At 49.3% G+C, this 143,851-nt stretch overlaps 1 protein-coding gene across 2 annotated transcripts; it reads left to right on the top strand.

Annotated features, from left to right (window-relative positions):
- Nucleotides 1-49,257: 49,257 nt before the first annotated feature.
- On the top strand, nucleotides 49,258-107,694 carry PRKX (protein kinase, X-linked). Of its 2 annotated transcripts, none has more exons than XM_018043893.1 (9): nucleotides 49,258-49,624; nucleotides 71,377-71,545; nucleotides 82,916-83,179; nucleotides 92,683-92,802; nucleotides 99,738-99,833; nucleotides 101,734-101,791; nucleotides 103,524-103,601; nucleotides 104,827-104,975; nucleotides 105,983-107,694. In XM_018043893.1, the coding sequence occupies exons 1-8, from the start codon at nucleotides 49,492-49,494 to the stop codon at nucleotides 104,950-104,952; spliced, it is 1,044 nt and encodes a 347-aa protein (XP_017899382.1). In that variant the 5' UTR covers nucleotides 49,258-49,491; the 3' UTR covers nucleotides 104,953-104,975; nucleotides 105,983-107,694. The 2 variants fall into 2 exon arrangements, with proteins under 2 accessions (XP_017899382.1, XP_017899383.1); XM_018043894.1 differs by lacking the exon at nucleotides 49,258-49,624 and adding an exon at nucleotides 59,877-59,967.
- The last annotated feature ends 36,157 nt before the right edge of the window (nucleotides 107,695-143,851 follow it).

Here is a 143,851-nt window from a genome sequence, read left to right on the forward strand (position 1 = left end):
GCCAGCACAAACAAGAGTCGCACCTGCACAGGGAGGGAACGGAGTGTCCCCGCTAAGAAAAATAAGAGATAGAGACAAAAGATGGGGTTGAGAGGATCAGACCAAAATGGCTGATGCCTTCCTTTATTGTGCTGCAGTATATATAGGATAAAGTACGTGACTTCTGACATTCACAGGATTGTATATTAATCTCCAGATACAATCACAAGACCCTTACCATTGTGTGTAGATCACAAATAGATAATCTATCTTCTATCAATAAGCTAATCTATCTTCTGTGAAATGTTGCAAGACCGAGACGTCCCGGAGCCTTAAGGGTAGTAAACTCTTCAGGGGGGCGGGACAGGGAGCTTAGGGACGTGCCTAAGGCTCTGCATAACGCCGAGCAGCTCCCAAGACTTAACCCTTCACGGGCAGTCCCCCGCAGCTCCCCTCTCTTTATTATTCTTTAAAAGCTCCATAAGATGTCGGTGTTGCAACATGTTTTTATGTATCAGAACTCTCATATGTAAAAATTCTTTAACAATGCTACGAATAAGGCAAGGAGCTAAACAAATCAATATAAGCACAACAGTCAGAACCGCGCCCACAGCAATTATGCTACGCCACAGTGAATGAAGGCTAGGGAAGTTAGAAAATAAATTTTGTAAAAAATTATCAACAGTATCAGCTATGTTCAAAGTAGCTTTTGGAGAATTTTCAATATTAAGAATTTCATTATGCAACTGCACTAGATCTAGAGACACATTAGTATTAAACCATATTCCTTGTAGATGTTTTTTCACCTTATCCCACGGAAAATCAGATGCATTATAAGCCTTTTTTGTAACACAAATCCACTTATAATTAGCATGACATTGGATTTGCATGCGGAAACTAATGCTCTGAACTTGTTCTCCTAGAATTCTAACCACATCATATAAAGCTGATAGTCTATCTTCTATTTTTCTATCTATATCTTCTTGTGTTCCCATTACTTTAGTAACATTATATGACAAGGAATCTACAGTATGAGCAGCTTGAATGGATTGTGCTAAAGATACAGAAGCGGTGACAGCATTTGCTATAAGGGTGATTAAAGATACTATACCCAGAACAATCAGGCTCACGCTTCTTTCAGTGCGGCTAAGAGCCGTGTTAATGCGTTGCAGCAATTCTAAAGCAGTCTCGTCATACCAAGCTTCAGTTATTTCAACAGGTAACATTACAAAAGCAGGTTGTTTTACTATTATAACTTGTTCTCCTTTAGCAACACCTCTTATGCAATTGGTAAGTATGCAATTAGAACAATTTAAATGATAAATATTCAATGACAGTGTTATTTCCACATGGCCTTGTATCAGCATGAATGGATAAGGGACACAAGCTCTGGGATATAAAAACCCTGTAACTCCTACATTACCATATTTACTCCCACTAATATTGGATTGTAAATATAGACTATTGCCATGACCAAAAGCAGCCAAGAGTTTCCACAGTTCTGTTTGATATACTTGAGCAGTGTTTACAGAGAAAATGGGTGGATGCTGTCCTCGATTTTCAGGGAAATCAGGTGTTCCCCCAGGTGCCCAATCCCATAAAAGGGTGGCATCGGCGTTGTTGATGTTGTACACTGACGCAACCCGGGCTCGACATAAAGTCCAAGGAGTGTCTATTCCTATGCCGATGCTTAGATGTTTGTCGCAAAACGGAATGTCGAGAGGTCCGGTTCCGTCACGGTATGATCTTTTTCCGGTTTTTTCATCAATGCCAGAAATAATCACTCGAGGATAAGATATATCAGCTGACACCTGTATACAGTGGGGATGTTGTGATTGATAAGAAAAGCACATAGGATATTGTGTAGTAAGACCATAAAAAGAGATATTAGCTTGCTGGGGAGAAATATGAATATCTGATTTTCCTCCCAAAAGACTTGTATCATTGACATAGACAGGTACTACTTCTTTATCCCATCCTAATGATTGAATCGTAGGTGGATCGGGAATGTATGCCCAAAAAGCCGTAGCCGCCCCGTTTTGTATCCGCTGTAATAATAATAATAACATGATCAGTATATTGGTAGGCGTCACCGGAGGTTGTACATGAGCCTCATTCTGAGCATATCGCATCAACGCCTCAATCTGCCTTTGGGTAGGCAGCTCACTCGTGGGCTCGCTCAGTGTCATGTGGTGCATTTGATGTGTCAGGGAGTTCCTCCGCCGCGCGTACCAGCCTCTCCGGGATCCAGCGCGGCGCTTCGGCATCCTGTGGAAAAACACAAACATGCCCGCGTCCCCATATTAATACAGGGTCTGGCCCATACCACAGATTGGTAAGTGGATCTTTCCATCGTACGAGTGGTTTTTTGCATGAGGACTGTTCTCCCCAAAAACGTTGGGCTGCTGAATTGCCTTCTGCGTCTAGAGTTAAAAAATTTAAAACATAAAGAGCATGATTCAAGGCATTATGCGGTGAGGGGCTATACAAGTCATTCCCCTTTTTTTGTTTTAATAGTTGATGTTTGAGACGCTGATGGGCTCGTTCCACAATACCTTGTCCCTGTGGGTTATAGGGAATTCCTGTTTTATGATGGATTTGGAAGGAAAGACAAAAACGTTGAAAAGAGCGGCTAGTATAACCGGGTCCATTATCTGTTTTAAGGGTGTGTGGAATTCCTGAAATAGAGAAGCAAAAGAGCAAATGTTGAATACAATGACGAGTTGATTCTCCAGTATGAAGGGAGGCCATGAGAAAATGAGAGAAGGTGTCGATGGAGACATGAACATATTTAAGACGTCCAAATTGAGGGATGTGAGTGACATCTGTTTGCCAGAGATGATTAGGGCGTAAACCTCGAGGGTTAATACCATATTGAGGGAGAACAAAGAATTGAGGACAGGTAGAGCAAGATTTTACGATTTGTCGTGCAGCTTCGCGGGAAATCTTAAATTGTAACCGTAAAGAATGACTATTTTGATGATGTAAGTTATGAGATTTTTGGGCTGCATCGATAGCTGATTGAAAAAACACTTGTTTAGTAAGAACGTCCGCAGTGTGATTGCCTTGTACTAAGGTACCAGGAAGGGTGGAATGCGCACGAATATGCCCAAAGAAACACGGGTATTGACGACGGTGGAGGGCCTGTTGAATTAATTTGAATAAGTTAAGAACTTCAGGAGAGGTTGTGCCGATAATTGGAACAGTTTCAATCATCTGTAGGGCACCGACCACATAGGAGCTGTCTGTAAATAAATTGAAGGAAGTGGATACAGTTAGCAATGCTTGATGGACTGCAAATAATTCTACAACCTGGGCAGAAGAGAAACTGGTATGTGCATAATAAGTTTGATGGTTAATAATTAAAGCTGCAGTACCATTAGAAGATCCATCTGTAAATATAAGTGTCGCTTCAGGAATGGGTTGTCGGCGAACTATTTTTGGAAAAATAAAGGCATGAAAGCTAGCAAATTGTAACAATTTATCAGAAGGATAATGATGAGTAATCCGTCCTGGGTAGTTTGCAAAAGCTATAGACCAATTATCTGAAAATTGAAAAAGCCAATCTTGTTGTTCTAAAGCATAAGGAATACAAATGAAAGGGGGTTCTATACCAAAATATTGGATGGCCTCATGACTTCCTTTTGCTACAATTTTTGCAACAAGCTCATAGTAAGGGAGCAGATGTTTAGTTGGAGTAGCAGATAGATATATCCATCGCAAAGGTTTATCTTGATAAAGAACTCCTGTGGGTGCTCGAGGGGTAGGAAGTATATACAAACCCCATGGCCGTTGGTAATCACAATAAGTAATCTGTTGTTGTCTAATAGCTTCTTCTATTGATTGTAAGGCTGATCGTCCTTCTGAAGAAAGTGTTCGGGGTGACGCAGGGTCAGAGTCACCTTTAAGGATATCAAATAAAGGCTGCAAGGTATAAGTGGGTAGTTTTAAATAAGGGCGTATCCAATTAATGTCTCCTAGAAGTTTTTGAAAATCATTTAGAGTTTTTAACTGGTCAGTCTGTAATTTTACTAATTGGGTATTATAAACGCGAGGATATAAGGAGAAACCCAAATAATTATAGGGAAAATGAGTTTGAATTTTTTCATCAGCTATGACAAGACCATTAAGACTCAAGTGTTTCTTTAGAATAGAAAAAGCTTGATACAATAGATGTTCGTCAGCATGAGCTAGTAATATATCATCCATATAATGAACTAAATATAACTGAGGAAAACGTTGACGAACGGGAGCTAATGCTGTAGCAACAAATTTTTGACATAACGTAGGGCTATTAGTCATTCCTTGTGGGAGGACTCTCCATTGATAGCGTTGCATAGGTTCTTTAAAATTAACAGAGGGCAAACTAAAGGCAAATCTTTTACAATCTTGAGGTGCAAGAGGAATAGTGTAAAAACAATCTTTTAAATCTATAATAATGATATAGGATTTGTCAGGTATAGCGGAAGGAGTGGGCAACCCAGGTTGTAGGGCTCCCATATGCATCATTGTTTCATTTACCTTACGAAGGTCTTGTAGCAATCTCCATTTTCCCGACTTCTTTTTAATAACAAAAATTGGGGAATTCCACGCAGAGGTAGAGGGTTCAATATGCCCAAGTCTCAGCTGTTCCTGCACCAGCTGTTGTGCGGCAGAAAGTTTCTCTTGTGTTAGGGGCCACTGATCGACCCATACCGGTTCCTCAGATTTCCAATCAATAGGATCGGCATGTGTCACAGGAGAATCAGAGGTCCCTAGGGAAAACACCCCAAGCCCTTTCGACTTTGATTAGATTTTAAATCAAGGGGTAAAATGATGCCTTGATGTTGTTTACCCAAACCTTGGTTTGGGAGTAAGCCCTGATCCAACATTAATTCTGTTACGGTAGGTGAAGGACTATATAAATAAACACCCATTTTGCTTAATATATCACGCCCCCATAGATTAACTGGAAGATGGGGCAGAATATAAGGCTTAAATTGGCCTGTATGGCCATCTTTATCCCTCCAAGTAAGAAGGGACGAACTTTGTTCTGGATTGGTAGTTTGGCCAATACCCTGAAGAGTGGAAATAGCTATTTGTTTAGGCCATGTAGTAGGCCAGTATTTTTCAGAAATAACGCTAATATCGGCCCCTGTATCAAGCACTCCGCGGAAAAGCTTACCATCAATGCGTAGCTCAAGTTCTGGTCGTTCCTCGGTAACATTTTGCACCCAATAGGCGTCAGAGGACCCAAAGCCTCTTTCTTGACGATCTCGGTTAATTGTTTTTCCTTGTATAACTAATGGAACTAAAAGAAGTTGAGCTATACGTTGTCCTGCATTAATCACAATAATTTTGTTAGGAGCGGAGGCTAATATTTTTATCTCTCCTGTATAATCAGAGTCAATCACACCAGGATGAATAAGTATTCCTTTTAAAGACGCACTGCTGCGCCCTAAAAGTAATCCAGCAGTTCCTGGAGGTAAAGGCCCAAACACTCCTGTGGCAAGGGTTTGAACCCCCATCTCGGGTGTTAATACTGTGTAGGAGGTGGCACAGAGGTCCAATCCTGCGCTGCCTCTTGTGGCTCGACAGAGGTCTGCAATGGTTCTTTTGGAACCTGCAGTGTTGCCCCATAACATTGTTTCGGGGCCAGGGGCTGGCCCCTCACCCAGTTTCCCGAAACCGGGGGTAAAGGATTACCTTGAACATCCGTTTTGGAACGACAATCCCGGGCCCAATGCTTCCCCTTTTTACATCGTGGGCATAAATTAGGAGTATTAGCAGGGATTTGTCGTTTTTGAGGGCATACTGCAGCCCGATGGCCAGGCTGACCACAAACAAAGCAACCCGAATTACCTGACTTTTGATATCCTTTCTTGTTCTTGGCTTGTTGCTGAAAAAGTACCTCTTTAATGCTTTTTCCTTGTAATGCCGCTGCCATAGCAATGCCTTGCATGTAGGAGGGTCCAATATCAGCACAAATGCGAATGAAATCAGACAGATCTCCCTTTTTTCTATAAGGTCGTAAAGCAGCTTGACAGGCAGAATTAGCATTTTCAAAAGCCAATTGTTTTGCAAATACCATCCCAGCCTTTTCATCTGACATTATCTTACCTATAGCGTCTAAGAGCCGTGCCACGAAGTCCTGATAAGGCTCATCAGGTCCCTGTAGGACTTTTGAGAGATCTTCTGTCTTAATACTAGAGTTAGGAAGTTTTTTCCATGCCTGTCGAGCCGCATTTGATATTTGTGGATATGCACCAGGTAAAAAGTTAAGTTGAGTATTAGTAGCCTGGAAAGCACCTTCACCAGCCAACATTTCGTAGGAAGTTTGTATACCTTGTTGCTGATTGACATCGGCTATACGAGCACACTGTTCAGCATATTCAGATTTCCATAGTAGATAATCTCCCCCCGAAAGACAGGCCCTAGCTATTTGTTTCCAGTCATTTGGGGGTAGATTTTGAGTACCCAAACTTTCTATCATAGCAATAGTGAATGGAGCGGTAGGACCGTATTGTGAGCAAGCAATCTTTAACTCTTTTAATTGTTTAAAAGGCAGCGCTTCATAAAAACGCTGGTTGTTATTTTCAAAGACAGGAAAGGCAAAAGAAAAGTCAGAGACAACCTCACCAAGTCGTTGTGCTTGTTTCAATGCCTTTTGCAGCGGAGACACAATCTCAGATGGAGGAGGAGGAGGAGGAGCCCCCGGAGGGGGATCGAGACCTGCTATAATGGAAGGAGCATAGGCAGGGGGTAGAGGTGGAGCAGAAGGTTTAGAGTTGCTAATGGGAAGCTTAATTCCTGAATTCTGTAAAACAACAGTGAGGTTTTTTAAACATTCAATCAAATCATCTTTAGATGTTGATGCCCCCTTTTCTTGTGCTAAAAAACCCCAATCTTCTTGATGGTATTTAGCAGCTTCTTCGTCTAATTCCGCCCCATCTGTGGATGAAAGTGAATCATCATTATCTGAAGGACGCGATAATTTAGAAAACGGAGGGTCGCCTTCGACTCCCTTGGGAACAGCATACCTGGGTTCCGGATCAGGAACATGCAGAGGATTTTCTTCCTGTTTCAATAAATTTTCTAAACGTTTTAATTCATCATTATCAAAGTCCAGACAATCACGAATTAGTGTCCAAAAGGATAAAGTTTCAACAGGCACCTTTTCAGGGCCATGTAGAGTATAATGAGCCCGAATTTGTTCCCCTACCTTTTTCCATGTTTCTAAATTTACTGTACCTTCTCTGGGGAACCAAGGGCAAACTTCCTCAATAAATGAAAGAAAATTGATTAATTTAGGTTTGGAAACAGTAATTCCCCGATGTTTTAACATCACAGATAACATATGTACAAACAATTGACGACTATGCGTCTGTCCCATATTTATACTCTCAACTATAAACCTTACTACTCCTCCTCAATTTAAATTCACTTGTATACGTATACTCACTCTTTTTAGCTAATAAGAGTAGTGGCGAGGAAAACTGTCGAACTCGAGCCCCACGTTGGGCGCCACCTGCCGCGGCCAGCACAAACAAGAGTCGCACCTGCACAGGGAGGGAACGGAGTGTCCCCGCTAAGAAAAATAAGAGATAGAGACAAAAGATGGGGTTGAGAGGATCAGACCAAAATGGCTGATGCCTTCCTTTATTGTGCTGCAGTATATATAGGATAAAGTACGTGACTTCTGACATTCACAGGATTGTATATTAATCTCCAGATACAATCACAAGACCCTTACCATTGTGTGTAGATCACAAATAGATAATCTATCTTCTATCAATAAGCTAATCTATCTTCTGTGAAATGTTGCAAGACCGAGACGTCCCGGAGCCTTAAGGGTAGTAAACTCTTCAGGGGGGCGGGACAGGGAGCTTAGGGACGTGCCTAAGGCTCTGCATAACGCCGAGCAGCTCCCAAGACTTAACCCTTCACGGGCAGTCCCCCGCAATCACCCCCACCATCATCATGATAAATGCCCGGGCAGATGTTAGCATCGTATTTGCAAACGCCTATATAACAGGTCTAAAGTAAATCCACTCAGAAGGTGCCTGGAATAGGCAACTTCATAGACGTAGAAAGTAGAATTCTGGTTCCCAGAAGCTAGGGCAGGGGGCGGGGAAGAGGGGATGGGGAGTTGGTATCTGACGCAGACAGAGCTGGCTTCCCAGGTGGCGCAGTGGTAATGAAACTGCCTGGCAGTGCAGACGTCGGGAAATGGCAACCTGCTCCAGTGTTCTCGTCTGGAGAATCCCATGGACAGAGGAGCCTGGCGGGCTACAGTCCACGGGGTCGCAAAGAGCCAGACACGCCTGAGCAACAGAGCACACAGCTTTTGTGAAGATGAAAAAGTTCTGGAGATGATGGTGTTGATGGCTGCACCGCCATGTAAATATGCTTAATGCCTCCTCCGACCTGTGCACCAGAAAAGGGCTGACGTGGAAGTTTTTGTCAAGTGTATCTTAACTCAACTGAAACGCACATACTCGCAGAGCTGGATTTATCCTTGACCCCTGATTTCAGGCATTCCCGGGAAATCGCCCTGTCTTATCACCTCCCCCCCGCCATGCCCCGATCCCGTCACAAGCTGCGTGATACACGCCTCCTTCATGTTAGTTGTCTTCTTCCCCCAAACCCCTTAAATAATTATTTTTTTGCCTCAACCATCCCTTCTTGTTAACCAGAAAGCCGTCTTCTGCAGCAAGACCATACAAGTCAGATTCTCTGGTGACTGGAAGGAACTGCTTCTGTCTGAAACTGGGCAGAAAGCCTTCCTGGGCTAAAAGGAGCTGGTATCTGGCAGCTCCAATACTAGCAAAACCCCAGGACTCAGATGGCTGATAGTACATCATCGGTCGGTCTGATAATTGAGTCTCCAAGGAGAGGGTCTCTCCTGGGAGCAGGGATGCTCTCTCACCACCAGGACGATGAAACAGGTGTGATTTTCCTTCTCAATCCCTCAGGGCTGCCAGGCAAACGTCACGATTAGCCTGCAGCAGCTGCTGCTGCTGCTGCTGCTAAGTCACTTCAGTCGTGTCTGACTCTACATATGAAATAAACACAGTTCCCATATCAGAACCTGTCTCCATGCAGAGAACTTTAAAACATGGCACCCCAATTCTTCAAGGGTGATCAGAGACCTGTGACCACGTGCGAAAATTTAAAATATGTCAGTTCAATACCTCAAGGGTGATCAGAAACCAACCACTATGCAGAAAGCTTTAAAATATGGCCCTCCAGGTGAAGAGCCAACTCATTGGAAAAGACCCTGATGCTGGGAAAGATTGAAGGCAGGAGGAGAAGGGGGCGACAGAGGATGAGATGGTTGGATGGCATCACCGACTCAATGGACATGACTTTGAGCAAGCTCCGGGAGATGGTGAAGGACAGAGGAGCCTCGTGTGCTGCAGTCCATGGGGTTGCAAAGAGTCAGACACCACTGAGCGAGTGAGCAGCAACTAATGCTTTGAGGGTGATCAGAGACATATGTCCATGTGGAGAGACTGAAAACTTGGCACCCCAGTACTTTTCAAAAGTGACCAGAAGCCACTTAACAAACCAACACATTAAGGGTTAAAAGATTCGATTTTTTAGGATGCACCCACTTGACATCAGGAAATTTTCATTCTCTTCTTCTGCCTCGTGCAGGGGAAGGCAATTTGGATGATGCTGGAAACAAGCTAAGCAGGGCTGATGCAAGTTCAACCCTTGGGGGGGCCCCCCCTTTCTTTCCTGGTGGCACAAACGGTAAAGAATCTGCCTGCAATACAGAAGATTCGGGTTTCGATCCCTGGATCGGAAAAGGAAAACCCCCTGGGGAAGGAAACGGCAACCCATTCTGGTCTTCTTGCCTGGAGATTTCCACAGGCAGGGAAGCCTGGTGGGCTGCAGTCCATGGGGTCGCAGAGAGTCGGGACGTGAGTGAGCAACGAATGCTTTCACCTTTCACCCTTTCTTTCAACAAGAAAACTGCCTTTTGGAGGAGAACATGAGCTCAGCTGTGCCATATTGGAGAGGGGAGGTCGTAATGAAAATATGTAGTCACCCAAGGACTTGCATGGTAGGAGCAGCCAAGGAATTTCCCTGCCCCAAAGAATATGGCATTTGGGAATAAGCAGGCATTTGATGTCCTCTTTCTAAACGAGGGGGAAGGGAAACAGCCCATGATTCTACCTCGGCCCTGCCTCTAACCTACCTCTCTGTTTATGACATTTCACGTGGCATAAAATCTGACTGGGGGCCAAGCTTCTGAAGTGGCCAGCATCACCCACGAGCTGGTTAGGACAAGAAACCTGCCACCCAGACTTCTGAACTCAGCCTCTGCACTTTAACACAATCTGCAAGTGTTCTCTTTGCAAGTTAGTGATTGTGAAACCCTTAACTTATAGGGCATTTCCTCAATCTGCTCAAACTCCATGGTCTAGCACCTGTTCTCAAACAGAAGTGGCTCTGCCCCCATGGGGACGCTTGGAGATTCCACAGACATTTTTTTTGGGGGGGGGAGCGAGGGGGGCTGGAAAGCCCATATAAATAGTGTGTGTAATACATGAATTTTTGAAAATTTTTGAGTTTTTGAAAATTTTTGAATTTTTACCTAGCTAAAAAAATTTATGGCACTTTGATTCCACTTGTTTGGCTTAGTATGAATAGAACGCTAGCTATCTAATTTTAAAAAATAAATGCACAACAAGCAACACTTTACTGTAAACCACAGGAAACTATAGTCAATACCTTGTAATAACCTGCAAAAGGAAAATAATCTGAAAAGTAATATTTGTGTACATGTATGATTGGGACTTCCCTGGTGGCTCAGAGGTAAAGAATCTGCCTGCAATACACGAGACCTGGGTCTGATCTCTGGGTCGGGAAGATTCCATGGAGGAGGGAAATGGCAGCCCACTCCAGTATTCTTGCCTGGAGAATCCCACGGACAGAGGAGCCTGGCGGGGCTACAGTCCATGGGGTTGCAAGAATCGGACATGACTCTAGTGACCACACCACCACCCTATGTATAACTGAATCACCTGAAACATCGTGGGTCAACTATCCCTAACGTACATATATACATATGTAACTCTCAGCTTTTAGGTTGAGAACACTTTTTCAGTCCACACCTTTCTGCCTTATGCTTCCCCCAACCCCGAGCTCAGCTGCTCAGTCCTGTCTGACTCTTTGCAGCCCCACGGACCTTAGCCCCCCAAGCTCCTCTGTCCATAGAAGTCTCCAGGCAAGAATACTGGAGTGGGTTGCCACTTCCTCCTCCAGGGAATTTCCCCGACCCCGGGATCGACCCTGTGTCTTCTGTGTCTCCTGCATTAGCAGGCAGGTTCTGTACCACTGAACCACCAGGGAAGCCCAGATTGCCCCCAAACTGCCCCTTCTCTCCACTACAAGAAAATCCACCTGAGAAAAACAACCCCTTTACAGCCACGGCTCAGAACCAAAGAAAACTCACCTTACAAGCGCTGCGAGGGTGGGGGAGGGGAGCTGGCCCCCCCCCCCCATCACCTGCCAGAGGGGGGTCATTGTTCCCGTCACAACCCTGGGGGGCAGGGACGGGGGCGGTGGGAGGACGCCTGTCTGCAAAACCTCCTGCGGCTCCATCTGGGGCAGAGCCTTTAGCAGACCGATGCACTGGAGTCAAGCTTCAAAAGGATCAGCCTGAAAGGTCGGCGGGGGGAGCAGGGAGGGGCGGGTCACAGGTCCTCTTTTCAGGAACCTGGTGGGTTGGATTCCATCCAGGGCGCCCCAGCTTTGTTGGGAGAACTCCCAAGGGGCTCAGAGGAACCAGGTCTCTCCCACGGTCCCTCCCGTCTCTCTCCCTCTCTTTTTTTTTTTTTTTTTCAGGCCTTTGGAGTGGTCTCCAAGGGAGGCGCCACTGTGGCATCAATTTACAGAGCGCTGGCGAGAAAAAGAAGGTGGAAAAAAAAAAAAAAAAACCAAGGGAAATCAGGAGCTCAGGCTGGTGTGTCTTCCCCGTCCATCTCGTGAAACAGGGCGGAAAGGAGAGACAAAGCCAGCCACGCCCCACCCGCCGAGTGTCAGACCTGAGATCTGAGCTAACCCTGAAGTTCCTTCCTCGTATCTGTTTATCTCCTACAATGGGAAACAGGCCAACGCGTGTGGAAAATTCCTCCAGAGATGCACTCAGCTCACCCAGGGCTCATTCCGGGCGCGATTCACACCCACGTTCCTCTTTGCAAATTAAGCAAGCTTTCCAGCGCACAAGGAGGCATCTCCAAAGGGACGAAGCTCCTCTGGTCCCTGGTGCCTCCTGTTCTGTTCACTCACCCTTCCTACTGGGAACGTCAAAGTCAAGTTCAGTACCGTTTTTCTAGATTCCGTTTATAATGGGACTGAAGAATTTATACACAGGGCAGCAATGGAGAAACAGATGTAGAAAATAGACTTATAGACATGGCGAGGGGGGAGGAGAGGGGAAAAAAAGAAAGTCAAGCTCATCGTGGATTGCACACACCAGAAAGTGCTTTCCTGGCCGGTTCTAAAGTGTCTTTCAAATAGCTCCCATATTTAAAATTGGCTTTGTCACGGGACATCAATCCCGCATAAAAGGTTTTGTTTCATGTTAAGCTTGAAATGGGATTTGAGAAATGGAACACTTCCTGCCGTATCTAGACAGCGTATTAAAAAGCAGAGACATCACTTTGCCAACAAAGGTCCGTACAAAGTCAAGGTTTTTTTCAGTAGTCATGTATAGATGTGAGAGTTGGACCATAAGGAAGGCTGAGTGCCAAAGAATTGATGCTTTCAAACTGTGGTGTTGGAGAAGACTCCTGAGACTCCCTTGGACTAGCAAGGAGATCAGATCAGACTGTCCTAAAGGAAACCCTGAATATTCACTGGAAGAACTTATGCTAAAACTGACTGTCCAATACTTTGGCCACCTGATGGGAAAAACTGACTCATGAGAAAAACCCTGATGTTGGGAGAGACTGGGGGTAGGAGGAGAAGGGGACAACAGAGGATGAGATGGTTGGATGGCATCACTGACTCGATGGACATGAGTTTGAGCAAGCTGCGGATGGACAGGGAAGCCTGGCATGCTGTGGTCCAGGGGGTCACAAAGAGTCAGACACGACTGAGCAACTGAACTGACTGACAGTGTGTATGCTAAATGCAAACTCTTAAACTAATTGCAGTGCAACAGAAACCAGCCTTTTTTCCTGTCATTTTGCCCAGACGTTAAAAGCAGACCCATTCAGTCCCTAAGTCATTCTTTGTCCAGAGATAAGCCCTGATATCTCCGCCCCAGATCATTTCAAAGAACTGAAGAGAAAAAAAAAAAAAAAAAAGACCTCAGAAAACTGTTAAGAGCTGAAACACTCACCCACCCCCAGGGGCAGGAAACAAGATCCCCAAATGGATAAGCACCCTGACTCCCTCCCTTATTCAAAATATAATCACGTGTATTAAATGGTAGCTTAAAAAAAAAACAAATTAGCAAGGCTCAAAACAATGGCATTTGAAGCAGTCATTGAGTGACAAGATTGAGCATCTTGGCTCTTTGGGGAAAGAACAAAGTTGAATTCACTTCATGGCCCTGGAAGGCCTAACCCAGGACATGCTGGAAGAGGCTAGTGGAGACTTTGCGTTCGCTCACTCAGTCATATCTGAGTCTTTGCGACCCCAAACAAGAAAGCACCCTTCACTGTCTTGTGGAATTTGCTCAGATTGATGTCTATTCCATCGGTGATGCCATCCAACCGCCTCGTCCTCTGGCGTCCCCTTCTCCCCCTGCCTTCAGTCTTGCCCAGCATCAGGGTCTTTTCCGATGAGTCGGTTCTTCTCATCAGGCGGCCAAAGTACTGAGGCTTTAGCTTCACAGTGGCAGTCCTCCCAATGAATATTTTATTCTCTGAAGCCTAAATGTGTCTTCGGTGGCCGTCTTCCTTGCTTGGAGACTAGGACCCGTGGCCTCTCACCGTACCGCAGGGTTTCTAAAGGTGTATGAAAAGAATTTCAAAGACTAGTCCCTGAAATCTTCTGACCCTAGAGTCCCTTTGGTCTTCCATCTCCAGCGTCTTGATTTTTCCAGTTTTTGTTCGTTGGCTCGTTTGCTTTAGGTTTTTTATTTTATTGACGTCTGGCTGATTTACAGCGGAGTGATTCACTTATATGCTCATATTCTTCTCCACATTCTTTCCCGTGCTGCTTTGCTATAGGATATCAGACATAGTTCTCAGTGCAATACACACTGTGTGTGTGTGTATGCTCACTTGCTCAGTAGTGTCCGACTCTTTGTGACCCCCTGGACTGCAGCCCGCCAGGCTCCTCTGTCCATGGGATTCCCCAGGAAGAACACTGAAGTGGGTTGCTGTTTCCTCCTCCAGAAGATCTTCCAGACCCAGGGGCCAAACCCTGCGTTTCCTGCGTCTCTGGCATTCCAGGCGGATTCTTTTTTTTTTTTTTTTTTTTGGTCTGTTTTTTTTAATTATTACTATTTTACTTTACAGTACGGTATTGGTTTTGCCATACATTGACATGAACGCGCCACGGGTGTACATGAGTTCCGCTGAGCCACCAGGTAAGCCTCACAGTATACAGTAGAACATTGCTTATCCCTCCTATGTATAGTAGTTTGAAAAAGAAAAGTGAAACGTACTGGAGTAGGTTGCCATGCCCTCCTCCAGCGAATCTTCCCGACCCAGGGCTTGAACCCACGTCTCTGATGTCACCTGCATTGGCAGGCAAGTCCTTTACTGTTATTGCCACCTGGGAAGCCCAACCCCAGGTGTAACTTGAATCTATACCGTTGTTTCCCTCTTGTTTTCATTGAAATCCAAACCCCAGATGAAGGTCTCTCTGTCCCTGGGAACCTTGCTTGACTTCTTATAGTCAAGGAATGGAGACACAGAGAGTCAGGACCAATTACCTTGGTGAGAAATCCTACATGAGTACAACGCACATTTTCAAAATTTCATGGAAAATCTGCGTCTACGGCATACGTTCCGGTTCGTACAAATGCCACTCTTTATAATCGGAACAGTGAAGAAACCCAGATGCTTACGTACTCATAACACACTCTGATAGAGACAGCTCTTTCCTGGCAATCACAGAGATGCATCAAGCTGAAGACCGGTTTGATCTATTGCTGCTGCTTCTAGAGAGAAATTTAATTTCTCCTATGTTTTTCAGAGCACACGTCAAGAGAAATTCTCTTTCACCCCTTTAGTAGAGTCCAGCCACCCTGAGCACCAGGGAAGAATTGTGGAGGCAAGGCGGGTCCTCCACAGGAAGCAGATGATAATTAAGATTTCCTTCACAGGAGCACTGTATTGATTTTTGTATGTATTATGCTGTGGGTGAACATACTCTGAACCAAATGGAAGAGGAAGAGGTTTGTGGCAAACATCGTTTCATAAATGCTCCCTGGGCGCTTCTGCCTTTTTCCTACTAAGAATTGTTACCTTGGAGAATCATGAGTGAGAGATTAAAGCACCCTTCATGCCTTCTGTACACAATGTTGCTATTCTTCCTTTTTTTAGTAAGTAGATTTTTTTTTCCTTTTTTTTTTATGACAAACCTAAACTGTATTAAGAACAGAGATATTAGTTTGCCAACAAAGGTCCATGTAGTCAAAGCTATGGTTTTTCCAGTAGTCATGTATGGATGTAGAGTTGGACCATAAAAAAGATTGGGCACCAAAGAATTGATGCTTTCAAATTGTGATGTTGGAGAAGACTCTTGAGAGTCCCTTGGACTGCAAGGAGATCCAACCACTCAGTCCTAAAGGAAATCAGTCCTGAATATTCATTGGAAGGAGTGATGCTGAAGCTGAAACTCCAATACTCTGTCCACCTGATGGGAAGAGCCGACTCACTGGAAAAGACCCTGATGCTGGGAAAGATTGAAGGCGGGAGGAGAAGGGGACGACAGAGGATGAGATGGTTGGATGGCATCACTGACTCGATGAACATGAGTTTAAGCAAGCTCTGGGAGACTGAAGGACGGGGAAGCCTGGCGTGCTGCAGTCCATGAGGTCACCAAGAGCTGGACATGACTGAGCGAGTAAAAAACAAGAACAAGTGAGGCACTGACATCTTCCCTCCCAGACCAGAGATGGAACCCACGCTACGCTCTTTCTGCAGCGGAAACCGGAATCTTAACCCCTGGACAGCCGGGGAAGTCCTCTCCTATGTATTCTTCCATCTCTTCAAGGCAAGTCATTTGTCGGTTCAGGCAACCTTTCGATTGCTTATGACAAGGACTTCCTCAAACAGCCATCAGCTCCTGAATGAAATGTGTCCACAGGGAGCATTCTCTCTTTTGCATTCTTTGATATCTACACACCAGTACGAGTTGCTGAGAAATTTGGTTTTTTAAGATTTTTTTTTTTTAATGTGGGCCATTTCTAAAGTCTTTATTGAATTTGTAACCACACTGATTCTGTTTTATGTTTTGATTCTCTGTTCTCAAGGCATGTGGGATCTTAGGTCCCTGACCAGGGGTCGAACCCACACCCCTGGCATTAGAAGGTGAAGTCTTAACCACTGGACCACCAGGCAAGTCCCTCAGAAACCATTTTAATTCACCCACAAGTTCACAGAGAAACATTTGATGTCTACCTTCCTTGATGTCTACACACCAGCATGAGTTGTTGAGAAATCTTTTTTTTTTTTTTTAATGTGGACCGTTTGCAAAGTCTTTACTGAATCTGTTACGATATCGCTTCTCTTTTACATTTTTTGCTTTTTACCTGCCAGCCAAGTTTGATCTTAGCTCCCTGACAAGGGATGGACTGCTCACCTCCTGCATTGGAAGCACAGAGTCTACCCACTGGACCCCCAAGGAAAGTCCCTGAGAAATCTTTTTTCTTTCACCCAAATGTTCACAGAGGAACACTGAATCGCATACACTCCCATAAAGAAAAAGTGTTAAACATGAAAAAAGAGTGCATAAAAAGAGAAACGTTTTCTAAACGTCACCAGAGTTGAGAGGGCTGAGCTTCTCAGAATAAAGCCAACAGAAGACCCGGTATCTATTTAGCGAAATAATAATAATAATAATAATAATTACACAAAGGAAAAAAATTGCAATTTAAAATAGCATCAGCGAAGTCCCCTGGTGGTCCAGTGGGTAGAGCTTTGTGTTTCCAATGCACAGGGCAGTGGGTTCAATCCCTTGTCAGGGAACTAAGATCCCACATGCTATGCAGTATGGCCAGATAAATTTAAAATAAATACAAATACACCCATGGTGGATTCATGTCAATGTGTGGCAAAACCGATACAGTATTGTAAAGTATAATAAAGTAAAAAAAAAAAAAAAGGATCAGTAGGAAAATAAAATAAAAATAAATACAAAATAAAACAGCACCGAAAAAGTTATGTTCATGGGAATAATTACAAATAGATCCATAAGATGTCCATGAAAAAAATGAACTATTTTTGGTTAAGATAAATGAGAAGACTGGTCTGTGCAGGAACAGGTCCTGTATTTCCTCCACCTGCTCTCATCCGTTCATCCTTCCTCCTCTTCTGACCTCCAGGAAACAGATGACACGGCCGAACCACGTTGTCTGAACGCACTGCAGCAGCTCATAACCTGCTTCCACCGCTGAAACATAAACACGGAGGAAGCTCGGCGATTGACTCCCTCCAAGGAAGCAGTTACATTCTCGCCTGCAGACCGCTCGTCTTGCACAGTCTGGGGTTTTACATACTCCCAGCTGTGCAGGTCACAGGATGAAGCTTCCATCCAAAATGATACCAATGAACTTATTTACAAAGCAGAAAGAGATTCACAGACCTAGAGAAGGAGCTTATGGTTGTTGGGGATACCCAGGAAGTTTGGGATAGACATGGGCACACTGCTGTATGTAACATGGAGAACCAGCAGGGACCTGCTGTCCAGCACAGGGGACTCTGCTCAATCCTCTGTAATAACCTTAGGGTTCCCAGGGGGAAGGATGGGGGAAGGGACAGTCAGGGAGTCTGGGATGGACATGGACACACTGCTGTATTTAACGTGGAGAACCAGCAAGGACCTGCTGAACAGCACAGAGAACTCTGCTCAATGTCGTGCGGCAGCCTGGCTGGGAGGGGAGTTTGGGGGAGCGTGGATACATGTGTGTGTGTGCCTGAGTCCCTTTGCCGTCCACCTGAAAGTATCACAACATTCTCAATCAGCTATACCCCAATAAAAAATAAAAAGTTAAAGAAATAAAAGCTCAGATTCTAAATGTGAGCTTGTTGTACCCAACGCTGTAGAAAACACTCTGATGCTGGGAGGGATTGGGGGCAGGAGGAGAAGGGGAAGACCGAGGATGAGATGGCTGGATGGCATCATGGACTCGATGGACGTGAGTCTGAGTGAACTCCGGGAGATGGTGACGGACAGGGAGGCCTGGCGTGCTGCGACTCATGGGGTCGCAAAGAGTCGGACACGACTGAGCGACTGAACTGAACTGAACGCTGTAGAGGACAGACGAGAAGGGAAACACAGTCTCAGTACCATCAAACACTGTCGTTTGGGGAACTTTGCTGTCTCAGATTGTGTGTATTCTCATTATTGGTAAGAATCAAAACCCACCACAGGCCATCCTGAAGGAAATCAACTCTGAATATTCACTGGAAGGACTGAGGCTAAAACTGAGGCTCCATTCCTTTGGCCACCTGATGTCGAGAGCTGAGTCATTGGATAAGACCCTGGTGCTGGGAAAGATTGAGGAGGGGAGAGGAAGGGGATGACAGAGGGTGAGATGGCTGGATGGCATCACCGACTCAATGGACACTAGTTTGAGCAAGCTCCGGAAGATGGTCAAGGACAGGGAGGCCTGGCGTGCTGCAGTCCCTGGGGTCGCAGAGTCAGACACGACTGCGCCAAGGAACGGCAACAACAGACCCCACCCAATCATGAGCTCACTGAATAATCCCATCATAGTGCTTAAGGAAGACTCACAAACCCTTCTACGACCGTAGCTTTCAAAGCCGGTTCTTGTACCAGCAGCATCCACGCACCCAAGGAACTTGATCCACAGGCAAGTCTTCCAGCCAAATACAAACCACCCCACAAGACCCACTGAAACAAAACCTGTTTTCAGGGATTCCCTGGTGGCTCTGCCTAGGAACGCAGGAGACACAAGTGCCATCCCTGGGCCGGAAAGCTCCCACACGCCGTGGAGTAACTCAGCCCGTGTTCCTCGGTAATTGAGCCTTTGCTGTAGAGCCCGGGACTCACAACTACTGGCTCTGGTGTGCCCTACAGTCTCTGCTCTGCAGCAATAGCAGCCACCGCGATGAGGAACCACAGCTGTGAGCAATAAACCGACAACAATGAACCGCGGCTCATCGCAGCTAGAGAAAAGCCTGCACCCAGCAATCAAGGCACAGCACAGCCAAGACTAAACAGTCAAGTACACAGCCAGAAATAAGTCATTAAAATGACTTTAAAAAAAAAAAAAAAGGCTTTTCACACGTCCTGCGTCTTTCTGAACCACCCCTGACGTTCGAGAACCACGGCGTCAGGCGTCCCTTTCTCGTAAGTAGGTTCATATCATATTTGGGGTCTGGTTTCCGGAATCACATTACTGTTCCAACACAGCCAAAACCACAATGAGCAGAAGCCGTTCTGGAGATAATGGCTCAGACGTCTGTGTGTCTAATGAGATGAAGAAAAATAAAACAAACAAACAAAAAAAAAAACCCAGAGTGCCAGCAGGGAGCCAGCGTGTTTAGGCAAAGATGGATGAGCTTGTCTCTAATCCTGGGACAAGAAAAATTGCCTTTCTGGTAAAAAGCATCATCTTGAACGTGACATGTTTGCCTTGAGCTTGCCTATGAGCGGATTTGGAGGGTGGAGGGTTATCAGGTACAGTGGTGGATATGACCTCCTTTATACCGTTTTCTCCCTGGGTGCTAACCGTCAGACCTCACCTGGTGTGGTTATCCTAACTTAACAGTGGGTGACCATCCCTCATTTTAAATGAATAAAAGTGCGTGCGTTCCCCAAGGAAAGGCTTCCCTGGTGGCTCAGACGGTAAAGAATCTGCCTGCTAATTCAGGAAACCTGGGTTCCATACCTGGGTCAGGAAGTTCCCCTGGAGATGGAAATGGCAATCCACTCCAGTCTTCTTGCTTGGAGAATTCCGAGGACAGAGGAGCCTGGCGGGCTACAGTCCATGGGGTCGCAAAGAGTCGGACACAACTGAACACCAAACACACACCCGCACATCCCCAAGGATAAGACCCTGATGCTGGGAAAGATTGAGGGCAGGAGGAGAAGGGGATGACAGAGGATGAGATGGCTGGATGGCATCACCAAATCAGTGGACATGAGTTTGAGTAAACTACGGGAGTAGGTGATGGACAGGGAGGCCTGGCGTGCTGCAGTCCATGGGGTCCCAAAGAGTCGGACACGACTGAGCGACTGAACTGAACTGAAGACACAGAGGTCACCCACTGCATGATTCTAAGCATATGTGAAATCTAATAAAGTCAAATACATAGAAGTGGACAGGAGAATTCTAGTTGTCAGGGGCTGAGGGATTGGGGGAAAGTGGTTACATCGCACGAAGAAGTTCTAATCGATAGACGGATTTAAAGGATAGCATAGTGACCTTAGTAATAATGTTGCTATTGTTTACTCATTCAGTCATGTCTGAATCTGTGACCCCGTGGACTGTAGCCCAGCAGGCTCCTCTGTCCATGAGATTCTCCAGGCCAGAACACTGGAGTGGGTTGCCATTTCCTCCTCCAGGGGATCTTCCCTACCCAGGGATTGAACCTGTGACTCCCGCATTGGCAGGCAGATTCTTTCCCGCTGAGCCAGCTGGGAACCGGCAAAGAGTAGATTTCAGGCCCTTCCCCATGCCCAGCAAATGATAATGGTGTTATCGACAAAAAGAATCCAAATATCCACCTGAGAAGGGACGTGACCTCCTTTGTTGGGTGTCTCCTGCCCTCCTGATGCACTGTGAACCAGTTCAGCTTCGTCCACCATTTACCAAGGCCCTCAGGAGTGACAGTCACTTGGACAGCAAGCAGATCAAACCAGTTTAGTCCTAAAGGAACTCAACCCTGAATATTCACTGCGAGGACTGATGCTGAAGCTGAAGCTCCAATCCTTTGGCCACCTGATGCGAAGAAGTGACTCACTGGAAAAGACCCAGATGCTGGGAGGGATTGGGGGCAGGAGGACAAGGGGACGACAGAGGATGAGATGGTTGGATGGCATCACCGACTCAACGGACATGAGTTTGAGTGGATTCTGGGACTTGGTGGTGGACAGGGAGGCCTGGCATGCTGTGGTCCGTGGGGTTGCAGAGAGTCGGACACAACTGAGCGACTAAACCACAACAGAGAGTGACCCGGGTGGATAGCTTGGAGAGATTTCCTGCCCTCTGGTTTCCAGTGAGTCAGAAGGTTCCCAGCAGCAGAGAGGAAGGTGAGAGCAGATTGTGGTGGGTGGTGGGTGTTGGCCACACAGCCCTCTAAGCCTCCAGGTTCTGGGAACCCTTCTCCCTCCCAGGAAGACAAAGTCCTTTCTGATGCAGACTTTGGCATTCTTTTTTTTTTAATAGTTGGTTATTCTCTGATATACATTTACCTTTTTCTTTGACAGGTCTCATGAAGGTGAAAGTGAAGTCGCTCAGTCGTGCCCGACTCTTTATGACCCCATGAACTGCAGCCCAGCAGGCTCCCCCGTCCCTGGGATTCTCCAGGCAAGAATACTGGAGTGGGTTGCCATTTTCCTTCTCCAGGGGATCTTCCTGACGCAGGGATGGAACCCGAGTCTCCCACATTGTAGGCAGATGCTTTACCGTCTGAGCCACCAGGGAAGTCCATGACAGGTCTCATAATTCATTTCAAAGCTACATTCAGATTGGATTATCTATGCCACTGCTTCCTTTTACTGTGACTTCTTTTTCTTTTTTTTTAATTTATTTGGCTTTCTGGGTCTTATTTGCACCTCGTGGAGCCTTTCTTCATCACAGGCGGGATCTTTGCTTGTGGCACATAGCTCTCCAGCTGTGGTACACAGGCTTCGTTTTTCCAGAGCATGTGGGATATTAACTTTCCGACCGGGGATTGAACCCGCTTCCGCTGCGTTGCAAGGCAGATTCGTAACCGCATTCTTGCCTGTGTCTTTCCCAGATTTTTCAAATGAGTTTCCTGTTTACAAGTCACCCTCAGATGGCACAACTCAAGGCTCCCATGTATTCCCACCCGGGACCACCCGCTTAAGTGTCCCCCACGTTTGGAAGAAACCTTGCTGGCTGGCTTCCGCATTTAGACGTTGACTGCTCTACCTGACCGTAACCCCAAAATATGAAGCCCACCTGCTGTCAACATATTCATCTTCTGCCCCGTTTGCGGGTGAGCCTGTTGACCGCGGTTTCTTTCTGATTATCTCAACAACCACAGAAACGCCGTTAGGTGATTTGAGATGGTGTTTGTAGAGTGGATTTCAAATGACTGACGGGAGACTCTCCATGAGAAAAGGACTTAAGGTCTGATGGACGCGGACAGCCCCGTGCACTATTTATATGCTGTGTGAAACCTGTAATTATGAATAGAATTGACAGTACAATACTCACTGTGGGGAATAGAGGACAATTTCTACAGCCATGCTCTTGTGATTTACTTTGGTTTTTAAGACCAACGGGTCACAGGCAGGGAGTTGCAACTCTTTTTTTTTTTAGATTTTTTTTTTATGTGGATCATTTTGAAAATCTTTATTGAATTTGTTGCAACATTGGTTTAAGGCTATGTTTTGTTTTTTTGGCGGCAAGGAATGTGGAATCTTAGCTCCCTGCTGCTAGTGCTGCTGCTAAGTCGCTTCAGTCGTGTCCGACTCTGTGCGACCCCAGAGACGGCAGCCCACCAGGCTCCTGCGTCCCTGGGATTCTCCAGGCAAGAACACTGGAGTGGGTTGCTATTTCCTTCTCCAGTGTGTGAAAGTGAAAAGTGAAAGTGAAGTCGCTCAGCTGTGTCTGACTCTTTGTGACCCCATGGACTGCAGCCTACCAGGCTCCTCCGTCCCTGGGATTTTCCAGGCAAGAGTACTGGAGTGGGGTGCCATTGCCTTCTCCACTTAGCTGCCTGACCAGGGATCAAACCCACACCCCACTGCATTGGACAGCGAAGTCTTAGCTACGGGACCACCAGGGAACTCCCAGGACTGGAAATTTTTGAACCAAGCTGAGGGTACCTAGGAGAACTCTCACTGTTTCATGAGATATTTCGGACTGGAGAAATTCATGCAAACTGAAGCATCCCAAGGATGTTGACTCCTTAATGTCCTTTAGTAGGAAAGCTGCTATTTAAAGAGGCTGAATTGGGAAAGGAAGCCTTGTATGTTGGCAAAAATTAACGGATATTTCAGGTATTTCCGTCTGGAATGAACCACTAAAACGACTCAGTCCTTCAGTTGCACTTTCCATGTTTCATTTCATTTAACCATTGCGTTACAACATCGTCTCACTGCAGCCAAGTAGGTGTGGGAAACATTGGGAGTGGAGTGGGGAAGGTGAATACATCTGTCCAAGCTTTACACACAGAAAGGGAAGATTTCCTAAGTGGTCATTTTTACCTCCAAAGCCATGAACACAGAGGGTTCTGTCTGAAAGGCAGTGAAGTTAAATCACCTAGAGAAACGTTGGCAACTGTTTTCTTTCTTTTTTATTTTTTCCTTTTAAGTCTTTATTAAGCTTGTTAGGATATTGCTTCTGTTGTTTATGTTCTGGTTTTTTGAGCAGTGAGGAAGGTGGGATCTTAGTTCCCTGACCCGGGATCAAACCCATACCCCATGCTTTGGAAGGTGAGTTCTCAGCTAGTAGACCCCCAAGGAAGTGCCAGCAGATGTTTTCCGCAACAACAGCAAAACAAACAGGAAAAAACAAAAGTGAGGAATAAACGCTTTGGGCTTTGTGGGCCATACCATCTCCTCCAAAAATATCCAGCTCTGTCATTGTAACAGGAAATAGCCGCAGGTTATTGCATACCCCCATACAAATGAATGCATGCAACTGTGTCCCAATAAAACTTTACTTATAAAAGCAGACCAAGGGCCGGACTTGGCCCACGGTTCATAGCCTGCAGACCTAGAGCAATGCAACCGCTCCTAAGTGTTTACTGAGAGCTTACAGCTGATATGTGCACTTCCTCTAAATCATCTATTTCCCAGACAGTCAGTTACATTTTCCCTCTTATTTTCAAAGTATGAATCACTGCCTGCACACCAGAGCTTGATCACAAATGCAGTTAAATTCTTAATATGGAAAATTCTGGAGATTCTCAAGGAAGCACTTTGCCGTTCTCTTTGCCTTCTGCGTTACTAACCACAGAAGCCTTCCAGGACAACGCCCTGCTCGTCACCAGCAACTGAACTTTCCAGCTCTAAGCTTTTCGTACTGAGCAATTAAAGTAAAACCTGTCGAAGGAAACCTGGTCTGTGCTCAGATCTGTTTCCAATTTTTTTTTTAAGATGTGGATTTTTTTTTTTTTTAAGTCTTTATTGAATTTCTTGGGGCTTCCCAGGTGGCTCAGATGGAAAAGAATCTGCCTGCAGTACAAGAGATCTGGGAAGATCCCCTGGAGAAGGGAATGGCAACCCACTCCAGTATCCTTGCCTGGGAAATCCCATGGACAGAGGAGCCTGGAGGGTTACAGGCTAGGGAGTTGCAAGAGTCTGACAGGACTTGGCGGCTAAACCACCACTTGTTGCATTTGTTACAATCTTGCTTCTCTTTTGCTTTTTGAAGGTGTGTTTTTTTTTTTTTTCAGATTAAGATGTTTCATTCATCTCCAATCTGGGAGGGCTAGAGGTTCCTGGTATCGCTTTTTTGTTTTTTAATTTAAATTTTATTTTTTTACTTTACAATACTGTATTGGTTTTGCCATACACTGACATGATTCCGCCACAGGTGTACATGAGTTCCCAACCCTGAACCCCCCTCCCACCTCCCTCCCTATACCATCTCTGTGGGTCATCCCCGTGCACCAGCCCCAAGCATCCTGTATCCTGTATCGAACCTAGACTAGCGATTCGTTTCTTACATGATAGTATACATGTTTCAATGCCATTCTCCCCTGCAATGACTGTGGGATCTTATTTCCGGATCAGGGATCAAACCGCCACCCACCTGCTTTGGAAGGAGCAGTCTTAACCACTGGACCTCCTGGGAAGATCCCTTGGGACTCTGCTTTTTAAAATACACACAGAAAGAAGGAATATAGGCATATGCATAACTGATCCACTTTGCTGTACACCGGAATCTGTCAAAACATTGTACATCAAACTCTGCTCCAATATGAAATGAAAATTAAACTCAAAAAACACATACACAGTCTGAACCCACGCAGTGTGCCTGTGAGCTTAGGTGCTCAGTTGTATCTGAGACTTTGTGACCCCGTGGACGGCAGCCCGCCAGGCTCCTCCGTCCACGGGATTCTCCAGGCAAGAATACTGGAGTGGGTTGCCATTTCCTCCTCCAGGGGATCTTCCTGACCCAGGGATCGGGCCCGCATCTCCTGCAGTGCAGAGAGATTCTTTACTGTCTGAGCCAGCAGGGAACCAACACAGAGGTCTCACCTAAACAGCCTCTAGGAAAGTTCCAGATAAAACTGTCTCATTCTTCCAGTCTGATTTGCCTCAGTCTCTCTGTCTCTCTTTTTTTCCTACAACAAAGCCACTATGGAAGGATGTCTTAAAAAAATAAAAATAAAAATAACAAGGAAAAAATTAGTTTCAGATTCCAGACAGAGCTTTAAAGCCAGGGTAAGAGGAAAAAATTTCAAATGCACAAATGGATAACTCATCTTAGCTCTCTTTAAGGAATCATCCATGATGCCCTTCTCTCTGGCTTGTGCTGAAAGCAAGTCATCAGCCCAGCCCCCCCACTGCCTGGTTCTGCCTGTGGGTCAGAACCCTCCAGATGAAACCCACTCTCACTCTCCTTGAACTTCGTCACTCTGCAAACTGGGGCGACTCTTGCCTACAACATCTCTTGGCTGCTCTTAGAGTTCTGCATTCTAGAACCTTGGAGCTTAACCATCAAGGTCTGTGGGACCAAACGAGCCACTCCCTGCTCCATTTCTACAATGATCACCCCAAGTAAATGAGTCTCTTTGCCAGGCTTCTTTAGCCCCATGTTGCTGTTCAGTCGCTCTGTCGTGTCCGACTCTTTTGCGACCCCGTGGACTCTAGCCCGCCAGGCTCCTCCGTCCACGGGATTCTCCAGGCAAGAATACTGGAGTGGCTTGTCATTTCCTCCTCCAGGGGAATCTTCCCGAACCCAGGGATCAAACCCGCATCTCCTGCGTTGGCAGGCGGATTCTTTTCCACTGAGCCACCAGGTCAGCCCATCAAGCAGTGAACCAAACACGAAATTTGTGATTATTATTATTGTTATTCAGTATGCAAAGCGCCGCAAAACCGATTATTATCATTATTGTTAAGCAATGTTTATTTTTGGTTACTCACTACACATCAGACGTTATCATAAGCTCTTTATAGGAAATATCTCCTGCTGTTTTCATCACTTGGGTTTGTAGCCAGGATGCCACGTCAGGGTGGTTGGGCTTGAAGGCCAGTTTTCTTATAGCCTTGACAGTCTGATAAAAACATAAACATTCAATGTAAAACATGCTGCTCTTTGGGACTTCCCTGACAGTCTAATGGTTTAGACTCTGAGCTGTCAATACAGGGGCCACGGGTTCCATCTCTGCTCAGGAAACTAAGATCTTGCATGTCAAAAGATTTTTAAAAAGAAAAAAAAAAAATGCTGCTATGTATCCTGAGTTCAATCCCTGCGTCAAGAAGATCCTCTGGAGAAGGAAATGGCAACCCACTTCAGTAACTTGTCTGGAGAATCCCACGGACAGAGGAGCCTGGCTGGCTACAGTCCATGGGGAAGCAAACAGTCTGACAGAATGGAGCACGCACGCACACATTTATAACTACACCTGTTTTAAGAGGTTGTTGCTGTTCAGTCGCTCAGTCACGTCTGACTCTTTGTGACCCCATGGACTGCAGCATACCTGGCTCCCCTGTCCATCACCAGCTCCCGGGGGTCACTCAGACTCGTGTGCACTGAATCGGTGATGCCATCCAGCCATCTCACCCTCTGTCGTCCCCTTCTCCTCCCACCTTCAATCTTTCCCAGCATCAGAGTCATTTCTAATGAGTCAGCTCTTCGCATCTGGTGGACAAAGAAGAGGGACTCTCCCTAAACAGAAATCCTGATGCTATTCTCTGTCTTATGAGGGACTGGATATGTGCCTTGGGGAGAGCAGTGTAAATTTGCAGAATCAGTGGAAAAGGAGAAGGGCTTTCAGGAAGCCAGACGATATGTTTACAAACAGGAACCTTTACCTGGGAGAAAAAGTGTTTGCATTTCTCCGTTGTAAACTATCTCCACCTTCCCTGGTCAACAGAAAAAAACGGAGCATTAAATTCAATTTTGGTTTCAAGATACACAAAGACAAACAGAGAATAAAAGATGGATAGATGGATGGATGGATGGGTGGGTGAATGAATGATGGATGGGTGGGTGGATGGGTGGATGATGGGTGGATGGATGGATGGATGGGTTGGTGGATGGATGGATGGATGATGGATGGGTTGGTGGATCGATGGATGGATGGGTGGATAAATGGATGGGTAGATGGCTGGACAGATGGGTGGATGGATGGATGATGGATGGGTTGGTGGGTGGATGGATGGATGGATGATGGATGGATGGATTGGTTGGTGGATACATGGATGGATGGGTGAGTGGATGAATGGATAGATGGATGCATGGATGGGTGGATGAGTGGATACGTGGGTGGGTGGATGGATGGATGAGTGGGTGGATGGATGGATGGATGGATGAATGGGTAGAGAGATGGATGGATAGGTGGATGGATGAGTTGGTGGATGGATGGATGGATGGGTGGATGGATGAATGGGTGGGTGGATGGATGAGTGGGTGGATGGATGAGTTGGTGGATGGATGAGTGGGTGGATGGATGGATGCATGGGTGGGTGGATGGATGGATGACCATCTATCCATCCATGGATGGAATCGCACTATCTAAGAAAAATCACTCAGTCTGTTTCATCAGGGTGTGTGACAGTCCAAAGAGAACCCCAGAGGACGGCTGTGGTCAGCACACAGGTACGGGCCCCTCGCAGTCCCTGCTGGGAGGCTGATGGTGGAGATTAGGGGAGAAAGCTTTCCATCTGAAGGACCTGATGAGACCACAGTCAACAGGATGTGGCGATGACCCGCGTTCAGAAAAAAAGAGAACAAAGGCACAGATAACGGCCCCTTTAGGACCTGGCAGGATTGAACGGAAATGTGTATCTATGTTTTTTTAATACGGAGAAAAGGGAAGTACCAGCTTGAATCGTGGGGGCGTGCGGTAGAAATGAATGCACTTGTTATTTTTTTGATTCTTACTCTAGACCTCTGTCTTCTCCAGGGAAGTAATAAGAATGAACAAATCATGCTGACTTCAAGAGACATGTGCCTATTTCATTTATTGATCGGTATTATCTGAGATTGCCTTTATTATTATTATTTTTTTAATTTTATTGGAAGGACTTCTCTAGTAGCCCTGTGGTTAGGACTGTGTGCTTCCAATGCAGAGGTCTCAAGTTGAATCCTTTTTTGGGGAACTAAGATCCTGCAAGTCATATAGTGCCACCAAAATGATGTATAAACAGATAAAACTTGAAACGAATGAGTGACAAGTGCATTCTTAGATCACAGTAATTTTAGCAAAATCCAACGTTCACTTTCACTGGATTTTAGTAAAAATGTTTAAAGGCTTTTAATGTTGACCACGCAGATCTTTTGTTTGGTTATTTTTTTAAAAATTTACTTATTCTTCATTGAAGAAAAAGTGCTCCACAATGTTCTGTTGGCCTCTGACATACGTCAGGATGAGTCAGCCACAGCTATCCGTGGGTCTTCTGTCTCTTGAACCTGCCTCCCCCCTCCCACCGCATCCCACCCCTCTAGGTGGTTACAGAGCTCCTGCTTGAGATCCCTGGGTCAAACGGCAAATTCGCACTGGTTATCTGTTTCATATGTGGTCGTGTAAATGGTTTCATGTTCCTCTCTCCTTCAGTCCCACCCTCTGCTTCCTCCCTTTGGCCTTACTGTATTATTTTTTAATGGAATGCACACTGCCGTTGACTTTTCTTTCTGTTCCTTGGATGTGAGTACTCTTTGCAACCTCACAGGTCAGACTCTTCTCTTGTTTTCTTTCTGAGGCCAGTTCTCCCATCCTGACACAAAGCCTGGACCTTTCCACGGGACCTCTGTGCGTCCCACGGCTTCTAAACCGCTCACGTGGGCACCAAGTAGCCGAAAATGGAACTCCCAGACGTCTTCTCAGGAGAACGAGATTGTTCCGGGAAAGAGATGAGCGGAGCTGAGTTCCAAAGACAAACATTTGCCCCACGTGAAGGTCACTCTCTTCTCTCTTCTCGGCAGTAAGTCTGTAAACAACAGGTGCTTTTTTTCGTTTCCATAATAGTAAGGCATCACTATAAGAGACCTGTGGTTGTTCAGTTGGTCAGTCTTGTCCCGACTCTTTGGACCCCGTGGACTGCAGCACGCCAGGCTTCCTGGTCATTCACTGTCTCCCACAGCTTGCTCAAACTCACGTCCATCGAGTCAGTGATGCCATCCAACCATCTCATCCTCTGTCGTCCCCTTCTCCTCCCGCCTTCAATCTTTCCCAGCATCAGGGTCTTCTCCAATGAGTCGGCTCTTTGCATCAGGTGGCCAGATTACTGGAGCTTCAGCTTCAGCCTCAGTCCTTCCCATGAGCATTCAGGACTGATTTCCTTTCGGATTCACTGGCTGGATCTCCTTGCAGTCCAGGGGACTCTCAAGAGTCTTCTCCAGCACCACACTTTGAATCGACAGCATTCCCTGAGCCCCTTAGGGGAGACTTGTATTCTCTGAACAAAAGAAGCAGGCAGGCCAACCTCCCTTTCTTTCGCCCTTGCTAAAATCATCTGTGACCGCGTGCCTGCTGCTGCTGCCAAGTCAGTTCAGTCGTGTCCGACTGTGTGCGACCCCAAGACGGCAGCCCAGCAGGCTCCCCCGTCCCTGGGATTCTCCAGGCAAGAACACTGGAGTGGGTTGCCATTGCCTTCTCCAATGCATGAAAGTGAAAAGTGAAAGGGAAGTCGCTCAGTTGCGCCTGACTCTTCGCGACCCATGGACTGCAGCCCACCAGGCTCCTCCGTCCTGAGATGTTCCAGGCAAGAGGACTGCAGTGGGGAGCCATCGCCTTCTCCGGACCGTGTGACCAGGTGACCCAAAATAAGACCCAGAGGGAAAGCATGGAAGGGAATTCACTTTGCCGCCTGTGTCTTTGCAGGTAGACGGCATGACGCCTGAAAGATGCTACCTGCTTCTGAGCATCTTCTGGGTGGAACAGATGGCAGCTTTTTGTGCTGATTTTGAAGAGAGAGGGTGACGCAGACACTGTCCCTCCCTGCCCAATCCCCCTTGTGTTTTGTCTTGTCTTGTCTTTAAATATATATATATTTTTTTAATCGAGGTATAGTTAATAGGTATAGCTCATGTTGGATGGCGGATTCAATGGACATGAACTTGGGCAAACTCAGAGAGATGGTGATGGACAGGGAAGCCTGGCGTGCTGCAGTCCATGGAGTCGCAAAGAATCAGACACAACTGAGTGACTGAACAACAACCACAAAATAGTTAGTGTGCAACCTAACCCTCAGACGTACAATACGAAGTGACGAGAAAGTCTCTAAGTTGTGTCCAAGTCTTTTGTGACCCCATGGGCTCTAGCCCGCCAGGCTCCTCTGTCCGTGGGATTCTCCAGGCAAGAAGACTGGAGTGGGTTGCCATGCCCTCCTCCAGGGGAATCCTCCCAACACAGGGGGCTAACCCACGTCTCTTGTGTCTCCTCCATTGGCAGTCAAGTTCTTTACTACTAGCACCATTTAATAAAAGGTACCTAAAGTAAAATAAAGGGCTTTCCAGGTGATACTAGTGGTAAAGAACCCACAAGCCTATGCAAGAGACGTAAGAGACACAAGTTCGATCCCTGGGAGGGGAAGATCCCCTGGAGGAAGGCATGGCAACCCGCTCCGGTACTCGTGCCTGGAGCATCCCATGGACAGAGGAGCCTGGTGGGCTACAGTCCACAGGGTCACAAAGAGTTGGACACAGCTGAAGCAACTTAGCTCACATACAAAGTAAAATAAAACCCCCCTTCTTTTTTTTCCGAACCACTGTAATACCACTATAATTACTGATGCAAACACACACACACACACACACACACACTCACACACATTCCTTTCCTTGCAAAGAACGTGGTCCCATTAGCTGGGAAACTTCACATTATACTTAACTATATAGTAATTAGGCTTGTCGTGGCACTTTTATTATGCATTGGATTAGATGGTTAGCATAATCATAGCAACCGGTTCAGTCTGTATCAAAACCATGTAATTGCTTGGTGGGGCTGGGTGAGACAACACAGAGCCGATGTTCCTTGAAAAACATTGATGTTAAATCAGTTCTCCCCCAAGTCCTTAATAAGTCCTTTTCAAGCATGGTTGTTCCTGAAAAAAAAAAAACAAAACAAAAAAAGCTATTTAAAAAGAATTGAAATGTAGCTCAGAGTTGCCTTTCTCGGTAAAGCATGTTGTTATTCCGTCAGTAAGTCACACCCAACTCCATTCATCCATATCCTTCCATCCATTTATCCATCCATCCTTCAGGATGAGGCTGAAAAACCCTGACCTAGCATGAGACACTGTCCAATTATCTATCTAGTTATTCTGGTGGCTCAGATGATAAAGAATCCACCTGCAATGTGGGAGACCTGGGTTCGATCCCTGGGTTGGGAACATCCCCTGGAGGAGCGCGTGGCAACCCATTCCAGTATTCAAGCCTGGAGAATCCCCTGGACAGAGGAGCCTGGTGGGCTACTGTCCATGGGGTTGCAAAGAGTCAAACATGACTGAGCAACTAAGCACAGCATTTATTCTATCCATCCATCCATCCAACCATCTACCTATCCATCCATCCATCCATATATCTATCCATCCACCCACCCATCCACCCACCCATCCATCCATCTATCCACCTATCTATCCAGCCATCTACCCATCCATCCATCCATCTATCCATCCATCCATTCATCCATCCATCTGTCCACCTATCTATCCATCCATCTATCCATCCATCAGAGTGAGGCTGAGAAATCCTGAACTAGCATAAGAGACTGTCTAATTATCTATCCACTGAGTCTATCTATCCATCCATCCATGCATGCATGCATGCATCCATCCATCTATCCATCCATCCATTCATCCATCCATCTATCCACCTATCTATCCATCCATCTATCCATCCATCAGAGTGAGGCTGAGAAATCCTGAACTAGCATAAGAGACTGTCTAATTATCTATCCACTGAGTCTATCTATCCATCCATCCATGCATGCATCCATCCATCCATCCATCTATCCACCCACCCATCCACCCACCCATCAATCCATCTATCCACCTATCTATCCAGCCATCTACCCATCCATCCATTAGAATGAGGTTGAGAAATCTGGAGTTAGGATAAGAGACTCTCTCATCATCTACTTATTCTATCCATCCATCCATCCATCTATCTATCCATCTGTATATCTATCCATCTACCCACCCATCCATCTACCCATCCATCCATCTGTCCACCTATCTATCCATCCATCTATCCATCCATCAGAGTGAGGCTGAGAAATCCTGAACTAGCACAAGAGACTGTCTAATTATCTATCCACTGAGTCTATCTATCCATCCATCCATGCATGCATCCATCCATCCATATATCTATCCATCCATCCACCCATCCACCCACCCATCAATCCATCTATCCACCTATCCATCCATCCATCCAATCATCCATCCATCTATCCACCTATCCATCCATCCATCCATCCATCCATCTATCCACCTATCCATCCATCCATCCATCCATCCATCCATTCATCCATCCATCTATCCACCTATCTATCCATCCATCAGAGTGAGGCTGAGAAATCCTGAACTAGCATAAGAGACTGTCTAATTTATCCACTGAGTCTATCTATCCATCCATCCCATGCATCCATCCATTCACCCATCCATCTATCCATCCATCCATCAGAATGAGGTTGAGAAATCTGGAGTTACCATAAGAGACTCTCTCATTATCTACTTATTCTATCCATCCATCCATCCATATATCTATCCATCCGTATATCTATCCATCTACCCACCCATCCACCCACCCATCCATCCATCTGTCCACCTATCTATCCATCCATCAGAGTGAGGCTAAGAAATCCTGAACTAGCATAAGAGACTTTCAGATTATCTATGCACTGAGTCTATGCACTGAGTCTATCTATCTATCTATATATCCATCCATCCATCTGTGTATCCATCCATCCATCCATCCATCCATCTATCTGCTATGGCCATGGTTCTCAACCAGGGACAACTTTGCCCCGAGGGGACATATGACAATATCCGGAGGCATTTTTAGCTGCCAAAACTTGGGGAGGGGGTGCTCGTGATACCAGGCGAGTGGGAAGCCAGGGACACTCCTCCACACCCCACAGGGCCCAGGACACCCCATATCAGAGACTCATCCAGCCCCAGACGTCAGCCATGCTGAGATTAAGAAATAGCGATTTCACACGCGGTAACATCAGTGTATTTTGGTTTGGGGGTGGGGGGAATGAGCCACGTGCAGTTTCTCTGCCCTCACGTCTCATCTCTTAAGGAAGCACTGTGTTTTAGATCTTCTTGTCCAGAAATAAAACGTTTGCGAAATTTTCTCTATCGCTTGCCAGAGAACAAACATGGAATCCTAAAACACCTTTCAAATGGACCATACAAGCATACTTCACATTTCAGTTCTTAAGGATGTACCCTTCCAGTTCAGTTTAGTTCAGTTCAGTAGCTCAGTCACGTCCGACTCTTTGCGACCTCGTGGACTGCCGGCTGCCCTGTCCTTTACACTTTAGACCTTTTAAAATTATTTTTGGCTTCATTTGTTTGAAGCATTTTATTCCACTCCAATATCCAAACTGTATTTTAAGAAATGCATTTGGGTTTGCCAGCATGTTTTTGTAATACAGATAAGTGCCTCAGGAGTAGAGTTCACGACTGTATTTCTCTAGGTAAAAATAGCAGATCAGACCTCTTGGGAGAATCAGAGGCTATTCGACACTATGGAATAAACACAGCAGTGTCAGGTATCTCAGCAAAATTGAGAGGATGAAAGCTAAACTCAGCATTGAGATGACAGCATATTTCAGCTCCAACTTAAATCAATAAAGGAGGTTTCATTTTAGCTGCTAATTCTACTTTGGCCACCTGATGCGAAGAGGTGACTCATTGGAAAAGACCCTGATGCTGGGAAAGATTGAGGGCAGGAGGAGAAGGGGACGACAGAGGATGAGATGGTTGGATGGCATCACCAACTCCATGGACATAAGTTTTAGCAAGCTCCGGGAGTTGGTGATGGACAGGGAAGCCTGGTGTGCTGCGGTCCATGGGGTCACAAAGAGTCGGACACGATTGACCAAACAGTGGTTAGGAAAACATCCAGCTCACCTGTGTCTTCATAAAATTCCACTTAAATAGCACAGATGGATTGACACATTGTCTCATGTTTTTAAAAACCCTTTATGGAAACTATCAATGTAACACAGCTGATTCTCCTTCCTTCTAAAACCTATACACATCACAGTGTATAAAAGAGAAAGCCAGTGGCATTTTCCCCTTGTGTCTCAGACAGTAAAGAATCCGCCTGTGATTCAGGAGACCCCAGTTCGATCCCTGTGTTGAGAAGATCCCCAGGAGGAGGGCATGGCGACCCACTGCCGTATTCTTGCCTGGAGAATCCCCGTGGACAGAGGAGCCTGGCGAGGCTACAGTCCACAGAGTCAGATAGAGTGCAAGGAGTCAGAAAGACTATACAGTCCATGGAATTCTCCAGGCCAGAATAGTGGAGTGGGTAGCCTTTCTCTTCTCCAGGGGATCTTCCCAATCCAGGGATCGAACCCAGGTCTCCTGCATTGCAGGCAGATTCTTTACCGGCTGAGCCACCAGGGAAGCCCAAGAATACTTGAGTGGGTAGCCTATCCCTTCTCCAATGGGTCTTTAATGAACATTTAAGTTAAATGAATATTAACTTCATTTAATATTCATTAGAATATTTACTCTTAATAAAAGATTAAAAGCATTCATATTAAATGAACATGGCAACTACTCTCTGTTCATAGAACTGGGCATTCTCCATTTTTTTCCTTTCCCATTGTTAAAAGAACCTCCAGGTCAATCAATGACCCATGAGTCAGACTCCTGATTCTAGATTTTCCCTTCTGAGTCACTGTGAGATAAGCCCTAATGTCAGGAACAGTAAGGTCAGCTGAAATAAACCCTCTCAACCCCCAGGAAAGGCAGAGACTCGTGAGACAGATAAGAATAGAATTCCATAGACGGAACACCCTTTTCCTCTCTAAGTCCTGATGGCTCCATTTAAACCAAACACCACAAAGAATATGGGCGCATAATGCTGGACTGGAAGAAGCACAAGCTGGAATCAAGATTGCCAGGAGAAATATCAATAACCTCAGATATGCAGATGACACCACCCTTATGGCAGAAAGTGAAGAGGAACTAAAAAGCCTCTTAATGAAAGTGAAAGAAGAGAGTGAAAAAGTTGGCTTAAAGCTCAACATTCAGAAAACGAAGATCATGGCATCTGGTCCCATCATTTCATGGCAAATGGATGGCGAAACAGTGGACACAGTGGTCAGACTTTATTTTGGGGGGTTCCAAAATCACTGCAGATGGTGATTGCAGCCATGAAATTAAAAGATGCTTACTCCTTAGAAGGAAAGTTATAACCAACCTAGATAGTATATTGAAAACCAAGCAGAGATATTACTTTGCCAACAAAGGTCGGTCTAGTCAAGGCTATGGTTTTTCCAGTGGTCATCTATGGATGTGAGAGTTGGACTGTGAAGAAAGCTGGGTGCCGAAGAACTGATGCTTTTGAACTGTGGTGTTGGAGAAGACTCTTGAGAGTCCCTTGGACTGCAAGGAGATCCAAGCAGTCCATTCTAAAGGAGACCAGTCCTGGGTATTCATTGGAAGGACTGATGCTGAAGCTGAAACTCCAATACTCTGGCCACCTGATGGGAAGAGCTGACTCATTTGAAAAGACCCCGATGCTGGGAAAGATTGAAGGCAGGAGGAGACGTGGACGATGGAGGATGAGATGGTTGGATGGCATCACTGACTCAATGGACATGAGTTTGAGTAAGCTCCATGAGTTGGTGATGGACAGGGAGGCCTGGCGTGCTGCAGTCCACGGGGTCGGGTAGAGTCAGACACGACTGAGCGGCTGAACAACAACAGCAAAGTTGAGGTATAGCTGCTGTACAATATTGCATTGGTTTCAGCTGTACAACATGGTGATTTCACAGGTTTTTAAAACTGATGCTCCGTTTATCGTCATCATAAAATATTGGCTATACTTTCTGTGCTGCAGCATACATCCTTGAGGCTTATTTATTACAAGGATAACAGTTTATACGTCTTCCTCCCCTCCCATAGGGGCCTCTTCCGCCTCCCCTCTCCCCACTGGTCTCCACTAGTTTATTCTTTGTTTCTTGGGCTTCCCTGGCAGCTCTTTGGCAAAGAATCTGCCTGCAATGCAGGAGACCCAGGTTTGATCCATGGGTCGGGAGCATCCCCTGTGACTCAGCTTCTTTTCTTGTTATAGTCACTAGTTCGTGGTATTTTTTTTAGATTCGACATATAGGGGGTACCCTCCAGTATCCCCTGGGGGATACCCTCAGTTTTTCTCTGATCTGTTTCCCTCACCGTCATGCCCTCCACGTCCATCCATGTTGTTGCAAATGGCAAAATGTTGCTCTTCTTTTTTTTTTTAATGGCAACAGAACATTTGTTTTCAAAAGCCCCTCCTGAACCCCTCCAACCTCAGAGCACGTACTGTTGACACACTGAGATTTAGGAAAATATCCCGATCGCTTTTGACTACAAACCAAAGCAGGGAATGTGAGGAGCGGGGCTGGGTGTGGGTGGTCCGAGTGGTCTGACAGGTGACGAAGATGCTCTGAAGAAGCAAAGGGTATCAGATGCACGCCGTGCCTTCTCTGGCATGTCCTGGCCGACGCGATGCATCTCAGTGGAGTCCTCCCAACGAACGACCTCACCTTTCTCCACGGTCCCTGAGGAACACGCACGACTGAGGTCTGCAGTGGGTTGCGTGCCCCATAGGTGACCTGACACCTCCTGTGCTCCTGTTTTTATCTCCCCACGCCTCCAAGAAAGAAAGGGAAACGCTTAGTCGCTCAGTCGTGTCCAACTCCTTGCGACCCTGTGGACTGTAGCTCGCCAGGCTCCTCTGTCCATGGGATTCTCCAGGCAGGGATACTGGAGTGGGTTGCCATGCCCTTCTCCAGGGGGTCTTCCCGACCCAGGGATCAAACCCAGGTCTCCAGCATTGCAGATGGATACTTTACCATGTGAGCCACCAGCGAAGGCAAATATATACATATCCATAGCCCAGAATGTATATGTGTTCTTTCCGGTTATGGCTTATCCCAGGCCATAGAATATAGTTTCTTTTGGAAATGTGAAACTCTTTGCTCCATCTCTGGACAAGCCCACATATCTAGTCCTCACTTTTAAAACCTAAAGAGCTTGGGAAGGAGGTTCAGAAGGGAGAGAGTTTCAAGACAGAGGGGACATATGTATACCCAAGGCTGATGCCTGTTGACGTTTGACAGAAAACAGCAAAATTCTGTAAAGCGATTATGCGTCAACTGATAAATAAATAAATTTACATATATATAAAGCTAAAGCGCTATGTCTGAAATTCAGTGAACTCCAGGTCAGCCTAAGTCAACAGACCAGATCAGATTCATTTCTAAGCTGTTGTCGGTTCTGTGTCCCTCAAAGCTTCCACACCACTCGAGGCCCCTATCCCACGAAGGTCGTTGTCTCTCTGTATTTACCCTCAGGCTTATCAGCCACGCTTGCATCACCTCTGTGTTCAACTGAGAGTTCAGGTTCAGTCGCTCAGTCGTGTCTGACTCTTTGCGACCCCGTGGACCCCAGCATGCCAGGCTTCCCTGTTCTTCACCAACTCCCAGAGCTTGCTCAAACTCATGTCCATCGAGTTGGTGATGTCACCCAACCATCTCATCCTCTGCCGTCCCCTTCTCCTCCTGCCCTCAATCTTTCCCAGCATCAGAGTCTTTTCAAATGAGGCAGCTCTTCGCATCAGGTGGCCAAAGGATTGGAGTTTCAGCTTCAGCATCCGTCCTTGCAACGAATATTCAGGACTGATTTCCTTTAGGATTGACTGGTTTGTTCTTCTTGCTATCCAAGAGTCTTCTCTGAGCGGACAGCCACCAATTCAGCAAAATTGAACACACTGGATACCAAACTGTTGTTTTGCCATAAAGTCCCACGGCTCATTATGTACTTTGTGGTGCAGTGGTTGTTGCTGGGGACGGTGGCCCCGGACAGACCCCACCTATGCGTGACGGATATGACCTGGGGTGTCTTTTATCCTGCGCACAGATCTTTCAAGTTAGGTCCAGGCATCAGGTGTTGGTGGCATTCTTGCTTTCTGGAGACATGTAAAATCAGTCCTGATTATTCATTGGAAGGGCTGATTCTGACGCTGAAGCTCCAATCCTTTGGCCACCTGATGAGACGAGCTGACTCATTGGAAAAGATGCTGATGCTGGGAAAGATTGTAGGCAGGAGGAGAAGGGGACGGCAGAGGAGGAGATGGCTGGATGGCATCACCGACTCAGTGGACATGAGTTGGAGCAAGCTCCAGGAGTTGGTGATGGACAGGGAAGCCTGGTGTGCTGCAGTCCATGGGGTCACAAAGAGTCAGACACGACTGAGTGGCTGAACTGAACTGATCCAAGATTCTCTCTGTCCCTGCACACTGTGGGATGCGGCGTCTGAATGCTTCTTTTGGAGTACATTATCTGTTTTATTCAGCCCTATGCATATTTTCTGGGCTTCCCTGATGGCCCAGATGGTAAAGAACGCACGTGCAATGCAGCGGCATCAGTTCGATCCCTGAGTTGGAAAGATGCCCAGGAGGAGGGCACAGCAACCCACTCCATTGGGAGAGAACAGAGAATCCCATGGACAGAGGAGCCTGGCGGGCTACAGTCCATGGGGTTGCCAACGGTCAGACGTGACTTAGTGACTTAGCATTGCAATGCAGAGTACATGGGTTCAGTCCCTGGTCTGAGAACTAAGATCCCACAAGCTTTACTTGCAGTGTGGCCAAAACACACAAAAGAACAACCAGAAACAAAAGCCAAGACTTCTCCTTTCACAGAGAGTCCCAGAATCCCATTCCTACCTCTGATCTGGCTTCCCTGGTGGCTCAGATGGGAAAGAATCTGTCTACAATGCAGGAGACCCACGTTCGATCCCTGGGTAGGGAAGATGCCTTGGAGAAGGAAATAGCAACCCACTCCAGTATTCTTGCCTGGAGAATCCCATGGACAGAGGAGCCTGGGGGGCTAACAGTTCAGGGGATCGCAAAGAACTGGATACGATTGAGCGACTAACACACACATCTCTTATCTGGCAGTTTCCCAAGGTCTTCTCAGTGCAGTTCCAAATCCCAGAGATGACGCAAAGGGTTCAATTCTTGACTCTCTTTCCCAAGTGCAGAGATGAGAACGTGCAGAGTTTTATTACCTTAAAAACCAGCCACATATATTCCTTAGAAAGACGTTAAGAGCCCAGTTTATTTATTTCTCTGTGAGTGTTTTCTCTCCCATCCTCCCTCTCAAGGCATCTTATGTACTGTGCTTATGAATTAAAAAAAATAAATAAACAGCAATTAGCGGCATGATTTATCATAGCCCATCATTTTGGGTGTCAAGTGGGTCGGCCTAATTATACAGGAGAAATCATAAAAAATAAAAAATTAGAGCCGCAAGATCGTTCAACGCATCCAGTATGGACTAGACGGTTTTATACCCTGTCTTTATTTTAGGTGTTTTTCGGTTTTGCCTCCATTTACTTCATAAATACAGACCAAATCGTAGGAACACCACAAATTGTCCTAATTTTGGGTCTAGATGTAATTTTCCTGCTGCTGTTCAGCTGCTAAGTCCCGTCCAGCTCTTTGCGACCCCATGGACGGCGGCACGCCAGGCTTCCCTGTCCTTCACCATCTCCCGGAGCTCACTCAAACTCATGCCCATCAAGTCGGTGATGCCATGCAACCATCTAATCCTCTGTCTTCCCCTTCTCCTCCTGTCCTCAATCTTTCCCAGCATCTGGGTCTTTTCCAACGAGTCAGTTCTTCCCATCAGGTGGCCAAAGGATTGGAGCTTCAGCTTCAGCGTCAATCCTTCCAATGAACATTCAGGAGTGAGTTCCATTAGGATGGACTGGATTTATCTCCGTGCAGTCCAAGGGAGTCACAGGAGTCTTCTCAAGCACCACAGTTTGAACATGCTGCTGCTGAGTCGCGTCAGTCTTGTCCGACTCTGTTTGACCCCATAGACGGCAGCCCACCAGGCTCCCCCGTCCCTGGGATTCTCCAGGCAAGAACACTGGAGTGGGTTGCCATTTCCTTCTCTAATGCGTGAAAGTGAAAAGTGAAAGTGAAGTCGCTCAGTCATATCCGAGTCTTCGAGACTCCATGGACTGCAGCCCACCAGGCTCCTACGTCCATGGGATTTTCCAGGCAAGAGTACTGCAGTGGGTTGCCATTGCCTTCTCCACAATTTGAACATATTATATTTCAAATATGAAATATGAAAACTTTCTTCTTATTTTATTTTTAAATTGAAGTATGGAGAAGGCAATGGCACCCAACTCCAGTACTCTTGCCTGGAAAATTCCATGGACAGAGGAGCCTAGAAGGCTGCAGTCCCTGGGGTTATTGATGGTCGGACAGGACTGAGCGACTTCCCTTTCACTTTTCACATTCATGCATCGCAGAAGGGAATGGCAACCCACTCCAGTGTTCTTGCCTGGGGAATCCCCGGGACGGGGGAGCCTGATGGGCTGCCGTCTATGGGGCCGCACAGAGTCGGACACGACTGAAGCGACTTAGCAGCAGCGGCAGCAGAGCAATGAGAATTCCCTGTGCTGTTCGCTAGATTGTCAAGTTATCTATTTCATACATAGCACTGGAGTGGTTGCCATTGCCTTCTCCCTGGATTGTGGCCCACCAGGCTCCTCTGTGCATGGGATTCTCCAGGCAAGAATACTGGGGTGGATTGCCATTTCCTCCTCCAGGGGATCTTCCAGAACCAGGGATTGAATCCAGGTCTCCTGCGTCTCAGGTAGACTTTTCACCGGCTTAGCCACCAGACAGGACTCGCGGGAAGGGACGTCAGGCTATATACAAGTGTGTTACAAAGGGAGCAGGCCGTCCAAACATCAAAGATCAGGTATCAGGTTAAGGAATTGAGCATTCTATGAATGGGATGGGGCAAGCCTCTGGGCTACTGCGTTCACATGCACCTCGGTTCAGTTCAGTTGTTCAGTCGTGTCCGACTCTTTGTGACCCCATGGACTGCAGCACGCCAGGCCTCCATGTCCATCACCAACTCCCAGAGTTTACTCAAACTCATCTCCATGGAGTCTGTGACGCCATCCAAACATCTCATCCTCTGTCGTCCCCTTCTCCTCTTGCCCTCAATCTTTCCCAGCATCAGGGTCTTTTCCAGTGAGTCAGTTTTTCACATCAAGTGGCCAAAGGATTGGAGTTTCAGCCTCAGCATCAGTCTTTCCATATTCAGGACTGATCTCATTTAGGATGGACTGGTTGGATCTCCTTGCAGTCCAAGGGACTCTCAAGAGTCTTCTCCAACACCACAGTTCAAAAGCACCTTGGTTATCTGGGGCCAAATCCCGCTCCTTGTTCCCCTTGCTAAGTCACTCTTGAACCTCCCTGCCGCCTCCCATCCAGTCAGACCCCTCTAGGTTGTCACAGAGCACCAGGTTGAGGTCCCTGTGTTACACAGCAAATTCCCACTGAAAGTTTAAGTCGCTCAGTCGTGTCCGACTCCTTGTGACCCCATGGACTGTAGCCCACCAGGCTCCTCTGCCCATGGGGTTCTCCAGGCAAGGATACTGGAGTGGGTTGCCATTTCCTGCTCCAGGGGATCTTCCCGACCCGGGGATGGAACCAGAGTCTCCTATGTCTCCTGCGTTGGCAGGCAGGGTCTTTACCGCCAGCGCCCCGTAGGAAGCTGCTAGTTCTCCTGAGGGCATGGCAGGGATGGCAGACGACTGCTTCTTCCATCTCACGCTCCCCCAGCTCATCAGCAATCACCTTGGGGAGGGCGGGGGCGGGGGACAGCATTTGTTTGGCCGAAGGCTTTGTGTGCCGTTTTGGGAGCCCTCATTCACGTTTGGAGGCCAGGAGTCGCTTATGGCTGTGACATTTCTTGCTCACCGATACAGCAGGAAATAGTTTCATTTCATGGACTTCCTTGATGACTCAGTGGGTGAAGAGTCTGCCTGCAATGCGGGAGATCCGGGTTTGATCCCTGGGTCAGGAAGATCCCCTGGAGAAGACAGAATGGAAACCCACTCCAGCCTTCTTGCCGGGAGAATCCCACGGACAGAGGAGCCTGGCGGGCTATACAGTCCACGGGGTCTGCAAGAGTTGGACACGAATGAGCAACTGACTCTTCATTTTCATTTAACCACCAAACCTGCGAGGGAATGTTACTGTGATGGTCTGTGGCGTTGGCCTGAATCACGCATGAAGGGAGAATTCTAGCCACAGATGCCTTCCTCCAAGGTCTGGGGACTGTTTCTACTTAGTCACATCTCCCTCACGTCCTTCATGAGTTTGCAAGTTTCCTCTTTGTACCCATTAAGTACTGATGACCGGTGACAACAATCTTTCTCAGATAAGGATTAATAAATGTTCTTGACGTCCTGCCTGGAAGTGAAGATAAACTACAGAACCACAGCTTCTGAGCAAGACCTGAAGATACTGCTGCTAAGCCACTTCAGTCGTGTCCGACTCTGTGAGACCCCATAGACAGCAGCCCACCAGGCTCCCCCATCCCTGGGATTCTCCAGGCAAGAACACTGGAGTGGGTTACCATCTCCTTCTCCAATGCATCAAAGTGAAAAGTGAAAGTGAAGTCGCTGAGTCGTGTCTGACCCTCAGCGACACCATGGGCTGCAGCCTTCCAGGCTCCTCCGTCCATGGGATTTTCCAGGCAAGAGTATTGGAGTGGGGTGCCATTGCCTTCTCTAATCTATCACTATTTAAAAATATAAAAAAAGCAGGTTTCCAAGCCTTTCCATCTGTATCTCCTGTGAAATTTTGTGTCCTCAGAATCAGATAATCTGCACAATAGAAAATTTACTGTAAAGCCTTTTCTAATCCAGATAAAACTTTTTGGATATTTTCCTACTTTTTGGGTGGGAGAGTCATCTTGTTATACAATGAAGATCAGGGTCTGTTACAAAATGTGGATGACTATAATACTTCATGGGCTTCCCTGTTGCCTCAGACAGTAAAGAATCTGCCTGCAATGTGGGAGACCTGGGTTCAGTCCCTGGCTTGGTACAATCTCCTGGAGAAGGCAATGGGAACTCACGCCAGTATTCTTGCCTGGAGAATCCCATGAATGGAGGAGCCAGGTGGGCTGCAGTCCTTGCCAAGTTGCTTCAGGTGTATCCGACTCTTTGCGACCCCATGGACTGTAGCCCGCCAGGCTCCTCTGTCCATGGGATTCTCCCGGCAAGAATACTGGCGTGGGTTGCCATTGCCTCCTCTAGGGGATCTTTCCAAGGCAGGGATCGAACCCAGGTCACTGCAGGCAGATTCTTTACCATTTGAGCCATCAGGGAAGCTCACTCAGTCTCAGGGCTGCAGTTCATGGGGCTGCCAAGTGTCGGACAGGACTGAGCAGCTTAGCATGCAGGCAATTCTAAAAGAAGTGTCCAGCTGCACTCCCAGACCACGCTTGGTCTTTCTCCTCTCTTCAACACTGCCTTCACCTGTCATTCTTGGTAGAGGTGGCTGTAATGCCTTCTTGATTACAAAGCTCACTAATTCCCTGTCCCCCATCACAACCTCACGCTCATCACAAAGGTGGTTATGACTGTATAATGCCTTGCTTAAAAGGCTCCCCCCCACTTTTGCCTTTCAAGAAATATGCTGTGGCTGCTGAACAATTTTTATAAACCTTGCAGATGAAATCTGCTTTGTTTCCAAGGTGTGATGAGACCTGCCCAGGATATTTATAGCAACAGGTAGGTATGTGATCACTCCCCTGAACCGGAGAGCAAGGGTCAGATCCACCCCGCAACTCAGACTTTAATTCTCAAAGTGTCTCTGTTAACAGTTTTCCTCCTGGGATATCATTGTTGCAGGGAGAAAGCCAACTCTGACTCCATGTTGGAAACTTATTTGTCTGACTTGCTTTAATTATTATAATCATACTCAGTAGCTTGCCTGGAGGACCCTACCCCTCTGCTGGACTGAAAACTAAAGTCTTTGTTCAGCTCAGGGAGACATGGTTTGTCTCTGCCCACCTGTGAATAGATGAGATTCAGTTCAGTTCAGTTCAGTCACTCAGTCGTGTCTGACTCTTTGCAACCCCATGAACTGCAGCACGCCAAGGCCTCCCTGTCCACCACCAACTGCTGGAGTTTACTCAAACTCATGTCCATTGAGTCAGTGATGCCATCCAACCATCTCATCCTCTGTCGTCCCCTTCTCCTCCTGCCTTCAGTCTTTCCCAACATCAGGGTCTTTTCCATTGAGTCAGTTGTTCGCATCGGGTGGACAAAGTATTGGCATTTCAGCTTCAGCGTCAGTCCTTCCAGTGAATATTCAGGACTGATTTCCTTTAGGATGGACTGGTTGGATCTCCTCGCAGCCCAGGGGACTCTCAATAGATGAGATTAACACACCCCTCCCTTGGAGATGTTTTTGTAAGACTGAAGACCCTTTCACTCGACAGTGCCTCTCTGCGCTGCCTTCTGACTTTAGCTCCTGATTACTTCTTTCTCTCGGATCTATAAAAGAACCTGGCATCCAGACCCCAATAAGATGCTTATTTGGAGGCGCCAGCCTGCCCTCCTCTTGATCTCCCGGCTCCCAGATTGAAGGTCACTTCTTGCCTCAACACCTCCTCGCTCGGATTCACTGGCCTGTCCTGCCGTTGAGCTGGAGATGGGAATGGCAACCCACTCCAGTATTCTTGCCTGGAGAATCCCAGGGACAGAGGAACCTGGCGGGCTGCCGTCTGTGAGGTCAAACAGAGTCGACACGACTGAAGCGACTTGGCAGCAGCAGCAGCAGCCGCCGTTAAGCAGAGAGAGCTTGGACTCAGACGTGGAAGGCGTGCTTTTCCCTAGGTGTAAAACCCCAGCCTTGACGACCGACCTTCATCAGCCAGTCAGACCCCCAGGCGATCCCTGTGCGGGACAGAACCTGGCGGGTGGTCTGAGCTCAGGGGCACCGGCCTTTGTCTCAACCAGCCGCGGGAGCGAGCAGCCCTTCCCCTCGCCCCGCCCGCTCCCGGAGCGCATTCTTCGCATTCCAGCCCGAGGACTGGCAACCTGACCGGAGCAGGCGTCACGCCCGGGGGTAAAAGCCACCCACAGTGGGAAGAGCAGGGCTGGCGGGAGGCTGGCAGAAGAGCCACACCCAGAGATGGTTCTATTTCCTGCCACCCGCTCCCAGCGGGCCCACGCCTCCTTTCTGAAGTTTTTGCCGCTGCGATAGGCGGTCCCCACCCCGACCCCCAGGACGCAGGGGCCGGACACTCCCTTCCAAGCGCGGAAGGGCTGGAATTGCTTCAAACTATACGCTGGCACCGTGCTCAGATTGTGGGCCGCGGATTTGCGGCCCCGTCAGCCGGGTTGGGGGAGGCCTGGGGGTGGGGGTGGGGCGGGGACGGCTCAGAAAGGTTCATTCGAGGCATTTCTAGTTGGGCCAGCCGAGCTGCAGCTGGAGAAGCCTCCTGAGAGTCCCTTGGACTGCAAGGAGATCCAACCAGTCCACCCTAAAGGATATGTCCTGAATGTTCATTGGAAGGACTGATGCTGAAGCTGAAACTCCAATCCTTTGGCCACCTGACGCGAAGAGCTGACTCATCGGAAAAGACCCTGATGCTGGGAGAGATTGCAGGCGGGAGGAGAAGGGGATGACAGAGGGTGAAGTGAGGTGGTTAGATGGTATCACTGACTCAATGGACTTGAGTTTGAGTAAACTCTGGGAGTTGGTGATGGACCGGGAGGCCTGGAGTGCTGCAGTCCACGGGATCGCAAAGAGTCGGACAGGACTGAGCAACTGAATAACCAGAGAAACAGTGGCTGGCTGGTATAAGTGGTATAGCTATAATCACAGATGGCCTGAGACAGACTTCCACTATGGAAAAAGAAAACAGAACAAAACCTATCGTTGTGTGTCTGAAATTTTAATGTACCTGATCATCTTGGATTTCTTTCCCCCAATCATCTCAGGTGTGTTTAAATCAGGGGCCCATCAGCTCCCATGCGCTGCTTTTGCCTGTTCTATTATCTGCCTCTTAGTATTTTAGAAAACAGTTCTTTTGAAATAATTTAAGATTTATCAGGGATTTCCCTGGTGGTCCAGTGGTCAAGACTCTGTGCTCTCAATGCAGGAGACCAGGCTTCAATCCCTGGTCAGGAAACTAGATCCCACATGCTGCAACTAGAACCTGGAGCAGCCTAATAAATTAAGAAGGAAAAAAAAAATAGATTTATCTGAAGCTGCCAAGAAACCCTCAAGGGAGGTCCCTGTGCAGCTGCCTGCTTCCCCCGCTGTGTACATCTTTATAACATCACTTTTGTCCAGCAAGGCTGGGCTGGAAGTCACCCTGGTCCTGCTGATTACTCGCCAGATCTGTCTACTGCCTGCTGTGGACTAATGGGCATGGCGTGGTCAGCTGAGCGCCCGGTCAACTCCAGTTTTATTTTTTAGTGTAAAGTGATAGTCGCTCAGTCATGTCCAACTCTTTGCGAACCCATGGACTGTAGCCCACTAGGCTTCTGTGTCCATGGAGTTCTCCAGGCAAGAATACTGGAGTGGGTTGACATTCCCTTCTCCAGGGGATCTTTTCCATGCAGTACTCAAACCCAATGTCTCCTGCCTTGCAGGCCTGAGCTATAAGGGAATGCCAAGGGAGCCAGCAGGGAAGCTCTTTTAAAAAGTTATTTTTTTAAAACTTTGAACCACAGCCTCAAGTTCCTGGGCCGGTGACACCTCTCACGCCCACGAGTCTTCAGAGGAGCTTGGCAGGGACTCCACCCTTGGGGTCCCCCAGGATGTGGACGCCAAGTGCACACGTCTCCCTATGAGCAACTGCTCTCCCTTGCTCCTTGGAAAACAAGCAATGACAAAACCTAGACATGTAGCCAAAAGCAGAGACATTACTTTGTCTGGAAAGGTCTATACAGTCAAAGCTATGGTGTTTCCAGTAGTCATGTACAGATGTGAGAGCTGGACGATAAAAAAGGACGATAACTGAAGCTTCAGAGTTGCGGTGCTGGAGAAGACTCCCGAGCCCCTTGGACTGCAAGGAGATCCAACCAGTCCATCCTAAAGGAAATCAGTCCTGAATATTCATTGGAAGGACTGATGCTGAAGCTGAAACTCCAATGCTTTGGCCACCTGATGTGAAGAACTGACTCACTGGAGAAGACCCTGATGCTCGGAAAGACTGAAGGCGGGAGGAGAAGGGGATGGACCAGGATGAGATGGGTGGATGGCGTCACCGACTCTATGGCCATGAGTTTGAGCAAACTGCAGGAGTTAGTGATGGACAGGGAGGCCTGGCGTGCTGCAGTCCATGGGGTCGCACAGAGTCGGACGCGACTGAGAGACTAACATAGATACACGGACGTAAGCGGCCTTTCCACCGCTGTGGGGGGTCGCGTGGGCAGTGGGGGAGGGAGTGGTACCCAGCGTGTGGGCGGGGCGGAGGGGGGGTGTAGAGGAGGCGGGCTTAGCGGAGGCGCGCAGCGGCGGAGGCGGGGCTTAGCGGAGGCGCGGAGGACCGGGCGTGGAGGAAGACGGGAGAGGCGGAGGCGGGGTTTAGTGGGGACTTGCAGGTGGCGGGGGAGAAGAGGAGGCGCAGAGGAGGCGGGGCTTAGCGGAGGCGGGGCCTGGCGGGGAGGTGGCGTGGCGGAGGCGGAGCATAGCAGAGCGCACCGGGGGACAGAGAGGCAGAGGCGTGGCTTAGTGGAGGCGATGCTTAGCGGAGGCGTGGCGGAGACGGGGGACAGGGGCTGGCGAAGGCGGAGCTAGCCGAGGTGGGGCGGGGCGGAGGCGGGCTACAGACGAACGTAGAATAGGAAGGGGCGAGGCTAGCGGAGGTGTGGCTAGCAGAGACGGGCCGTGACCGAGCGCAGAGCCGGGCGGCTCTTGGAGGGCGTGGCCATCAGAGGCGTGGCCAGCGGGGGTGGGGCGGGGCGGAGGCGAGCCATAGCCGAACGTAGAGCAGGAAGGGGCGTGGCTAGAGGAGGCGGGGCCACGCCCGAGCCGCGCGCCGAGGGTCGGGGCGGTGTGGACGGGGGGCGGTGACGGGGCGTAGCCGTACGCAGAGGAGTGGTAGTTTAGCAGAGGCGTGGCTTAGCGGAGGTGTGGCCAGTGGAGTCGGCACTGGAGGAGGCGGGCCATAGCCGAGAGTACTGTGATGGGCGGCTTAGAGGAGGCGTGGCCAAACGGAGGCGTGGCCGTCGGAGACGGGGCTGGCAGAGACGGGCCGAAACCGAGAGCAGAGGGGGCGGGGCTTAGCAGGGCGTTGCCAGGGGAGGTGCGACCAGCGGAGGCGGGGCGTAGCCGAACGTAGAGTAGGAAGGGGCGTGGCTAGCGGAGGCGCGGCCAACGGGGGCGGGTCATAGGCGAATATATAGTAAGAAGGGGTGTGGCTTAGCGGAGGAGGGGCGGGGCTGAGGCGGGCCATAGGCCAACTCAAGTAGGAAGGGGCGTGGCTAGCGGAGGCGCGGCCATCCGAGGCGGGTCCACGCCCTAGCCGCGCGCGCAGGGTCGGGGCCGGCGCCCGGGGCGGGCGCAGGGAGCGCGCTCGCGGCCCCGCCCAGCCCGCTTCCGCTGGCTCTTCCCTCCCTCGGAGCAGCGCGCTCGCAGCGGCCGGCGTTAGGGGCGGCGCTCGCGTGCCCCGAGGAATGCACGCGCAGCCCGGCGCCCGCGGCCTCCGGGACCCCGCTTCGCTGCCACCGCCGCCGCCGCCGCGCGCCCGGGCCGCGCCCCCGCCGCCCCTGAAGGTCGGGGGCTGCTCCCTCCAGCCGCCCCTGCACTGAGCGCCGCGCCTTTGTCCCCGGCGTGCTCGGCCACCTCCCGGGACGCTCATGGCGGGGCCCGGCTGATGCCGCCGCCTCCGCGCCGCCCTCCGAGGCTGCGTGCGCAGGAGCCCGGCCCCGCGCGGACCCCTCCCCGCGCCCCGCGCTCCCCGGGACCTCTGCGCGCTCCACATGGAGGCGCGCGCCCTGGCCGAGGCGGACGCCGCCGGCCCCCAAGAAGGACCCGCGGAGCCCACCGCGGGCGCGCCCGATCCTGAGCCTCTCGCCTACCGGCCGGACGACTTCCACATGCGGGCCACCGTGGGTGAGTTCTCTGCGCCGCTGCCGCCCCCCGGGGGGACTCGGGCCCGCACACAAAAGGGTCGCGTGCGCTCGCCCCTCCAGCACCGGCTCCCGGGGCGCGCCTTGCTGGCGCGGTCTCTCCCCGCCTGCCTACGCTGGGGTCCCCGAGCGCCCCTACACTTGGAGGGCTTCTGCCCCCCGACGCCCCTGGTCTTGGAGAGCCTTCCCTCTCTCCCGATCGTCCAAACTCTCTTTATTTACATCTCTCCCCACCTCCCAGCCCCCCAGAGGCCCCCCTCCCCAGCAGCCTTCCCCTTGTCTGGACTGCTCCCCCACGTCCCGAGCGCTCCTCGATTTAGAGGACCTCTCCTGCTTGGTCCTTAAGAGCCACCCCAGCTGCGGGCACTCTCTCAGGATCTTTCAAAGTCTCTATTGGGATTTCCCGCCCGGTACACCCGCCTCCCCCACCCCCCCGCCAGCAACTATCCCCTTCTCTGGACTGTCTTCCCCAACCCAGCGCTCCTCGGTTTAGAAGGCTCACCCACCCCGCCCCTTGAGAGCTCGTCTCCCCACCTGCGGGCGCACTCTCTAGATCTTTCAAAGTCTCTTTATTGAGATCCTCCCCCACACACACACACCGCGCGGTGCCCCCCAGCAACCATCTCCTTGTCTGGCCGCCCTCACCACCGCCCCCCCCCCCCCAACCTCGACGTCACAAAGCCTGCCGGGGATTAATTCACACTGGTGGTCTCGCGCGGGCCCTCCCCCCCGCCCCCCACCGGGGCCGGGACTCTTGGGCACACAGGCAGCGTCCGTAGAGACACCTGCCGATTCCACCTTGGTCAGGGTCCCCTTCCCCTGTCCAGCGTCAGGATGCTCCAGCTTGGACTTTGGAATTCTGGGGTGCCCCCGTGCCGTTCTGGGGGGAGGTTCCTTACATCGCAGTTCTTTTCCTGTGTGCATTTGACCATCTGGGGTGGCCCATGGAGTTTTGGGGGGCAGTGGACGGCATTGGAGGTACACAACAGCAGACTACACGTTTCGTTACATCGTGGTACTTTTCCTGTGTACCTTTGAAACTTGGCATTTCTTTTTTTTTTTTTTTTAATGCCACACTAACTTTCCACCTCCACCTTTGTACTTGACCACTCCTACGCAACTGAATAGGTAAAGTGTCCCTGTCCCTTGGCACCTCGGTCCCCAGACATATTGGTTTCTGGAGTCCACCCTCGAGTGCTTAGAACGTCCCAACCCCACAAGGCCGCTTCATTCAGCCCCGGGGGCTCAAGCCAACCTGTGACTTCTTGACAACTCTTTGTGGCTAAGGGCCTTGTGCCAATCTCTCCCTCTTTTGCCTTTTTCATGTTGTTGTGGGGTTGTGGAGAGACGAGAATACTGGAGTGGTTGGCCAGTGAAGGACAGGGGAGCCTGGTGTGCTGCAGTCCATGGGGTCACCCCCAAAGAGTCAGACGTGACTTAGCAACTCGACACCCACCACCATCACCACCCTCTTTTTCAAGAGAGGAAGCACTGAGTTCAGGGTCATGCTTGAGGCTTCATAAGACCAAAGGGCACAGCCACAGTGGCCTTGAAACTTCCCCTTTTTTCTGTAACCTCTTGGCCATGTGAGGTCAGCGGTGAGGAGGGGGTCCTCGAGAAGCCTGGTTTGGGATAGAGTGAGTGAACGGCACCCTCCGTCTGTCCTGCCGTTCACCTCCTCTCCCTGTCTGCCCGGTTCTGCTCTTGCTCCTTCCATCTTCTCTGTCTCCGTCTGTCTCTTGCCTTTCCTGTCTCTGTCTGTCCCTCCCTCTCAATTTCATCTCTGTCCTGTTTTCACTCTCTCTGTGTCTGTCACCTTGTCTGTCTTCTCTCTCTCTCTGTCTCTCTCATCCTCCCTCTGGGGCACTCCGCTGGGCTGATTTAAGAAGCTGCCCGCGTTTGTGTTTTTTTTTTTTTTGCAGGGCAGCAGAGGAGGTGAGAAACCCCAGATGGTGGGCGGGGGCAGCCACCACCTCCACCCCCTCCCCTGCCCCGCTAGCTGTAAAACACACATCAACAATGGAAAGTTGGTAGAGGCCCTGCCGGCCCCTTGGCACACAGCTCTGGCAATTGGATCTGTATGGGGCGCTGAAGCCAGTCTCTCCTGAAAGATGCCAGGGCGTCCGGCGGGGCCCCCCGGGGACAGGTGGGTGGACGGCGGGCCCGTGACGTAGCCTGGTGTCTGCAGCCCCCTGGGGACACTGTGGGCGCTTGCCTGGTGGGCCTGGGGAGCCCCGATGAGTCATCTGGTCCTTAAAAATAGAGCGTCACTGCTTCTGGGGATGGAGCGGGGCCAGGTAGGGTAAGACGCGCTCTCTTTGCCTCTCTTAATGAAGAAGATGCTTGTGCTCAAGGATAACTTCCTGTGGATTCCAAGGGTATGAAGGGAGAGCCAGGTCATCCATATTCAGGGTGTTGGACTAGCTCAGGTGTGGGACCAGTGTGTGTGTGTGTGTGTGTGTGTCACTTTGGAGCTTTGCTGACTTTTTAAAGTTTATTTATTTTTTATTGAAGGATAATTGCTTGAAAAAATTTTGTTGTTTTCCGTCAAACCTCAACGTGAATCAGCCATTGGTATACTGCTGACTTTTTGTTTTGAAATCACCTTTGGGCAATACCTTTTTCTTTAATGTTAGAAGATTTGTGTGAGAGAATCTTTTAACGTTAAAGGCACGGCCTGAGATGCTAAGAAACTCAGAATAAGCTTGAAAAAGTCCTAACTCCTCCGGAGGTGTCACAGTTTCCAGTAACTTGATATCATAAGGTGTCCCGGACAAAAGTGAGAGGCTGCCTGCTGTTAGAATGCAGTCCAGACTAGCTTTAGGAAACTTCATCCTAAGTTTCCACTTGGGGAAACTTCAGTTTCCCTTTTCATGCTCACGGACCCATGCCTCACCAGCCCCCATCACAGACAGGCTCCCCTGGTGTCTATGAACTGTCTGTGCGTACTCTTCCAGCTGAGAAAGGCCTTTCTGCAGGACATGAAAGGAGCCCACACACAAAACACAAACTAACCGCTCCCACAAGCCTCTCAGCCATTATCACAGGCCCCACCCCCTCGGAAACTTCCAGAATGAGTCAGCGTGGCCGGACCCGTTCCCCAGCCTGAATGTGTCACTCGCTCTGTTGTGTCCGACTCTCCGCAGCCTCATGGACTGTAGCCCGCCAGGCTCTTCTGTCCATGGGGATCCTCCAGGCAGGAATACTGCAGTGAGTTGCCACTCCCTTCTCCAAGGGGATCTTCCCGACCCAGGGGTTGAACCTGGGTCTCCTGCATTGGCAGGCAGGATCGTTACCAACTGAGCCAGCACCCTGAAGGGTGTATTAGAGCCCTGGCCTCACACAGTGAGGCATTTTCAACTGGCCTCATGGCCACTCCCGTGGGTCAGCTTTTCTATTTTCTTACAGTGCACTTTTTTTTTTTTTTCCATCTTTTCCTTTTGCCTGTGAGCTGAGCCCTGGGCGAGTGACCTGTGGGACTGAATTTCTGACTCACCATCCCCCAGGGATGGTTGTGATGACGTTTGATCTCTCAGTGCAGGTGGAACTTCGCAGGTGGGGCACAGGTGTGCTTATGCCAGATTTTGCAAGAAAAAGGGGGCCAGGGCTTCTCAGATGGTGGGACAGCCCCCTCCGCCCCACTGCCTCCCCGATGCTGGGCGGAGGGACTGTAACCTCAGAAGCCAGCTGGCAGCAGACGGCCCAGTTCATGGGGAGGCCACAACATCTTGGAGAACTTGACTAAGGAGGACAGTCAGTGAGCAGTCAGTGATCAGATGCTCTTGTTCTGTGCTCCGGGATAAACCCTCTCTGGGAAACTCCAGAATTGTTGACTAGTTCTCCATGAATTCAGAGAGCTTGGAAGAAAGCTCAGCTTGTATTGGTGAAAAATCTCACCAAGGGCATTTTTCTTTATTTATTTTAAAAACGTTTATTTATTGGGCGGTGCCAGGTCTTAGCTGTGGCTCGTGGGATCTAGTCCCCCGACCAGGGAGCGAACCTGGGCCCCCTGCATTGGGAGTGTGGCGTCTCATCCACTGGACTACCACGGAAGTCCATGAAAGGCATTTTTTAAAGGGCTTGGAGCGTTGAGGGTGGGGTGGGGTACCATCTTGGCTAAAGTGATTTCCTGGATTGGGAAACTCAGGCTCAGTTACAGCAGGAATGCTGCAGCCACGCTTGATTTCTTGACGTGAGCAAGAAATGTTTTGGAATAATCGTAGGTGCGCAGGGGATTCCCAAAACCCACACCTAGATTCGTGTATCAATCACAAAGCTTTCCCTCCTGTGACATCTTCTTTAGCTATCAGACGATATCAAAACGAGGATGTTGGCTGTACATACGGCTATATTTAAAGTAGATTAGCAACAGGGACCTGCTGGACAGCACGGGGAACTCTGCTCAATACTCTGTAATAACCCTATGGTCACCAGGGGGAAGGATGGGGGAAGGGATAGTCAGGGAGTCTGGGATGGACATGGACACACTGCTGGATTTAACATGGAGAACCAGCAAGGACCTGCTGGACAGCACGGGAACTCTGCTCAATGTCATGTGGCAGCCTGGATGGGAGGGGAGTTTGGGGGAGAATGGATACACGTGTATGTATGGCTGAGTCCCTTTGCTGTCCACCTAAAACTGTCCCAACATTGTTGATCGGCTATATTCCAGTATAAAATACTAAGCTTTTTAATCTTTAATTTTTTTAGAAAACGAACCAGGATGTTGGAATGGGTTCCATATCGTGTTGAGAGAGCATAGCCCCGATCAGTGTGCCCACTTTTCATGGAAGCTCTTTTGAGTGTGTGAGAAGGGTGTGTGTGTGTGTGGGTGTGTGTAGTCCTGTGCATCTGTCTGGGCAGTGCCCACCCTCCCCCGCCCCCTGCCGTGACTGAGATCAAGATCAAGGCACAAAACTCATTCCCTGATCACGGGAGTGTGCTCACATCTGACTTTTTGTTTGTTTGTTTTAGCGTAGCGTCACACTGTCAGAAAGCCGTGTGTTCTTACGCTCTGGGAGTCCTTCCGTAGTGAATAATTAAACCCGTACTCTTCTCTCTTACGATTGTTTTCCTCTCAGCTGCTACGCCTCTTGGTTCCCCAGCATCGACCCTAATCTTTCTCTCCCCCCCACGTGGACGTTCCCTCCCGCGTTCTGCTCCCAAACCACAACAGAAACATAACCTCCGTGGCCGGTGGAATCCCGACGGGCCAGATCTCCCGTGCTGGTGAAGCGACTCCTTGTCCGGGCGGTGTTGACAGGAGCTGCCGTTAGGAGGGAATGCGGTTTCTGGTGCCACGATACTGTCTGTGTCCACCTTTTAATGTTAACTCACCTTGCGTGGGTGTGGAGGATACTTTCATCCTGGGAGCATCATGGCAACCTCGCAAGTTAGGTAAAGGACCAGAAAAGAATATTGCTTCTTACAGAAGTCCTGTAGGCTCTTTGTCCTCATTAAAAAAAAAACAAAAAAACGTTTATTTATTTTTTTACTCTTTGGGCATGCTGTGTGGCTTCTGGGAACTTAGTTCCCTGACCAGGGATCGAACCTGTATCCCCCATGTTGGAAGCATGGCGTCTTGACCCCTAGACCACCAGGGACGGCTCTGTTTTCTTTTTTAAAGACTGCAGTGACATTGATGTCACGTGAAAGGAACTGTTTTCAAGGGAACTGTCCACTGGCCTTTTGCGTATTCACAGAGTTGTGTGGCCGTCGCCTCTGTGAGGTTGCACCATTTTTGTCCCCCGCAAAGGGGACTCTCGCAGTCATCCCCACCCCCCACCGCAGCCATCTCTTGCTCTTCTGGCCGCTGAGAACCCCCTGTCTGCTGTCTGTCTCCACGGTTTTGCCTGTTCCGTGTTGTCATCCTCGCATAGACTCTGCATTCTCGGCTTCCATCTCCGCGGGGCGGGGCCTTTGTAAACTTTTCATCTCCAAGGGTTGTAGCTCAGCGCATAAAGAAGCCACCTGCTGCTGCAGGAGACCCGGGTTCGATCCCTGAGTCGGGAAGATCCCCCTGGAGAAGAAAATGGCAACCCACTCCAGTATTCCTGCCTGGAGCATCCCATGGACGGAGGAGCCCAGTGGGCTATAGTCCGTGGGGTTGCCAAGAGTCAGACATGGCTGAGCGACTGACACTTTGCTTCAAGAGAAGCCTGGGAGGTGCAGAGGCGATGGTTCCCTGCTCGGGAGAAAGAAAAGGAAAACTAGCCTGAGGAGAGAAAAGTACGGGAGGGGAGGGCCATCCAGGAGTAGCAGTGTGCAAGGAAAAGCAATTGCATTCTCATTCTCTCTCACGGAAGGAGGGAGGCAGGGATGCATTAACAACCCGCGGGTACGGCCACACAAAACCTTTGGTCCTGAGTAGGCTAGACCCTCGGCCACGGACACACACGAAAATTACGTCCCCTCACAGTGGGACCTTACCTTGAAACAGGGTCTCTGCAGACGTGATGAACTGAAGGGTCTGAGATGAGGTTCCTCCTGGATGGGGGTGGCCCTAAGCCCCAGTGACGGGGTCCTTATAAGACACACGGAGGAGAGACATGGACGCAGAGGAGAAGCCATATGGAGGCAGAGGCAGAGACGGGAGGGAGGCGGCCACCAGCCCAGGGACGGACGCCTGGAGCCCCCAGAGGCTGGAAGAGGCGGGGGGGACCCTCCCCTGGAGCCTCTGCAGGGAGCCCAGCCCTGGGACACCCTGACCTCAGACGTCTGGTCTCCAGGGCTGGGGGAGGGTGGATTGTGTGGTTGTTAAGCCCCCATATTGTAGGCGCCCTGGGAAGCTCATATAACTCCCAGAGAGGACTGCGGAGTTGCTTTCTTCGTGACTTTGGAGCTTGGTCTGTGAATAATGGGTTGGCCTAAAATCCTTGGAGGTCGAGGACCCCCGGTTCCATGTCAGACGCGTGTTTTCCAAGGTTATTCTTATCCCACGCAGAAGGTGTCTGAAGCCAGAAAGCCAGTCAGTCGTGTCCAACTCTTTGTGACCCCATGAACTGTAGCCCGCCAGGCTACCTCTTTCCATGGCAAGAACGCTGGAGTGGGTTGCTGTTTCCTTCTCCAGGGGGATCTTCCTGACCTAGGGATCGAATCCGAGTCCCTGATGTCTCCTGCATGGGCAGCTGGATGCTTTAGCGCTACGGCCACCTGGGGAAGCCCCTTCAGAGGATGAGGCATCCCTCATTCACTGCCGGGCAGAGCTCCATGGGGCAGAGTCTCCACCAGCTTCCCGTGTGGTCAGGCCAGCGGGTGCCATCTTGAATCCATGCCAACCTTGGAGTCTTGGTGGGGCATGGGCCCACCAGGAACACCATCCATGGGGTATCTTATCAGCAACACAGATCAGCTTCTCACGGTTCTGGAGGCTGGAAGTTCAAAGTCAGGGTGGTTGGATTTTGCTCGGAGCTGCCTCCTGGGTTGGCTTCTAGCGGCTGGACAGTAGGAAAGCTGTTCTAAGGATGGTAATCCCGTCCTCGTGAATTATTCTCAGCTTCTTCCCGTGCCAGAGAGCCACCTCAAGACACCATCACGTGTCCGTGCGGGTGTGTGTGTGTGTGGGTGGGTGGTGTTTGGACTTCTGCCTGAGCAGTTTGAAGGGACGTGCACGTTTAGTCCGTAAGACTGGGGTTGACCTACCTTCCCTTGAGGTCAAAGGTTGACCTGCCTTTGGGGCTACAGGTGGCTGTCTCCAGTAACACCATCAAGTTGCCATATCCTAGAATCCTCCCACAGAGAAGGCAATGGCACCCCACTCCAGTACTCTTGCCTGGAAAATCCCATGGATGAGGGAGCCTGGAAGGCTGCAGTCCATGGGGTCGCTGAGGGTCGGACACAACTGAGCGACTTGACTTCCACTTTCATGCATTGGAGAAGGAAATGGCAACCCACTCCAGTGTTCTCGCCTGGAGAATCTCAGGGACGGGGGAGCCTGGTGGGCTGCCGTCTATGGGATCGCACAGAGTCGGACACGACTGAAGCGACTTAGCAGCAGCAGCAGCAGCAGCAGCAGCAGAATCCTCCCGGGAGAACGCCTGTCCCCCTGGGGCTGGGGACAAAGCCTCCTTGACCCCCTCCTGGGTCATCCATGTACATCAGGACACGGTGGGTGATGCTGATGTCAGCCTTGCTTCCCGGGTGGGTACCACCAAGGAGGTCAAGTCCGTCTCTAAGGAAAGGGCCAGAACAGTCTGTGACACAGGCGTGACCATCCCCTCCCTGGGTCACTTGACCCTTGTAACCATCTTGTCCTTCCTGTTGGGGAGAGAAGAGAAAAGGGAAAAAAAAAAAAAGCCACATTCGCGATTCTCAGGAAACCTTCCTCATTCGCTTTGGGCATCACGCTGTGGGGCTTTCCTGGTATTTTCCCCAAGTTTTTTTTTTTTTTAGACACCCACGTCACCACCCTCAGACCATTCGAAAACGTTTCCGTTTGTCCTCTTTTCGTTGAAACTGCAAGTGCTTTTTCTTGCCGGGAAGAACCAGTCAATACTGGGAAAAAGCGAGGTTCACTTTTTTGGGAGCTCCGGTCTCAGGGAAGACCACAAGCATCTCCCTGGAGTTTTCACAGAGGTCTCTGGGAGGAAAGGGAGATGACCAGGGCGTTTTGGGGTGTCCTCCCCAGACGCTCAGGATGTGAGCTGATTGGGGTTTGCGGTGAGAGACAGAAGAAGGAAGTGTCATCTCTGGGGTCTCCTCTCCTGAGGACATGTAAACAGGCCCTCCTGGATAGAGCTCCACTGTAAGGACATCCTTACTCCTTAGAGGTTTCATCTCCATTTACCGTCCCACCAGGATGGTGAGTCGTGTCCGACTCTTTTGCAAAAGTGAGAGTGTTTGTCGCTCAGTGGCAGGCGACTCTTTGCAACCCCCTGGACTGCAGGGATCCAGGCAAGAATCCCGGAGTGGGTTGCCATGCCCTCCTCCAGGGGATCGTCCCAAGCCAGAAATCAAACCTGAGTCTCCCGATTCGCAGGCAGATTTTTCACCATCTGAGCCACTGGGGAAAGTCTTGGGACAATTTAAGACCCTTCGCAGCCAAATAAATAAATACTTTAAAAAAAAAAAGAAAAAGAAAAGCTCTTCCTTACGAAGAATGGGAAAGACCAAAAGACGGGGCTGGAGGTGGGCACGTGTGCGCAGGGGGGAAGGTATTCATGACCATGTGAGGCTGTCAGGCTGTACCGGAGTGTCCACCACTAATTGCCACCTCCACCAGGCAGGCTGCTTCCTGGTGCTGGACAAGTAGAACCAGTTCTGAGTGTTACAGGAGGGCCCCAGCCCCAGGACTGCTCCTGGATAAGACACAAAACCTTCCCTTTGAGGAGGAGCTTCTGGCTCCGGGATGCGCCTTTAGACACACAGCTCTGAGCCACTGGTCTCGGAGCGGGGATGTCGGGCGGGCAGCCGCGTGGAATCCCGGAAACCGCGCTCGTATCCATATCCACCTGGGCGGTGGAGACACGGGTGACGGAGGGGAGGCTTTTTCGCAAGGAGCCTTTAGAGTGTCGCTTGGTTGAACATCACGAGTCCATTTAGTTCCCTTTTTTTGGGTAAGCTTTGTTCAGTCGGGAAGTCCTGTCTGACTCTTTATTACCCCATGGGCTGCAGCACGCCAGGCTTCCCAGTCCTTCACTGTCTCCTCGAGTTTCCTAAACTCATGTCCATCGGCAGACTTGGTAGGCTGTTTTTGTTTTTCTGAGGTTACCCTTCAAAGAATAACAAAACCAACGCTACAGATACTTGTGTATTTCTCTGTCAGTAGCTCAGTCGTGTCTCACTCTTTCCGACCTCATGGACTGTGGCCCACCAGGCTCCTCTGTCCATGGGTTTCTCCAGGCATTTCCTTCTCCAGGGGATCTTCCCCACCTAGGGATCGAACCCCAGTCTCCTGCCTTTGCAGGTGGATTCTTTCTGGTCTGAGTCACAAGGGAAATTAATGAATGCTTATGAGCTACTCTGAATTGCAGAAATAGCCTCCCCCACATTTCAGGGCTGGGATCTCCGATGCTTTGGTGGATTGGGTCGACAGAATGCTGCATTTTTTGCCAAATTCCTGAAGCTGAAGCTCCAATCCTTTGGCCACCTGATGCGGAGAGCTGACTCACTGGAAAAGACCCTGATGCTGGGAAAGATTGAAGGCAGGAGGAGAAGGGGACGACAGAGGATGAGATGGCTGGATGGCATCACCGACTCGATGGACATGAGTTTGTGATGGACAGGGAGCTGGTGATGGACAGGGAGGCCTGGCATGCTGCAGTCTACGGGGTCGCAGAGTCGGACTGAGTGACTGAATTGAACTGAAGAGACATTTTGAAGTATGAGGTGAGGAATGATCAGCTTGACTTTATCTGATAATCTGTAAACAGTACATTAACATAGGTGAGTCCACACCCGTTTTCCGAAGGAATACCCAAGAGAGAAGTAGCAATAAAGTCTAATGGCGAGTCAGCCATCAGATGAAATAATTCAATTCAAGCGTATCTCTTTCCAAGAGCCGGGGGACTGGGCAGGTGGTCAGGAAGAAAATACAATGTGCTTTTTAACCTTGTATGAGAAATGGGGTTCAGTTCCGTGTTGCTGGTTTCTGCTGGTCTCTGAGTTCTCTCCAGATGGTTCGTGTGGACACTTGCTTGATGAGGCAGCTCGTCGCGGGGAAGGGGTTTGGAGGGAAGCCTCCCTGGGGTTCCTGTGAAAAGGCGGACGATGACTTGAACGGATGGCTTCACCCTGCTGGCTCCTTCTCTGGGGAGCCTCTCCTCCGCACAAAGGGGCCAGCACATCGGAGGCTGGGTGTGGCCAGCGGGACTCGGCTGCAGAGAAAGCCGGCCTTTGTAGTGGTGAGGGCGCCCGGAGTCTGAGTGAGAGACAGATGGAAACAGGGTTCTGCGGGGGTGGGTGTGTGGGTGTGTGTGGCTGTGTGTGTGTGTGTGTGTGTGTGTGTGATGGAAACAGGGCTCTGCGGGGGGGTGGGGTGGTGTGTGTCTGTGTGCACGCCCACGCGCGCGCGCTTAGCCCTGGGCCCTGCAGCAAGCAGGGAAGAGGTGGATAGTGAACCAGCTTATGTTTGGGAGCAATTCCTTCCCCCTCCTCAAAAAAAAAGTTACTTAGTTCAGGTTGAAAACTTCTCACCAACATCAGTTCGGTTCAGTCGCTCAGTTGTGTCTGACTCTTTGCGACCCCGTGGACTGCAGCCCACCAGGCCTCCCTGTCCACCACCAACTCCCGGAGCTTGCTCAAACTCATGTCCATCGAGTCGGTGATGCCATCCAGCCATCTCATCCTCTGTCGTCCTCTTCTCCTCCTGCCCTCAGTCTTGCCCGGCCTCAGGGTGTTCTCCAGTGAGTCAGCTCTTCGCCTCGGGACCTGTTGGATAACACAGGGAACTCTGCGCCATACTCTCTAATAACCTTATGGTTTCCAGGGGGAAGGGATAGTCAGGGAGTTTGGGATGGACATGGACACACTGCTGTGTTTAACGTGGGAAACTACAGTTTCATTTTTTGGAAATTCTACTTGAGTGACAGTTTCCATTTATCTTTAACACCTTCATAAAAAAAATTAGCAAATTTACCCGTTATTAAAAAAAAACTCCACCAAGGAGTCAGAGGGTTATGTGGATGCTTGAATGAAAACAGTTACTGTTGGGATGTGATTTTACTCACAAAGACGTTCATTTACTTGATCCTCAAAAAGGTTACTTAGCTTTTTTTTTTTTTTTTGATAACAGATTTTGGGGTATTGTATTGACTCAGTTGTGGTATTCCTAGTTTTTTTTTTAAGGACTCTTCATATTGTTCTCCCAGAAGCCTGTTTCTAAGAGGTGTCCATTTCGGGACAGTTGGCCTGGTTTTCTTTAAAAGCAAAAGTAAAAATGCCCGGGACGACTGCTTTTGACATCATCCTTACGATTGCCGTCTAGCACCTGGGATGCTGTTCATGGTTGGGTGTGCGGTTGGGTGGACTTGGCTCTCGACCTCCTGGGTAAGGTCTGCCTTTGTGCAGGAAGAAAGCGGTTGCTTTTAATTGTCCAGCGATTTCGTGGGTTCTTCTTTTTGCCCACATGAGTTGGAGTATACACACCCGTATACGTAGGAAGGTTTCTGGCCAAGGGCCGGGGAGGGGGGACCCTTCTGGTTGTTGAAAACACTCCGGTTCTTTGCATGTTGACAAATAACTGGATGAAACCTGAGGCCCGCTGCCTCTTAGGACAGGAAACCCATGCTCTGTTCTGGGACTCAGTGCCTGGCTTGACTGTTGAGTCAGCTCAAAGGTAGTTCCCAGGTGTGTGTGTGTGTGTGAAAGTCGCCCAGTCGTGTCTGCCTCTTTGCAACCCCATGGACTGTCCATGGAATTCTCCAGGCCAGAATACTGGAGTGGGTAGCCTTTCCCTTCTCCAGGGGGATCTTTCCAACCCAGGGATCGAACCCAGGTCTCTCTCATTGCGGGCGGATTCTTTACCAGCTGAGCCACTAGGGAAGTTCCCAGGTAGACAGTCCCAAACCTGCCTCGGAAGGTGGTTTGTATTTGTCCCTTTAGAACGTCTTAGTTCGGAAGCAGTGTGACCTCTCAGGGTCAGGATTCCAGGCTGCTGCGTTCGCAGCCCAGAAAAGACGCCGGTGAATGATGCCAGCCCAGCCCAGGAACCACCCAGCCACACTGAGAGCAGGTGGATTCTTGAAGGAAGGCAGATTGACAGGCGGGCTGTGGAGACGGAGTGACCAGCTTTTATTAGGACTCTTGAGGAATGGCTGGGGTGGTCCTAGGGGTAACATATCCACCTGCCACGCAGGAGACCTGGGCTCAATCCCTGGGTGGGGAAGATCCCATGGAGAAGGGCCTGGCAGCCCACTCCAGGATTCTTGCTTGGAGAATCCCATGGACAGAGGAGCCTGGTGGGGCTACAGTCCGCAGGGTCGCAAAGAGTCCGACACGACTGAGCGAACAGCACATACTTTTGGTAAACCTGAGGAACGGAGATGTCATCTTTCAGTGGCTTCTTATTTGTTGCCGGCGTTGAACTTGACTTTCCCAGGTGGCTTGGCGTGGCGTTGCCCTTTGAAAACGGATCTCTGGCGTGTCCAGACTCCGCACCGACCCGCCGTGCCTGGGCTTGCAGAACAGTGTGTGTGTCCTGGGTGATGACTGCGCCCTCCGGCTCCAGCCGGGCCAGCCTCGGGCCGGGGGCGCTTGGAGACACACCACTGTTTGGTTTTCCTCACAGATGCACGGATCCCGTGGGCTTGCCCAGAACACGGTGTGCGTGCATTGGGCAAAAAGGAAGGCTGGGTGCTTACCCTAGTCTGGGGTCATGGGGGACTTTATTGTTTAATGTGCTTCAGCATCTTAAAAAAAAATTCCTCATTGATGTATTTATCTGACTGCACCAGGTCTTAGTTCTGGCATGCGAGCTCCTAGTCACGTGGCATCTGGTTCCCTGCGGTTGTTGTTTAGGTGTTAATGAGGCTCTGACACTCTGACCCCACGGACTGCAGCACTCCAGGCTTCCGTGTCCATCACCATCTCCCGGAGCTTGCTCAAACTCACTCTGTCGAGTTGGTGATGCCACCCAACCATCTCATCCTCTGTTGTCCCCTTCTCCTCCTGCCCTCAATCTTTCAGCACCAGGGTCTTTTCAGATGAGTTAGTTCTTTGCATCAAGTGGCCAAAGTGTTGGAGTTTTAGCTTCAGCATCAGTCCTTCCAAGGAATATTCAGGACTGATCTCCTTTAGGATGGACTGGTTGGATCTTCTTGCAGTCCAAGGGACTCTCAAGAGTCTTCTCCAACACCACAGTTCAAAGGCATCAATTCTGCGCTCAGCTTTCTTTATAGTCCAGCTCTCATATCCATACATGACCACTGGAAAACCACAGCTCTGACTAGACAGATCTTTGTTGGCAAAGTAATGTCTCTGCTTTATAATACGCTGTCTAGGTTGGTCATAGCTTTTCTTCCAAGGAGCAAGCGTCTTTGAATTTCATGGGTGCAGTCAGCGTCCACAGCGGTTTCAGGCCCCAAGAAAATAAAATCAGCCGCTATTTCCATTGTTTCCCCATGTATACACCAGGAAGTGATGGGACCGGAATCCGTGATCTTGGTCTTTTGAATGTTGGCTTTTAAGCCAGCTTTTTCACTCTTAGTTCCCTGACCAGGGTTCAGACCTGCGTGTTAGAAGGTGACGTCTCAACTGCTGAAATACCAGGGAACTCCTTTTTCTCGCCTCCTTAACAGGAGAAGACAAGCAACCTAACTGTCTTGAGATATGAAGATAGCAGAAGGCTTGAGATCTCGGAACGGATGAAGAATTCAGGGAACCTAAGAGATGATAAAAACCAAGAGGGGAACTTGAGAGGAATTTTTTTTTTAACAAGTCTCACTTTGAGTCCCATTTTCAGAGCAGTTGGACAAGATGGTGTGTTGATGAACAAAGGCAGGAAGTGGCAATTAGTAACAGTTTTTGACAGGCTGGCTGGACAGGACAAAGGAGGGAGGGTCTCATTCATCCTGGTGAATTTCGTTATCGTTCTGGAGCTGGGGGCTCCCATAGGCGCCGCTTTCATCTACAGCTTTCTGCTGTGGGCTTGAGGGGGGGTCCGTCCCCGTGAACGTCCAGGGGTCCCCTGTGTTGGCTTCCTGGAGCTGTTGTTACAGTAAACCATTACTAACCAGGTGGCTTCAAACCACACCCATCCATCCTCCCCCAGCCCTGGAGACCAGAAGTCTGAGGTCAAGGTGTCCCAGGGCTGAGCTCCGTCCAGAGTCTCCAGGGGAGGGTTCTTCTTGCCTCTTCCCGCTTCTTGGGGCTCCAGGCGTCCATCCCTGGGGATGTTGCAACCTGTGTGACCTTCCAGCATCTATAGTAACAGATGAAACCTGGGGCTTCAAACTACAGACATCCATCCCCCCACCACACACACCCCGAGTCCCGAGGAACAGACACCCCGACTCCTGGGGATCAGACATCTGAGGTCAGGGTGTACCAGGGCTGGGCTCCCTGCAGAGGCTCCAGGGGAGGGTCCTTCCCGCCTCTTGCTGCTTCTCGGGGCTCCAGGCGTCTATCCCTGGGCCGGTGGCCGCCTCTCCGTCTCCACGTGGCTTCTCCGCTGCGTCCGTGTTTCTCCTCTTGTGTGTCTAATGAGGACCCTGTCATGGGGTTTAGGGCCACCTGCATCCAGGAGGAACCTCATCTCCGACCCTTCGGTCCATCACCTCTGCAAATACTTTCTTTCCAGGTAACTCCGCATTCTAAAGTTCTGGGTGGGGACTTCCTGGGCGGTCCAGTGGCTAGGAGTCCACACTCCCAGCACAGGAGGCCTGGGTTTGACCCCTGGTCAGGGAAGTAGTTGCCACATGCAGCAGCTGAGACCAGGTTTCGGCCAAGTAAATTAAAAGAGTGTGTGTTAGTCATTCAGTCATGTCCGACTCTCTGGACCCCATGAGCTGTAGCCCCACCAGGCTCCTCTGTCCATGGGATTCTCCAGGCAAGAAGACTGGAGTGGGTTGCCCTTCCCTCCTCCAGGGGATCTTCCCCACCCTGGGATTGAACCCGGGTCTCCCCCATGGCACGAGGATTCTTTACCAGCTGAGCCAAATTAAAATAAATAAATATTTTTTAAAAAAAAGGACAGGTTGCAGGCAGACAAGAATCTTGTTTCGGGGACAAACAGCCTTCCAGCCACCATATCCCACATCCTCTGCTTGTCTGGAGGCTCCAGCACAGAACTTGTCGCCAGCTTCTCCCCAAAACAAAGCAACTCCGCAGACCCCTCTGGACACCCTCCAGGGTTCCCCTATCTGCAGGGGGACCGGGAGGACCGTCTCAGATGCTTCACCCACTCACTGTGGTCCTCCCTGCTCTTCCGCCCTCTGCCAGCCCCATCCCCGCCCGTCCCCAAGCAGCATTTTCTCTTCTCTTTGAGTTTGCAAGCCCCTCTTTTTCGGTTCTTCCTGCTGCCTTCCGTGGCCACAGGGAAAGCTCTGAAACAAACTGAAAACGCACCAGAGCTCAGATCAGCCAGGCCACTTCCCCTCTGTCTGCCCCATGACTTCCTGGAACCTGCCTCTCCCAAAGAACTTGGTGGAAGGCTTTCGAAAGGCCGGCCCTTCTCTGCCCCCGTTTCCTCCGCCCCCTTGAATCTCAGCTCTTGTCTGTGGCTGTCACCAGTGTTCATTTCAGCTAGACCGCAAGCTCCAGTCTTCACCCTCCTCCCCAGTTTCCACTGCAGACTTCAGTCGCTCAGTCGTGTCCAACTCTCTGCGACCCCACGGACCGCAGCACGCCAGGCGTCCCTGTCCATCACCAACTCCCGGAGTATACTCAAACTCATGTCCATCGAGTCGGTGATGCCATGCAACCATCTCATCCCCTGTCGTCCCCTTCTCCTCCTGCCTTCAATCTTTCCCAGCATCGGGGTCTTTTCCAGTGGGTCAGCTCTTCACATCAGGTGGCCAAAGGATTGGAGTTTCAGCATCAGTCCTTCCAATGAATATTTAGCACTGATTTCCTTTAGGAGGACTGGCTTCCTCCAAAGACAGTGTCTTGGGACTTCCCTGGTGGTGCAGTGTTAAAGACTCCACCCTCCCAGTGCAGGGGAACACAGGTTCCGTCCCTGGTCAGCTAACTACATCCCACGTGCCATGACTAAACATACTGTGTGTTCAGACTGAGACACAGCACAGCCAAATGTAAGCCTAGCCTCCGGGAGGGCTTCCCTAGTGACCGAGTTGATAAAGAATCTGCCTGCAGTGCGAGAGACCTGGGTTCGATCCCTGGGTCGGGGAGCTCCCCTGGAGGAGAAAATGGCAACCCACTCCAGTCTTCTTGCCTGGAGAATCCCATGGACAGAGGAGCCTGGTGGGCTGCAGTCCATGGGGTTGTAAAGAGTCGGACTCCACTGCAGTTTACGGCTCCGACGTTTAAAGTGGCCAGCTCGTGTTATCAAATTACAGAGACCAACCTTTGCCTCTGGGTCAAGAGTTACCCGGCGAGGTTCAGAGCAGCTCCTATCTTCTCTCAGGGAGCCCAGTGCAAGACCAGGAATTCGAGGCATCTCCTTGTTTCACATTTGTTAGCAGTGGGAGTTAGGCTGGCAACTTCCTGTGTTTCTGGTTCTCTTTTGTGATTATACACTTTGTATCTTTGATAGGAGACAGCGTAACTTTAGTAGCCTGTAACTAGAAGAATTGGGTGGGCGCTGAAGTATCTGTTCTATGTTTGTCTTTTAAAAATAAGTATCTTACAGAATGAAGCAGTTGACTGTGCGATGGAATGCCGCTTCCCTCCCGCAGCATTTTGAGGGAATGACTGGGTTTTGTTTTTTGAAAGCCTGTCTAGACGAGTGGACTCACAAGGGCCGTCTGCCCCACCCAGCGCCCAGCTGAGCTGTGTCCAGCTTATTCAGCTGATCTTGGAAGCTGAAGATTCCAAGCTTAAAAAAAAAACACCCCAAGCTTCATAACTTTATCCAAATCATACGTTTTTTTGAGGGTAGATTTCGCGTATTAAGAGATAATATCCGAATCAATAAAATTCACCTGTTCGAAGGGTCCAGTTCCATGATTTTAAGTTTATTCAAAGTTAGCACACATTCTTAACAGAACCCCTGAAGGTTCCCCCGCCCCCAGTGAAACAGGAGTTGGTACTGGTTTGCAGCCATAATTTCCGAAAGCCGAATTTTATTCTGTGTTTCTTAATCTTTTTTATTTTATGCTGGAGTATAGCCGATTAACAATGTGATGGCTTCAGGTGGACAGCAAAGGGACTCAGCCATCCATACACATGTACCCATTCTCCCCCAAACTCCCCTCCCATCCAGGCTGCCTCGTGACGTTGAGCAGAGTCCCCTGTGCTGTCCTGCAGGTCCTTGCTGGTTCTCCATGTTAAATACAGCAGAGTGTCCATGTCCATCCCAGACTCCCCAGCTATCCCTCCCTTCATCCCTCCCTGCTGGTGACCATAAGGTTATTACAGAGGATAGAGCAGAGTTCCCTGTGCTGGGCAGCAGGTCCTTGCTGGTTCTCCGTGTTAAATACAGCAGTGTGTCCATGTCCATCCCACATTCCCTGACCATCCCTTCCCCCACCCTTCCCCCTGGTGACCATAAGGTTATTACAGAGGATTGAGCAGAGTCCCCTGTGCTGGACAGCAGGTCCTTGTTCATTATCTGTTTTCTGTATCGTGTGTGTGTGTGTGTGTGTGTGTGTGTGTGTGCTCCATCATTCAGTCGTGTCCGACTCTTTCCGACCCCATGGACTGTAGCCCACCAGGCTCCTCTGTCCATGGGATTCTCCAGCCAAGAAGACTGGAGTGGGTTGCCATTTCCTTCTCCAGGGGATCTTCCCAACCCACGGATCGAACCCGGCTCTCCCGCATTGAAGACAGATTCTGGACTGTCTGAACCACCAGAGAAGCCCGTTTAAAGCATGAACTAGGTCATTTTCAAGGAATGAGTGCTATTGGGTTTGGCCAAAATCAGTTTGTGTGCCTCGCAAAGCCATTGTTCTGTAAAATTCTTGGTGAACATGAAAAATGGTTTTCCCTTTTCCTCAAAACTGGGTGAACTTTTTTCGCCCACCCAGTGCTTCTGAATGTGTGAAACAGGAAGAGCAGGTGATTTCTCATCAGATGAAACAAATAGTTCAGTTCCCTGTTTTTCAGCAGAACGCAGGAGATTAAATTCCTACGTGTAGGATCTGCTTGTACGTTTAGCCAGGCTCTGGTAAACTTCTACCTTGGTGGGATTTCTACGTGGACTCTAAACTCACTAGTTATTATCATTATCCTGTAGTTTCACATCATCTTTTCCTTTATGTGTGAAATAATATTTCTTTTGAAACATGTCTTCAGATGGTTTGTTTCTAACCCTTTCATCATCAAGGGCATGGCAGCCCAGTCCAGAATTCTTGCCTGGAGAATCCCACGGACAGAGGAGCCTGGTGGGCTACAGTCCGTTGTGGGTGGTAAAGAGTTGGACACGACTGATCGAGTAACACTTGCATTCCTCCCGTTTTACTTTCATCATGAAAGAGTGAATATGTCCTTCAGGACGGGGTCTTTTCGTTCTTAAACACAAGAGAGAGATGTGTAAGAAAACGCTACTAGTGGTCTCCATGATGGAAAGGTATTTAAAAAAAAAAAAAAAGGCTGTGCGATTCTTCCAAGTTAAATTGTGTCAGAGGTATCGGGAAAAAGATACAGAGACATCACAGATTTTACTTGATTCCTGCAGTCTCAAGGATAAAAAAATGTAACCCAAGGTGTAAGCATGTAAGTAAAGGCCCCTGATGGTCTCCATGATGTGGAACCATTAAAACCAGTGTGATTTCTTCCAAATTGTGTCAGAGGTATCAAAAAAAAAAAAAAAGAGTTTCATCACATATTTCATCCCTGCAGTCTCAAGGATAAATAAAAATACAGGTATTGGGAAGCAAGACTTTATGTCTTAAGAGAAGTGTTACTGTATCTATTTTCTGCATGAGGTACCATGCATAGACACATTTAGAAACATTTTTTTATAACATGAGGACTCCTTTCCTTTCCAGTAATTAAAATGTACAGTGCGAGTGAAGTTCATAAAAAAGGAACGTGGACTGTGGCAGCCCTTCTGGAGAAACTTCTTTTAGGAAGTCTGAGAGTAATTCCCCTTTCTAGCCAGGGTGTGTTCCCAGTAAGAACCGCCCAGGGGCTTACCCCACGGGTACCAGAAACTCGGCAGCGTTTCCTTTGCCAAGAAAATGTTGCTATTATTAGCCAGAAGCAGACGGTGCTTCTTTTGATAAGCTTTTGCAAAGTTCATCAGTTTTCCAGAACAGGCTGGCTTCTCTGTTTATGATTTCTCATTGTCTTTCTTTCGAATTTCTCCTCATCAGCGTTAATCTGGACAAAGACAATTGAGCGTGGTGTCCTCACCCCTGGCCTTTAATTTTCCCGAAATTTTCCGAGACCACATCAGCATATCCAGAGACCTGAGTGGAGCTCCGCTGGGGCAGTTGAAACATGTACATTTCCATGTCCAGACCTGTTCTCAAACAGGAGAAGGTTAAAGTTGTGTTAGGTTCTATATGCAAAACCATGGACGTGTAGCATTAAGTGATTAAACAACAAGGATGCTCGGACCATTCCTGAGCGTTGTTTGGTTGAATTCCTACCCCCTGGTGCAGCCATAACAAATTTCCACCAAACTGGGAAGCTTGAAACTGTAGACATTCATCTTCCCTGAACCCTGGGGACCAGACGTCTGAGGTCAGGGGGTCCCAGGGCTGGGCTCCCTGCAGTCTCCAGGGGAGGGTCCTTCCCGCCTCTTCCGGCTTCCGGGGGTTCCAGGCGTCCGTCCCTGGGCTGATGGCTGCCTCCCTCCCGTCTCTGTCTCCGTCTCCACGTGGCTTCTCCGCCATGTCCGTGTCTCTCCTGTTCTGTGTCTTATGAGGGCCCTGTCCTTGGGTTTACAGCCACCCCTGGTGACTCAGGCAGTAAAGAATGTGCCTGCGATTCAGGAGACCCGGGTTTGATCCCTGGGTCTGGAAGATCTCTTGGAGGGAGGGCATGGCCACCCACTCCAGTATTCGTGCCTGGAGCATCCCCAGGAACAGAGGAGCCTGGCGGGGCTGCAGTCCGTGGGGTCACAAAGAGTCAGTCAGTCACTGCGGAGCGACTAAACGGCAGCAAGCGTTAATTACAGCGTTGTGTTCATTTGAGCTATGAGTCAGTTACCTATCTGTTCTTTTTTTTACATTCTCTTTCCATATACAGTTATTACGAGATGTGGAGTAGAATTTCCTGTGCTGTTCAGTAGTAGCGGCTTGCTTGTCCGTTTTCCATCTAGTCGTGTGTTCTCTGTTCATGCCAAACTCTTCATTTAACCCTCCCCCAACCCCTTCCCCTTCAGTCGCCCTAAGTTTGTCGACTGTGTCTCATCCTGATTTAGAAAAGTGTCAAAAAAAAGACGCGTCGCAGGAATGTATTTGGCGTGCTTTCCCATTCTGGCTTTAGCTCCGTGTGTGTTTTCTCTGGGATGACTCATTTCCAGAAACGATGGTCAGTCACTCTCGTCAAAGGAGAATTCAGGGGCAGGTTACGCTTCTTGTGCTTCAGCTGCTGATTCGTGTCCATCTCTCTGCGACCCCATGGACTGCAGCACACCAGGCCTCCCTGTCCATCACCAGCTCCCAGAGTTTATCCAAACTCATGTCCATCGAGGCAGTGATGCCATCCGACCATCTCATCCTCTGTCGTCCCCTTCTCCTCCTGCCTTCAATCTTTCCCAGCTTCAGGGTCTTTTCAAATGAGTCAGCTCTTCGCATCAGGTGGCCAAAGTATTGGAGTTTCAGCTTCAGCATCAGTCCTTCCAATGAACACTCAGGACTGGTCTCCTTTAGGATGGACTGGTTGGATCTCCTTGCAGTCCAAGGGACTCTCAAGAGTCTTCTCCAGCACCACAGTCCGAAAGCATCAATGCTTAAGTGCGCTCAGCCTTCCTTATGGTCCCGCTTTCACGTCCGTGCCTCACTCTTGGAAGAACCACAGCTGTGACTCTGTGTAGCTTTGTCCTAGAGTCAAGTGATGCTGTGTGTGTGTGTACGAATTTAACTTGACCATTGCAGAGGAGGGTCTGTCGCCTGGCATCTCGTAGGGAATGGAGTCTTCCGACCTGCCAGGTTGTCTGACCTTCCCGGTGGTGGGGGAGCTATGGTCGCTGAGCATGCCTCTCCCCCCATCTCTGCCCTCCGCATGCAGGTACAGGGACGTTTGGCCGCGTGCAGCTCGTCCAGGAGAAGACAAGCAAGCATTTCTTCGCCCTGAAGATGATGACCATCCCCGACATCATCCGCCTGAAGCAGGAGCAACACGTCCACAACGAGAAGTCAGTGCTGAAGGAAGTCGACCACCCTTTCCTGGTCAAACTGTGAGTCCCTGGCTCCGGGTCCCCGCCTGCTTGCCCGCCCGCACCCCCCAACGTGGGAGTCTCCTGTGTGTGCTGGGGATGGAGCGTGTTCCCGCCGGGTCCTGACATACCTCAAGCTCCCCATCTTACAAGAGAGGGTCCCCCTAAGTGCCTGCCCAGGGTCGGCGGGGAGAAGGGGTGCCTGTCTGCCCCAGCAAGACATCCACGTGGGCTCCCCGCCTGCCGTCGCCAGGGCGCTCATCTCCTGGGTTTTCCCGGGACCTCAGTCACCCGCCCGCCTCTGCCCGCTCCCATACTCTCTGGGGTGTCTCGTGGAGTCTCGAGTGTCGTCACGTGGGTGTATCGTGGCGTCATCCAGTTGATGGTGCCCGGCGTGCAGCGCATACATGCCTCTCTCCCCCACGCTCTTTCAAGTTTCCTTTATTGGTTGATGTATGATTTGGGGGCTCAGGTGCGTGATTGCTGGGCTTCCCAGGCGCTGGTGGTGGTGAAGAACCCGCCTGCCAGTGGAGGAGATCCGAGACACGTGGGTTCGATCTCTGGGTGGGGAAGATCCCCTCGAGGAGGGCATGGCAACTCACTGCAGTGTTTTTGGGCTTCCCTGGGGGCTCATAGGGTACAGCATCTTCCTGCAAGGCGGGAGACCCGGGTTCAGTCCCTGAGTTGGGAAGGTCTCCTGGAGAAGGGCATGGCAACCCACTCCAGTATTCTGGCCTGGAGAATCCCATGGACAGAGGAGCCTGGAGCAGCCACAGTCCACGGGGTCTCAAAGAGTCGGACACGACGGAGTGACTTTCACTCACTCACTCAGTGCCCTGCATGGGCTGGTGGAGTCTTTCCCACTGAGCCACCAGGAAAGCAGCTCTCCTACCCTCTTTGCTACTGAAAGGTACGACCCTGGCCCACGGCCCAGACGTGTAGGCGTCCACAGCAGGCTGTCTGTCCCCATCCCTGGCGGGATGTAGTGGGCTGCTCTTCCGTGGTTCCCACCTCCGGCCTGGACTGTGTTCCTCTGAGCCCCCTTCTCCCCCAGCCCAGCCTGTGCTCGGAGTGAACAGCTGTTCTGGCCTCCCCGGCTTGCCTGCTTTCAAGGTATCCTTCGTTGCCCTGCAGCCGTCGGGGCCCACCCACCCCACGCCGCGCCCCGCTGGCCATCTGCGTCTCCGCTTGCAGCTCCATAGAGAATGACCCCAGGGGCTTCATTTAATCGTGTCCTCGAGACGGCTGTCACGGGCTCTGGCTTTGTCTTTGACTGTTTTCCGGCCTTCCCAGGTGGCTCAGTGGGTAAAGAACCCAGCCGCCAATGCAGGAGACGTGGGTTCCATCCCCGGCTCTGCAGAGATCCCCTGGAGGAGGGCATGGCAACCCACTCCAGTGTTGTTGCCTGGAGAATCCCCACGGACAGAGGAGCCGGGGTGGGGGCTACAGTCCACGGGGTCGCAGAGAGTCAGACACGATGGAAGCGACTGAACACGTGGGCACGGTGACCCTTTTGAGATGCCCTTCCCTCCATCATCCCAGCACAGTGACCGCACTGGAAGGTGGGGGTGCCAGCCACGTGGTCAGCCCAGGATCACGCCTCTGCTGCGATGCTCGCCTCCTCTGCCTTGCCCTGCCCCTCGCCACCTCCAAACTCAGCCATCCACACCTGCCTTTCTTCTGCAATCCGCTCGCCCAGGCAAGCAGATACAGGACCGTCTTCTATGGTCTCGGAACATCTTGCGTGTCCCAGTCTCCGCCCCCATGCACGGACGAAAACACCCATAAACTCAAAACCCCCGGAGCAATGTCTCCAGACGAGCAGAGGCATGTTTGATGGGGGACAGAGGGAGCAGCTGGCTTTTTGTGTGTGTGTGTCTGACTTTCCTTTTACGGAGCCGAAGGGCAGTCTGGGGCCCATGTGGATGGGTCACTAGAGTCTCATGCTTTTGAGTCATCAGAACAGAAGTCGCTGCTGCATCGGAGTCAACCCCCTGACCCCGGTCGAGTCTGAGTGTCCAGGTGGCTGACGGGAAGGCTTGTAGACGATCCAATGCGTGTGTGCCTTCCTCTGCAACAAAACAAAGCTTCTACTTAACGGTGTCTCTCCTGTGGACTCGGAGATTCTGGGAAGGCACTCCCGTTGCCCAGCGGTTTTCGATGAATCTTTTATAAAGGAGATGCAAACTGCTCTGTCTGTGGCCAAGGCATTCTCATATGATTTAGGAGAACTGGCTTGAGCCTTTTTTTTTTTTTTTTAACTGAAGACAGGAAGTCCTCAAACCAGAACCCCAGGGTGTGTCCCTGAGGGTGCTTTGTGGCCCAGTTTTCCCAGGAAGACAGGCCTCCTGGTGGCCGGATTCCTGTTTGTTCTGGAGACCTAGTGGTCTGTTGAGCTTTCTGTGGTAGTTTATGTGACGGTTAGAGAATCTGCCTGCAATGCAGGAGACGCGGGTTCAATTCCTGGGCTGGGAACGAGAGAAGGCAACCCACTCCAGTGTTCTTGCCCGGACAATCCCGTGGACAGAGGAGCCCGGCGGGCCATGGTCCGTATGGCCTCAAAGAGTCGGACACGACTGATGGGCTAACACTTCCACCGAAGAGAAGCAGGTAGACTTGATGGTGGACAGGAAAAGTCCGAAATGTTGTTGTTGAGAAGACAAGAGTTTGGAAGAGGCAAGAAGCCGGCGGGAGAAGCTCTTTTCAGGCCTGGGAGTGGCAGGGTGGAGATGCTGAGTTGGCCTCGTTGCGTGTGTTCTGGGCCCAGCACACATTAGGGTGATGCTCTTGTGAGTCTTGGGCTGGGCGGGGGGCTTCCAGCTCTGGATATTCCGCCTCGTTGTGGCTGTAATTGTGTCTGCCTCCCCAAAAGATGGGTCTTCCCTGGTGGCTCAGATGGTGAAGAATCTGCCTGCAATGCAGAAGACCTGGGTTCGATCCCTGGGGCGGGAAGATCCCCTGGAGAAGGAAATAGCAACCCACTCCAGGGTTCTTGCCTGGAGAAACTCATGGACAGAGGAGCCTGGCAGGCTACAGTCCACGGGGTCGCAAAGAGTCAGACATGACTGAGCGAGCAGCACCCAAGCCCAGAAATACACCACAAGTACCCGTGAAAGCGACCTTGTTTGGAAATTGGGTCATTGCAGGTAGAATTAAGTTGTTGAGGTGCTGTAGAAATGTGTTGTTCGTTCGATTTCATGGGTGGCCTTATACCAAGAGGCCTAGGTCGGGAAGATGCCCAGGGAAAGGAAATGGGGCTTTTTTCCTTGTAATTTAGTCTACACAGCTGTGCTTGTGTGTGTGTCTGTCTCCTGACCTCCTCTTTCTGTATGGACCCCAGTCCTTTGGGATCAGGACCCGCCCTAGTGACCTCATTTCACCTTTATCCTCTATTTGAAGACCCATCTCCTAATACAGGCATATTCTTAGGTCCTGGGGGGTTAGCAGTTCAACATAGGGATTTGGGGTGATGCAGACAGTATCTATAAAAATCTGCCTGAAATGGCAGGAGACGCAGGTTCGATCCCTGGGTCGGGAAGATCCCCTGGAGGAGGAAATGGCAACCCACCCCAGTATTCTTGCCTGGAGAGTCCCATGGACAGAGGAGCCCGGCGGGCTATGGTCCCTGGGGTCGCAGAGTTGGACATGACTGAGCAACTGACACTTTGGCCATCCAGCCCAGAATACCTACTTACTGAGTTGCTCAATGCCGGTGTTTTAGCCCATGAGGGTGTTATAAGGTCCTTGAGGTTTGGGATATTTTTCCGTGTGTTATCACTTCAGAGATCAGGTTGTGTTTGAAAACTGCGGTTGCGTTGATCCAGGGCCAGCAGGCTTTGGATGCGCCCCCATACAGAGCAGGGGGGAGAGGGATCTGTGTGACCAGCCCTGGGAACAGACGGCAGGGAAGGCCCGCAGCCACGGGGTGAAGCCTGCAGTTGAGTGGGAAGAAAACCAGGCGGTGAGCAGGTGTTGAATCCTCCCAGCTGTCCAGTTTTCTCTCGGAAGTGAGTCACTTCTCCCAATATCTGCCTTTTGAAATGCTGTCCAGAAACCCCAAGTGGGTTTTCCTTGCATTTCCATGAAGCTGCGTGAAGCGAAGAAGATCACTCCGAAGAAAGGCTCCAGTTTGAACTTGTGCTTGAACGGTTTGGCACGCTCGCCTGGGGTGTTATCAGCAAGTGCGGGACTTGAAGTGTGACTGGTTGCATTTTTCTGAAAGCCAGCCAGGAGGTTCACTACATAGATATCGGACGACACTTTTCTGTTCTGGGATAAAACCATTCCAAAGGTCAGTGCAGCCAGCGGAGAGATAATTTTAGAAGAGCTTAGTAACTCAGCGTCCAGGGTGTTGAAGGATTGTGACACAGTCAAGATTTTCCAGGGGAGGACGGCTTCGGTCCTGTCTGAAGAAGGCAACCCTGTGTCTCCTCCCTGTCCTTTCTGCCGTGTAGAGATTGCTGGCATCTAAGAGTGGGACCTGAGTTCGATCCCTGGGTTGGGAAGATCCCCGGGAGAAGGGAATGGCAACCCACTCCAGTATCCTCGACTGGAGAATCCCATGGTCAAAGGAGCCTGGTGGGCTACAGCCCATGGGGTCGCAGTCAGACACGGTGAGTGGCTAACACTTTCTGTTCTTTTGAGAGTGGCATCAGGGCAGGTGTTCTCAGCACTGCTGACATTTTTAGGACTTAAGCCCAGGAGGCAACATCTCTATTAACCCTGAGAATTGCTCTGAGGAAGCAGGACGGGGTGCGGGGAGCCAGGTTATATAGAAGTTTTGCAACAGAGAGCAGTTAGTGTGAACATCAGAAGATGGTTGTTGATGAAAGAAATCAGATACCCGAAGTTGAGGAATTTAGTGCTTTTCTATGTATGGATGTGAGTGTTGAACCATAAGGAAGGCTGAGCGCTGAAGAGTTGATGCTTTCGAACTGTGGTGTTGGAGAAGACTCTTGAGAGTCCCTTGGACTGCAAGGAGATCCACCCAGCCCATCCTAAAGGAGGTCAGTCCTGGGTGTTCATTGGAAGGACTGATGCTGAAGCTGAAACTCCAATACTTTGCCCACCTGATGGGAAGAACTGACTCATTTGAAAAGACCCTGATGCTGGGAAAGATTGAAGGTGGAAGGAGAAGGGGACCACAGAGAATGAGATGGTTGGATGGCATCACCGACTCGATGGGCATGAGTCTGAACAAGCTCCAGGAGTTGGTGATGGACGGGGAGGCCTGGTGTGCTGCAGTCCATGGGGTTGTAGAGTTGGACGTGACTGAACGGCTGGACTGAACTGAACTGATGTATAGGAAGATGCAAGCATCTGGACTCATTCCTTTATTCTGCATCTCAGCTACCTGGGGCCAGCATCTGTGTGTTCACCTGCTGAGTTTCCTCAGGGGAGTGGCTGCTCGCCAGCAGCTGTTGTTTCCTGAGTTCCTTTAGGGCTCGTGGACTCCCCATCCAACGTGTTTGCAGTCACTCATGACTGTGACATCCTTGGTTCACTGATATGGCTGGAAATCCATTTCTCACGAATTTGTGTAGAGGTTCATTGTGTAGGGTCATCCGTCAGGTGTCATTGGGACCCTGGAAGACGTTTTCCCGTCAGAAGAGCCCTCGCTGGGTGCTAAGCTCGCCCAAGAAAGAACAGTGAGGCTGTCATACCTTTGGGATGCTGTGTGCTTCTGTTTGAGCATCACGGCAAGGAACAGGCGGGCTAGACCTAGACAGGTCATGATGTGACCCAGAGAAGGGGTGAGCGCAGCCCAGAGAAAGAGACTTGTCTCGATTATAAATGATGGGGAAAAAGGCGGGCGTCTGGTCATCTGGTTTCTCTAGACAGTGATGCCGGGGAGGAAGACATGTTCCTGATCCTTCCAGGGTCTTCTGGCTGGTCTAAGAATGAAATGGACCTGAGACAGATGAACCAGGAGAAAAAGCACACACAAATTTAATCTCATGTATACATGGGAGAGAGCTACGAAAATGGAGTCACTCTCTAAAACGGCCCAACTTGTAGTCCGCATGCTCACTTGTGTCCCAACTCTTTGCTACCCGCATGGACTGTAGCCCCTCCAGGCTCCTCTGTCCTTGGGATTCTCCAGGCCAGAATACTGGACTGGGTTGCCATTTCCTCCTCCAGCGGATCTTCCCAACACAGGGATCGAACTCTTTGCTTTGGCAGGCAAACTCTACCCCTGAGCCAACTGGGACTCACCAGATGGCCCCAACACTCCCCTTAAATACCCTCTTCAGCTGCAGACAAAAAGAGGATGTTGGGGGTAGTGGTTTCAGATATCAAAGAGGAGGAAGGGCAGTTGACATAGAGACGGAGAAAAAACAGAATTTTATAAATAAATGTTTGCTGGTCCAGGAGAGACATAGAGACCTAGTGTGAACTCTAGTCTCCAGGCTCTGTTTGCCCTCTGCAGACATCTCTGCTGAAACGAGAGATTCCAGGACCAACTCCTCTATCGACGTTCTTGTAGGCAGTTCAGGGAGAAGGTCCAAGTGTTCCCTTGCATCTGCAGGACCTTGTTTGTTTTCAGCTGGAGATAATCTGCATGCCTGAAAGATGCTGGGGGAGGGCAGGTTTTGTTCTTTCTCCAGTAACAACAGACACAAACCACCCCCACCCCACCCCAAGCCCCCTTCCTGCCTCCTGTCTTCTTCCTCTCAGATCTCAACACTGCAGATCTCGAACCTTGAGACTGGGAACGGGACAAAGATACACAGGAACTGGGGAAAGAGAAACCCCTAGAAGTGGATGCCACTGTGCTTGCTAAAGATGGGGTCCCTGGGCAGCCCTGGCCACAAGAGGCAGAAATCTAGCAGTGCAGAAAGAAAGGCATTTATAGGAGTGTAACAAAGTGAGGTGAGTTCATCCCTTAGCGTGCAGCCCTCAATGTGCATCGCTAGGCTGCACCATTACTAGGCAACAGGTCCCGCTCAGCCATTGGTCAGCTCTGCAGCGGGTCCCGCCTACAAGCAACCAACTGTCCGTAAGAGACCGTAAGCACTCCTGCTCAGGCATGGGTTGAGGCCTCAGTGGGCTCAGCCCACCGGCAACCAACTATGAATGAGTGCCCATGAGTGGTCCCACTCAGCCATTGGTCAGTGCTGCAGAAGGACCCGCCCAGAAACAATCGTCAATAAGTGACCCTTAGTGGTCCTGCCCAGCCATTGGTTGATGCCTCAGTGAGCTCCGCCCACTGGCAACCAACTATGAATGAGAGACCGTTGGTGTTACCGCACCTCCATTGGTTGACACCTCAGAAGGCCCCGCCCACAAGCAACCAACTGCCAATGAGCGACCCTTAGTGGTCCTGCTCACCCAGTGGACAGTGCCTCAGTGGGCCCCCGCCCACAAGCAACCAACTGCCAATGAAGTCCTGGTGATGGTCCTGCTCAGCCTTGGGCAGTGCCGCAGTGGTCGCCAGGTAACCAGCTGTCAATGAGTAACATTCTTGGTCCCACCCAGCCGTTGGTCGTTTCTGCAGTGGGCCCCGCCCACAAGCAGCCAGCTGCCAATGAGCAACACTTAATGGTCCTGCTCAGCCATTGGATGGCACCTCAGTGGGCCCCACCCACAAGCTACTGTCAGTGAGCGACCCTTTGTGGTTCCACTCAGCCATTGGTTGGCTCTGCAGTGGACCCCGCCCACAAGCAGCCAACTGCCAATGAAGTCCTGGTGGTGGTCCTGCTCGTGGTCCTGCTCAGCCGTTGGGCAGTGCCACAGTGGTCCCCAGGCAACCAACTGCCAATGAGTAACATTCTTGGTCCCACCCAGCCATTGGTCATTTCTGCAGTGGGCCCGCCCACAAGCAGCCAGCTGCCAATGAGCGACCTTTAGTGGTTCTGCTCAGCCATTGGACGGCACCGAGTGGGCCCCACCCACTGGCAGGCAAGCATCAATGAACAGCGCTTAGTGATGCTGCTCAGCCTTTGGACGGCGCTGCCCCGGGCCCCGTCCACAGGCCCCAGCTGTCATTCAGTGCCCCTTAGTGAGGGCTTTCATCCAAAGGTGTGTGGACCGGCGGTCATCGGGTGGACACAGTGCAGATACTGGTCCTGGCCTTACCCCCGGGGGCCTTCCAGCTCACCCAGCCTTGGTCCAGCGGGAGAGCCCGGAGGGGCCCAGGAACAAGCTGGGGGTTATGGCTTCGGGGGGGCTCCAGGGTGCTTGCCAGGGCCACCCGCTGTCTGGACCCGGGGCTTCAGGCCACGGTGACCGTCTCCCCCCGTTCTAGGTTCTGTGATCGAAGTAGAGCGTGCGTCTGTCGTGGCTACCCTGCCGTCAGGGACCCCCATGGGACCTCGTCTCCCCCATCTGGACACCCTGAGAAGCCTGGGGGTCTCCCTCATCCTTGGGTCTGCGATCTAACTACTTGGGCGTCTGTCTTGGCTACTGTACAGTCAGGGACCCCCATGGGACCCCATCTTCCCCGACCTGGGCATCCTGAGAAACCCGAGGGTCAGTTCAGTGATGACAGCTGGGCAGGGTCTGGGGACCTGGCCCTCAGGGAGCTGCCCGCTAAGCTCTGTCCCTTCTGAGCCAGGCCTGGGACCCTGAAGGATGAAACCTATACCTGGGGACCTGGCCCTTTATTTTCAGGACAGATAATATAACACGTGTCTGGTAGAGATTTAGTGGAACATTATCTGCTGACCGTGACGGGACCTCAAGAGCAAAGGATGTGTGTTCGTGTGAATGTGTTCAGTCGTGTCTGACTCTTTGCAGCCCCTTGGACTGTCGCCGTGCCAGGCTTCTCTGTCCGTGGGATTCTCCGGGTGAGAATACTGGAGTGGGTTGCCATTGCCTTCTCCAAGGGATCTTCCCAACCTGGGGATTGAACCCAGGTCTCCTGCATTGCAGGCAGATTCTTCTGAGACACTTGGGAAGCCTGAATAAAGGTTCTGACATCAAGAAGTTGGCAACAGCTAACCACGCCCATCCCTCACCTTCTGTACAAAAGGGCTTTGCTGAAAGCTTCCAGTAACTTTGGGTTTCTTAAGGCTTGACGCACCCATCTCCTTGTGCGGCCCTGTAACAAACTTTCTTGTGTCTCAAATTCCAGTATTCTAGTATCGTTTGGTCTCACTGGGTGTCAGGCAAAGGGGCTTGCATTTATGATAACAGCAGCTCTATCTGAGCGTAGCGGGCTCCCCAGGGGGCCCAGACGGTAAAGAATGCCGCTTGCCCATGCATGAGACATAGGTTCAATCCCTGGATCGGGAAGATCCACTTGCGGAAGGGAATGGCAATCCTCTCCAATCTCCTTGCCTGGGAAGTCCCATGGACAGAGGAGCCTAGAGGGCTACAGTCCATAGGGTTGCCAAGAGTAAGACAGTACTGAGTGACTAAGTACATGTCTGAGGCTAGCCTCAGAGAGTCTTCACATTTAAATGCACACTTAGAGAAAGCCTGTTGTATGCAGGACCCATACTTTTCTCTAACGGATAACCACAGTGATCAGCGAAATAGACATTCATTTGAACATCGGAACAGTATGCTGTTTTTTCTTTTTGGAAGGCTTTCCTTGGACACAGAAAAGTTTTTCCTCTCTGCCGCCCATCTTTTTTCTAATTTGGCCACCTTGTGCAACTTGTAGGGTCTTAGTTCTCACACCAGCCATCAAACCCACGCCCTCAACAATGAAAGCGTAGTGTCCTAACCGCTGGACCACTAGGGAATTCCCTCATCTTTTTTTTTATCGCATAAACTTATATTTCCCTGGGAACTTCGCTGTTGCTCACACGATAAAGAATCTGCTTGCAGTGCAGGAGACCTGGGTTTGATCCCTGGGTCGGGAAGATCCCCTGGAGGAGGGCATGGCAGCCCACTCCAGTATTCCTGCCTGGAGAATCCCACGGACAGAGGAGCCTGGCGGGCTACAGTCCATGGGGTCACAAAGAGTCAGACGTGACTCTTAGCATGTATACTTTGCTGACCACTGCACTTGATTACTTCTTTCTGATTTTCCTTCCAGTTACGTTTTGGGTCATTGCAAGCGATCTCCTCCAGTGCTTATACATTGATATATTGATATATATATATCTATAGATTGATAACAGTTTACTATAGGCAGACCTCAGAGATAACAGTGGATTCAGCGGCGGAGCACCTCAGTAAAGCAGAGAGTGCTGTAAGGCAAGTCGCAAGAGGCTTTTGGTTTCCCAGTGTGTCTAAAAGTTTTGTTTAGGGGACTTTGTCATTCTCTTTTAGATTCCATGTATAAGTAGTATCATATAGTATTTCTGTGATTCTCTCTGGCTTCACTTAGTATGACCATCTCTTTCTTATGGGTACCTTTTCCAGGGTCGTATCTTATACAATTGTATTTATTCCAATAGATGGAGAAGGGAATGGCAACCCACTCCAGTATTCTTGTCTGGAAAATCCCATGGACGAAGGAGCCTGGCAGGCTACAGTCCATGGGGTCGCAAAGAGTCGGACACGTCTGAGCGAATTCACTCTTCATGACGTGTACGTGGACACATATACGTGTCTGTGACGGTGTGTGTCGTTCAGCTGGTCCAGCGCTTTGTGAACCCAGGGACTGCAGCACCTGGCTTTCTCATGACTGAGGGCCTTGTGCTGGCTGTTGAATCTACCAGTCTGTTCTCTTCTTCTCTCTCTTTCTCCAACGCCTTTATCACCTTGGCTTAGAGTCCGTCACCCTCCTATGTAATGGAAACAGCACTTGCAGAACCAAGGAAGTTGTTCAGTTGCTTAGCCGTGTCCGACTCTTTGCAACCCCATGGACGGCAGCACACCAGGCTTCCCTGTCCATCAGCAACTCCTGGAGTTTGCTCAAACTCATGTCCGTCAAGTCTGTGATGCCATCCAACCATCTCATCCTCTGTCGCCCCCTTCTCCTCCCGCCCTCAATCTTTTGCAGCATCAGGGTCTTTTCCAGTGAGTCAGCTCTTCACATCAGGTGGCCAGAGTATTGGAGCTTCAGCTTCAGCATCAGGCCTTTCGATGAGTATTCAGGACTGATTTCCTTTAGGATGGCCTGGTTGGGTCTCCTTGCCGTCCACGGGACTCTCCAGAGTCTTCTCCAGCACCACAGTTGGAAAGCATCAGTTCTCAGACGCTCAGCCTTCTGTCTGGTGCAGCCTTCACATCCATATGTGACTGCTAGACCGCCCCTGTAGATGTATCTTTGCGTGAGCTGTTCATGCACCATGAACTCAATCCTCTCCCCACCTCAGCCTCTGTGTGTCCGGCCGGGGCAAAGTGCTCTGTCTCACTGGGATCCCCCCGCCCTCCCCGGTGCAGGTTCTGGACGGGCCATGAGCTCAATGCTTTGCCCACCTCAGCCTCTGTGTGTCCGGCCGGGGCGTAGCGCTCAGTCTCACTGGGATCCCCCCGCCCTCCCCGGTGCAGGTTCTGGACAGGCCATGATGACCGCTTCCTGTACATGCTCATGGAGTTCGTGCCGGGTGGCGAGCTCTTCAGCTACCTGCGGAACCGCGGCCGTTTCTCCAGCAACACCGGGCTGTTCTACGCGGCCGAGATCGTCTGTGCCATCGAGTACCTGCACTCCCGGGACATCGTCTATAGGGACCTGAAGCCGGAGAACATCCTGCTGGACAGAGACGGCCACGTCAAGCTCACCGACTTCGGGTTTGCCAAGAAGCTGGTGGACAAGTGAGTGCCCGTCACCCTCCCCATGTTGCCCCTTCTCCCCACCCTCTGCCTCTGGCGGCCTCCACTCCGCCTTCTGTGCTGGGAGTTGCTTTCTGTTGAGATTCCTCATCTCAGCAGAAGTGATGGGTGGCTCCCTGGGGGCTCAGCTGGTAAGGAATCTGCCTGCAATGCTGGAGACCTGGGTTCGATCCCTGGGTTGGAAAGATCCCCTGGAGAAGGGAAAGGCTACCCACTCCAGTGTTCTTGCCTGGAGAATCCCATGGACAGAGAAGCCTGGCAGGCTACAATTCACGGCAGAGAGTTAGCCATGACCGAGCCACTAACACTCACCCTTATAACTGATACTGTATAGCTTTTGTCTCTACCTGACCGGCTTCACTTAATCTGCCCATCTGTGGGTCCATCCACATTGCCACAAATGGCACGCTGTCGTCCTTTCTCATGGCTGAGTAATATTCCATCTCGTATAGGTACTCCACCTCCTTTATAGTTTCTTCTGCTGACGGACAATGAGGTTGTCACCACGCCCTCGGCTATTGTCTGTAATAAGGATGATGACATTTTAAGAGGTAGAGGTGTGTTATTTTGTCCCCAAGCTCAGGACAATCTTAGAGACAGCCCCAGAGCCCAGTCCTTATGACACCGCCTGGGGTCACAAAGACTCAGACACGCCTTAGCTTACTGAGGAGCGTACAGTACCGTATTTCCCAGGACAAAGGTGTGTGTTCCCTTCCTCTGCACGATTGTACTAATTTAGCTTCCTAACGTTGCTATCGAGAGCTTTGCTGTTCAAAACAAATTCAGCACAGATCTGAATTATTTCACATTTTTAACGAGTCTTGTTTCAAAAAGTCAAACCAGGCATAAATGATTTCATTCAGAACTTGATTTAATTCAGGATGTCCCAAATGGGACCATTTCAACATATTGTCCGTATCAGCTCTGACAGACTCTCCGTGAATATTTTCTGTCCACACCTCATGGTGTGTAGGATCTTAGTTCCCCAGCCAAGGCTGGAACGTGCGTGCTCCCTGCTTTGGAAGCGTGGGTCTGAACCATGGGAAGTCCTCCATGAATCTTCGCTACTCAGGTTTTGAAATTCCAAACATCGTTTCTCCTTTGGTGTCTCTTTAAGTTGGGCACTGATTTCCCATCAGAAACACGAGATCTGTGTTTATTGCCCGTGATGCTTGAAACGGTTGGAAAAAAAGCAGATTCGCGTCCATTTTCCAGTCCGTGCGTTGAGTGTGGGTTGTTACATTTAAATTCAGATTAAAACCGGGTTAGAATTTCACTCTGTGCAGTGAAAGTACAGCTGATGACTCCCATATCAGAAGCTAGATCTGGAACAAATCTGGTGTCCATTCCTGTGACGAGTTGGGGTTGGTTCACGTGAGTACTGTTCCTCACGTTGCAGAAACATCTGTTTATGGCAAACAGTTGCGGAGCAGTTTTACGTTAAAGGAAGTGACTCCTAGAGGAAATCAATCCTGAATAGTCATTGGAAATCAGTCCTGGCTGTTCACTGGAAGGACTGATGCTAAAGCTGAAAGTCCAATCCTTTGGCCACCTGATGCGAAGAGGTGACTCATTGGAAAAGATCCTGATGCTGGGAAAGATTGAAGGCAGGAGGAGAAGGGGACGATAGAGGATGAGATGGTTGGATGGCATCACCAACTCAATAGACACGAGTTTGAGTAAACTCAGGGAGTTGGTGATGGACAGGGAGGCCTGGCGTGCTGTGGTCCGTGGGGTCGCAGAGTCGGACACGACTGAGCGACTGAACTGAAATGACTTACATTAAATAACTCATGTCTGGTGACTTTTACACAGGGGCCGTCCTGGGATTACTTTCTCTGATGAAGTTAAAGTCAATGTCATTTTTTCCTATAGAATTTCATCACTTACATGGCTAAGAATAAAATGAGGTGCTTTGTGTCTTAGCTGGGAAAGAACCCGCTTGCAACGTGGGAGACCTGGGTTCGATCATTGGGTTGGGAAGATACCCTGGAGAAGGGAAAGGCTCCCCACTCCAGTATTCTGGCCTGGAGCATTACATGGATGTATAGTCTGTGGGGAGCGAAAAGTTGGCTTAAAGCTTAACATTCAGAAAATGAAAAAAAAAAAAAAAAAAAAAGAAAATGAAGATCGTGGCATCTGGTCCCATCACTTCATGGGCAATAGATGGGTAAACAGTAGAAACAGTGTCAGACTTTATTTTTTTGGGCTCCAAAATCACTGCAGATGGTGACTGCAGCCATGAAATTAAAAGACGCTTACTCCTTGGAAGAAAAGTTATGACGAACCTAGATAGTATATTCAAAAGCAGAGACATTACTTTGCCAACTAAGGTCCGTCTAGTCAAGGCTATGGTTTTTCCTGTGGTCATGTACGGATGTGAGAGTTGGACTGTGAAGAAGGCTGAGCGCCAAAGAATTGATGCTTTTGAAGTGTGGTGTTGGAGAAGACTCTTGAGAATCCCTTGGACTGCAAGGAGATCTAACCAGTCCATTCTGAAGGAGGTCAGCCCTGGGGTTTCTTTGGAAAGAATGATGCTAAAGCTGAAGCTCCAGTACTTTGGCCACCTCATGCGAAGAGTTGACTCATTGGAAAAGACTCTGCTGCTGGGAGGGATTGGGGGCAGGAGGAGAAGGGGACGACCGAGGATGAGATGGCTGGATGGCATCACGGACTTGATGGACGTGAGTCTGAGTGAAGTCCGGGAGTTGGTGATGGACAGGGAGGCCTGGCATGCTGCGATTCATGGGGTCGCAAAGAGTTGGACACCACTGAGCGTCTGAACTGAACTGAACTGAACTGATAGTCTGTGGGGTCGCAAAGTGTTGGACACAACTGAGTGACTTTCACTTTCAGTTTATGTAGAAAGAGTGCAGGTAGCTTTAAACCTGGGTTTTATTCTATGATAGTGGTGCTGCCATCTATTGGCAGTGTTGTGTATAAAGTCCACCCTTGTTTAAAAAAAAAAAAATTGTTCTTTTTGACTGTACTGGGTCTTCATTGCTGTACTTAGGTGGCTCAGCTGGTAAAGAGTTTGCCTGCAATGGAGGAGACCCCGGTTTAATTCCTGGGTTGGGAAGATCCCCCGGAGAAGGGATGGGCTACCCACTCCAGTATTCTTGGGCTTCCCTGGTGGCTCAGCTGGTAAAGAATCTGCCTGCGATGTGGGAGACCTGGGTTCCATCTCTGGATCAGGCAGGTCCCCTGGAGGAGGGCATGGCCACCCACTCCAGTGTTCTTACCTGGAGAATCCCCATGGAGAGAGGAGCCTGGCGGGCTGCAGAGCATGGGGTTACAAAGAGTCAGAGACGGCTGAGCAACTCAGCAGAGCACACAGGCTTTTCCTCTAGTTGTGGCGAGCAGGGGCCCCTCTCCGGTTGTGACCCGCGGGGCTTCTCATTGCAGTGGCTTCTCCCGTTGTGGAGGACGGGCTCTAGAGTGGGCTCACTCACGGTGGCGCGCAGGCTTTTCACTGCCCTGTGTGATGTGCAATCTTCTGGACCAGGGATGGGACCCAGAGGACAAAGCAAGGAAGCAGGGGTGATGAGAACCTGTGACCACCCTCAGCGGTGGATTCCCAATCTCTGAACTTCCAGGGGAGGCCAGTTTTTTTTTTTATTAATTTTATTATTTTTTAATATATTTATTTACTTATTTTTGCTTATACCAGTTTATTGCTACCCACCCATCTCCCTGAACCCTCATGGACGCGCGCTGTCATGTAACCCCATGGGCTGCAGCCCGCCAGGCTCCTCTGTCAATGGACTTTTCCAGCTAAGGATACTGGAGTGGGTGGCCATTTCCTTCTCCATGATTTATTTTTTAATTGAAGGATAATTGCTTTACAGGATTCCATTGTTTTAAATTTGTTTTTAGTTGAAGGATAATGGCACTATAGTATTGTGTTGGTGTCTACCAAACATCAACATGAAAGTCCTCTTTTTTTTTTTCCAAAGTCATTTTGTTTGGAAGCTTGATTCCAACAAACTGTCAGTAAAATGCTTCACAGATTCGCTGGGTGATCAGTTGGCCCGACCATCACCAGTTCCCAGCTGAGACATCTGTGGTTCTGAGAGGTGAGACGGTGTGCCCGTATCCCCACAGTTGCCAAGCGATAGTGCTTTATGGGTTTCAGGATAAGTTTATTTCCTTACCAAGATCCTCTGTTAATGGAAGCACCTCAGAGGGGCAGTGAGGGATGAAGGCTTGCTGTGGGGACCGCTTGTCTGCGTTGGACTCGTGTGTTTGCCCATTTCTAGAGGGTCGGAGTGAGTGTGTAGATTGGGGTCGCCTCTGTTCGTGGTGTTGCTCATCTCATCTGTGAAGTGAGAGCTCTTCCTACCCTGTAGGGTGAGAGGTAAGGATGGCTAGATCTGCTTGTTGGAAAGTCTTTCCTAAAGACAGTTCCGATCAGGTAGTGGATGTGGGGTAGAGAGTCAGTGCTTCTGAATTCATGACGGCCGACCTCCCAGCACCAACGTCACCTCATAATTCTCACCTTCACTGCCATCACGACCAGCAGCAGCAGCAGCAGCGTTATCAACGTCACCGCTGTCACCACCGTCAACATCACTGCCATAATATCGTCACCACCATCATCATAGGATTATCACCATCAACGTCACCACCGTCATGTCAGCATCACCACCGTCACCATCAACATCACCACCGTCATTATTGTTATCACCATCACCATATCGATATCCCCATCAACACCACCACCATCACCAGCATCACCACCCTCATCATATTATCACCACCATCATATCAACATCACCACCATCATATCAGTATCACCACCATCATTAACATCACCATCATTAACATCACCACCATCAATATCGTCACCACCATCATCATAGGATTATCACCATCAACATCACCACCGTCGTATCAACATCAGCACCATCATTAACATCACCACCACCATCTCAGTATCACCACCATCACCACCATTAACATCACCACCACCACCGTATCATCACCATCAACATCACCACCATCGTATCAATATCACCACCACCGTCACCATCAACATCGCCACCATCATTACCACCATCACCATATCGATATCACCACCACCATCACCGCCATCAATATCACCACTGCCATCATATCAGTACCGCCATCACCGTCAACGTCACCATCATCATTAACGTCACCACCATCATTAACATCACCACCATCATTAACATCACCACCATCATTAACGTCACCACCATTATTAACATCACCACCATCATTAACATCACCACCATCATTAACGTCACCACCATCATTCACGTCACCACCATCATTAACGTCACCACCATTATACCACCATCATTAACGTCACCACCATCATTAACGTCACCACCATCATTAACATCACCACCATCATTAACGGCACCACCATCATTAACGGCACCACCATCATTAACATCACCACCATTATTAACATCACCACCATCATTAACATCACCACCATCATTAACGTCACCACCATCATTAACGTCACCACCATTATACCACCATCATTCACGTCACCACCATCATTAACGTCACCACCATTATACCACCATCATTAACATCACCACCATTATTAACATCACCACCATCATTAACATCACCACCATCATTAACGTCACCATCATTAACGTCACCACCATCATTAACGTCACCACCATCATTAACGTCACCACCATTATACCACCATCATTAACGTCACCACCATTATTAACGTCACCACCATTATTAACATCACCACCATCATTAACATCACCACCATTATTAACATCACCACCACCGTCACCGTCAACACCACCACCACCAGCATCACCACCACCAATATCACCACTGCCATCATATCAGTACCACCACCACCATCACCGTCAACATCACCACCATTATTAACGTGACCACCATTATTAACGTGACCACCATCATTAACGTCACCACCATCATTAACGTCACCACCATCATTAACGTCACCACCATTATACCACCATCATTAACGTCACCACCATCATTAACGTCACCACCGTCATTAACGTCACCACCATCATTAACATCACCACCATCACCGTCAACACCACCACCACCAGCATCACCACCACCACTATCACCAGCATCGTGATCACCCTCCTCTGCTGTGGACTGCACGTATGTCCCTCCAGAATCCGTGTCTTAAAGCTCTACCCCCCGTTGTAACTTTACTTGGAGAGAGTCTTGTTGCAGGGAACTCAAGGTCAGGTGACGTCACGGCAGCGCGGTCTTAGAAGTACAGGACGTGCGACCCTGGGAGACATTTATTACCCTCCCCAGTTCTGGGAATCCGCAATCAGCCTGCTGGCTGACCTGAGTTCCTGATGACGGTCTCTTCGCGGCTCATTCTCACCGTGTCCTCCCGTGGTAAAGGGAAATCTCTGTCTGCCTCCCTCTTCTTACGGGGACGCGAGTCGCTGGGTTAGGCCCAATCTTCTCTTGATTACATCTTCCAAGACCCTGTTTCGAGCAAGATCACGTTCACGGGTACCAGCCTTTCGTTAGGACTTCTGGGTGGAACCCAGCTCAACCCAGTGTGGATGCCACAGTGGGCACTTGGGAATATGAACGTAGCACCAGCTGGACGTCTGTTGCACAGACCAACCGCGCTCTCCTTGGATAACAGCCTCCTACCCCTGAAAGTGTTAGTTGCTCAGTCATGTCCGACTCTTTGCAGCCCCATGGACTGTAGCCCCGCCAGGCTTCTCTGTTCATGGGGATTCTCCAGGCAAGAATACTGGAGTGGGTTGCCATTCCCATCTCCAGGGGATCTTCCTGACCCAGGGATTGAACCCGGGTCTCCTGCACTGCAGGTGGATTCTTTACTCCTTAAGCCACCCGGGAAGCCCCGTGTCGTAGTGGAAATGATAACACTGAGAAAAAGTAACAGCGGTGGATATCACCTTGCCTTCTCTCCACGAGCTGAGTGAGTGAAAAAGAACAGCAGAGCGTTGATAATTCACAGCCGGGACCAGCACCTTCCCCCCAGCATCGACAGCCATCCGTCTTTCTCTTTCCATATTTCTTGCAAATCACAAGCTTGTTTCTAACAATGGATGCCTCATGTGCCCAAGAGGATTGGGAAAATTTTTTAAGTATAAAGAGAATTCTCTTAAAGGAAGAAGACAAACTGTTCCCGCTTTTCCGTAACTGTTTGCTACGAACGTGGGTGTACACAAGTCTCTTCAGCGCCCCGCTTTCAGTTTTCTTTGGGGATATTGAGGACTGACATTTCTGGGGCTTGTGGAAACGCTGTTGCAATGTTTCACGGAACTGCAATTCCGCTTCGAGATGTAAAGTTTTACGAAGCTTTGCTCTATTCTGAAGCTGTTTCTAGCAATTTATGCCTCTCTAGCTCCTAAGAAGCGTGGAGTCTTTTTGGAAAAAGCTTTTGCTTCAAAAAGGTACGGAGAAGGACATGACAACCCACTCCAGTATTCTTGCCTGGAAAGGTCCATGGACAGAGGAGCCTGGCGGCCTGCAGTCCGTGGGGATACATGACTCAGCAGGCGTGTCTGAGGTTGGAGGGAGATGGGTTGGTAGCTATAAACTGGCAGAGCTAAAAAAAGAAAAAGGTGTCAGGCTACCTGAGTCTACTTGGAAAACTGCTAAGTCGTACAGCCTTCGATGTGTGGGCCCCTCAGCTGAGCTTGCCGCCAGAAACTCGACTTTCTGCCCGCAAGCGGAGACACCACACCTGGCAGGTATAAGTTACTTGCTACCGCCTCCAGCTGGTCTGGACCTCACAGCTGAGGCCCAGGCTTCCAGCCGCATTCAGGCAACCTTGGATGTGCCCCCAGGCTGGAAACGTAGCTCTAACGGGATCGGCCCGCAGAACTAAAGAATTTCCTGAGCCAAAGCAACGAGGTAGTGATAGTGTTAAAAAAAAAAAAAAAAAAAAACGCCTGCTGGTGCAGGAGATTTAAGGGGAGGCAGTTCCTCTGCTGGGTCCGTCTTTGCTCGTTGGATCTCCGGCTTTCAGCCCGATGTGCTGCGTTGCTCTCGTTCAGTTGCTCAGTCACGTTTGACTCTGTGCGACCCCATGACTGCAGAATGCCAGGCCTCCCTGTCCATCACCAGCCCCCAGAGCTTGCTCAAACTCATGTCCATCGAGTCGGTGATGCCATCCAGCCATCTCATCCTCTGTCGGCCCCTTCTCCCGCCGCCTTCAGTCTTTCCCAGCATCAGGGTCTTTTCCCGGCTGTCCTCTAGGTGGGGCCAAAAGCTAACTTTCCTGCAGGTCTCGGCTCATCTGGGAGAGAAAATCATTTCCAAAGTTCTCCGCCCTGTTTCTACCCCAAACATCCCAGAGCCCCTTAGCCTCAGGATTTTTGAATGGCGCTGCTGACACTAACGTGTCAGTGAACCCACAGAAGCTCAGCACACACGTCAGACCTTCTGCAGAGAGGGCAGAGAAGATGCTTCACTGGTACAGCGGGCTTCACAAGTCAGTGCCTTGAATCTGTTTTCATAACGTTTTATGGGAAAACAGGATTTGGGGGGTTTTGCTTCTGAGCAGGGAAGGGAAACACCAAGAAAAATACACGGCCGTGATAACAGGACTGTTACTTCGAGTCTGTTTCGCTTAATGAGTGTTTATAAAAGGAAGCAGGGCTTCCCTGGTGCTCAGACTGCAAAGAATCTGGCTGCCGTGCAGGAGACCCGGGTTTGATCCCTGAGTCAGGAAGGTCCCCTGGAGGAGGAAGTGGCAACCCACTCTGGTATTCCTACTTAGAGAATCTTACTTGGAGAAGAATCACTCCAAGAATTCTTACTTGGAGAATCCCAGAGGAGCCTGGTGGGCCACAGTCTATGGGGCTGCAAAGAGTTGGACATGGCTGAGTGACATCATTTCATCATGATCATAAAAGGAAGAAACTCAGGGAAGACAAGGTTATTGTCTTTATGTATGGGGTAGGACTTGCTGGACAGCACAGGCAACTTGGCTCAGTACTCTGTAATAACCTTATGGTCACCAGGGGGAAGGGTGTGTAATAACCTTATGGTCACCAGGGGGAAGGATGGGGGAAGGGATAGTCAGGGAGTCTGGGATGGACATGGACACACTGCTGGATTTAACATGGAGAACCAGCAAGGACCTGCTGGACAGCTCAGGGAACTCTGCTGAGTGGCAGCCTGGATGGGAGGGAAGTTTGGGGGACAGTGGGTACTTGTGTTTGTGTGGCTGAGTCCCTTCACAGTCCACCTGAAACCATCACAACATTGTCCATCGGCTGTATGCCCATATGAAGTAAAAGTTGAAAACCTTAGATTGAAAAAAAAAATGTTTATAAAAGGAAAAACGTCACAGAGGACAGCGTTGCCATGTTTATCCACAGGTTTGGGGTCTAAGGCTCCGTGTAGATTAATTCAGTGACGTAGCCTCCCCGCTCCTGAGGTGCACGTGTAGGCCAATCACCCCTGAGTTCTGTGGACCCCACCTCCTTCTTCTTTTCCCACAGGACGTGGACCCTCTGTGGGACCCCCGAGTACCTGGCCCCGGAGGTCATTCAGAGCAAGGGCCACGGCCGAGCGGTGGACTGGTGGGCACTTGGCATCCTGATATTCGAGATGCTGTCAGGGTGAGTACCCTTTCTGTGGGGAAGATGCCTGTGGCTCCCCGGCCTGTTCACGTGCTCTGGGGGGCTCAGCCCCTGGGATTTGGTGCAGGGGGGTCAGGGATGGACACACTTGGAGTGTGGTCTCCCACAGTTCCCTGGGGGCTCAGCCCCCAGGATTTGGTGCAGGCGTCAGGGATACATTTGGAGTGGGGTCTCCTCACAGTTCCCTCGGTGCTCAGCCCTCAGGATTTGGTGCAGGGGGTCAGGGATGGACACGCTTGGAGTGGGGTCTCCCACAGTTCCCTGGGGGCTGAGCCCCCAGGATTTGGTGCAGGCGTCAGGGATACATTTGGAGTGGGGTCTCCTCACAGTTCCCTGGGTGCTCAGCCCGCAGGATTTGGTGCAGGGGGTCAGGGATGGACATGCTTGGAGTGGGGTCTCCCACAGTTCCCAGGTGCTCAGCCCCTAGGGTTTGGTGCAGGGGGTCAGGGATGGACACGCTTGGAGTGGGGTCTCCCACAGTTCCCTGGGTGCTTAGCCCCCAGAATTTGATGCAGGGGGTCAGGGATGTACACGCTTGGAGTGGGGTCTCCCACAGTTCCCTGGGTGCTTAGCCCCTAGGGTTTGGTGCAGGGGGTCAGGGATGGACACACTTGGAGTGGGGTCTCCCACAGTTCCCTGGGTGCTCAGCTCCCAGGATTTGGTGCAGGCGTCAGGGATACATTTGGAGTGGGTTCTCCCACAGTTCCCAGGTGCTCAGCCCTCAGGATTTGGTGCAGGGGGTCAGGGATGGACACGCTTGGAGTGGGGTCTCCCACAGTTCCCTGGGTGCTCAGCCCCCAGGATTTGGTGCAGGGGGTCAGGGATGGACACGCTTGGAGTGGGGTCTCCCACAGTTCCCTGGGTGCTTAGCCCCCAGAATTTGATGCAGGGGGTCAGGGATGTACACGCTTGGAGTGGGGTCTCCCACAGTTCCCTGGGTGCTTAGCCCCTAGGGTTTGGTGCAGGGGGTCAGGGATGGACACACTTGGAGTGGGGTCTCCCACAGTTCCCTGGGTGCTCAGCTCCCAGGATTTGGTGCAGGCGTCAGGGATACATTTGGAGTGGGTTCTCCCACAGTTCCCAGGTGCTCAGCCCTCAGGATTTGGTGCAGGGGGTCAGGGATGGACACGTTTGGAGTGGGGTCTCCCACAGTTCCCTGGGTGCTCAGCCCCCAGGATTTGGTGCAGGGGGTCAGGGATGGACACGCTTGGAGTGGGGTCTCCCACAGTTCCCTGGGTGCTCAGCCCTCAGGATTTGGTGCAGGGGGTCAGGGATGGACACACTTGGAGTGGGGTCTCCCACAGTTCCCAGGTGCTCAGCCCCTAGGGTTTGGTGCAGGGGGTCAGGGATGGACACGCTTGGAGTGGGGTCTCCCACAGTTCCCAGGTGCTCAGCCCCTAGGGTTTGGTGCAGGGGGTCAGGGATGGACACGCTTGGAGTGGGGTCTCCCACAGTTCCTGGGTGCTCAGCCCCCAGGATTTGGTGCAGGGGGTCAGGGATGGACACGCTTGGAGTGGGGTCTCCCACAGTTCCCAGGTGCTCAGCCCCTAGGATTTGATGCAGGGGGTCAGGGATGGACACGCTTGGAGTGGGGTCTCCCACAGTTCCCTGGGTGCTCAGCCCCAAGGGTTAGGTGCAGGGATTGTCGGGGGATGCACACACTTGGTGTGGGGTCTTCCGAAAGTTTCCCACTGTGGGTGATGATGATATGAAGTGACCATTCGGCTTGCTTTCAAAAGAAGCAGCAGCGGGAGCTTGGGGGACCAGCAGGGCGTGTCTGTTGAGATCTTTTGTCTCTAAATGTCCCTGTCTGCCCAGAGTATACGATTCATCACGCACCGATCCCTCCGGAGTGATTCCCAGAGCTGGGTGTATATGTTAGTGATGGAGTCGTGTCCAACTCTTTGCGACCCTGTGGACTGTAGCCCACCGGGCTTCTGTGTCCGTGGAATGGTCCCAGACAAGAATACTGGAGTGGGTTGCCATGCCCTCCCCCAGCGGATCTTCCTGACCCAGGGGTGGAACCCGAGTTTCCTGCATTGCAGGCAGATTCTTTGCCATCTGAGCCACCAGGGAAGCCCCGAGCTGGGTAGCGGGCATGTTGGGTAAGAAACGCTCTTTCGGACATTCGGAAGGAACAGCGCTGCAGAAAGGAAACAGTGCGTTCTTTCCTGAAAGCCCCAAACACGCCTCGGGGAATGTTTGGAATTGCATTTACCTCCCCAGTCCAGATTCTGTATCAGCATGATTAACCACTCGTGCCTGGTGTTTTCGTGAGGTATTGCTAGGAATTCCATGAGGCGGTAAAGAATCTGTCTCCAGTGCAGAAGTGGAAAGAGGCGGGTTCGCTCCCTGGGTTGGGAAGATTCCCCTGGAGAAGGGGAATGGCAGCCGAGTCCAGTGTCCTCGCCTGGAGAATCCCATGGACAGGAGCCTGGTGGGGCTACCGTCCACGGGGTCGCCAAAGGGTCGGATACGACTGAGCCACTGAGCTCGCACTCACGCGTTTCCCCACGCCGGGCAGACAGAGCAAGCGTCTTCCCCGTAGACGTCCGTGCACTCGCTGCTTCCTGGCCGTCCTGTGCTCACACGGCTCTTTTGTTGGGATGCTGTGCTTGGCCGGCAGGCAGAGGAGGGGGGATTGTCCGCCCAGGACTCCTCCCCGCCCCCGTCTGCCCCTCCTCCGTCCCCTTGCCCTTCTTCTGTTCTCTCTCTCTCTTTGCTCACACGCGCCTCTGTAGTCAATCAAATAGACCAAAAAAAAAAAAATCCCTTCCCATGCACCCCAGCCCAGGAAGTCCCGGTCAGAAACACAAGACTGAAATGCATTCCCTACGGTGTCAGAAATGCAAAATGTAGAAAGAAATGCAAGAATCATACATCTTTGTGCGCCTGTGTTTGATCAGTGTTACAGACATGTCCCGGCCATGGGTGGCTGTGTTCCTTCCTGAGGGTTTCTGACCAGCAGAGGGTAGCGTTGCCCGAGAATTGAATCCCGCTGCCCAGAAGACGTTTTGCTAGGATGGACTTCCTGTGTCTTCTGTTTTTTTAGTCTGTATTATTACGGGGGGGGGGGGGGGCATGTAATTTCATGGAATATAATAATATGGAATATCGTAGCAAAGATAACGCTGGAATATAGTATACGGTTGGAAGATATGTTGTTGGAAGATAATGGGATATTATTAGGACATTCGGGGTTTCCCTGGTGGCTCAGACAGTAAAGAATCCGCTTGCAATGCAGGAGACCTGGGTTGGATCCCTGGCTTGGGAAGATCCCCTGGAGAAGGGCACGGCGACCCACTCCAGTATTCTTGCCTGGAGAATCCCACGGACAGAGGAGCCTGGCGGGCTACAGTCCACGGGGTCAGAAAGCGTAGGACATGACTGAGCAACTGTGTTCTTCTACTATGGGAACCTACATAGTCTATAGTGTACTCGAATATTCTACAATAGAAATTATTAAAATACAAGAGAGAGAATTAGAATACAGTATTAGGATAGGTTAGAATGATTATTACAGTTACTATGTAAACACAATTACTAGAAGTCTGGTATTTCAATACTCCATATCTAGTCATTGGACACGACTGAGAGACTGAACTGAACTGAACTGATCCTGCTGCTGAGTTGCTTCAGTCGTGTCCGACTCTGTGCGACCTCGTAGACGGCAGCCTACCAGGCTCCCCCATCCCTGGGATTCTCCAGGCAAGAACACTGGAGTGGGTTGCCATTTCCTTCTCTAATGCATGAAAGTGAAAAGGGAAAGTGAAGTCGCTCAGTCATGTCCGACTCTTCACGACCCCATGGACTGCAGCCTGCCAGGCTCCTCTGTCCATGGGATTTTCCAGGCAAGAGTACTGGAGTGGGGTGCCATTGCCTTCTCCGGAACTGACCCTAGTAGTATCGTAATAGGATGTGTGTTCTGTGTTTGCCAAGCATAGCTTCAGTCGTGTCTGAGTCTGCGACCCCATGGACCATAGCCTGCCAGGCTCCTCTGTCCACAGGATTCTCCAGGCAAGAGTTCTGGAGTGGGTTGCCATGCCCTTCTCCAGGGGATCTTCCTGACCCAGGGATCAAACCCGGGTCTCCTACATTGACAGGCGGATTCTTTACCTTCTTAGCCACCAGGAACGTTGAGGTAGGTCAAAGATGTCTATAAAAAAAGATGACAGATAGACGATGGGGAAAAAAATTGCAAAATTGGCATATATATATATATGTATATTTTTTGTTGTTGGGGGGGCGGGTTACATACTCTGAGGCATGTGGGATCTTCCCGGGTCAGGGATTGAACCCATATCTCCTGTGTCGGCAGGCGGATTGTTTACCACTGACCCACCGGGGAGGCCCTGATGTGCATTTTTTTAAAAGAACATCTATTTGGCTGAATTGGGCGTTAGTGGTCAGTTGTAGCCGGCCAGCTCTTTGCTGGCGGCCTGCAGACACTCAAGTTATGTAGCTTGGACCCCGTGTATGCGGCACATCGGGCTCACTTGCTCCATGGTCTTAGCTCCTCGACCAGAGAGGGATCTGGCGTCATCCGTGCGGTAAGGCGGGTTCTCAACCACTGGACCGCCACACAAGTTCCTGGCCGTGCATTCTTTAAGATGAAATTCTTGAGCTTGCCTTTATGGGGCAGGTAAGGCGGGTTCTCAACCACTGGACCACCACACAAGTTCCTGGCCGTGCATTCTTTAAGATGAAATTCTTGAGCTTGCCTTTATGGGGCAGGTAAGGCGGGTTCTCAACCACTGGACCGCCACACAAGTTCCTGGCCGTGCTTTCTTTAAGGTGAAATTCTTGAGCTTGCCTTTATGGGGCAGTACAGGTGGTCCTTCTGTCTACAGCTCACCACGGCTGATGTCAAGATGCAAGTCGTGCCCACGTGTGTGAACGGCACTCACTGCCTGTTTTATTAAGACCATCGCTATATTGTCAAGTAATTATCCTCCAGTTCAGTCACTCAGTCATATCCGACTCTTTGCGACCCCATGGACTGCAGCACGCCAGGCCTCCCTGTCCATCACCAACTCCTGGAGCGTGCTCAAACTCATGCCCATCGAGTCGATGATGGGATCCAACCATCTCATCCTCTGTCGCCCCTTTCTCCTCCCGCCTTCGATCTTTCCCAGCATCAGGGTCTTTTCCAGTGAGTCGGCTCTTTGCATCAGGTGGCCAAATGATTGGAGTTTCAGCTTCAGCATCAGTCCCTCCAATGAATATTCAGGACTGATCTCCTTTAGGATGGACTGGATGGATCTCCTTGAAGTCCAAGGGACTCTCAAGAGTCTTCTCCAACACCACAGTTCAAAAGCATCAATTCTTTGGCGCTCAGCTTGCTTTGTAGTCCAACTCTCACATCCATACATGACTATTGGAAGAACCATAGCCTTGAGTAGATGGACATTTGTTGGCAAAGTAATGTCTCTGCTTTTTAACATGCTGTCTAGGTTGGTCATCCTTCAGTTAAATTAGTCAAATTTAAAAAAGGCTTAGAAGGAGGGAGGCTTCCCTGGAAGTCCAGTGGTTAAGACTGTGAGCTTCCACTGTGAGCTATGTGCCTTCTGTCCCTGGTCAGGAAAGGAATACCCCATATCCCATTCCATGCAGCCAATAAATAAAATCTTGGAAGGGTTCCATTGGATTAAAGATAGACACTTGAAGATAAGTTTCAAATCTGGGCGGGCTTCCCTGATAGGTCAGTTGGTAAAGAATCCGCCTGCAATGAGGGAGACCTGCGTTCGATCCCTGGGTTGGGAAGATTCCCCGAGAGAAGAGAAAGGCTACCCACTCGGGTATTCTTGCCCTGGGGAATCCCATGGACTGTATATGTAGTCCGTGGGGTGGCAACGAGTCGGACACGACTGAGCGACTAACACACGCGTCAGACGTGGGCGCCGTCTTGGGCCGCTTTCCGCACTCCGACCCCTCGGCTACACGTTCCGTCTGCTTTTTCTCTCAGGCTGCATCTGTGAGCGCTGCCTCGTGATGACTTTTTTCCGCTCGTTAAAGCTGCTGCCCGCATACCTTTCTCATGATGGTGGCGTGTCACGCCAGCTTCCTCGGGGCTCCGTATGCCGTGTTCTCCAGGAGCCCGTGGAGGAATGCATGACGCGTTTTCTCCCGGGCCTGTTTCTGAGTGGAAACCATCCCGCGGCCTATCCTCATTCACAGCCACCGCCCAAGGCAGGGAGACGAACCCCCGGCCGCTGTTGGAACTGGCTTCTGGCTCGGGGGTGGAGGGCCGACTCGGGGGTTTATTCACTCCAAGGCGTTCACACTCGCCGAGGGCTGGGTGTCCTTGGCCATGGTAGGTTCGCGATCCACGGAAGCTGGTTACTCTAGAAGTACGACTGGCCGGGTTAGTTGTCGTTCTGAGACTGTAATGGGCTTCCCAGGTGCGCTCAGGGGTGAAGAACTTGCCATCCAAGACAGGAGACGCAGGTTGGATCCCTGGGTTTGGAAAGATTCCGCTGGAGGAGGGAACGGCAACCCACTCGGGTATCCTGGCCTTGGAGAATCCCATGGACAGAGGAGCCTGGCGGGGCTGCAGTCCACGGGGTCACAGACTCGGACACAACTCAACAGCTAACCAACAGACGCAAGTGGCTCTGTGTTGTCTAGCTAGTCACATAGCCTCGTGGTCGTGGCCTTTTCTAGCCTTGCCCGTCGTCTGTAGTTGGGACAAAGTGCCTCCCGCTTGCCCTCTTGGAACCACGCCTTCATAGCTGGTCCCGAGTCATCCGTGACTCCAGCGTGAGAGGAGAAAGCGCACACCGCAAAATAAAATTCTCTTCTGCCCGTGGCGGGCCGAAGGAAGCCATGCTTATAAAGCCTGCGGGTGTTCCCCCCCCCCCCCGCCCCCCACACACACTGGCCGCTAAAAATAGACATTTTAATCTTTCTAACAGGTTTCCTCCATTTTTTGATGACAACGCCTTTGGCATCTATCAGAAGATTCTTGCTGGCAAGATAGACTTCCCCAGACATTTGGAGTTCAGTGTCAAGTAAGTCAGCCGTCCTCTCTGGTCTTTGGGGGACGTTCATTTCTAAAGCCCGTGACAGACCCCCAGTGGAGGCGTCCTGCCCAGCTGGGTACCATCCTGGTTTGTTCCTCTGAGCTCAGCTGACGCTCTTTGGGTGGGTCATCTTTTCCCCCCGAAAAGGGGAAAGCTTTTCATGACTCTGCTGGGATGACACTTCCTCTCTTCGTGACTCGCAGCCATGTTTTACATCTTTTGAGAGAATGGGTGTATTTATCATCAGCGAATAAAGGCTGCTTGTCATCATATTGAATAAGGAAGCAGCTTTGTTATTCGAGAAGAAGGCCCTTGTTCCTTCCAGCTAGTTTGGTGGCTGGTGCGGGCCTCGATGACTTAGGATGACTTTGCACGCTAAGTCGCTGCAATCATGTCCAACTCTTGGCGACCGCATGGACTGTAGCCCACCAGGCTCCTCTGTCCGTGGGATTCTCCAGGTGAGAATACTGGAGTGGGCTGCCATACCCTCCTCCAGGGGGTCTTCCCGACCCAGGGATCGAACCAGGGTCTCCTGCATGTCCTGCGCTGGCAGGCAGATTCTGTACTGCTGAGCCACCGGGGAACCCTTGTATAATGTAAGTACTGTGAGTGATTACGTTACTTGAATAAAATTTTTAAGGGGGAAGTAAAAGGAAATGATTTCTTGAAACACGCTTTGACGTAATTGTGTTGAATCCTCATCTGCGGTGTGAATTCAGGCTTCTCTACCCTTCTGTGTTGTGATTTTTTCTTGTTGTTGTTGAGTCGTTCAGTCGTGTCTGACTCTCTGCGACCCCATGAACCGCAGCACGCCAGGCTTCCCTGTCATCACCATCTCCCGGAGCTCACTCAAACTCATGTCCATCGAGTCGGTGATGCCATCCAACCATCTCATCCTCTGTCGTCCCCTTCTCCTCCCGCCTTCAGTCTTTCCCAGCATCAGGGTCTTTTCCAATGAGTCAGCTCTTTGCATCAGGTGGTCAAGGTATTGGAGCTTCAGCATCCGTCCTTCTGATCAATATCCAGGGTTGATGTCCAGTGAGTCAGTATTCTGATACCGTCTGCCATTTAGAAGGAAAATCTCAGTGACCCAGCACACACAAAAGTACTTCTCTTGCTTCCAGGACGGCAAGGAATCCAGACAAGAATCCCACAGATACGTAGACCCACCGGGCAAAGCGTGATGACTGATTTTGGTAGAATCCCACATTGGGTAGTTGGCCGCAGTTGGCCTGGCAGGTGTATTTGAAATGAAGGGCAGACATCCCCAGGGCACAGCGTTTCTCCAGCTCATGTTCAAAGGCTGTTCATCTCTACGATGATTTGATCAACCTCTGCGCCTTAGCTGGGTTGCAGCTCTGCACCGCGTAAATTGTTTAGGTTATTTAGGAACAGAAAATGATGAGAAAGGGCCTATCCCAGGTGAAGCTAGCTGTGAAGAACCCGTCTGCCAATTCAGGAGACATAAGAGACGCAGGTTCGATCCCTGGGTCGGGGAAGACCCCCTGGAGGAGGGAACGGCAGCCCACTCCAGTATTCTTGCCTGGAGAATCCCACGGACAGAGGAGCCTGACGGGCTGCAGTCCAGGGGGTCAAAAAGAGTCAACCCACTCCAGTATTCTCGCCTGGAGAATCCCACAGACAGAGGAGCCTGGCGGGCTGCAGTCCACGGGGTCGAAGAGAGTCAGACAGGACTGGAGCAACTTAGCACTCAACAGTGGTGAGAAAGACTAGAAGACGCTTAGCCAACGTGAAGGCTGAATCACAGGCCGGGTGTCCTGTATGGTGTGGGTTTTACTGCTGTTGACCTGCTGTGTTTGCGTGGGTCCGTATCAACGTGTCTGTGTTTCTGTCTCCTTATCCCCACCCCCACCCCCGGCCCAAACAGGGACCTCATCAGGAAACTGCTTGTTACCGACAGAACGAGGAGGCTGGGAAATATGAAGGTCAGTATTTGTATCCCTATATGTGGAACGGTAACGGCTTCCCATGTGAGGTTCATGGTATAAAGTCTGCCCGCCAATGCAGGGGACGCAAGAGACTCGAGTTCCATCCCTGGGTCGGGAAGATTCCCTGGAGGAGGGAAAGGCAACCTACTCCAATATTCTTGCCTGGAGAATCCCCCTGGACAGAGGAGCCTGGAGGGTAACAGTCCACCAGGGTCGCAAAGAGTCGGACACGACTGAGCGTCTCGGCACGTGTTAAGTGGTACTCACTTTTAAATGCTTCTCATCTGACTTGAGGCATGTCAACAATGGCAGAACAGTCTTACCCTTTCATTGGCCAAATCTCAGATTTGATTCACCCAGGATCGTGTCTCCTCAGCTCTCCAAAGAAGTCAGTGACTCAGCAGTGATTTATAAGTTGACGAATCGTCACTTCTTTATTTACTTATACATTTTTTTTGTTTCTGAATATTTTTAAAAATTTTCATTGGTGGATAATTGCTTTACGATATTACGTTGGTTTCTGCCACACGTCACCCCGAGTCCGCCATAGGGATACCCATGTCCCCTTCCCCGTTGAACCTCCCTCTCGTCATTCACATGCTGTGCAGTTTACCCCCTTAAATCCGACAGTCGGATGGCTTGCGATAGGTTAGCAAAATGATGCATCCGTTACCACAGTTTTAAAGAACAGGCTCGTTCCTTCCAAAAGAACCCAGTAACCTGTAGCTAACACTTCTCTGAGGTTTCTGGACTTCTCTGGTGATCCAGGGCTTAAGACTCCAGGTTTCTGCTGCAGGCGACGCGGTTCCGATCCCGGGTTGGGGAATTAAAATCCCACACGCTGCAAGTTCTTTTAAAAAAAAAAGAAAAACCCATCTCTCAAGTGTGACATCCTCGATTTGCACCATAGTCACGTGACTTAATCTCTGGGCCGAAGTGAGCAAATCATTTTGTGAGCCTCATTTTATACGTTTGTAAAAGTAGGTCAGGTGGTAAAGCTTCCCGCCTGCAGTGCAGGAGACCCGGGTTCTATCCCTGGGTCGGGCAGACCCCCTGGAGAAGGAAATGGCAACCCACTCTAGTATTCTTGCCTGGAGAATCCCCATGGACAGAGGAGCCTGACGGGGCTACAGTCCAGAGGGTCACAAAGAGCTGGGCACGACTGAGCGACTAACACGCTCACACACACAAAATGAGCGTAGCTTCAGCTGAAGGAAATCGTTAAGGTGAAAATCCCACTTTACGTTGGGACGGCCTGAACCATAATTGCCCTTTAGTCTTTGGGGCAGTATACGTGTGAACAGCATGTTGCTGTTTAGTCACTGAGTTGTGTCTGACTCTCTGCAACCCCATGGAGTATAGCCCACCAGGCTCCTCTGTCCATGGGATTCTCCAGGCAGGAATACTGGATTGGATTGCCATTTCCTTCTCCAGCGGATCGTCCCCGCCCAGGGATGGAAGCCGTATGTCCTGCCTTGGCGGGCAGGTTCTTTTACCCCTGAGCCACCAGGGAAGCCTGAGCTCCGTGATTGCATTTCTTTCTATCGTGACCAAAAGCATATAATGCCGCTCACATGCCGTCATTGGTGGTTTTCTCTGGGGACAAAGGCTCGATTCATGGCGAACCCGTGTTTCTCTCTGTGTGGAATCCTCCAGAGCTTGTCTGTGCTCCGTGCTTTCCTGTCCTGCCGGCCTTCTCTGCGCTGATGACGGCTGTTCCTTTTTGCAGAACGGAGCCGAGGACGTCAAACAGCACCGGTGGTTCCGGCTCGTGGACTGGGGCGCAGTCCCCGAAAGGAAGCTGAAGGTACGGCTGTACGTCAAATCTGCCAGCTCGTACCCGGGGAAGCCTCAAGCTCTCCTGAACACACACACAGGTTCAGTTGGTAAAGAGACCTCCTGCGATGCAGGCATGCCTGGTTCCATCCCTGGGTCAGGAACGTTCCCCTGAAGAAGGGACGGGTAAACCACTCCAGTATTCTTGCCTGGAGAATCCGACGGACAGAGGAGCCCAGGGCGCTGCAGTCCATGGAGTGGCAAAGAGTCTTAAAAGAACATCTATACCTTAATCGAAAAATACAAAACAAAAGGATACCAATGTCAGTAGTTACATCAAAGATAAGCGGTCCCCCAACCTCACAAGTAAAATCATGGAAGTTTGAAATGTGAGAATTATCAGAAGCTGACACAGCGAAAAGGCAGGACGCAGATAGACTTGCTCGATGTACAGTTTCTGCAAAGCTTCACCGTGGAAAAAACACACTATGTCCAAAGTGCAATTAAATGAGGCATGCCTAAATGTAACGACTTCCTGGGGCAGACTTGCTCCATGCAGGGTTTCTGCGAAACTTTGATTACATTAAAAAAAAAACACCAAAATAAAGGAGTATGTATGTGTGTGTGCGCCCTTAGTCACTGAGTCGTCGTGTCCGACTCTTTGCGACCCCATGGACTGTGGCCCACCAGGCTCCTCTGTCCATGGGGATTCTCCAGGCGAGAATACTGGGGTGAGTTGCCATGCTCTCCTCCAGGGGATCTTCCCCACCCAGGGATGGAACCCAGGTCACCTGCGTTGCAGGCGGATTCTTTACAGTGTGAGCCACCAGGCAATCCCAAGAACACTGGAGTGGATAACCTATGCTTTCTCCAGGGGTTCTTCCCAACCCAGGAATGGAACCCAGTCTCCTGCATTGCAGGCGGATTCTTTACCAACTGAGCTATAAAGTGCAATAAAGCTAGGCGCACCTGAATGTAACAACTTCCTGGTGCAGACTTGCTCCATCCAAGGTCTCTGCAAAGCTTTGATTTATAAACAAAACAAAACATAGTATCTATATGGTGCAATAAACCTAGGCACACCTGAATGTAACAACTTCCTGGTGCAGACTGGCAAGGTTTCTGCAAAGCTTTGATTTATTAGAAAAACAAAGTATCTGCAAAGTGCGGTAAACCTGACGCATGGCTGAATGCAAGCTCACTGGTGAACACTGTTCCTCTGTAACCACGGCGCTGTATCTTTGCTGCTTCCTCAGCCCCCGATTGTCCCCAAGCTGTGCAGTGCGGACGATACTTCCAACTTCGAAACGTATCCTGAGAACGACTGGACTTCTGCCCCGCCGGTGTCACAGAAAGAGCTGGATGTCTTCAAGAATTTCTGAGCTCGGGACTCCCCACCTGGAAGGTATATCTTTATTTTATGTATTGATTTTTGAAATGTCAAGGCACCTTTTAATTTCATTCATTCAGGATAGCACTTGAAAGTAAGTGAAAGTGAACGTGTTAGTCGCTGAGTCGTGTCTGACTCTCTGCGACCCCGTGGACTGTAGCGCAGCAGGCTCCTCTGTCCATGGGATTCTCCAGGCAAGAATACTGGATTGAGTTGCCATTCCCTTCCCCAGGGGAATCTTCCCAACCCAGGGAATGGAACCCAGGTCTCCTGCATTGGCAGGTGGGTTCCTTATCGTCTGAGTTAACCTGGCAAGCCCTGTATCAGTTGAATTCTGTTTATTTTTAAATTTCTTATATATAAACATTTTTTTTTACATATACATGTATTTCTTCTTTCTCAAATTCTTTTCCCATATAGGTTATAAGAGAGTACTCAGCAGAGTTCCCTGTGCTCTATGTTGGGTCCTTGTGGGTTGAACTGATTTGCAAAACAGAAGCTGACTTTAGATTGTGAGTCTGGGCCCTGTAGTTTTTTCTTCATCATGAAATGTTTTGTCTGGTGGTGAGGTCCTGTGGCAAAGTACCAGGAAACGGGGACCCACTTTTGTTTCTGGGCTGAATCTCTTTTCAAATTGTGAACGAGATTCGGCTAGTTCTATGGAACATGGAGAACCCACCTTTTAAAAAAAAAAATTCTTTCCATTTTCTTTATGTGGCATTCTCACTCCGTAGAATTCAGGCTTGTGGGTCTTTGCAATAAGAATGTGAAGGAATCTTTGGCTTCTTTTGTGCCACCGTTGTTGTTAGTTAAGATGACAAATGGTACCCAGGTGTTTTGAAAATTTAACAAAATCTGGACTTCCCTGGCACTCCGACGGGTAAGACTCCATCCTTCCAATGATGCAGGTTCAATCCTTGCTTGGGGAAATAAGATCTCTTGTGCCACACAGGGCAAGCAAAAGATAAGAAAGAATAAACATTTACAGAAGTAACCAAATCCTCTGTTTCATTTCACACCAGTCACAGGGTGATCTGAGCCTGCCTGGGACACACGGTGGCCCCCATGCCAACCCGAGGAAGCATCTATCTTCTTGGAGTAAGGGTGCTTCCGCATTTGGATACGCCCGGATGTGTATAAAGAGATTGCACAGCTGTTGACGTCCGTGGCCCTGGAATTATTTAATCTACTGGAAAATCGGCTGCACAGTAGGACACTTTGAACTTTCGTTTGGTTGGAGGTTTTCTTCTTTTTAGCCTCGTGTGTTCCTACTGGAATATCTTGGTTTCGTTTTTTTTTTTTTCCCTCCGTCATAGACTTGACTTTTTAAGTTTGAGCTGAACTTGTTCAGATATGACCACAAACTGTGTGTGTGTGTGTGTGCGTCTGCTCGTGTCTGTGTATAAAAAAAGGCGGTATGCTTGGAGCACAGAAATTGTGGAGTGATGTACATTTTCTTACTTTCCAGAGGTTATATTTATGTTTCAGATTTTTTTTTTTTTTTTAATGAATCTGTTCTCTTGCTGGACAAAATTTTTAAAGTTACGATATATGTATCTTTTGCCATCTTACATGCATTTTATGGTTAAATCTCATGATGGTCTGTATCCCTGTGTCTGGTAGCCTGAGGTCTTGAAACCAGAAGGCAAAGGGAGGCGATGTGAGTTTGAATTTTAGTCCCAAGACTAGCCACTGAGTGCGAATGTTTTTCAAGGACTTTTGTCTGTGGCATTAAAAAAAATTTTCAGACTCTGTAGGGAGATGGCGAGCTATTGGTAGTCCAGGTTCAATCCCTGGAGCAAATGGGCATCTCCCGATACAGAAGCGTCTCTTCTCAGCGTTGGCTCGAGGAATTCAATGCACGTGTGTTTCTTTTCCCCTTTGGTTTTGGGAAAAGCAAGGAAGGGAAGGGATACGATGGAACCGTTTGAACCTTCCTTGTTTCCGCGTGGTTTTCTCTCTCCTCGTCCGTTCGCTGTGCTTCTGGTTTCACAGACCTGCCCAGCCTGTGCCGGACAAGCCTGCGGTGAGCTTTGTTTTCCCTTTGGACCCGGGGGCTGGGTGAGGACCGTGAACTCTGTCGATCCCGAAAGCCGGGTGCCGAGCGTGTCGGCCTCAGCCAGCGTTGCTGTTTAAGTTCGTGTCTTCCCAGAAGCAGGACGTGGTCAAAGGTGCTTCGCATCCTCATTCATTGCCTTCTTTACCCTCTTTCTCTTCTGCTTTCTGATTCTAACCTTTGCTGTGAAAAAAAGCCTAAATGGGACTCAGCTGGAAGGACAAGAGTGGCTCAAACCCGTTGTGTGGAATCCGGTCATAGGGTCCAGCCGTGCCCTAGCCTGCGGAGGTCTGTGCATTTAAGCAGTCGGTTCTAGAGCCTTCAGTGGCTGCCGGGGATCAGTCAGTAGACCTCCCAGCCCCCTCCTGCCCCCCAAGCCCTGCGTCCTCCCTTCTGCCCAGAAAGGTGCCGCTCCTCGGACTGCAGGGTTGCAGGCAGAGTGTGTCCTTGGGTCGTATTGCTATAAAGGCTTGGGTGCGCCCTCAGCGTTCAGCTCCTCAGGTCTCTGCAACTCAGGTATTTTTGGCTCACCTGCTGACACTGTTTTCTTTCCTGTGCTGGGCCAGAAAGGTGCGTCTTTCCAGCGTTTGCTTCCCTCGCTTCTGCAGGCACATCTAGGGGGTGTGGAGAGCTGATGTTTGGGAAAAGTAGACCGTTTTTTTTTTTTTTTTAACGTAGCACAAATGTCAAAGGACATACATGTATGTATCAGATTTGACCATTTGCACCGTGAAGAATGGATGCTTTTGAACGGTGGTGTTGGAAAAGACTCTTAGAGCCCCTTGGACTGCAAGGAGATCCAGCCAGTCCATCCTAAAGGAGATCTGTCCTGGGTGTTCATTGGAAGGACTGATGCTGAAGCTGAAGCTCCAATCCTTTGGCCACCTCATGCGAAGAGCTGACTCACTGGAAAAGACTGATGCTGGGAAAGATTGAAAGACAGGAGGAGAAGGGGACGACAGAGGATGAGATGGCTGGATGGCATCACCGACTCAATGGATATGAGTTTGAGCAAGCTCCGGGAGTTGGTGATGGACAGGGAGGCCTGGCGTGCTGCAGTCTCTGGGTCACAAAAAGACACAAGTGAAGCTGCAGCTGAGCAGCAGCAACGGCTGGGCCAGAAGACAAGGGCTGTGTGTGCTTGAAGGAGATGTGAAGAGAAACGACACCTATGGAAGCTTTGAGCCGAAGGCGCTAAATCACCCCCTTCTCATAAATGACCTCATCTTCAAAGAGCAGTCCGTTCCGTAGGTGCGAGTGAGTCCAAGGTTGAATAAAACAAACCTTGCAATGGACAGCTCATGAAAAATTTACTTTCAAAGGGTGCACTTGCATAAATGTTCCCAGAGAACTGTTATTTTCAGTCTGTACTTTTCCATCACCACGCTCTTTGGATTAGACGGTGAGCCACCTGGGTCTAAAAATTTTATCATGCCATTTCTGAACTATTACGTCATTGAATGTTAGAAGGTTGAATGAGCAGCGTGAACCTGCACAGAGATACAGACCCCACGAGGAAAAGCATTAAGTCTCGTGTCCTCTGACTATAAAAATAAATGAGTATTATTTGGAGCCTTACGCTTAAGAAAATACAAAATAAATGAAACACCTTTCTTGAACACAATACAAAAATTGTAAATACACATGTTGATCCCGATGCATATTTTTTTGGCTTCATTCTTCCTCTCTAGGATGTAATTTATAAGATGAAAATAGCACAAGAACGCACGAAAATGCGTTGCCTTAATTTTGAAGAACTATGCAGGGAAAACAAAGGTTCAGATACCATGGATGGCTCGCTTCTGTATAAAAGCATGGTCGTTGACCAGCAGCCACGGAAAGCCAGTTGGAAAGGAAGAGGAATTCCAACACTGCCAGGCGGGGTTCACCTCACCTTTGATACCCCTGGCGCCCATGTAGTCAGGGAAAGCATTATGTGCTGGTGGCTGGGCCGTAAATTAAACGGTCTGACGTCATGCAACGCTGGGCATGATCAAAATGAGTCTTAAACACATGGACGGCTCACCGCATACAGCCAGAAAATCGTTCACTCCCTGGAGGCATTCTGTGATGTTCGAGTCTTGGATCCAAAGTAATCAGGGTGTGCAAGGCTTTGAAGAACGTTCACCGCCACCGTGACGACATTCCGAACCGGAAAAGGATCTGTTTTTTGTTTGCTGCCGTCTGACAAGCTGGCAATATCTCCTTAAGTGACAATAACTCTTTAAAAAGTCTTGGGACTCCCCCGCCAACCTCTCCCTGGTGGCCTAGTGGTTAAGACTTCACCTTCCATTGTTGAGGGGGAGGTGATGTGAGTTTAATCCCCGGTGGGGGGAGCTAAGATGCCACTGCCTTAGAGTTAGAAAGCCAAAAATATGAAACTGAAGCAATGTTGCAAATTCAGTAAAGATTTTAAAAATGGTCCTTATTCCACGCTCCCCCCCCCCAAAAAAAAACCTCATAAAGTCTTTAGGAAACGCATTGATTTCAAGAGGTGGATTGGGGTGTGTCTTGTTTTCCTCGGGGAAAAATAAAGCCAGCCTGGTTTGAGAGCCATCCGTAAAACTCACAAGGAGATAAAATGCTAGCCGGTCATAACGGCATATTGCCCGTGGACATGGCAGTTGGGATATCCCGCTCAGCAGACATGTATCATTGGCCGGCAATGGGGAAAAAAAAACCCAACAAACCATGATTTCTGCTGTCGATTTGTCAAAATATGCAAAGGAGGAAAAACCCCGATAACCGGCGTGCACGTCACACCATCATGATGCTTTAAAACTCCTCATAGCCTTGCTCCTCGAGCAGGTCTGGCATCCCCTGTTTTTCACCGTCTCGGGAGATGTTTGCCCTCCTCTGTCTGCATTTCAGGACCAGCCTGCCACCCATCCGAGTCACCGGCTGCGCCAAGCAGCTGAGTCTTGTGACTTGCGTTTGCCGTTTCTGCCTACGACCTACGTTGCCTCTCGATGGGAAACCACTTTTAGCTGTGAGACTGGGCTCCATCCTGTTCATGCAGGTCCCCAACGCCCTGCTCTGCAGGCACCGAGGGCCACCTCACCTGCAGTCACTCCCCATCGTAACCACAGAATCCTTGCTGCAGCTTCAGGAGCAGGGAAGAGGGGAATTTTTTTCTTTTTGGTCCCCAGCCCTCTTGATTTTGCCTCACAGAATTGACAGCATTGTGCAAGTCTTTTGATCGCTCCCAGTGGAGATTTGAAACGAGATGCCCGTGTTCTTTTTTTCCCGGTGGTCCATCTGCCTGGCGTGTGTTCTGTCCCTGCTGAGACATTGGGTATACTGTACGCTTCTTTATCTGTTTTTGACTAATCAGTTCAACTTGCGTGGGCATTGCTGACTCACCAAGAACAAAGAGAAAACCCACCTGTACGATTGTCTTAAATAATATATTTGAGTCTGTGTGTGTGTGTCTGTGTCTTGGTGGAGGTTGAACGGTGGGCCAGTGCGTCCACCAAGCATCATGTTTTCATACTGAGCTTGTTCCTGCTGACCCCGTGTGGTCGCCACCAAACGCAATCCTGGATAATCAAAAAGGAAATATTCTGGAACCGTTTCCTCTAAGTTATTGTGTCTGGAAACGTCTTCTGTTGATATTCTCTTTTCTCTTTCACGGTGGACTCGTGTCTTATTTAAATGGAACTCATGGCACGTGTGTGTGTGTGTGTGTGTGTGTGTTTTTTCTTGCAACTGGGATCAGAAGGGTTTCTGCTCACCAGCCGCCTTTCCCGGCTCCCCGAGATGCTTTCTCCGGCTCTGCAGGGCGGTCGGAGGTTCCTTCTTAAGGGATGAAGCATCCGGGGCTGGTGTGCCACCTTCCTGCCCAAGTCATACTGGGAGCCCTACCCTGATCGTCTCAGCTTCTCATGTGGTTTAAAAAAGAAAAAAAAAAAGCCTGTATCTACACCTCTCCATTCCTTGCACAATGAAAATCACTGTGATTTGTGTGTATACACACACACCCTGGGAAGATCTTACTGCTGTCTAATTTATGGAATGATACCGTTGATTCCAGGTTTGTTTAATAAAACTTTGTATCTTTTAAGATAAAAGTCTGACTCTGGTTTGTTCCTGTGGTCATGGGAAAAGCTATAGCTTCTCTGCTTTAATCTAGCCCTGAGTGGCAATCTTTTCTTTTTAAATTTGTATGTTTTGCTGAGATGTAAGTGACCACAGAATTATCTTTGTTTCAGGTTTACAACATAAGTCATTCTATATATGCATATAAAGCAAAACAAACCAAAAAACACTCTAGTACGTCTTGGTAACATCCATCCCCTTACATAGTTAGAAATAAATGTTTTTCTTGTGCTGAGATCTTTTACATTCTACTCCTTTAAAACAAGCTGTAAGCATATGATGCACCACTATATCACACACTGGCCAGTATTTTTGGCATTTCCCATGCAGTGTGCAAGAGCAGCCTCAGGCAGTGTGTAAAACGGAGGGGTGTGGCTGTGTTGAAATAAAGTTTTATTTATAAACAGAGGCTGGGTGGCCGGGTTTGCCAGCCTCTCATCTGGTGGCCTGTGGTGTCTTGACTAAGTCACCTTTGCGGCTTGTTCAAAGTGTTCCTTCATCATTGTCCTTACAAAAATATTTTAAAATTTCCTTCTCCTCACTCACTCACATATCTTGGCTTGACACCCAACTTTCCAAGTCCCCTTCGCGGTTTGGTTTAAAAAAAAAAAAATCCTGCCTTTCTCACTGTAAGTCAAGCCCATGTGTGATTTATAACACTTGAATCGCATCGTTGCAGCTGAGTATCAGACTTCACAGCGCTTCCCTGATGGCTCAGACGGGAAAGAACCTGCCTGGGATGCAGGAAACATGGGTCTTATCTCTCTGTTGGCAAGATCTCCTGGAGAAGGGAATGGCATCCCACTCTAGTATTCTTGCCTGGAGAAGCCTGTGGGCAGAGGAGCCTGGTGGGGCTACAGTCCACGGGGTCACAAAGAGTCGGACACGACTGAGGCGCTCAGGACACACAGAACCCTTGATAACCGCCATTTCACTCTTTTGTTTTAATTAGCCTTTTTAGATTCCACGTATAAATGAGGTCATACAATATTTGTGTCTGTCTCTCTGTCTGTCTGACTTACTTCAGTTAGCATAATACCCTCCAGGTCCATTTCCGTTGCATAAAACTGGCAGGATTTCGTTTCTATGGCCGAGTAATATTCCATGGTATGTATCTTCCGCGTCTTCTTAGCCGTGCATCTGTGTACAGACACTGAGATTGTTTCCGTGTCTTGGATGTTGTGAGTCATGCTGCGGAGAACACGTGGCTCCAGATGTCTCTTTGCCAGTGGAAATCAAACCCACCGGGAGATGTTAACTCACACCCGTCAGAATGGCTTTTATCACCAAAGACGAGAGATGACAAAGGGTGGTGACCGTGTGGAGAAAAGAAGAACATTTATTTTTAACTATGTAAGGGGATGGATGTTACCAAGATATATTAGAGTGTTTTTTTGTTTGTTTTGCTTTATATACATGTATAGAATGACTTATGTTGTAAACCTGAAACAAAGATAATTCTGTGGTCACTTACATCTCAGCATCGTGGGTGGGAGTGTAGACTGCTGCAGCCAGGCTGCAAAACGGCGTGGAGGGGCCTCAGACATGAAAACTGGAAGTCCTTGTCCTCAGTCGTGTCCGACTCTCTGTGACCCCACGGACTGTAGCCCGCTGGGCTCCTCTGTCCACGGGATTCTCCAGGCAAGAACGCTGGAGTGGGCTGGCATTTCCTTCTCCAGGGGAGTCAAGAACTACCATGAGATGCAGCAATTCCACTCCTGGGCGGACGCTATGATTTAACATTTAAAAAATAGTTATTTTCTCCTCCCCCTGTCTCCCTTAAAGGTAGTGAAATGGAGGCTGAGAAAGACTTAAGTTGGTCACACAAAGTCTCGTAGTTAATAAATCATGGTGCTGAGACTCAAACTCCCATCTGATCCCTGCTCATTCCATCGTACCACACGACATCTCAGTAATAAAAATACTAGGACGGTCGTTGAAGAAAGGAAGAAGTAGGTTCTCTGTATTCAGCATTGGCTGACGAAGACCCCCAGTCAGTGTATTGATACGGAGAATTGGACGCTTTGGTTTGCCTTAAGACAAAAAGCCCTGAACTACTTGAACCCCGGCCCATCAACCCTGTTGAGAGTCACATTTATTACCAGCAAATTGCCTTCCAAAAATACAGACCAGAGGCTGCTTTATAAACTTGTGAAGCTACAAGCTCAGATAAACTTAAAAAAAAAAATTTCTTTTTAATTGGAGAACTGAACTGAGCTGATAGTTGAGTTACAAAGTTGCAGTAGTTTTGGGTGTATAGCAGAGTGAATCAGTTATACATGTATCCACTCTGTGTGTGTGGGTGTGTGTGTGTGTGTGTGTGTGGCAGAGTTAAGTCTGAAAAGTGACTGAGAAAGCTTCTGACACAGACATCAGAAGGGGGATGGAGAGTTGCCCCTCCCTTGCTACTGTTAGCAAGGGAGTTATACACTTTTTAAATTGGTTATTACAGTAAAGCAAAAGAATGTCTCAAGGTTGTTAAAAAATTTTAGCAGACCCACTCGCACACTTTACCTTTTAAGATGAGAGGATTGGAACTAATCAATAGAAAGATCTTACCAGAGCCACTCCCATAATACACCTTCTGAGCTATCAGGATCAGTCAGAAGGTTTTCAGGAAGGAGAAACTGTCCTCAAGCAGGATACACCGTGGTTATATAATCCTTAAGTGAAAATGAAGTCGTCTCCGACTCTTTGCGACCCCGTGGACTGTAGCCCCCCAGGTTCCCCCGTCCCTGGGATTCTCTGGGCAAGAACACTGGAGTGGGTTGCCATTTCCTTCTCCAATGCTTGAAAGTGAAAGTGAAGTCACTGAGTCGTGCCCAACTCTCAGCGACCCCATGGACCACCAGGCTCCTCTGTCCATGGGATTTTCCAGGCGAGAGTACTGGAGTGGGATGCCATTGCCTTCTCTTCAATTGATGGGGCAGTTGCAAAGCTGAAAGCTGAGTCACATAGTTAATTTTAAGGCTTCAGGATCTATGACAATATCTGCTCGAGAAAGCATTCTGTCATACAGACAGTCCCTTCTTAGGAACAGTTTGAGCCCTCATTAAAACTACGGGTGAAACTTGAAGGCAACTGTCTTGTGTTTCCTGAGTTAGCTTACGCAGACGCCTCTTGATAATGTAATCAGCCTCTTTAGCTTTTCCTGAAGATTGGGGTCTCCAGGAACAGTGTAAATGATATTCTATTCCTAGAGGTTTTGACACCCCTTGAGTTACACTAGCTTTAGAGGTGGAACATTGTTGCTCTAAACTTTAGAGTTTAAGATCCCACTTCCATTATAAGAAGCCAGTATGGTTAAGATTTTCCTCATTAGTAAATTTAGGAACTTTCAGTACAGTTCAGTTGAGTTCAGTCCAGTCGCTCAAAACAATAGTAGCAATTCCCCTTAAGCAGTGTGGCCATAGCCTTTTTTTCAGTAACAAACAAGTTAAACTCTGATCCTATGGGCAAGCTGAAAGCAGGATCTTGAGAGAGCAGTTTGAAGAGGCTTGAAAGCCTTTTGAGTCTGGGGGCCAAACCACTTTGTGTTTGGACCTGCTGAGTCTCAGTTACAAGTTTGTACAAAGGCCACGCAAGTTCCCCATAACCTGGAATGCAAATGAGGCAATAACCTGTAGCGGCCAAGAATCCTCTCAATTGTCTTAAAAGTCATAGGTGGAGGGTGATTTAGTATAGGTTTAACTGTAGAAAGCAAGCTTCAAATCAACAACTAAAAAATATTTGGCTCATTCAGGAATTTCAGACAGTAAAGTATAAGGATTAGACCCTACTTATTCATGTATCTTGAATGAGGCTCCATTTATCAACTGACTTTTTTACACCTCAGATAGGAGTGTTGTAGGGACTGTTGCAGGAAATTAACAGCCCCTGTTCCTTTAAATTTTCAATGATGGTTTTAACCCTTCCCTAACACTTCAGGCTTTAATGGATACTGCTTTTGATGTGAAAATAAAAACAAAAGAAAAAAGAAAAGTGAAGTCACGCAGTTGTGTCCAACTCTTTGCGACCCTGTGGACACCAGGCTCCTCCATCCGTGGGATTTTCTAGGCAACAGTACTGGAGTGGGTTGCCGTTTCCTTCTCCAGGGAACTTCCCGACCCAGGGATCGATCCCAGGCCTCCCACATTATAGACAGACGCTTTCCATCTGAGCCACCACTGGATCTTAGCCAAAAGGCTGAGAAGCGATGAGAAATAGGTGAGGGTCATTGAACTGAATGTGTATATGATTAACCTTTTAAAATTAAGCTTCTTATTTTCTGTTGTTCACTTCAATTCAGTCACTCACTCGTGTCTGACTCTTTGCGACTTCATGAAGTGCAGCACGCCAGGCCCCCCTGTCCATCACCATCTCCCGGAGTTCACACAAATTCATGTCCATTGAGTCAGTGATGCCATCCAACCATCTCATCCTCTGTCGTCCCCTTCTCCTCCTGCCCTCAATCTTTCCCAGCATCACGGTCTTTTCCAATGAGTCAGTTCTTTGCATCAGGTGGCCAAAGGATTGGGGTTTCAGCTTCAGCATCAGTCCTTCCAATGAACACCCAGGACTGATCCCCTTCCATATGGACTGGTTGGATCTCCTTGCAGTCCAAGGGACTCTCAAGAGTCTTCTCCAACACCACAGTTCAAAAGCATCCATTCTTCGGCTCTTAGCTTTCTTTATAGCCCAACTCTCACATCCATACGTGACCACTGGAAAAACCATAGCCTTGAGTAGATGGACCTTTGTTGACAAACTAATGTTTCTGCTTTTTAATATGCTGTCTAGGTTGGTCATAACCTTCCTTCCAAGGAGTAACCGTCTTTTAATTTCATGGCTGCAGTCACCATCTGCAGTGATTTTGGAGCCCCCCCAAAATAAACTCTGACACTATTTCCACTGTTTCCCCATCTATTTCCCATGAAGTGATGGGACCGGATGCCATGATCTTAGTTTTCTGAATGTTAAGTCTTAAGCCAACTTTTTTCACTCTCCTCTTCCACTTTCATCAAGAGGCTCTTTAGTTCCTCTTCACTTTCTGCCATAAGGGTGGTGTCATCTGCATATCTGAGGTTATTGATATTTCTCCCGGCAATCTTGATTCCAGCTTGTGCTTCTTCCAGCCCAGTGTTTCTCAGGATGTACTCTGCATAGAAGTTAAATAAGCAGGGTGACAATATACAGCCTTGACGTACTCCTTTTCCTACTTGGAACCAGTCTGTTGATCCATGTCCTGTTCTAACTGTTGCTTCCTGACCTGCATACAGGTTTCTCAAGAGGCAGGTCAGGTAGTCTGGTATTGTCATCTCTTTCAGAATTTTCCACAGTTTATTGTGATCCACACAAGGCTTTGGCATAGTCAATAAAACAGAAATAGATGTTTTTCTGGAACTCTCTTGCTTTTTCCATGATCTTCCGGATGTTGGTAATTTGATCTCTGGTTCCTCAGCCTTTTCTAAAGCCAGCTTGAACATCAGGAAGTTCACGGTTGACATATTGCTGAAGCCTGGCTTGGAGAGTTTTAAGCATCACTTTACTAGCCTGTGAGATGAGTGCAATTGTGCGGTAGTTGGAGCATTCTTTGGCATTGCCTTTCTTTGGAATTGGAATGAACACTGACTTTTTCCAGTCCTGTGGCCACTGCAAAGTTTTCCAGATTTACTGGCATATTGAGTGCAGCACTTTCACATCATCTTCCAGGATTTGAAACAGCTCAACTGGAATTGGGGTGTAGCCAATTAACTATATTGTGATAGTTTTAGGTGGCTAGCGAAGGGACTCAGCCCCACATACACACGTATCCATTCTCCCCCAGCTCCCCTCCCATCCAGGCTGCCATATGACACTGAGCTGAGTTCCCTGTGCTGTCCAGCAGGTCCTTGCTGGTTCTCTGTGTTAAATACAGCAGTGTGTCCATGTCCATCCCAGACTCCCTGACTGTCGCTTCCCCCATCCTTCCCCCTGGTGACCATAAGGTTATTACAGAGGATTGAGCAGAGTCCCCTGTGCTGTCCAGCAGGTCCTTGCTGGTTCTCCATGTTAAATACAGCAGTGTGTCCATGTCCATCCCACACTCCGTTACTATCTCTTCCCCCATCCTTCCCCCCCCGATAACCCTAAGTTCTTTCTCTAAGTCTGTGAGTCTGTTTTGTAAGTAAGTTCATTTGTATAATTTCTTCTTAGATTCCACATAGTATATACAGTATTTCTCTTTCTCTGTCTGAATATGTCCTAGTTGGGTTTTTTCTTTTTCTTTTTTTTTTTTTTTGCTTATTTCTAGTTAAAATTACCTGAAGTGTTCCTACGATTTAAGGAAAGAATCGGTAAGGAACACATCACACGAGATCTACCCTCAGTAAAGTGTTGAGTGTTAACTGCTTTGTTGCTGTTCAGCCGGCAAGTTGTGACCATCTCTTTGCGACCCCATGGACTGCAGCACGCCAGGCTTCCCTGCCCTTCACTGTCTCCCGGCGCTCACTCCAGCTCATGTCCATTGAGTTGGTGATTCCTTCCAACCATCTCATCTTCCGTTACCCCCTTCTGCTCCTGCCCTCAGTCTTTCCCAGTGTCAATCACGGTGTTTCCTAATCAGCTGGCTCTTCACATCAGGCGGCCAAAGCATTGGAGCTTCAGCATCAGTCCTTCCAGTGGATAGTCAGGGTTTGATTTCCTTTAGGATGGACTGTTGTTACGTATAGATGTTACTGAACACAAGTTTATGTGCCTGCCGCGTAGTGAGGTGAAACAAACTAAAAAATGTCCGACTTTGGAGCAGAGAAGAGTTTTATTGCAGGGCCGAGCAAGGAGGCCAGTAGCTTGTGGTCAAAAAAGCCCCCTAACTCCTGGAATGCTGTCAGCAAAGCACTTTTAAAGGCAGGAGGAGGGAGAGTGTGCTTACTTGTTGCAAAATTCTTGGTGCTGGAATCCTTCCTCCTTGCAGCTGTCCGCAGTGGGTCAGGGCCCCCAGGTTCCTGTAAACCTCCAAGGGGGACAAATGTTATGGTCTGTTTTGCAACTTTTTATCTCTTTAGGAATGGAAAACTGTTACACTCTGCAAGTCAAGAGCCTTGAGGAGGTGCTACTATGTATATTTCAGGCTAGAGACAGAGTCGGTTTACAGAAGGCGCAGAGACAGCCTGAGAAAGCCGAGGAAACACCAGAGTTAAAAAAGAACATTTAATATGGAATCAGGTCTGCCTCTTCCGTGCTCCATAGACTGGCGTGTTGGCCAGCAGCTCTTGAGGATGCATTGTACTCAGAACTGAAACCTTATACCCGTCAAACAGCGAGTGACCCATTCTCCCCTCCTCCTCCCCCCCCCCCCCATTCCCCTCTACCCACTGACCCTGGCAGCCACCGCTGGGGCCGGGTTTCACATTTCCCCAGAAACCTTTTTCAGCTCTCAAGAACATCGCGGAGAATAGACTCCAGCTTTTGGTATCTGGGTTACAAAGGTCTGGCTTGGAGCCGGCTGCAAATTCAGCGTTTACGGTTCCCCTGGGGTGTGGGGGTTGAGGGGGCGGGGGGGGGGCGTGTCTTGGAAAGCCACTGGCTGAACAAGCATTCGTCCTCATGAATCAGAGTCTGTGTGCAGGCTGTTTAAACACCAGTGTCTAAGAGGAAGGTGTGGGGACATGGTGGGGAGAGTGGGGAAGAAGTCCAGAAAAGGCAGCGCTTTTTAAGTGATGTCATTCCAATAAGCGAGGGAGGAACAAAGAATAGTTTGGCCCAATGAGGTCTGAATTCTGGCACTTCTTGTCCACTGGGCTTATTTTTGTCCACGTGGAGAATCTCGGCCCAGACGCCTGAAAGGCAGGAGGGTAGGATTCAGTTCTTGCAGAGTACATCCTGATACCCAAGAGCTCTGCATTTCCCGGTGGCCAGATGTTCAGCTCCTTGGCTTTTTTTTTCTTGGAATTTCTTGTCCTTTCCTGCTACCCCTGAGGAAGGGGGCCTCTGGCATCCTAACAGTGAGAATTTTATGCTGTTTTTCAGTGTCATTTTAAAGACAATCGATGCACTTGTCAGTTCAGTTCAGTCGCTCAGTCATGTCTGACTCTTTGTGACCCCACAGACGGCAGCACACCAGGCTTCCCTGTCCATCACCAACTCCCGAAGCTTGCTCAAACTGACGTCCGTCGAGTCGGTGATGCCATCCAGCCATGTCCTCTTTTTGTCGTCCTCTTTCTCAGAGAGCCCTTAATTTGTGCTTTCCAGACCTCTCACTGTGGTCACGGTGAGAGACCGCTTTGGCACATTTGGCAGAACTGTTCCGGACGCACGCACGGACCTTGGTTCGTGTTTGTGGCAGCGCTCTATGTGACTGCTCCAAATCCTTTTCTCTTCCCACATAAACTCCAAGCTCTGCGTTTCCAGTTTTTACCAGGATGGTTGGGAGGGGCTCGAAGAATGCTGCGGGCTTCCCCGGGTGGCGCTGGTGGTCAAGAACCCGCCTGCGAATGCTGGTCCTGAAGATCCCCTGGAGGAGGGCATGGCAACCCACTCCAGTATTTCTTGCCTGGAGAATCCCACGGACGGAGGAGCCTGGTGGGCTGCGGTTCATGGAGCTGCTAAAGAGTCAGACACGATTTTGGCAGCTTAGCACACATGCAGAAGAGAACCATGGGTCTCTTTTCCAGCACATCTGTCCATTAAAAACGTGATCCTTTTCTTCTCTTCATGCCCGTTGTTCTCCATGACGCACACCAGTCATCTCTGCATTTTAAAGCCTGTTTATGACTGTGCTGCCTTTGTGGGGGAGTCATGGTTTTCTCCAGCCTGTATTCACAATCTCTCAACATTTGTACTTTGACCAAAAGTTGGTCCAGAGTTGCTTTTCTTTTCTTTTTTTTTTTTTGGGCGGGGGGGGGGGGGGGGGTTAGTTTTTTTTTTTTTCCTTCTTTTACAACTGTTGGGTCAAAATTGCCAGGGCCGTCGCCTGCGGCCATTAATGTTTTACGACCTGCTCTGGGATACCAGTTGGATGGATTTGCCTTCCTTATGGTGGTGGAAGGTCTTTGTCAGCTCTTGGCGGCCAGGGACGAGGCAGCCAGCCCCTCCAGGAGAGGCCTCCAGGTCTCACTGAAGATCTGTGCAGAGCTTGGAGTGCGGCGTGCCCGAGAGGGTTCTCCTTTCATTTTTTTTTTTTTTTAATTAATTTTTACTGGAATATGTAGTGGCTTTACGACGCTCTGTTAGTTAGTGTCTGCTGTATGGCAGAGCAAGTCAGCTGTACATATTCATATGTTCCCTCTCTTTTTTGGATTCCCTTCCCATTTACGTCATCACAGAGCATTGAGTCGAGTTCTCTGTGCTCAACAGTAGGTTCTCATTACTTATGTATTTTATACATAGTAGGTGGTATGAGGCTTCCCTGATAGCTCGGTTCATAAAGAATCCGTCTGCAATTCAGGAGACCCCGGTTCAATTCCTGGGTTGGGAAGATCCCCTGGAGAAGGGACAGGCCACCCACTCCAGGATTCTTGGGCTTCCCTGGTGGCTCAGCTGGTAAAGAATCCGCCTGCAATGCAGGAGACCTGGGTTCGATCCTTCAGTTGGGGAGATCCCCCTGGAGAAGGGAAAGGCCACCCCCTCCAGTGGCCTGGAGAATCCCATGGACAGAGGAGCCTGGCGGGCTACAGTCCACGGGGTCACAAAGAGACACGACTGAGCGACTGAACAAGGACATATATATACATATTTTTTCTCGAAATATTTATGTATCTTTATGTATCTCTGCATGCATGTGACAACATATATAATTCTAAAAAAATTAAACTTCATCAAATTTAGCTTTTCTCACACTTGGGTGTTGCTTAGGATTTCATCCAGATTTTATGCTCAACGTGTTTTCTGGCTTTATTTATTTTTACATCAAAATGCTAAAGCCTTTGTCATTTATTGATAGGTGAAGTATGGTAGGGATTTTTTTTTTTAATGAATGGCTTTTCCCAGTCCATTCATTAAATAGTCCATCTTTTCCCTGTTGAGTAAGGAACCAACTTTTTCCACATTGAGTTCAGTTCAGTTCAGTCGCTCAGTCATGTCCGACTCTGCGACACCATGAATTGCAGCACGCCAGGCCTCCCTGTCCATCACCAACTCCCGGAGTTCACTCAGATTCATGTCCATCGAGTCGGTGATGCCATCCAGCCATCTCATCCTCGGTTGTCCCCTTCTCCTCCTGCCCTCAATCCCTCTCAGCATCAGTGTCTTTTCCAATAAGTCAACTCTTCTCATGAGGTGGCCAAAGTACTGGAGTTTCAGCTTCAGCATCAGTCCTTGCAAAGAAATCCCAGGGCCGATCTCCTTCAGAATGGACTGGTTGGATCTCCTTGCAGTCCAAGGGACTCTCAAGAGTCTTCTCCAACACCACGTTATAGCTTCCCAAAGTATTTAAGTCTGTGTATTTCGTTCCACGAGTCTGTCTGTAGTCTGTACGCTTAACAAATCTGAGAGTTCATTTCTCTTTGCTCAAATGGAGTCCTGTTTTGGAGCAAATTTTTTTTTTTTTAATTACATTTAAGTTTTTTCAACATAAGATTCATAGGTTGCTGTCAGTTTAAAGGTAGCCTACATTTCACACACAAAACCGTATTTTCTTATGGTTGAATGTAAGTATATGTCTTTTTTTTTCCCCTTAAGGGGAAGGAAACTGTATTGACCAATTTTGGGTACATCATGAGATAATCTGTTATTCATAAAAGAAAGTCATTATAGTAAAAACCAATTTAATTAATGAAAGTACAGGTCCCTCAGTCATGTTCAACTATTTGCGATCCCATGGAGTATAGCCCGCCAGGCCCCTCTGTCCATGGAATTCTATAGGCAAGAATCCTGGAGTGGGTTGCCATTTACTTCTCCACTGGGGCAAAAATTTTTAAAGAAATCATTAAAAGTCACCCTTCACTGTTTCGTCAACTTCTGAACTTGGCAAATGATCCCATGGAAAGGAGCTTTCTTGTTATTTTAGGTTATTAATGCCACATAAAACTTGTATTAATTTTATTATTACTTTTTTTTATTATCAGCACCCACTTTAAGCTTTTTACAGTCCATGAACGGCATTTGAATACACGTGAGCAGATGTAGGTCTAAGCTATTTCTATAGCATGTGAAAGTCAGCTAGCAGATGTTTTCAGGCATGTTATTGCTGTTCCTGCCGATTGTTCGGAACAATGGAGCTTACAGTGTATTCTGTTCTGTGTTGAGACTGTTCCTGTTCCCAAATTGACTCTTCTGTTTTCCGTTGACCTGAAAGCTGCCCATGGGAGGCAGCCGCCTCCTAAACTTACATGGAAGGCCTTGGGTCTTGTGGTTTGGTTTCCGAAGCTTTCAGCAAACTCAAGAGTGTTTCCTGGAAGCCTCCCGCGAATTTCGTTCCTCATTTATTTTTCCGTCAGTCCCCACCATCTGCTGCATCCCGATCACATTTAGAAAACCACACGGTGGCTTTCCAGGCGTAAGGAAACCCATAAACCCTTCCCCCGACATAAGAATTCTGGGTTCTCTTGAGAACCAAGAATACAGGATTCTACTGCAGGCATGTTACTGAAGTCAGGCTCACTGATCAAAACGCACTACTCAAGAGGTACGTGTTGGTTGGAAGGAAACTTTGCTTTATTTTGCATGCTGGCCATCTGGGAGAGAAAGCGGACTCAAGTCCAAAAGCCATCTTCCCCTCTGCCAAACAGTGGACAAGAACTTTTGAAGGGGAGTTTCGGGCGGGGGGGTGGGTGCGCACAGGCGGAGGTAGGGGGCTCCTTGCAGAAACAGCACAGTCAGCTCCAACAGTTATCCTGAAATCGGTCATCAGTGGCCAAACCAGCATCGTCTTGTTTTAGGTTCGGTTAATCAGGACTTGTTGCCTTTGAACTGTGGTGTTGGGGAAGATTCTTGAGCGTCCCTTGGACTGCAGGGAGCACTAACCAGTCCATCCTAAAGGAAATCAACCCTGAATATTCATTGGAAGGACTGAGGCTGAAACTCTCATCCTTTGGCCACCTGATGCAAAGAACTGACCCATTGGAAAAGACCCTGATGCTGGGAAAGGTTGAAGGTGGGAGGAGAAGGGGGCGACAGAGGATGAGATGGTTGGATGGCATCGCTGACTCGATGGACATGAGTTTGAGCAAGCTCTGGGAGATGGTGATGGACAGGAAATCCTGGCGTGGTACAGTCCATGGGGTGGCAGAGAGTCGGACAGGATTGATCAGCAAAAACAATCTTCAGTTCCAGGACTGGTCTGAGTTTCCCAACCAGAGATTGAAGCTGGGCTCTTGGCAGCAAAGTCACGAGGGTCCTAACCACTGGCCTGCCAGGGAATTCCCTCGGTGGGCATTTAGAACAATTCGTATTTTTCTCTCCAGTGCTTGCTAGTTGACTTTTTACATTTTATACAACTTTCAAAGGTTATACTGCACTTACAGTTGTTTCAGAATATTGGCTACGTTTCCTGGGATGCACACGTGTCTCACCTGTCTTTCCTGTGGTATACAATGTATATCCTTGTAGCTTATGCAGTGTACACGTGCTAACTTGCGCCTCCGAGGCCCTTCCTGCTACGTTGCCCCTGCCCCTTCCTTCTCCCCACTGGTCACCGCTAGTGTCTGCTCTGTACCTCTGAGTCGGCTTCTTTCCTCTTCTATTCATGGTATTATGGTTCTTAGATCCCTTATCAGTCAGTTCAGTCGCTCAGTCGTGTCTGACTCTTTGCAGCCCCCCATGGACCACAGCATACCAGGCTTCCCTGTCCATCACCAACTCTTGGACTTTACTCAAACCCATGTCCATCGAGTTGGTGTTGCCATCCAGCCATCTCGTCCTCTGTCGCCCCCTTCTCCTCCTGCCTTCAATCTTTCCCAGCATTAGGGTCTTTTGCAATGAAACAGCTCTTCTCATCAGGTGGCCAAAGGATTGGAGTCTCAGCGTCAGCATCAGTCCTTCCAATGAATATTCAGGACCGATCTCCTTTAGGATGGACTGGTTGGATCTCCTTGCAGTTCAAGGGACTCTCATTTGTGACTCATTTCATTCAGTACAGTGTCCTGCAAGTCATTGATGTCCTTTCTTTTCTTGGTTTTTTTTTGGGGGGGGGGGCTCTCTTTTATTTGTCTCTGTGTTCCTGAATTGTCTTTCCCATTTATCCATTCTTACGGATATCTGTTACTCAGTTTCCGTATCTGTGACTCAGTTTCCATATCATCTAATGTCCTGTCCTCTGTTCTGTGATCCTGTCTTCTGCCGTGTGTGTGTGCACGCGCTCAGTCACGTCTTAACTCTTTTGCGAACCCATGGACTCGACAGCCCGCCAGGCTCCTCTGTCCATGGGGATTCTCCAGGCAAGAAGACTGGAGTGGGTTGCCGTTTCCTCCTTGGTGATGTACATTTTCAGAAGAACCGCACTGCCCATCCGTAACATATTATTTTGTTCGTGTGGCTTTTCAAATGGGTGGAAAGCCCTCTGCCCTTTCCGTTAATTATCTTTTCTTAATAACTGATGTACGCAAGACATATGATAAGGAAGGGATTCCATACAGTTGGAGTTTTCTTGCCACAGGCGTACATGACTTATTTTCAACAACGGCAACAAAAATTTCTCTGTGGTGCAGTTGCCGAAGAGCTTCAGCTCTTTGACGCTTTTGTATCAAGCATACTGAGAAATAGCCTAGCAACCAAAACAAGAAAAAAGTGGCCTCAGAAGTGATGATACAGTTAGGGTGGGATTTGAAAATAAATCAGAGTGTAACCAATATACAGAATAAACTTCAAGAGTTAATAAAAAAATTGGTGAAAGCCCTGTATTTTGAGGGAAGATTTCTAAGCCATATTGGTATATCAAAAAGTAGCTTGCAGATTAATGACTGCTGTGTTCTTCGCTGGTTTGGGGGTGACAGGGATGTGTTTTGGGAAACAACACATTTTTCAGCATCTTCATGGGGGGTGGGGGGCGTCCCTGATAGCTCAGTTGGTAAAGAATTTATCTGCAATGCAGGAGACTCCGGTTCAGTCCCTGGGTTAGGAAGATCCCCTGGTGAAGGCATAGGCTACCCGCTCCAGTATTCTTGCCTGGAGGATACCGTGGACTACGGTTACTGCCGTCACAAAGATGGTCGGACATGACTGAGCGCCTCTCACTTCCCTGGTGGCTCAATGGTGGAGAATCCGCCTGCGACGCAGAAGACGTGGGTTCCATCCCTGGGTGGGGAAGATCCGCTGGAGGAGGGCATGGCAACCCACTCCAGTATTGCCTGGAGCATCCCATGGACAGAGCAGCGTGGTGGGCTCAGTAGTGCTTGGAGTCGCAAGAGTCAGACATGAGTTATCGACTGGAAACGAAACAACAAAATGTGTCTCTAGACCCAAATCCGTAGGGAAGATGTAGCAAGAGAGACGTGGAGCAAGGGGAACGTTGGAGGCGATCGTAAACAGAAACGTTTGGCTTATTCCCTTTCATGCCTCTGTGGCTTGAGTTTGGAAAGCAAACCCCACATTAAAATGCGCCTGCCAGACTTTGTACCACCGTAGCCTTCAAAGGGCCTGTTTTCACGTCCCTGTCTTGCTCCGGCGGATCCGTTTCTCTTGGCATGTAGCATTCCCAGCGTGCAGCTCTGCTGGTGCGTGGTCATCTCCCAAGAGTAGATAACCGTTCTTGGTACAGCGTTTTCCTCGCCTTTTAATTTGAGTGTCTTTGGTTTTCCTTGGAGGATATTTGCTTTGTAATACGGTGTCGCCTTCTGCCATGCGCCAGCATGCATCAGCCACAGGTAGGCACAGGTCCCCGCCCTCTTGAGCCCCCTGCCACCGCCCTGCCCGCTGCAGCCCTCTGGGTGGTCACAGAGCCCCCCGGTCTGAGGCGCACAGCAAACGCCACTGGCTGTCTCTCTTGCACACAGTCCCGTGTGCGTTGACATGCCGCTGTCTGGATTCGGCCCGCCCTCTCCTTCCCCCGCCGGGTCCTGTTCTCTGCATCTGCGTCTCCCACGGCTGCCCCGTGGAGAGATCTGTGCTATCCGTGCGCACTTTCCAGACTCCTTGAAGTCCAGTTGCTTTCCAATTGGGTCGCGTTTTTCCGTGAAGCCTCCCTTTGCATTGAAATATCCCCCCTCGCCTTCAGCGGCTCCTTCAACACGACCCTGACAGGCACTCTCTCTCTCTCTCTCTCTCTCTCTCTCTCTCTCTCTCTCTCTCGGACTTGGATCGAGGGAGGGCTCCTTCTCTCTCGGATTGAAAGCTTCTTCCAGGAAAAGATATCACATCCTTCTCAGCCATGTGGCCCCTGCCTCATGCTGGGAACCCCTTGTGCTTCTAAAAAGGCCCTGTGTGTTCACTTTGATGACTCATTTTGTTCGGTGTTAGCAGAGTTGAGCTGAACACCTACTTTTTTTTTTTTTTTTTTTTTACAACCCTGTCATCTTCTTGGGGAGTGGGTGGGTGGGGAGGTTGAGAGACGCACATGTGTTAGGCATTATAATCATGCATGCGCAAAGAAATTTTTTTTAAAAAGGGATAAATTACAATCCTTAAAAATAGGCATCGGACCCCTTTTCAATCAGAATAATAGGAAAATGACTATTATTAAAAATTTCAGTCCAAATAATGACAGATTCCACGTAAGAGGAGACGGTTTGCAACCCGCTTATTACAAATTGGCGGGGGTGGGGAGTGATTCCATTCTGAGTTTTGGCTCACGAAAGAGAGAATTATTATTATAGGTTTTATGATTTTTAATTTTTTTTATGGGGCCATCAGATCTCAAGTCTGGTCATTATTTCATAAATGCCTCTTGCCCAGACTGTTGTAGGATCTGTTTAGAGGTTACAGTGTGGTCTCTGTGGCATGTGAGACACGTCGCCTGTTTTAATTTATTTCTGAAAATTCTGAAACTCCAAGGCATCGTATATTTCTGAAATACTTTTGACTGCATCTCAAGTCTTCACTCATGTGGTTGGAAGATGTGGTTTTCTCTTTTGCAGTGGTTGAGCCAGCCCTCTGAGATGTGAGTGAAGAATTGACGTGGGCTTGGGCTTGAGTGTATTCCGAATTCCACCCTTTTTTGCAGATGAGGAGCGCACACACGATTTAGGTGTAAAAAAGCCAAAATATGTGAGATCACTTTCTGAGTTACTATCACCTGGAGAAAGGGACTGAAATTTACGCATATCAGTATGTAATTGGTCCACGGTATCTCTCATTAGGGAATTGGATAGAAAAGCCTTTATTATTATTATTTTTTAATTTTATTTTGTATTGGGGTATAGCTCATTAATAATGCTGTGATGGTTTCAGGTGAACAGCAAAGGGACTCAGCCATCCATACACGTGTACCCATTCTCCCCCAAACTCCCCTCCCATCCAGGCTGCCGCGTGATATGGAGCAGAGTCCCCTGTGCTGGACAGCAGGCCCTTGCTGGTTCTCCATGTTAAACACAGCAGTGTGTCCATGTCCATCCCAGACTCCCTGACTGTCCCTTCCCCATCCTTCTCCCTGGGAACCATAAGGTTATTACAGAGTATTGAGCAAGGTTCCCTGTGCTGTCCAGCAGGGCCTTGTTGGTTCTCCATGTTAAATCCAGCAGTGTGTCCATGTCCATCGCAGACTCCCTGACTATCCCTTCCCCATCCTTCCCCCTGGTGACCATAAGGTTATTACAGAGTATTGAGCAGAGGTCCCTGAGCTGTCCGGCATCTCCTTGCTGGTTCTCCACGTTAAACACAGCAGTGCCGGGGTCCAGCCCCGGTGGAACCAGGGTGATTCGAAGGGGAGACGGATAGGCGAGGGAAAAAATCATTTATTTATTAATATAAGATTAGATTAGGAAGAAATAGTGTAGTAGGAAAATTAAGTGGAGAAAAGAGGCTGAATAACTTGGGTTACGTGGAAAACTAATAAAGTTCCAGACAAGGAGCTTGCACCATCTATGTTAGGCCACTGGCGCCCGTTTGAATATCGGAGAGTGCCCCGCCTTGGGCTCTCTCTCTTACGGATCTTAGAAGCCGGGGCAGGTAAGTAGACATGGCGAGCCTCCACGCCCCAGATGGGAATTCAGCCTGAAATTAGAGTAAAGAGGAGACATGGGGGAAACCAGTCCTTCCAATGACTGGCGCCCCCCCTATTGTCCTTCAAGGCCTTTTATACTTTTGATTATGCATAGAGATCAATGGGTAATACAAAGTTATGCACCATTAGCAGCCCAGACTCTTATCAAAACCAGGCTATTCTCTCTGCATACAAGTCTTAGGTGATTTACGTCATCTTCCGGCCAAAAGGGCCAATTAACATTTTAGAGCCTTTTTTCTGATAAGGGTTTGTCAACCAGAAGACTTATTTGTGTTGATCTTCCCAAAGTCTGGTGCCACTCTCAGAAAGCACTAAATAAAGTTACATTCTTACATAGCAAAGATACAGCAATTTATAACAAAAGGAGCACAGTGATTTATAACAAAAGAAAAGTAATTAACTCAAAAGTCTAGTGTTGCTAACATCAAAACTATTATGTATCCTTTTCCATATCCCATTTACATTGATTAACATCCTCCCAGGTGCCTAAAAGATAAAGAATATGGAGGCCTGGCAGTAATCATTGGGTCAACAGTGAAAACCCTCTACCAATATAATTTTTAGCTCTTTAGAAAAGGCTCTGTATCTTTAACATGCTTTTAAGCTCTGTGCCTCTTGCAGTTGGGGGACTGTAAGCAATTCACAAGCTGTAAGAGGTCCAGGGGAACCTGTTAGGCAAGCTAGAGAGCTATCAGAGGGGTTTAACTGAAACATCGCTTTCAAATGCAGAAGACTAAAGCCCTGATTTGACTTTTTCCAGAGAGTGTCAGAAGAGTGGAGAAGCAGGCAGACTCTTATTTTTGGGGGGTAGATGCTCAGGAAATTCCAGGGGGGAAACCTGAGGTCTGATTAGCCTTGCCATCAGAGCTCTGCCGCATGACCTTGTCACGGGTGGGATTCCTCACGCTGGCTCCTGGCACAGCAGTGTGTCCATGTCCATCCCAGACTCCCTGACCATCCCTTCCGCCATCCTCCCCCCTGGGAACCATAAGGTTATTACAGAGTAGTGAGCAGAGTCCCCTGTGCTGTCCAGCAGGTCCTTGTTGGTTCTCCATGATAAACAAAGCAGTGTGTCCATGTCCATCCCAGACTCCCTGACTTTCCCTTCCTCCCATACTTCGCCTCTGGCAACCAAAATTTCCTTCTCTAATCTGTGACTGTGTTCCTGTTTTGTTAATCAGTTCCCTTTGTATCGTTTCTTTTTCCATCCTGCATATAAGGGGTGCCTCACAATATCTCTCCTTTCTCTGACTGACTTCACTCAACATGACACCCTCCGGATCCGTCCATATTGCCGCAGATGGCATTATTTCATTCTTTTTAATGGTCAAGTACTATTCTGACGTGTGTATCTACTGTGTCTTCATGCATTCCTCTGTCAGTGGACATTGAGATTGTCTGGGCTGTTGTAAACGGTGAAAAGCCTTTATTTTTCAGCCAAGCCCAGGTGAGCAATTTAACAGTCAGTAGACAGTGGAGACAACTTCAAAAGAATATTTACCAGCCAGGTGACAGTGAAAGCTGCTCAGCCATGTCCAGTTTTTTGTGACCGCATGGACTGAATTCTCCAAGCCAGGGTAGTGGAGTGGGCAGCCTTTCCCTTCTCCAGGGGTATCTTCCCAACCCAGGGAACGAACCCAGGTCTCCAGCATTGCAGGTGGATTCTTTACCAGCTGAGCCACCAGGGAACCCCAAAATACTGGAGTGGGTAGCCTATCCCTCCTCCAGGGGATTTTCCCAACCCAGGAATCGAATCACCTGCATTGCAGGCAGATTCTTTACCAACTGAGCTATCAGGGGAGCCGTTACCAGCCAAAGGAATATGCAGAGCTTTCCATGATTGAATTCATCATCTTTCATTAGGCAAAAGAACCTTCCTGACTTCAGTTCTCTTCTGCCCCATTCACTGGAAAACCCTGGATACAAAAGAACAAAGACCGGACTTCTCTGCTAGTCCAGCGGGTAAGAATTCTCCTGCCAGTGGAAGGAACATGCGTTCGATCCCTCGTCCAGGAAGATTCCGCACGCTGAGGGAGCAACTAAGTCTGCGCGCGACTTCTGCGCCCGTGTCCTACAGCTGTGGAAGTCCGCACGCCTAGAGAGTAGCTCCTGAAACTTGAGGGTAGCCTCCACTCTCTACAACTGGAGCAAGTCACGCACAACATCAAAAACCCCAGCACAGGCTAAAAAGGAAAAAAAAGAATAAAGACCAAACATCAGTCAGAGAGACCAGAATCACAGTCATTGAAAAATAAAACAATAGACTCTTTGTGGGGTTCACGTTCAGGGCTGATCCCAACAGGTCTGTGTAGCTAATCTCAAAAGGATTAGCCGTGGCCAGGAATGGACTTCTTGAAGGAACTGCCCCAGGCTGCTAGGGGCAACACGTAAATAAATAATTTCAACATCACCAGTATACCCTATCATCACTTATAAATGTCGGCAACATGCTGGGTTTTTTCCAGTGCTTTTGGGAATCCAGAAAAGGGTCGAGGCATATTTCTTCCACTCAGGGTTGGATGCCTAGCTGGTGGGTGGCTGGGCACACGTACCCAGCATTTTGCCCATGTCATTATATAACAATATAAGGTGGAAACCAAAGCCTCATTTCTCCCCTGTTTCATTTGAAAATCTCCTCTTTGTCATCGGATCCAATTTTAGAAAGCCTGCCCCTGGAAGGCCCGAAGCAGGTTTTCCCCGTTTAGAATGAGAAGCTTATTAGAAATATCTCTGTTCCATTTATTTGACCTACCACAGTCCAGTTTAGTTCAGTGTCCTACGCTTTGTGACCCCGTGGACTGCAGCACACCAGGCCTCCTTGTCCATCAGCAACTCCCAGAGTTTACTCAGACTCGTATCTGTCGAGTCAGTGATGCCATCTAACTATCTCATCCTCTCTCGTCCCCTTCTTCTCCTGCCCTTAATCTTTCCCAGCATCAGGGTCTTTTCCAATGAGTCAGCTCTTCACATCAAGTGGCCAAAATATTGGAGCTTCAGCTTCAGCATCAGTCCTTCCAATGAACACCCAGGACTGATCTCCTTTAGAATGGACTGGTTGGATCTCCTTGCAGTCCAGGGGACTCTCAAGAGTCTTTTCCAACACCACAGTTCCAAAGCATCCATTGATCGGTGCTCAGCTTTCTTTAGAGTCCAACTCTCCCATCCACACACAGAAGCAGACAAAGTGATTTACTGTGTTTGGGGGTCCGAGAAGAGAATGCAGGTCAACTGATGTGAGTCTGTTTTGTCTTGTCCCCATCAAGCCGGCCTTGGTACGCTTTTATCCCTCCGCAGTGAGTGGGTTGCCATGGCAACCAGGCTCAAGGGGACAAGGCACCTTCCCAGTTCTTTCTGCTTCGATCGCCGCCGCACCTTCTCCAGGAACCTCTGCTGTGGGGGCTGTCATCTGATGTGTGTGCGTGAGTTTGTTTTTAATTTTAAGATAATTCATTTATTTATCTGGCCGTGCTGGGTCCCAGCTGAGGCTCGTGAGATCTTTAGTTCCAGCATATGTTGTGTTGAGTGCTTCAGTCCTATCTGACTCTTTCCGAACCCGTAGACTGTAACCTGCCAGGCTCCTCTGTCCATGGGATTCTGCAGGCAAGAATACTGGAGTGGGTTGCCATTCCCTTCTCCAGGGGATCTTCCTGACCCAGGGGTCGATCCCACGTCTCCTGCGTTGGCAGGTAGCTTTATGAACTCTTAGTTAACACATGTGGGAGCCAGCTCCCTGACTAGGGATGGAACCCAGGTCCCCTGCATTGGGAGCAGGGAGATTTAGCCACTGGACCACCACGTGTGTATTTGAATCTAGCTCAGAGTCCCAGGGGAGCCTCGTGGGCTTCTGTCTGTGGGGTTGCACAGAGTCAGACACGACTGAAGCAACTTAGCAGCTGCAGAGTCCCTTGGACTGTAAGGAGATCAAACTAGTCAGTCCTCAGTTCAGTTCAGTTCAGTCGCTCAGTCATGTCCAACTCTTTGCGACCCCATGAATCGCAGCACGCCAGGCTTCCCTGTCCATCACCAACTCCCGGAGTTCACTCAGACTCACGTCCATCGAGTCAGTGATGCCATCCAGCCATCTCATCCTCTGTCGTCCGATTCTCCTCCTGCCCTCAATCCCTCCCAGCATCAGAGTCAGTCAATCCTAAAGGAGATCAATCCTAAGTATTCACTGGAAGGACTGATGCTGAAGCTGAAACTCTAATACTTGGGCCACCTGATGCGAAGGGCTGACTCACTGGAAAAGACCCTGATGCTGGGGAAGACTGAAGGCAGGAGGAGAGCAGGCTGATAGAAGACGAGATGGTTCGGTAGCATCACCGACTCAGTGGACATGAAGCTGAACAAACTCCAGGAGATGGTGAAGGACAGAGGCGCCTGGCCTGCCGGGCTCCATGGGGTCATAAACAGGTGGACACGGCTGAGCAACTGAACAGCAAATCTGCTACTTACCAAAAAAAGAAAAAGAACGAGGTATTTTTTTCAGTTCGTAGAAGTAGGGGAGCCCAGCAAAAATACAGGAAACGTGCTTACATTTCAAGTTGGGGTAAATGGTGAGTGATTTTTTTTATTTTTAAGCTTTTTATTAATGTTGTGATAGTTTCAGGTAGACAGGAAGGGACTCAGCCGTACTTACACACGTATCCATTCTCCCCCAAACTCCTCTCCCATCCAGGCTGCCACGTGACATGGAGCAGAGTCCCCTGTGCTGTCCAGCAGGTCCTTGCTGGTTCTCCATGTTAAATACAGCAGTGTGTCCATGTCCATCCCACACTCCCTGACTATCCCTTCCCCCATCCCTCCCCCTGGTGACCATAAGGTTATTACAGAGTATTGAGCAGAGTTCCCCGTGCTGGACAGCAGGTCCTTGCTGGTTATCCGTGTTAAATGCAGCAGTGTGTCCATGTCCATCTCAAACTCCTATCTCTTTGAATGAGTTTTTAAATCCTAAGTTTGTCCCCGATTCACATAAGTGCTTTAAAAGAAGTGTTCACTGTTTATCTCCTCTTCAAATTTAACTGGTGGTTACCACTGCTGATAAGTGCCAGTGTGACCTACACGCAGTGTCGGGGACAGACTTGCCCTCGTGGACGGTAAACCAGCCGCCGTCGGTAAAGGGCGCTCCTGCTGCAGATCGTCTGTGACAAGATGCATAATCGTGTCGCCGTCCCCAGATGCGTTTACTCAGAAGGAAGTCTCAATAGGATCGCCTTAAAGAAAACAAACCTTCACAAGTGAGAGAACAAGGCTCCCATTCATCGCAGAAGAGGGGACTGGCAGAGAAAGAAAGAGTCCTTTAAAATAGCTTGAAATGACATCGTCGGTCTACCCAAGATACCCTCGTGGCTCTCGGCTGACAATCTCCTTCTCTTCTGTGAGTTGGCGTTTACCCCAGTCGGCAACACTCTGAATGCCGGAGAGCAAAAATAATAATAATAATAATAATGCGCTGGGCTTCAGTTTGTGTCAAGGCTGGCTGTTCACTGAGCCCAACACAGTCCTACCCAGGAGAAACCATAAGTGGTTCCAACGTCATATACAGTAACGACCGGACGATACATCTGGGCTATTGTACCGGTTTTGTAACTATGCCTATCAGCGTAGACTCTCCTGTCTAATCCTGCCATTGCAGCGGCTTTCAAGTGTGACCTCATGTTGAAAAATAAACGCAACATTCTTCTTCCTGCTGTCCTGAAGGCTCTCTTAATGATAAGTAAACAGTCCTGTCCTGGCCATCTAATATTTACACAGGTGGGAGTTGTTTCTCCAGGCAAAGGAAAACGTTTTGAATGAACGCATGCGAAGGCTTTCCGTCTTCGGAGACGTTTTATTTTCATGAAGCAGCGGCCTCGGAAAGCAAAAGTCTACGCTGAGTCACAGGGTTTTATCATTTTGTCTCGAAACCCCCAGCACCTTGCGCCGTCTCTGCAAACACAGAAGCGCACAGGTCATCTCTTGATACTTTGTGACCCCACAGACTGCAGCACGCCAGGCTTCCCCGTCCTTCACCGTCTCCCAGACTTTGCTCAGACCCATGTCCATCGAGCCGGTGATGCCATCTAACCATCTCATCCTCTGTCGTCCACTTTTCCTCCCGCCTTCAATCTTTCCCAGCATCAGGGTCTTTTCTAATGAGTCAGTTCTTCCCATCACCTGGCCAAAGTATTGGAGTTTCAGCTTCAGCATCAGTCCTCCCAATGAATATTCAGGACTGGTTTCCTTTAGGATGGACTGGTTGGATCTCCTTGCCGTCCAAGGGACTCTCAAGAGTCTTCTCCAGTGCCTCAGTCTGAAAAAAACATTCCTTCTTTGGTGCTCAGCCTTCTTTATGATCCAGCTATCACACTGTTGCAAGTGTAATAGAAACACACCAGGTACTGGTTGCTCCACTGTGTAGGTTAACTGTGTGTAGTTTGCTTTGCAGTCGGCGTCGTTGCAACAGATGAATCCGTGTGCATCCCTGGGACTCTGGAGACAGCCAAGTGTTCATTGAGATTCTAGGAAACAGGGAAACCAAACAATAGTATGCCCCTTCCCATTGTCTGTCTGCCCACCTTCCTGCTCTTAATAAAAGAAACGGAAAGGAGATAAATATTGGTGAGAGGTATTCAGGATCTGCGGCTTCCCGTGTGACACAGTGGTTAAGACCCAAGTTCCATCGCTGGGTCGGGAAGATTCCCCTGGAGGGAGGACATGGCAGCCCACTCCAGTGTTCTTGCCTGGAGAATCCCATGGACGGAGGAGCCTGGTGGGGCTACAGTCCATGGGGTCGCACAGAGTCAGACACGACTGAGCAGCGAACACAGACATACTCATACACGCTCACGGTCTAGTTGACATGATGGTCTTGATTCACGAACATCCAGAATTCGTGGGATGAACGTAAGGAAGCGGACGGTGCACCTGCCCCGCGGGGAGTTAGTGTCACCACTGAGAGAACTTCCGTTCATGGGTGTGAGGATTCCGAACTTGGCATCCGGGGCCAGGCTCTGTATTCACGAAAACTCCTTACGGATGACCATCGCCCGTGATGGTTTTCTCTAGACAGGCATGTGCTGAGATGCCTTCTTGGGGACCGCACTGGACTGTGTGACTACCTTCCTTTCTCTTGGAGATCCCCTGCCGGGCAGACAGATGGATTTCAGGGCTCAAACACCAAAAACATGGTTTAAGTGAACAGACAGGAAGCTTGGATCTGCAGTAATGGGATCTGTCCGCCTTTTGGTTAATTACCTTATAGTGAAGTAGCTCAGTCGTGTCCAACTCTTTGCGATCCCATGGACTGTAGTCTACCAGGCTTCTCTGTCCATGGGATTTTCCAGGCAAGAGTACTGGAGTGGGGTGCCATTTCCTTCTCCAGGGGATCTTCCTGACCCAGGGATCGAACCCAGGTCTCCTGCATTGCAGGCAGACGCTTTACCCTCTGAGCTCCAAGAAGCTCTATTAATTCCCCTAGATTCCTGCTATTTCTGAAGCAGAGGACACCAGGTTTTCTAGGATTTATGATGTCACCATACTTTATTTGCTGTTGCGGTCCTGAGTCCCAGGAGAGACTCTCAAATAAGACACAGATGAACTTACTGATGAAACAGAAACAGCCTCACAGACATAGGAACCAGACTTTTGGTTACCAAAGGGGAAAGGGGAGAAGAGTAAATCAGCAGTTTGGGGTTAACGTAAACACACCACTGTATATAAAATTTGTGTGAAAATCAATGAGATAGCGAAGGGCAGGGAAGCCTGGAGTGCTGCAGTTCGTGTGATCGCAAAGAGTCGGACACGACTTAACAACTGAACAACCAGAGCGTAATAAAATGTTCTTCCCCGGCAGCTCGGTGGGAAAGAGTCCCGCTGCCGATACAGGAGACCTGGGTTCCATCCGTGAGTTGGGAAGATCCCCTGGAGACGGAAATGGCAACCCACTCCAGTACTCTTCCTGGAGAATCCCATGGACCGAGGAGCCTGGCAGGCTACAGCCCATGGGGTCGCAAAGAGTCAGCTATGACTTAGCAGCTAAGCAACAATTAACAACAAATATGTAAAATAAACCACAAGGATGTAATGTGTAGTGCAGGGAACTGGACGCAATATCTGTTAATCACCTAGAGTGGAAAAGAATGTGGAAAAAAATACACGTATATGTTTATATAACTGACTCACTTTGCTGTGTAGCTGAAATTAACACAGCATTGTAAATCGACTGTACTTTGGTAGAAAAATTACTTATAAAAAATTGAAGGGGCAAAATCTAATCTAGGAGTAGGCAAATATTTCTTTCCTTTTTTAAAAAAATATATTTACTTATTTCACTGTGCTGGGTCTTAGTTATAACATGCAGGACCCTGACCAGGGATTGAATACCTGGACCCCTGCATTGCGAGCTCAGAGTCTTACTCACTTGACCACCAGGGAAGTCCCTTGGTGGAGATTTTGTAAACAAAATCATAAAAACAGAGGCTATGAGTAAAGAAAAAAATAGAGGCATTTCACTTAATCCAACTCAACATTCAGGAAACTAAGATCATGGCATCTGGTCTCATCACTTCATGGCAAATAGATGGGGACACAGTGGAAACAGTGGCTGACTTTATATTTTGAGGCTCCAAAATCACTGCAGATGGTGACTGCAGCCATGAAATAAAAAACGCTTGCTCCTTGGAAGAAAAGCTATGACCAACTTAGACAGCATGTTAAAAAAGCTGTGCTTTTGAACTGTGGTGCTGGAGAAGACTCTTGAGAGTCCCCTGGACTGCAAGGAGATCCAACCAGTCCAGCCTAAAGGAAATCGCTCCTGAATATTCATCGGAAGGACTGATAGGCTGAAACTCCAATAGTCTGGCCACCTGATGTGAAGAACTGACTCATTGGGAAAGACCCTGATGCTGGGAAAGATTGAGGGCAGGAGAAGGGGCTGACAAAGGATGAGATGGCTGGATGGCATCACCGACTCCATGGACATGAGTCTGAGCAAAGTCTGGGAGATGGTGAAGGACGGGGAAGCCTGGCGTGCTGCAGTCTGTGGGGTCACAAAGTATCAAGAGATGACTTGTGTGCTTCTGTGTTTGCAGAGACGGCACAAGGTGCTTTGGGTTTCAAGACAAAATGATAAAACACTGTGACTCAACATAGACATGAGTTTGAGTAAGCTCTGGGAGTTGGTGATGGACAGGGAGGCCTGGTATGCTGCAGTCCATGGGGTCGCAGAGAGTTGAACGCGACTGAGTGACTGAACTGAACTGAATTAAAATGAAGGCTTTCTGTGAAGCGCACCGTAAGCAAAGTTTAGTGGCTGGCTGAGAGGGTGGTTGGTACCTGTTATTTGTGATATGCAAATATATAACAGGAGGATTCCCTGCAGGTCTGGTGGTTTGGACACTGAGCTTCCACTGCAGGGGATGTGGGTTCAGTCCCTGCTCAGGAAACTAAGATCCTAAAGGCTGCATGGCACCACCATAAAAAATAAATAAATGAGCTCAAACAATAAAAACAAACAGATTCGTATCTAGAAGACACGTGAGCTCCTACAAATTAATGGGGAAAGTACACAGAAAAACACTATTAAAAAAGAAAGAAACAGGTGAAGTATAGAAAGAGACACTGCACAAACGAATGTTGTTTAGTCGGTTGGTCGTGTCCAACTCTGCGACCCCATGGACTGCAGCACACCAGGCTTCCTGGTCCTTCACCATCTCCTGGAGCTTGTTTGAACTCGTCCATCGAGTCAGTGATGCCGTCCAACCATCTCATCCTCTGCCGTCCCCTTCTCCTCCTGCCTTCAATCTTTCCAACATCAGGGTCGTTTTTAGTGAGTCAGCTCTTCGCATGAGGTGCCCAAAGGACTGAAGCTTCAGCCTTAGAATCAGTCCTTCCAATGAACACCCAGGACTGATTTCATTTAGGATGGACTGGTTGGATCTCCTTGCAGTCCAAGGGACTCTCAAGAGTCTTCTCCAGCACCACAGTTCAGAAGCATCAGCTCTTTGCTGTTCAGCTTTCTTTATAGTCCAACTCTCACATCCATACATGACCACTGGAAAAACCATAGCCTTGACTAGACGAAGCTTTGTCGGCCACGAGGCTTTGTCGGCCACGAGGCTTTGTCGGCCACGAGGCTTTGTCGGCCACGAGGCTTTGTCGGCCACGAGGCTTTGTCGGCCAAGTAACATCTGTGGTTTTCAGTATGCTGTCTAGGTTGGTCATAGCTTTTCTTCCAGGGAGCAAGCGTGTTTGAATTCCATCACTGCAGTCACCATCCACAGTGGTTTTGGAGCCCGAGAAAATAATGTCTGTCACTGTTTCCATGGCACAAAAGAATAAGGCCTATTCAGTGATGAGTTAATGAGCAGAGTTGCAGAGGAAAGCAACAGCGAGAGAGATTTTTGTGTGCCTTAGTGTTGCAAGATGTGAACGATGGAAACACACCTGATGTGCTCAGGGGCCTGAGCAGGTGAGAACGCCCCCACGGTGAGAGTGAGAGTCAGCATTGTAGCTGTCCTCCTGAAGAGCATTCTGGCCAGACTTTAGATTTTCCCCCGAGTGGACTGTCTCATGACCCAGCCGTACCCCGCGTAGGTCTAAAGCCCAGAGGAATTCTTAACAGACGTGCGTTCAGGAATTTTTAGCAGGCACAATCTCAGGTCTCTCCCGAGGCTTAGGGAATTCAGGCTGCCTGAGGGCGGTCCTCACCCCGTGACCCTCGCAGAGCGTGTTAGACGGACACTGCAGATGGACGTTTGAGCCCCGCCGATGGAGGCTCGGCTCCATGATGAGGTCCTAAGAGCATTTTGCTGAGTGAGAGACGTTTAGCAAACACTGTGAGATTTATAGCACCGTCCTATTTATAGAAATGAGAACCACATCCTCGCAGAGCGGCGTGCTGGGGTTGACAAGCCACAGGCATCGTGGAAGACATGTGTCAACCAGGCTGCAAGGCGGGGGGAGGGGAATGTAGGCTGTTGCTGGCTGACGGCAGGAATGAGGTGAAGGTTGAAGACAAGTCAACAAGGGAGTGATCTTGCCACGGGTGGTGGCCGTTTTTAAAATTTGCTTGTTTTTACGTGAAGCGTAATTAATTGCTTTACAAAAGCGTGTTGGTTCCTGCCATCTGTCCACATGAATCAGCCATAGGTATACATGTGTCCTTTCCCTCTTGAACCCCGCTTCCACCTGCCACCACATCCCACCCCCCTAGACTGTCACAGAGCCCTGGTTTGAGTCCCCGCAGTCATACAGGAATTTCCCACTGGCTGTCTGCTTTACAGATGCCCTATGTGTCTCTGTTTCCCTGCTAGTCTCTCTATTCATCCCACCCCCTCCTTCCCCCAGCATGTCCATGTCTGTTCTCTGTGTTTGCCTCTGCATTGCTGCTCTGCAAACAGGTTCGTCAGTCCCATCTTTCTCGATTCCATAGTGAAGTCGCTCAGTCGTGTCCGACTCTTTGCCACCCCAGGGACACCAGGCTCCTCAGTCCATGGGATTTTCTAGGCAAGAGTACTGGAGTGGGTTGCCATTTCCTTCTCCAGGGAACTTCCTGAGCCAGGGATCGAACCCAGGTCTCCCACATTGTAGACAGACGCTTTACCGTCTGAGCCACCAGGGGAGTCAACTATATATGCGTTAATATACAGTATTTGTTTTTCTCTTTCTGCCTTCACTTTTTTTTTTTTTATAATAAGCTCTACGTTCATTCATCTCATTAGAGCTGACTCAAATGTGTCCCTTTTCATGGCTGGGTCATATTCCGTTGCATATAGGTACCACACCTTATGTATCCATTCATCCGTCAATGGATATTTAGGTGGCTTCCATGTCCTAGCTTTTGTAAATAGTGCTGCAGTGAACCTTGCGTTATATGTGTCTTTTCCAGTCCAGTGTCTTTTTCACTGCATTCTCTATGTCTTTGATAACAGTTTCCTCAGGGTATATGCCCAGTAGTGGGATTGCTGACTCATATGGTACTTTTATTCCTAGCTTTTTGAGGCATCTCCATTCTGAGTGGTGGCAAATTTAAAGGATCGTTCGGCTCTTGAGACTGTGGTCCAACTGACGACAACCACAAAAATAGATGCATGACTGGCATTTGGCCAGGTCGGTGCAGAACGGAGACAGCAAAGAGTTCAGAGGTTAAGATAGCATGAGAGATCTAGGTCAGTGTGTCTCCACCTTGGAAGCTCTAATGTTTAGGGGCCTGGATCATTCTTTAGGGGGAGGAAGTTGTGTTCTGTGTGTTGTGGGGTGTGGAGCAGCATCTCTGAGCTCCTCCCACGAGGTGTCAGGAGCACCCCCCTGGCCCTAGTTCTGACAGCGAAAAAATGTCTCCACGCCTCGTCATACGTGCTCTGAGGAGCACGGTCATCCCCAGTTGAGAACCGCAGCCATAGACACATAGATAGATATAAAGATAGACAGGTAGGAGACGAAGACGCATGGATACATGATAGGTAGATACGTAGACGGATGGATGGATTAGGCAGATGACATATAGACAGGTAGGAGGTAGAGACAGGTAAGTGGATAGGTGATAGAGTACATAGACTGATGGTAGAAATAGGTAGGTAGGTAGTAGAGACGGATGGATGGGTGGGTAGAGAGACGTGATTCAACCAGCATCTGGTTGAATGGGTGGGTAGATAGACGGGATAGATGCTGGTTGAATGGGTGGGCAGATGGACATGATACACAGATGCTGGTTGAATGGGTGGGTAGAGAAACATTATAAACAAATGCTGGTTGAATGGGTGGGTAGAGAAACATAAACAAATGCTGGTTGAATGGGTGGGTAGAGAGACATGATAGATGCTGGTTGAATGGGTGGGCAGATAGACATGATACACAGATGCTGGTTGAATGGGTGGAAAGAGAGACATGATAGACAGATGCTGGTTGAATGGGTGGGTAGAGAGACATGATAGATGCTGGTTGAACGGATGTGTAGAGAGACATGACAGATGCTGGTTGGATGTGTGGGCAGATAGACATGAGAGACAGATGCTGGTTAAATGGGTGGATAGAGAGACATGATCGATGCTGGTTGAATGGGTGGGTAGATAGATGGGATAGATGCTGGTTGAATGGGTGGGTAGAGAGACATGATAGACAGATGCTGGTTGAATGGGTGGGTAGATAGATGGGATAGATGCTGGTTGAATGGGTGGGTAGAGAGACATGATAGACAGATGCTGGTTGAATGGGTGGGTAGAAAAACATGATAGGTGCTGGTTGAATGGGTGGGTAGAAAAACATGATAGGTGCTGGTTGAATGGGTGGATAGATAGACGTGATACATGCTGGTTAAATGGGTAGGTAGAGAGACATGATTGATGCTGGTCCAATGGGTGGGTAGAGAGACGGGATAGATGCTGGTTGAATGGGTGGGCAGAGAGACATGATCGATGCTGGTTGAACGGATGGGTAGAGAGACGGGATAGATGCTGGTTGAATGGGTGGGTAGAGAGACGGGATAGATGCTGGTTGAATGGGTGGATAAAGAGAGATGATCGATGCTGGTTGAATGGATGGGTAGAGAGACATGATAGATGCTGCTTGAATGGGGGGTAGATAGACGGGATAGATGCTGGTTGAATGGGTGGGTAGAGAGACATGATAGATGGTGGTTGGATGGTGGATAGAGAGACATGATAGACAGATGCTGGTTGAATGGGGGGGTAGATATATGGATAGATAGTTGATGGGTGGCTGGATTGATAGAAATGGTAGATTGGTAGGTGATGGTGCAGATAGATAGGCTGGTCGGTGATAAGAGAGTCGAGACAGACCGATCGATAGATGGTATGCTCATAGTAGAGATAGACCACGGATAAATAGTTGAGTGAGACGATGGATTGACAGGGAGCACACACGGATAGACGGATAGGTTGATTGTGGATGCATAGATCAATTGATGTGAGATGATAGATAGATGGTCTGTGAACGGATAGGCAGATCGCAGAGATAAATGAATGGATAGATAGACTCTGTGTGGATGGATTGATAGAAATGGTAGGTTGATAGATGGTAGATGGCGATTGATTCATAGATGATAGTGGAGGCCGACACTGGGTAGATAGTAGACATGGGTGGAAGGATAAACAGATTGTGGCTGGATGGATGGATGAAAATGGTAGCTTGATGATAGGTAATGCAGCTAAATAGCTTGATAGATGGTAGGTTGATTGATGGTACAGGTGATGGAAAGATTGTAGAGACTGGTAGATGGTACAGACAGACAGACAGACAGATAGTAGAGACAGATGATGCATGGAGAGTAGACACGGGTGGATGGATGCATGGATACATGAATGGGTGGGTGGCTTGGTGGAAGTGATAGCTTGATACATGATAGTACAGCTACATATATTGATAGATGATAGATTAATTGATAGGACAGACAGATGATGGATGGATAGCTTGATTGATTGTACAGAAAGCTACGTAGATAGATAGTAGAGATAGATGATGGATAGATGAGTATATCTACATGGATGGATGGATGGATAGATAGATGATGGATGAATAGGTACATAAGAGAGATGGATGGATGGATAGAGTAGATAGATAAAATCTTGACTTCATGCTCAGTCAAAGTTTCTCAGCCTCAGCCCTGGTGGTGCAGAGGTTAAAGCATCTGCCTGCAATGTGGGAGACCTGGGTTCCATCCCTGGGTCAGGAAGATCCCCTGGAGAAGGAAATGGCAACCCACTCGACCGTTCTTGCCTGGAGAATCCCATGGACGGAGGAGCTTGGCGGGCTACAGTCCACAGGTCGCAAAGAGTCGGACACGACTGAGCAACTTCACTTCTCACTGACGTTTGGGGCTGGACAGCGCTCTGATGTGGGGCAGAATTAACGGGTTACTTACTTCTCACTTCTTTAAATTCAGTGAATGTCTTTCTTCTGTGGATTCATATCTGCCGACTCAGGAACGTCTTTCATTTCTGGGTTCGTGTCTACCAAGTCAGGAACGTCTTTCATCTCTGGGGGTGTGTCTGCCAGCTCAGGAAGGTTCTCTTGGATTATGCTTCCTGGACTGTCTTTTGGTTGAATAGTATTTGTCTTGTTGAGTGATTCGTCTTGCATGGAGGAGCTCAATCTCTTCTCTATTCAAACAGACCAACAGCACATCTCTTCCCGTTTTCACTGCATTAAACTTTTCCTCTGGGTTGTACGTTTTCCTTGGAGTTTGTCTCCTGCCCCTCGGAGGTGATTTTCTGCAGGATGTGATCTGATATGTGTGCCGCTCCGTGGTCACTCGTTTTCATGCGTCTGGGTTTTCGGGTGGCAACCCACTCCAGTGTTCTTGCCTAGAGAATCCTGTGGACGGGGGAACCTGGTGGGCTGCTGTCTATGGGGTCGCACAGAGTCGGACACGACTGAAGCGGCTTAGCAAGCATGCATGCTCTCCCTCCCGTTCTCAGAACATTTCTCCTGCTTTTCTAGTAGATGGGTTCCAGAAATAACCAATTCTTCTCACCTTCTGAAGTCCTTCAGCACCCCCTTCTCCTTTGGATGCGGAGTTGTTTTTTTTTTTTTTCCTTTGTTTACAGAATTGGTTGCAAAGGGAGCTATCTTAGTGGTTTCTTCACCCAGAAAATACACACCACTATTCTGGGGCCTTCCCCGGTGGTCCAGCAGAGAAGAATCCATCTGCCAATGCAGGGGACACGGATTCGATCCCTGGTCGAGGAA

The sequence above is a fragment of the Capra hircus genome (genome assembly GCF_001704415.2).
Source record: "Capra hircus breed San Clemente chromosome X unlocalized genomic scaffold, ASM170441v1, whole genome shotgun sequence".
Classification (NCBI taxonomy): Eukaryota; Metazoa; Chordata; class Mammalia; order Artiodactyla; family Bovidae; genus Capra; species Capra hircus.

What these genes read in the sequence shown, in the direction of transcription:
- PRKX (XM_018043893.1), top strand. Translation starts at nt 49,492, where the DNA reads ATGGAGGCGCGCGCCCTGGCCGAGGCGGACGCCGCCGGCCCCCAAGAA. An exon ending in ATATTCGAGATGCTGTCAGG is followed by an intron (nt 92,803 to 99,737) that starts GTGAGTACCCTT and finishes TCTTTCTAACAG; the next exon opens with GTTTCCTCCATTTTTTGATG. An exon ending in GGAGGCTGGGAAATATGAAG is followed by an intron (nt 101,792 to 103,523) that starts GTCAGTATTTGT and finishes TCCTTTTTGCAG; the next exon opens with AACGGAGCCGAGGACGTCAA.